At 49.4% G+C, this 142,621-nt stretch overlaps 1 protein-coding gene and 1 pseudogene across 15 annotated transcripts; one reads left to right on the plus strand and one right to left on the minus strand.

The window, feature by feature from the left end:
- Positions 1 to 11,323: 11,323 nt before the first annotated feature.
- LOC115514690 lies at positions 11,324 to 13,479 on the minus strand (annotated as a pseudogene).
- A 2,567-nt stretch (positions 13,480 to 16,046) lies between these two features.
- FAM120B (family with sequence similarity 120B) lies at positions 16,047 to 111,572 on the plus strand. 15 transcript variants are annotated; one of them, XM_032593290.1, is made up of 11 exons: positions 16,047 to 16,127; positions 27,239 to 29,068; positions 32,054 to 32,234; positions 44,751 to 44,852; positions 53,395 to 53,567; positions 57,900 to 57,992; positions 86,388 to 86,594; positions 87,923 to 88,031; positions 89,890 to 89,982; positions 94,817 to 94,865; positions 109,983 to 111,572. In XM_032593290.1, exons 2-11 carry the CDS (start codon positions 27,260 to 27,262, stop codon positions 109,993 to 109,995), a joined length of 2,829 nt encoding a protein of 942 aa, XP_032449181.1. In that variant the 5' UTR covers positions 16,047 to 16,127; positions 27,239 to 27,259; the 3' UTR covers positions 109,996 to 111,572. The 15 variants fall into 15 exon arrangements, with proteins under 15 accessions (XP_032449181.1, XP_030172680.1, XP_032449182.1 ...); XM_030316820.1 differs by lacking the exon at positions 109,983 to 111,572 and adding an exon at positions 106,924 to 107,241; XM_030316817.2 differs by lacking the exons at positions 16,047 to 16,127; positions 109,983 to 111,572 and adding exons at positions 17,648 to 18,119; positions 106,924 to 107,241.
- The last annotated feature ends 31,049 nt before the right edge of the window (positions 111,573 to 142,621 follow it).

Here is a 142,621-nt window from a genome sequence, read left to right on the forward strand (position 1 = left end):
CGCCCCCGGCCCTCCCCTGCCCCCGCCCCCGCCCCCCGCCTTCCTCCGCACCACACAAAACGCGCTCATTTACATTCCTGCAAAATGTTCGCCGCGAGAATCCCCTGCGCTCGCGAGGAGGGGGCCCTGGCCGCGGCCCCTCGGCTCTGCCGCCGGCCGCAGGCTCCCGGAGCCCCGCGGGGACACGCGGGGACGCGCGGGGGCGGTGCCGAGCCTCCGGCCCCGCCGAGGGCCGCCCGCCTGGGGCCGCCGGACGCGGCCTGGGACACTCGCCCGGCCGACGCGGCGTCTGCGTGCCGTCTCCCCGCGCGGGCCGGGCCTCGGGGTCTGGGGGCGCGGGGGCCGCGAGCGTGGTCGGAAAGGGGCGGGCGCGCGCAGCGGGCGGGCGGCCGTGAGTTTCGGGAAGTTTGGGAAGGTCTGACATCGACGAGCCACCCGGCCGAGGACGGCGACGCTGCGTCCGGGAGTCCTCCGAAAGCAGGGCTGAGGCGAGCGCGGCGCCCCCGGGGACCCCGGAGTCCCCGCGCCAGCGGGAGGCGGCCGGTGGGGGCGGGGTCTGGGTAGCGCTATGCGCCTCCCCCCCCCCACCCCCCCCCGCCAAGCTGGGAGATCCTGACGCCTCAAACTAGTGCCCGCACCCCCGCCCCGCACACGCGCGCGCGCACATACACACGCGCGCGCGCGCACACGTCCTTCCCGGAGCGATTCTCGGCCACCGCCACCTTTCCTGGGTGTCCAGCCCCTCTCTCCTGGGTATTCCCCCCTCGGCCTCCCTCCGCTTGGTAAAAAGTGAGTTTGGTGTGTGTCGTTCGCGTGGCTGTCATTAAGGCAGTCTGTTATTGTGCGAGGCTGAATCAGTGGCTCTTTGTGCGCTCAGCTGTATGGTAATGCGGACCGCACCTGCTCCCCGCACAATGCCGAGAGAAAGAGCTCCCCTCCGCGCGCGCCGCGGCCTCTGCAACAATGTCCGGCACATGTTCTAAAGACCTTCCAGCCCGCCCCCCCCACCCGAAATCTTTACACAACCATCACCTTATTAGGTTTTTACACGTCCATCAGACACTAGAACTTTTGTTTTCATTTTTTTTAAGGGAAATGAGTTTATTGGGAGGGCTGAGAACACACGTATCACACAATGAATTATCTAAATTGCTCTCATGCCTGTGTGCTCAATGCAGAATTAAGGTGGCGCATGGACCCCTACTCTGGCATCCAGCTTCATTAGGCACACTTCGGGGTCTTTTTCCCAACCCTGTCTGCTCCCCTCCCCCTCCCCCAGCACCTACGGCGGTGTCATCAGGGTGGAAGGTGTGAATGTGGGAGTAAATGTCACCCGGTGTGTGACACAGCCCCAGGGTGCCTGGCCACAAGGGCCTCGCCGCAGGTGTGCTATAGCCACCTTATTGGTGGGAACCGGCGCTGTCCCGGCAAAATGTGACCTTCATTGCAGCGGGTGTGGAGATCACAAAGTACTGTTTAATGAGCAGGAAGAGAGGAAATACCAAGTAAAACCACTGTAAACAACAATCTAAAATCACTTGGGGACTCAACCATGGCCATCCTTCTGGACGTTAGGCAACCAGAACCTTGTTTCTTCGGCTCCCAAATACCCGTAAAGTTCCTGAATTGACAGATCTGTACACATTAGGTTTTCCACTGCTGCCTGGTCAAAAAGCAAAGAATGAGTCGAAAGTAATGTGCATGTAAGGGTGAAGTGAGAAAGGCAAGCTTGGACCCCACCAGAACCCCCTACTGTTTGGTTCAGAACAAATGGAGACTTCAAAGATGCTACACCCCCGGGATGGTGGCAATCCCAGTGTGGCCACCCTTTGCAGACTTTGTAAGGACGTGCTACATCCCCACAGGGCCGGGTCAGCATGAATCCTAATTTAATCTTGCCACCTAGTGTCAGCATCCTTTTCTCACTACATCCATGTTTCCTCTGAAAGCTAGTTTCTGAGAACTTTGCTCTCTCTACAGCATAGAAGTTGGTGTGTGTGTGTGTGTGTGTGTGTATGGTGGGGGGGAGCTGGGTGGGTGGGAGGGAGGTGAGAGGGTTCCAGGAGCAAGGGAGACACAAAGGAAGAAAGGAATGTGAGCTCTAAATCCTCTGTGCCTCTGAGTCTGAGAGTAGATTTCAGTAAGAAATGAAATTTCAGGAACCTTTTAATTAGAAAATGGAAGTGGGAAATAGTCTCGTCTGAATGCCTGTTTAGAAAACTGGAAATAAAAAGTTCCACGCGCAAGGGCTTAAACCTTGGGGGGAAAAGACTTGCCCCAAATCTTTAACAAACCCCCCTCAGTATCAAGTATTTGTTAAATTGACGTGGCACAGATTTCTCGATTACAGCGGCAAAGCGGAACTGAAAGGCATCGTAAAATCCATCAGAATCCTGCCCAAAGCGTTCATTCTTTTCCAACTTAATTTATGCCACGCGATTCTGTATTGGGGAAATCAAGCAGAAAGCCCTTTTCTTCTCCTTCCTCCTCCTCCTGTTCTTTCCTCTTCTTTTTTCTTCCTCTCCTCTCCTCTCTCCTTCTCCTTCTCCTTCCTCCTCCTCTCCTCCTTCTCCTCCTCCTCCCCCTTCTTCTTCTCCCCCTTCCCCTTCTCCTTCTCCTCCTCCTCCTCCTCCTCCTCCTCCTCCTCCTCCTCCTCCTCCTTCTCTTTCCCTCTCCCCCCACCTCACACTGGTCCCTCTCCCCCTCTCCCTTTCAAAGCTGAGCTAACGGGAGACTGTTTAACTTCTGTGTTTCTGTAGGGGCCTGTTGTAGTTTAACTCCTGCACACCAGTAGCTGAGATGAACAAAGGAGAGACTCGAGGTCCAACTATTCATCCTTTCTTTGCACTTTAATTTTCATTGATTGGGAAGACAAGGGGAGCCCTTAGGGATTCAGGCTGAAGGGGGGGACACGCCTTTAGACGCCATCAGCCCCCTAGCCAGCCATCTGCTCCGAACCAAATGGCGTTTTTCCACTCCTGACTGCGTGTCTCTATACTCCCGCAACGCACTCTGAACCCCCTAAATGCAGGAGGAGGCTCCAGCTAGAGTATGTTAAATAGACTTGCCTCCACGCCGGCCCTAGTGGCCAGATCCCCTCCTCCCCGCACACCATAAATCCTCACCTTGCTTATTAGGAAAAAGCAGGAAACTTTCTTTTAAATACTTTTTGATTTCTCAGCAAATTTACTGTACAAAGTGAGACTCATTAGGGCTTAGAAGGCACCCAATCCATCAGACACAGGAGAGGACACAGAGATTTGCTGCCTGGTGGTGGGGTTTTAGTTTTGCCAGGCATGCATAGCTCATAGCCTGAATAACCTAGTGGCTAGGGTAGGCTCGGGTTGTATGACCAGAACCATGGCCACAACAACTACAGCTAAGTTCCCTGTTTACTGGAGACCCTGGTTATTTTCCCCATCATTTTATTAGGCGACTTGGGGGAAAGGCTCCCAGTCATCATTTTATCAAATTAAATGTGGCCACCTCAGTACTGGTGTGACGAAATACTGTGGACACCCAAATCTGTTTCAGTCCCCTTTTGCCCAAAGAAAGGTTCTATTCTCAGGGTGTGTGTGTGTGTGTGTGTGTGTGTGTGTGTGTGTGTGTGTGGTGGTTGTGGGAAGAGGAAGGAGGGTCTGGGCAGATTGCAAAAAACAATGCCCAGAATAGGCTCCAGAGTCTAAGCCAGCCACAGGTTCAGTTTTCTGTATAAACAAGTCTGGAGACTGGAGTGATGTTTGTGTTTTCTTACACCAACTGAATACTGTATACCCAACAGAGAGGTTCTCTTATTCCTGAGAAGAATTAGAGTCCTTGTTCAGAACAACAAAATAAAAAAACTTCCAAGCAGCAAATCTGGTGTTGATCAAACATGCCAGGTTACTAGGAGAAGGAGGAGGAGGAGGGGACCTAAAGCATGTTTATTAATTAGTATCACATCCCCCAGCAATACATCCTACTGCCCCTTCTCATCAGTCACAGTTTGGGTATCTTTTTTTTTTTTTTTTTAACCATACAACGCTATTACAATCCCATTGACTATGTTCCCTATGCTGCACCTTCATCCCCGTGATTTATTTATTCCACAAACAGAAGCCTGTACCTCCCACAGCAGTTTTGGAATCACAAAGTGGTTAAAATAGCAGACAAATTGACCAACTTGCTGTGAAGGTGCAGATCTCTTCCGTAAGCCCTGAGTCTGTGTAGTGTAGTCACTAGGGACGCTTACTTCTTACTTCTTAAGGCTGTCTCGAGTCTCCCAGAGCCTCACACACACTGACCCCTATGGATATACGGATTTGTTTAGACTTGACTGAGCCCTGTGTGGATCTGTCGTTGAAGGTACATTCTGACCTAAGCCATCCATTCATACCCAGCAGGGAAAAAGAAGGGGAGGCGGGCAGAGCTAGCTTACATTTAGACACTGGAGGCCTCCCTGTTGCTGGAGAATAAACAGGTCACAGCAAACCCAGTGAGGCCCCATCCATAGCCTCTTCTGACCTCCTAGGGCAGCCCCCTCATAGCAGAGATGGCCCCACAGACAGCCAGGACAGTGACTTTGGGCCGGCAGGTTCATGTGGGGCGTGGGGGGGGGGGGGGCTAGTGGCAGGAGGACAGACCCCAGCAGGAGAAGCAGAGGTCCTGACAGTTTCTCCTAAAGCTTTCCCTTCTCAGAGCAGGCTGGGCCGCTGGAGACTGTAAGTGGCACGGTGGCCCGGCCTTCCCGGTGGGGAAGGGTCATGGCGTGCCATCTAACCTTTCCTTTTCAGTGGGAGTGGCGGCCGTGGCGCGGAAGGGAAGGCAGGTCCCAGTCCCACGTGGTTTCGCGTGGCGGTCGCGGTGCCGCGCACGGGGGACACCCCACCTCCGCGGATGCAGGGGCGGCGGGTGGAGGCCGCAGGTCCGCAGCGAGTTGCAAAGGCATGTGCTGATTTGCATGAGAAAGGGCGAGTCGCGTGCTCAGCTGGCGGCCCCGGCGCAGATGACGGGTCCCCACCCCCCGCGCCGCTCCCCTCCCCCCCCCCGCGCCGCTCCCCTCCCCCCCCCCCCCCCCCCCGTCCCGGGCCGCGGCCGCGGCTCCCCGAACCCGCGGATCATCTGCTCGGGCTGTCCCGCGCTCATCTCCATGACAAAGCGCGTGTTTACCTGGCCCGGCACCGGCGGGCACGCCTTTGTCCCGGATCGGATGACCGCACAGCTGCTCCCGCCGCCGCGCGCCCGCCCCGAGTGGCCCCTCAGAACTTTCCTGCGACTGAGCGCGCGGGGGCCCCGAGGGGGGCGTGGGGCGGAGGCTGCTGCGGCCCGGGAGGGGCTGTGCCGGACCGCGGCGCAGTGCCGGAGGGCTCCCCAGAGGTGGTGGCTCGGAGAGGTGCCCGCGATGGGTTGCAAGGGCCAGGGGGGCATGGGCGTGAGGCCGGTCACCCCCGCGAGCCACTGGCAGGTGCGGCGCTAGGGTGACGCAGGGCCACCCCGAGGGCCCAGGTCGACTTCGGGACGGGCCCATGCCAGCCGCGTGCGGCGACCCGGAGCGGTGGCAGGGTCGCGGCGCGCCCTTCGTGCGCCCCTGGAGGGGTGCGGCCTCTGGGAAGCCAGACCTGAACGCGGGGCCGTCCCCTGTCCGCGTCCGCGGCGGGAATCCTCGGTCCCGGGCCCAAGCGGCGCACCTGGAAACCGCAGCCTCGGACTTGGCACACAATGAGGAAGGGAAGAAAGGGCGTCGAGGGGCGCCGTCCGGCCGGCCCTGTCCCCAGGCCCTACTCCCCCAGGGCGCGCCCCCGCCCGGGGGGGGGGGGGCGGCGGGTCTCGGGCACCTGTCGCCCGGGCCCTGGGGCGGCCCGTCAATCACCCGGCCGGCGCGGGCGGGGGGCGCCTGGGGGCTGCGACCCTGTGCCCCGAGGCTCTAAAACGGAGTCGCCCGGAAACGTGGCTTGGCCCGGGGCCCTCCCCACGCAGGGTCCCCGCCGAACCCGCGCAGCCCGGGGCCGCGGCCGAGGAGCCCTGGGCGAGGCGAAGCTTTCGAGCGCGCTGTCCTTCCCACCTCCCCACCTCCCCTTTTCTGTGAGCATCTGCCCGGGGGAGAACAGATGTGGGCACCTGCGGTGACAGGCCGCATATGTTCCATCCTATTCACAGGCATTCAGACGTGGCCACAATGAGCAGCCTTTGTGCGCACAGTCACTAAATATATTAATCTGCACTCCCCAGAGCACCGGGCTGTTTAATTTTTCACTAGCAATAACATCTGATCTAATCCTTAAATCGGCTCCCGAAAGCCTGCCCTCCCGCCCTCCTTTTTTCTCTCTCTCTTTCCCCACCCCCTCTCCCGAAAAACGTGTGAAGCTATTCAACCTTCCACCTGTTGCCCGCTGAACTGGGCGTGGTTCTTGCAACATCTGATGTCGGTTCGGGCAGCGGGTGGGGGTGCGGGCGGGAGCGACCGTGTGGGGGCCGCTGTTGGGCCACATGGGCGTAGCTCGGGCATGTTTATCAGAAGGAAAATAAACACAAAGTGCAGAGTGCGGCTCCCCAAATGTTGTGCAAACAAAGAACGACAATTATTAAACAGCTTCCGAAGCAGCCCAGCACACCCATCCTCCCTGTGTACCGCCCTTAAAAACAAACGTACGTGAAGTTGGCATTTATCTTTTTTTTGATTAAACTCCAGCGGTTACTATAAACACCGGGCAATAGGCCGCGCAGCCAAAAGGTAACATAAATCTCAGACGTAAGACTTAGGTTTTTTAAGCAATTTTGTTGCATGGCTCTTTTTCTCAGCATCCCTTATTCTGTTTTGATTTGTTTTCGGCCACAATGGGTCCTTTAGTGCCATTGTGGGTGTCACAATGCAGACGGACATCAGGCTGTGAATGAAGACAGAGGCAGTTTAAACAAACCAGGCTCTTTCTTTCCTTCCCGTCCATTGTGATACGAATGGGCCTTCTGCACTGGCTGCTAGGAGACCGGCTTTGCAAGGCCCTACTCCAGTAAATGGGCTGGAGAGAAAGGGACCCCAATAAACAGCCTAAGTATTGGAGAAAAAAGAGGGGACAAATTTCGGCAAATGTCTTTCACCTTCAAATCAGCACATTTCTTAATCTCAAAAAGTAAGGCATGCTTTCTTGAGCTGCACTCCTTGCTTTTCGGGTTTCCTCCCTGCCCACTATGAAATTCTTAGTCTCTCCCCTGTGATACGTCCCCGTCCCCGGAAGCAGAATGGGGACAGCACTGACACTCCATCAAGGTTTGCTTTCAAAAAGCTATGGGAACAGGGCGGTGGCTGTTTATCAATCATTATCACTAATAACTAATGATCGTAAACTGCTTTCAAACTATAAGCTGCTCACTGCTGGTAGGTATGTAGGGGCATGGTTGTGAGTCTGGATTTTTTTAGGAACAGTCACCAACCTATGCTTTCTTTTATTTTTTTTTAAATTTTTTTATGTTTATTTATTTTTGAGAGAGAGAGAGAGAGAGACAGAGCATGAACAGGGGAGGGGCAGAGAGAGGGAGGGAGACACAGAATCCAAAGTAGGCTCCAGGCTCCAGGCTCCGAGCTGTCAGCACAGAGCCCGATGCGGGGCTCGAACCCACAGACCTCGAGATCATGACCTGAGCCGAAGTCGGATGCTCAACCGACTGAGCCACCCAGGCACCCCTGCTTTCTTTTAATGGTAGTTGGAACTGTTCCTATTTACATTAGTAGGTTCATTAAGGCAAGAAATACAGTTGTTTTTAGGTTGTTAGGGGCCCAGTAGGAGTGAGTTAGGAATGAGCCACCGCCACCACCTTCACTTCTCAGTGGTTGGAACTAAGTCACAGGACACCACTGAACCGACCATAGTCAAGGCAAATGGGAAAACCATGATGGGCTTATGGAAGTCACTGTTCACAGCTGGGGCTACAGGCGGATTTACTTGCCCAAAGCACATGGCAGTGAGAAGGCCACTTCAGTCACTCACTCATGTGTTCATCCACTCACCCGTCCTGGAGGCTGGAGGTGCAAAGGAAAGTTAGGTCTTCTCTCTGCCACTACATGCAGTATACAATGAGTAGAGAAGGCTTTTATTTTCAGAAAGAGTTTGTATAGGATTACTTTGCCTTCCTTAAATGTTTGATGGAATTCACCAGTGAGGCTACGTGGGTCTGGAGTTTTCTTTGTTGGAAGGTTTTTACTTAGAAATTCAACTTAACAAGTAAATGTATGGTTTTATTTTTTTTAATATTTTTTTCTTATGTTTATTTATTTCTGAGACAGAGAGAGACAGAGCATGAGTGGGGGAGGGGCAGAGAGAAAGGGAGACACAGAATCAGAAGCAGGCTCCAGGCTCTGAGCTGTCAGCACAGAGCTCGACGCGGGGCTCGAACTCACAAACCGTGAGATCATGACCTGAGCTGAAGTCGGTCGCTCAACCAACTGAGCCACCCAGGCGCCCCATAAATGTATGGTTTAATGAATATAGGCTTACTCAGATTTTCTATTTCTTCTCAGGCTTGGTAGTTTTTATGGCTCAAGAAATTAAAAAAGTTTTTTTTAATGTTTGTTTATTTTTGAGAGACAGAGACAGAGCACGAGTGGGGAAGGAGCAGCGAGAGAGGGAGACATGGAATCTGAAGCAGGCTCCGGGCCCTGAGCTGTCAGCACAGAGCCCAGCTCGGGGCTCGGACTCATAAACCGTGAAATCATGACCTGAGCCGGAGCTGACTCTTAACCGCTTAACCGACAGAGCCACCTAGGCGCCCCAGGCTCAAGGGATTTTTTTCCTCTTACCTGAAGCTGTTCAAATAGTCTTCTTTTAACCTTTCGGTCTAAGTAAACTCTGTGGTTCCATCTTCCATCATTAATATGGGTGATCTCTGTCTTCTTTTTTTGTTGTGATCAATATAGCTACAGGCTTATCAGTTTCATTGCTCTCATCAAAGAACCAGTCTTGTTTCACTGAGCACCTTTGCTGATCAAGGCTAGATCTAGCCCAAGCCACTGGGCTTGCCTTCCTTCGGGAATCTCCACCCTCCACTTCCTGTTGTCTACTCCCTGAAAATAATCATTTCATATATTTTGTCTAGATTTCTAGTTGTTTAAAGTGGAAGGACAAGTTCTGTAGGAATTATTCCTTCATGGCAGAAGCTGCAACAGGATACTTTCGGGGGCAAGTAACAGAAAACCCTAATTCAACACACTTAACTATAAGGAAGGGACGCCAGCAAATAGAATTCGGAGGTGGTCTTTGTGTGAGTTAATCTTTGGCTTAACCGCATCGTCCAGGCACAAGGCACTCTCCGTGTTTCTGCTCCACTGGCTTTGGATTGACTTCAAATGTTGCTTAACTCCCTCCCATGACTGCATGATGGCTGCAGGGGCCCAGAAGTCACAAGCAGACATAACAATGACCAGAGGAAGAGGCTCATTTTCTTTCTGTGTGACACTTTGTAACAGCCATAAAACACTTCAGTAATATTCAAGGTGGACTGACCACGTAGAAGTCAGTGTATTGTTAGGGTTATGGCTTTTTTTCTTTCCCAGTTTTTGGATGGCGAACTATTGCTCAAGTGAAACCACATCAACCCACGTGGTTGTGTTCAAAGAAATTCAGTTCAGCATTCAAATAAAATTAAAACTAACTCCAAATACATTTCAGAGGCTGTTTGTTACCAAGAGAAACCCGCCCTGATCCCACCCTTCCCAAGCTCATTTCATGCTCCATGTTTCTTCTGTTTCTCAGTGGATGCGAAGGCTTTCCCTTCACCATTATACTCTCCCTTAACTCCCTTCTCCCTACTTTCAACCTACAGTTTCTTTCTTTCTTCTTTTCTTTCCTTCCCTACTTTTCTCTTTTATGTAAATCTGCCATCCTGTTTTTAGGTTCTCCTCACAATTCATGTCTGATGTGCACAATAGGGCATAGGAAACATCTATGTACGGTGTCAAGCAGGAGGTGGGGAAAGGACCTGAATAATCACATGTAACTTTTTTGCTTCTGTTACGCTGATTTCCACGTACAACTTTTCTTCTAGTGTCCTGGGAAAGGGGCCTGCAAAAGAATCTTTGGCTTCTCCCTTCCTTCACTATTGTGCACTGGAGTTGTAAAAAAATTTTAAAGCCTCTAGAATTTAGACAGATTTGAGTTTGAGTAACAATTGTGCCACTTACTACCACTTGTACTAGTTACTTAACAACTCTTTAAAACTTAAATTTTTTTCTTTTACCAAAGTAATACAGTTACAGATTTTAAAATTCAAGTAGTATTTCCAGATTTATAACAAAAAATAGCAATCACCTACACCAAGCATTCCCACTTTCAATTCCTCCCTCTAACTTAACTCTTCGCTATTGTTTTTTAAAATTTACTCTCATATTTCTTTTTTAATGTTTACTTTTGAGAGAGAGAAAGAGAGAACGAGCAGGGGAGGGGCAGAGAGAGAGAGAGGGAGATACAGAATCCGAAGCAGGCTCCAGGCTCTGAGTTGTCAGCACAGAATCCAACGCGGGGCACAAAGTGTGAGATACCGACCCGAGCTGAGGCCAGAGGCTTAATGGACTGAGCCACCCAGGCGACCCCTCCCCGCCCCCGGGCCTTTTTTTAATGTTTGCTCTCCTATTTCTTATGAAAGAGTCTCTAATGCTATGTCTGTCTTATTCCCTTGCACGTATTGTCTATATGGACTTCCCAGCTTTAGCAGATGAAGATTTAACTCTTCCACCGGACTTCCCACACGCATTTATGAACACGTATAAGATTGCCTCCCATTTTTTAAAAAAATTATAGCATCCTTTTGTATTAAATTACCATTCTGTATTTTTTTTTTTAATGTTTATTTTTGAAAGAGGGGGAGAGAGACAGAGTGTGAGCGGGTGAGGGGCAGAGAGAGAGAGAGACACAGAATCGGAAGCAGGCTCCAGGCTCCAAGCTGTCAGCACAGAGCCCGATGCAGGCATCGAACTCACAAACTAGGAGATCATGACCTGAGCTGAAATCAAGAGTTGGATGCTTAACTGACTGAGCCACTCAGGCGCCTCTCAATTTTTTTTTTAACAGATGTAATTTAAGGAATGTTTTCCATTCAAATAGAATTTTCTTAAAAAAAATTTTTTTTAAGATTTGTTATTTTTGAGAGACAGAGAGTGTGAGCAGGGGAAGGGCAAAGAGAGAGAGAGAGAGAGAGAGAGAGAGAGAGAGAGACAGAGAGAATCTAAAATAGGCTCCAGGTTCTGAGCTGTCAGCACAGAGCCCGACATGGGGCTCGAACCCACAAACCATGAGAACATGACCTGAGCTGAAGTCAGACACTTAACCAACTGAGCCACATAGGTGCCCTGTGTATTTGCCTTACTAAAGCTAGGTAATTATTCACAGCTGAGGCATATGCGGTGACTACATTTTATTTTTTGTGCAGTTTTTTGTCTTTACTGGATTCAACAATTGCCTAATATATTTGCTTGACGTTTCTGTGTACCTCTTACTTATCATCACCAAACTCCAAAGATCTTCCTTTAAAGTATTCAGACACATCAGGTGTTCATGGGTGTCACTGTCCTGGATGAGGAAGGAATCTCTGGAAGGCACCTGCCCTAGTTTAAATGGTCTCTGTCTAGGACTTACTTTCCTCCTCTGTCTTCACTTGGATTCCCTGCTACCCAGGTCCTAAATATCCCTCTTTCCTGACTACTTAATTTTGGAGAGTATCCCTCTGCAGGTTTCTGAATGGATTTGGTAGATCATATTTTTGAGCTGCGTATCTCAATATATCTTTATTCTACTCTCACACTTAACTAATATTTTGATTGAGAGTAGAATTTAGTGTTAGAATTATTTTCTTCAGAATTTTAAAGTTAAGTCTCCACTGAATTTCAGCTTCCTGGGATTCAATTGAGAATTTCCATGCCCTTCTGATTTCCAATCCTTTAAATGTGACCTTTTTCTTTTTTCCTATGGAAACTTTTTTTTTTTTTTTTTAGGAAGGGGCAAGTCTGAATATTTATTACCCTTTTTAAAAATATGATTATTTACATAACTTGGTTTTTAATAATTGGCTCTCCTGAGTCAGTACAAGCCAGCTCCAGCACACCACTGCCCCTAAGCCTCTAGGAGGCCTTAGGATTGTACTGTCCACCAGGAGACAGCCTGACTACATTTTCTTATGGAACATGTGGGAGTAAGCAGGGAAAGAATCTTTAGGCAGAATGCCACCAAGGTTCACTTAAATTCAGTTATCTCCTGGTCTCTCTTCTTCCTGATCTGCATGGAGGCTCAGAAGTAGAAGGATTTGCTCAAAGGAACAGAAAGGAACAAAAAGAACCAGGAAAGACTTCAATGCGAAAGGAACAGAGCCAAAGCTCTGGAGGGGGACAGGTCAGGGAAGAGCTGAGGTTGAAAGCCTCTGGCCCTCGGTTCTCAAGAAAGGCAGACTTAGAGTGGGGGCGGGGGGGGGGGCAGATGCCTTTTATTGGTCTAACCAGCATAACTAGTAGTAGGTTTGGGCAGAGCTCCCCTATCTGTCCTGGCCCCCATCTTTCCTGGGTGTTCCTGACTCACCCCAGGGGAGGAGAGTGTTGGGCAGGGGTGGCAGGCAGAGCCAGGATCGAAAAGGGGATCAGGGTGAAGTAGAAAGCACGGGGTTACCAGATCACTCAAATAAAAAGCCCATCAGGGCAGAAGAGAGGATGTTTCCCCAAACAGGCCCCTCTGCCCTTGCCAGGAGTGGAAGGGGGCAGGAAGCTTTCACTAGAGGTTTCCTACTGTGCCCTTTGTGCTATCAGCATCTCCCGGATGTGTTCCTCAGCTTCCTTCACACTCTGCTCCAGGTAGGATTTTTTCTGTTCCAATTCTTTAATTTTTTCTTCTGCTATTTTCTGTCTCTCTGAGTTGATTGTGAATTACCTCCTTGGACTGAAGAATAAACATTCTTCCTACACCTTCATACATGTTAGTCTCATCTATCAAAGTCATAATCTCTGTATCTGTAAGATGTGCATGCTTTTTTGTCTGTTTAGCTGTTCAACTTCACCTTCTGTTGAATGTCAATAACTTTGGCTTGAAGCTCTGTGAAGGCCCTCTTCAATTCCAGATCCACGGGAGCGGCCATCTTGGTTCACTCAGTGTGCCTCTCCTTATGGAAACTTTTAAAGATCTTTTCTTTATCGCTGGTGTCCTGAAATTTCATGATGTACCTTAGTGTGGATCATTTTAGATTTGTTGTGCTGGGCATTTGGCAATCCTTTTCAATATAGGAACGTGTCTTTTACATCTGGGAAGTTTTCTTGAATTATTTCTTGAGTATTTCCTCCTCTTCATTTTCTCTCTTTCTTGTAATTCCTATTTTTCACATGTCAAACTTTAATCTTCCAATTTTCTTATGTTTTGTCTTTCTCCATATTTTTCTCTTTGTTCCAATATCTGTGAGATATCATCAGATTTATCTTCTAACTTTAAACACTTTTTAAATTTAGGGCGCCTGAGTGGCTCAGTCGGTTGATCGTCCGACTTCCGCTCAGGTCATGATCTCATGGCTCCTAGTTCGAACCCTGTGTCGGGCTCTGTGCTGACAGCTCAGAGCCTGGAGCCTGCTTCTGATTCTGTGTCTCCCTCTCTCTCTGCCCCTAACCCACTCGCATTGTCTCTGTCTCTCTCAAAAATAAACATTAAAAAAAATTTTAAACCCTTTTTAAATTTATCATGGCTTTTATAATTTTCAAGAGCTCTTATTTTTGGAGTGTTCTTTTACATATTCCCTCTCTGTTTCTCTCATGGATAATCTTCAGAGATTGCAAAGAACAATATTTTTACAATATTTTTCTTCTTCTAGTTTTTTGTTTTTTCCTTTTCTTCTGTCTTCCTCACATGTCTGTCAATCCTTGGTCACAGGTGTCTATTTCGGAGGGAGGCAGACATGCTTATCGGAAGCTCTGTGGGATAGATGAAGCCCGCCAAGTGGTGGGACTCACCTAAGGCAGTTTGAGGAGCTTTGGCTGGCCTGTCACCCTCCGCCTCCACCGTCTGGGTCCCCACAGGCTGCAGCTGGTGTCTCTGCTTGCCCCTTGCTCCTTCCGAACTCCTTTTGTTTCCTAGGTTTTCTTCTTCTGACCTTCCTCTTCTGAGATTCCACTTCCTTCCAGGCTCAAGTCACACTTTATCTTCTTGCTGCCTTCTTCATCCGCATGTTATAAACTTGACACTATGTTTCACTTGTTTCCCAATATTTAATGTATGTTCATTTGTCTTCCCAACCGCAACATGTGTCCCTTAAGATGAGAGACCACTTCACATCCTTCTTGGTGTGGCACCCTACCAGTAGTAGCTGCTAAGCACTGTTGATTTTACCGAAAGAAATTTTTAAAGTCAGCCAGAAAGGAAAGCCTTGTATGCCGGGTGCAGAGATTCCTTCTCAGATGTAATACATACATGTGGTGTCGCTGCAGTTTGGTAATGCTTTCTGAGCGCTTGATCTGTCAAGTGCTTTGCAAGAGACTCTGAAGAGAGCAGCATTTGATCATTTTACTTCAGCGGAAGCCTCTCGTTCCCTGGGGTTCACAGCAGCACTACCAGATATGTTGTGTGTACAGACAGGTTTTGAGATGCGGCCTAAATAATTAGGTATTACTAACAATTTAACTTCCTCCGTAATTTACCTAAAAATAAATTAGATTGGTTTAAAGGCTAATCTGCTATCACACTTGGCCAGTGAAACATTCTCTTGGTTGTAGAGAAAAGGGTGGCATTGCAGCTAGAGGAACGGACATTGGGTATAGTCTGGACTGCCTGAGATCTGAGCTTTAAGGGAGCATGTCCTGACTGTGAACTTGACTGATCTTAAAGCGGTTTTCGAAATAAGGTGGATATGGTGGCTTACAAGCAGAGTCCAAACTCCTTAACATGAGATCGAGACGCTGCATGACCAGGTGATCCTGTTCACCATCCAGTTTTATCTGCCACCACTCTCTCATGTATAGGTTATAGTCCGTGAAATTCCTCTAAAACGTCCTGCTTCTGCACCTGTCCTTGCTTCTCCCCAGAAACCTCACTCCATTCAGACCAGAAAACCTGCCCAGTAAATAAATTCGGCTTCAAGGGTAATTATGATCATCATCATCACAGACAGCAATACTTGGTTTTTGCTTTTTAAAATTTATTTATTTTGAGAGAGCGAGAGCAGCAGAGAGGCAGAGAGAGAGGGAGAGAGAATCTCAAGAACTGTGACACCAAGACCTGAGCAGAAACCAAGGTTTGGTCGCTTAACCTCCTGAGCCGCCAGGCGCCCCTCTGCTATATTAGCACTGCCTGCGAAGTACCATTACCGTCCCAACTAAAGAGTCGAGGAAGCTGTGCGTACAGAGGTTAAAAAACAACTTGCCCAGGATCACGCACCCGATTCCGTATTCCCCACTCCCACTCCCCATACCTCACGCGTAAATGGGCACATTCAGAGTTGGTTAACACAGGTTTGCCCCGGTTTCCCAAAGTTTGTCACCCACTTCGTCAGCGCGTTTCCGCTAACTCAAAGAAATCCGAAGAGGACTTCCGCTTGCATGAAAAAAGCCACCGGGGCACCAGTGCAGGTCTTTCCTAAAAGCGAAGTGGTGTACTCTTCGCTTTGCACCGTTTGGACTTAGAAAAGGTTTCAGAGAGCGCTCTGCTTTCCGACGGGGCGGCAACCTCCAAGAGCCTTTCGGGACAGCCGGGCTTCAGGCAAGCCTGACCTTCTCCCGAGCCGGCCGCGGCGGTCACCTGGGTCCCCGAAAAACTGGCGCCAGGGGCTCCGGGTAGCGTCGGCCCCCACAGGCCAGCAGGGCGAACGAGCCCAGGCGGCCAGCCTCAATCCACCCGCGGCCCGCAGCGCAGCACCGGCAGAAAGGAGAGGAAAGAGGCGGCGCCCCGCCGACGCCCACGGGAGGCGCAGGAACCGTGTGACCCCGACCGAGGAAGCAGCGCGCGGTTTCCAAGGACACGGGCGTGGCGCCTGCGCAGCTCGCTTCCCCGGAGCCGGGGGAACAGGCCGGGCAGGCCCCGCCCCCCGTGCAGGGAGGTTCCCGCGAGCGGAAGCGCTTGGGGCGGAAGCGGAAGTGCGCAGACGGCTGCGGCTGGGCCGAGGGCGGTGCGGGCGCGTCTCTGGCTGTGCTGGCGTATCTCTAGGTAGGGCCGGGTCTGTGGGGCCAGCGCCGTCCCGACCGCTCTCCGCCTGCCGGGCTCGGCTCGCTGCGCTCGCGTTTCTGCGCCGTCGCGGCCGCCCCGGCCGTGAACCCCGTCGCGGGTCCCTGGGCCCGGGTCCGAGCCCTTCGCGGCCTTGCCCGCCCTCAGCCCCGCCGCCCCGCTCCGGGTACCTGGGAATCGCCGCCCACCGCCTTTCCCCTCCTGGGCCTCTCCGTCCCTGTCACCTCATTCCCTGACCTCCCGCCCCCCCCCCCCCCGGCTGCGACCTTCGCTTCCTCCTCTTTGGTGTCATCCTGACCCGACCCTCAAGAGACGTGTGCCAATGCCGGCTCCGCTCTTCTCGGCTACCCGGCCGCACGACTGTGTGATCGCCCCCAGAGAGGCGTCCTCTGATGTCTGCACTCGCGTCTCAAAACTTGTGTGCCTTTCCCCCCAGGCATGTCTGGGCTGTCCTCAGCCGGGGCTCCAGCCCCTTGCAAGTGCTAAGTCCTTGCAGGAAGGAAGATGAAAAGACGGCAGACCAGTGTATGGATAGCCGAGAGGACGACTTGTCTACGGTGGCCAAGCAGGGGCAGGAAAGTGTCTTTGCAGGAGCGGGGATTTGAGCTGAGGTTTAAAGAAGTAGGGTTAGATAATAGAAGTAGAAGATAATAGCCTAGCGATGGGGGATGGCAGGAAGTTACAGAGAATTTGGGGCAAGGAAGTGAAGTGATCAGATGTCATTATTAAGAGTTAGCCTGGCAGGTGTAGGTTGATGGCGTGGGGTGATGGTACATCATGACAAGAGGGCTTTTGCGGTTGTGCAGGAGAGAAGCTTTAAAACGTAAACCCGGAAATGGTAGTGGAGAGAACTTGGAGGTGAGTTGGATGCGAAAGGCACGAGGTGTTGGTATTCCTAATGACTTGTAGGTTTTTGGCTTGACGTTTGAGATGATTCAGAGAGTGAGAGATGGCTTGGGGAGCAAGTCTGGAGCATCAGGCCGCTGACCGCCACCTTCCGAGCAGTATTAAGTTGTTTGGCCTGGAGCCGTATTTCACGGTTCCTCTAGTCACCTCGCCCTTTATTTTTGTCCTTGGTCTCTGTCATTTGTGAGTCATGGCCTCACGTCTGCATGTGCTCAGTGACCTGCCCGTGTCTGGGCCTTGCTCGTAGGAGCTAGCCTCTCTGCACCGGCACAGCCTTCACACATTGTGTTTAGATTTCCTCGTCACCCTGTCTCCTGCCATCCCTAAGCTCTGCGAAGTGGTTCTCGCCAACCGCGTGGTCACGCTGGTCTCAGAGCTGCACTTGTCCTTCCTCACCAGCTGTGCTCAGGAAAAGCGCTGACAGCATCCCAGCTGTGCCAAACCCCTCACTGCCCATGTCTGTACGCACACTGTCTCTGAACCACCTTCCCTCTTACCTACCTTGTATAATTTCTAAACCCCTAATCTCTCTGACACGTGGCGCCCTCTCCTCTGGTCACTTCTGGCCCACTGTTTTCTCGCCTGCAAACTGAGAAGACAAGGAGGTGGCATCTGAGGTCCTACCCCATCCCTGAGCCTTAACCGGGTGTCGTTTATGGGGTAGATTTACTGTGAAGCTAATGAAGACCAGGTTTCAGGGTCCCTCACTTTCATGAGCCCCTTCCAAGACACTGGGAAAGACCTCAGTGGTCTTGTGTTTATAATTTTGTAGTTTTTAAAAAGAAGGACCCCAACCGTGTAGGCTTCAGGTCCTGCACAACTTGGATCCCTGTGAAACTGGCCATTTGTCACATCCTGCTGTCTTGCTGTTTGCATTCTTGTCCTTCAGACTTTCCCCTTCATGTGTGTGCTAATCATCGGGGCTTGGAGACAGAGCAGGAGTGAATGGAGCCCAGTTCCTGCTGGAACCCTCAGCCGGGGAGGGGCATGCATTTGGCAGAACCTTTGCAGCGATGCCTGTATTGATTTCACTGCTGCGTTGCCACCTTTTTCAAGAAAAGGTTAATGGTGAGAAGGAAAGTCTATTTAATTGAGGTCATAAAAGCAGTTCTTATCTCTGGAAGAAGCTACAGCAATACATGGAAAATCCTTCAGGGGAATTAATTGCATCCTTTCAGTAGTTTGAAAGTGAGGTAACCCTCATGCTGTAAGTTAGTTTCATAAGGCTTCATAATAAGTATGAATCACTTTTTATTTTGATTCGCTTTTACCTATGTTTCTTTGTAAAGTGCCGTTGGGAAGATCTTCACAGACTAAAAACGTGTTGTTTAAGGCTTAAATTACTTACATAAAATAAGATATTTTTAAAGCATTTTGTAGCAGTAGGTTAAAATCTACCAAATTGAGAGGTAAATCATTATTTAATTTGTACAAAAAAGGGAATCGATGATCTACAAAGAGATTAAATGTTTTGTCTCTGGTCAGACATTGCCAACCAAAACCCAGCTCCTGAGCATCCTTACAAGAAGGAACCCACTGCTTTTGCTCTAGAACATTTGCCATAACGTGGACCAAACCAGTAGGTCCTTCAGTATGCCCGTCTAGCTGCAGAGTCCTGCCGGGACGCGTGAGGTTCCATGAGGCTGTGCAGCTGAACTACTGTTCCCATTAGCGCTGTAGCCCAGAGTGTTGCGTTATTGTAAAGTCATTTATATTCAAACCATCGCCACCCAGGACAAGAGGAAGGTAGTTCTGTTTGAAACAGTGGAGTTTTCTGGATAGTTTAATTCTGGGTTTTTGCCCAGTAAACACTAAAATCTCCCATTTCAGGGTGGCAGTCTTTGTAAAATACAACATTTCCCTGCTTTGTTAATAGAATGCATTGGATGTAGTATAAACTTTCTTTAATGATCTCAAACACTTTAAACATAATTTGTTAGTTGTGATGTAAACACTGTTAGAACTTGTTGAGGCGCGGGAAGCTATTCCGCTGTTACTTGTAAGGAGTTTTTGTGTCTCTCGGGTTTTTTTAGTTTTCCTGTTCTTCTGCTTTCTCCTTGTCAGCCCTCAGCAGTTCCTGCTGCTGTTGGTGTACATATGCCTGCTTCAGATGCCCTTTCCATATTTTTCTCTTCTGTGGACATGGAAGCTTCTTGTTAGAACTGAATAAAGACATAGTCTGTAGATATAAGTAAGAGCTTGAAGAAGTCTCTTACGAATAAATTGTTTTAGCCTAAACTCATGAGTTTATATTGATTCTTACCCCGAATTCTGAATAAATGAAGCATAAATTTGTGCATGCATACGTGCGTCTTCACCTGTGTTCAGCGACAGTGATTTTCACATTATGTGTCATTGTCCTTTAAGGGGTTTTGTAGAGCTGCAGTGGGTTAGGGAAAGGCCCAGTGTTCTGGTTGCTCCTTCAGTCCTGATTATTCTGTTAATGCCCTTATGACTGGGAGAACCTTCAGGAAGGAGAGCTCTCTGGCTGAGGACACCCACAGGGTAATTCCCAGCACTGGAGCCGGCAGCAACCAGACCACTCCGATGTGACAGTTAGGTGGGGGTGTGGCTTAGTAAAAGGTGCATAGGCTTTGGAGGCCGATGGGTTCAAATCTCGCCTCTCCTATTGTCTGTGGCCTCCGGCAGGTGCCCTGATGTGGCACACACACTGCCGCCCAGCACCAGCTCTTTTTCCTTCTTGGCTGGTACAGCATGTCTGTCGCAAGTCTGAAAAACGGATCATGGGCCCGTGGGACTAGAGATGTCTGCTGCGGGGCTTTTAGAGTAAGTGTGCAATATGGTGCATTGCGACACACGTGTGCACACTGCCAGGCTTTCTTCTCTGATGGACCCTGTGCCTTTCACTCCCTCTCTCAGGGCTCATATCTTAGTGACTTTGCCTTGCCTGCTGCTGTGTCCACAGCCGCTAGCACAGGGCCTGGAGTACAGTAAACACTAGATGGACATTTATGGAGCAAATACGGGAACTTAGAACTCTTGCCTTTGGTACATGTGTGGGGGCCAAAAGAGGGTCTCTTCCTCTGCTGTCTTGCAATGGGAGTTAGGACTCTGCACCCCACCAGTGTCAGGGTTCTTCCAGAGTCGGTGTCTGGATGTTGGGCAGCGAGAGCAACCAGTGCCTCCCAGAGCCCCGTCGTTTATCTCCAGTCTTGCCTGTCTCCATCCTTTCTCCACCGCGTCAGGTGAGTGTTTCTAAAATGTTCTTGTTTAGGAGCCTTGACCAGTACCTGGTCTCTCTTGGGAAGAAGTGCAGGTGCCTGTGTGTCCTTTGGGAGCCCTGTGCTATTTGGCCCTGTCTGCAGCATCATCGCCTCACTCTTCCTCCTTTAAATCAGAGTTCTGGCCACACAGAGGTTGTTTTTTTGTTTTGTTTTTTTCCATTTTCCATGTTCGAGGAACACATAAGTAGCGTTGCAGGTAAAACTGCTGAATAGAACACATGTCTTAAGCACCTTAGAAACACCCATTTACTGATTAAAAAAAAAGATATCTTACAAACTTTAAAACATTTTCACTCCTTATTTCTCCTGTGCCTCCCGCCTGCCTGCTGTCTCATCTCCATCTGGCGCACCCGTCTTTCCTGCCTTTCGTCAAGGCTCACTTCTAGTGCCCTGGCTCAGGACAGCCATTGTGGATCCTTGATCTGGGATGGGTCCTCCTGCTGAGTATTCCCCAGCTCTGTGCCATTTCTCTAGCCTGTAGCTATGCTCAAGTGACTGTTGTTGGTTGAATGCTTTCCTGATGAAGCATAACCCTCTGGAGGGCAGGGCCCCTGTGTCTTGTTGGTAGAGAGGGTCTGCCATAGTCAGTGACCTAAGGTGCTTGCTGAAGGAGTAAACCAGATGTATGTTCGGACAAGATCCCTTGGTATTGTTGAGGAGAACTGAGTACTAATGAGTGGCAGCTACAAATGATATCTTGTCGAAAAAAGGACCAGTATGTGCTTTTACTTGACTCAGCAGTTTCATATCCAAGATTTGTCCCAAGGAAGTGCTCAGAGATGGGCTCAAAGATTTATATACACAGATGGGATTCACTTTCTTATCTCTGGCCTTGTGCATCCATTAAAAGTAACACTGCAGGAGAAGTTTAACACAATGATTTGGAAATCTATTCATGATCAATTAAGACAAAAAAGTAGATTACAGAAAAGTATCGCTATTTTTAAAAACAATGAGTAATAATAAAAAAGGCTAGAAATATGTACTCTAAAATTGTAGTCATTGTCTTTGGAAGATGAGATTATGAGTAGTCTTTTTTTTCCTCCCCCTTTGTGCTATCTCCGACTTTTCTGCAAAGGACATGACTACTTGTTAAATTAGGAACATTTTTGTGAATATATTTCCGATAGTGAAAAGTAAACCAACTTGTAAAAATCATAAATACAGTAAAACCTCAGTAAAACTTATAAAGCTTTGTTTTAAATTTTGAGATAACTTAAGAATTTTGACTGGTGCTGTGATGATTTTACTAACTTTAGGCGATGATGGTATGCTTTATGAATAAATTTGTAATACAAGTGAAATTGCGTCACAGTATATGAGGCAGGTCTTATACACCTCATTTGGCAGATAAGAAAAATGAAGCTTATGGAATAAAGTAATTTGCTCAGTATTTTACTGCTGTTGAGTGGAAGTTAGAATCTGAATTCACTAGAGCCTTCCCTTTTACTGACAGTATTATACTGCCTAGCGGTCTGTCACTTCTCCCTAGGGCACTGCTTGGGGGGGACTGACCTATTGACCTAGCAGCTGCTGAGTGCCTACATCAGCCATGCGCCAGTTTTCTGGATCTTGGCACCAGTGGTCATGGCCTGACTGTGTCCTGGAGGGCCCTCCAGGACACCCTGCATGTATGATGTACGTACGGTGTACATCAGAATAGCTATAGGCTTTCCGTTTCTCATGTGAAGAGCTTCATAGAGATGTGGTGTGGGAGAAAAAGTGTTCTGACACTTGCTGAAACAGTACGGAAGGTTTTACTCAAGATTATTGCAATAGGGGTGTTCCACTAAGGGAGAGAGATGGGGCTCAGCTTTGAACACAGCAAAGATGCCTGGGGATTTGTAGCCTGCCAGCAGTAAGAACCAAGGGGATGACGCATTTGATCGGATCTTGAGGGTGATCATCTATTGAGGGCAGGGATCTTCTCCAGACAGACTCAGCAGGACTCTTGCTGAGACTGGTCTCAGCCAGGATGCACGCAGATGCCCAAGGTTGAGGCCTTGTTGAGAGGAGGGCCCAGGGGAGTCTGACGGAAATCTGCCGCGGTAGGGCATCTTTTCGGTCGTTAATGAGTCCTGGGTGGAGGGGCTCCGAAGCATGGCCACCAGCGCAGTGGCGGCCGCCTGCAGCTTGCTTGTTCACCTGGTTTGTGCATTCATGAATATTCAGTAAACACTGAGCTAACCCTGTCCCATGTGCTGCTGTGGCATAGGTATTCATGTCACGGAGTTTTCAGTCCTCTTTCTTGCCTTGCTGTGCCGAAGGGGGTCCCTGTCGGTTTCCCTTTGTAGGTGAGGTTGGTGGGGAGCCAGGGAAAGAAGCCCCACGTCCAGCGACAAGGTGACCTTCCTGAGGCGCAGGCCCAGCCAGCATGTGACCGGGGAAGGAAACACCTGACTTGGAAATGAAGCAAAGAAAAAGGAGGACCGTGTGTTTTGTCACCATGGTGCGGGCCGTTATTTAACAGATTCACCCAAGACTGTTTAGTTTTCTAACCCGATGTGCCTCTCTGACTTTGCCACTTACTCTTGATTAGAGCCCAGATGCTGATGCTCCATGTGTCAATTTATAGGTTTTTGTCTTGTACAGATACAAATTATTTCTGTCTGATAAACGTAAACCCCAAAGTTTTGATTTCATTGCTTTGTAGGTCTTCAGCTGAATTTGTCTCCGGCTGAAAATAGCTCATCTCAGTGAACTCCAGCTCGTTGGTGCCCTCTGAACCAGCGTCCCCTGTACAGACTTCCTCGTTAACTTGCATACCCATTGGAAAAGTATGCTCTGACATTGTTGCATGCTGGTGCTTTAGGGTGGCCAGAGCTGCTGCTACCGGTTGTCCTTCTGCAAACACTGATCTCTGGGTAGGAGGTGTCCCTCCCGCCCCCCCGTCTGTGGGTTGTCCACGAGTCCATTTGTCCCTGTGTCCAGAGGGACTCGGCCCCTTCTGTCAGTGGCGGTATAGAGATGTGTCTGTGCTGAGGCACTCACTGCACCTTTCATTTCTCTAAGTGTTCATCGTCGAAGGTTGTGAATAAAGAGACTTCGGGATTTCTCTTTCATCTTCTGCGTCCTCACTTCCCGGTAACCAGTATGTTGGGACGGGTCCAGCTGTATAGAGGGACGCCGTTCCTAGGAGGAGGCCCCTTCCCGTGTGACACGCTCTGTACTTGTGCGCCTGCTTCTCCTTCATCAACTTCCTGCCTTGAGGCTTTGTTTCCCAAATCAGTGTCAGCTCCTTGAGGGCAGGGTCTCTGCTTCCTACTCTTTATTTGCCTGCAAACAGAGTCCATAAACTTCAATGCCTTCTTTTCATTCATTTATTCGCAAGTACTTACTGGGCCCCTGGCATGTCGGACACAGTGCTGGGTGTTGGGGATGTGACACAGTGACATCATCTGCCCTGAGGAGGCCTGCATTAATGGAAGTGATTCCCAGATTGTACTTTGGGCAAGAAACTCCTCTAATGAGACATCTGTTTTCTTTCTGAACAATATCTAGATAATGAAAATTGTGTATATGTAGGTATATGTACATGTATATTTATAGTCACCTTTAAAACTACCTTTAAAGAATGAAAACCTCAGTACAGTTGGCCCCTTCGCACAGTCAAAAATCTGCAAATAAACTTCTGACCCCCACCCAAGAACTTACCTCCTAAAAGCATGTTGACGGAGCTGTACTGGTAACACTCAACTAACACAGTTTGTGTGCCATTTGTATTGTCTACCGTATTCTTAGAGTAAGCTAGAGAAAAGAAAACGTTATTAAGAAAATCCTAAGGAAAAGATAATACTGTACTATATATATATATGTGTGTATGTATATATAAAATCCACGTACAAGTGGACCCATGCAGTTCAAACTTGTGTCAAGGGTCAGCCGTACATGCTCTTCGCAGCAAAAGGCTTCACCAAAAAAAGGAAACCTACAGTTATTTAAAACGGTAGTGTCCACAGAATTTATTTTCTTAGCCGTTTCATTTCATGTGAACTTAGGCGTCTCATTGAGGGGCGGGTGGCGTGAGCCTCAGAGCTGGAAGGACCGGAAGACGTCGTCCAGAGTCACCAGTCCCAGGTCTTCGCCTGCCCGGGGTTTTCTTTGTAAATACTGTAGAAGAGCACGTCGTAGCGGAACATTCCTGAGGTAATTTGCGATTCAGAATGTGAGAAATTGGCAGTGCGAAAGAGGAAAAACCCGTACATGTTTAATTACAATGGTGAGCTTTTCACTGCTGGGTGGGAAAGGACGAAAACATTTGAATAAAATCAAAGCAGAGGCTGAGCCTGACTTCTCCCAAAATAAAGAGGAGAGTGTTTGGAGCAGCTCAGTGTTGTCACTTGCAGTTTTAGTAGAAAAATGCTTGAAACAAGAATCCCTTTTTATCGGTGAGGGAAGGCAGCCAACCCGAATGTGGCGGAGCCGCCGCACAAATGGGAGCCCACGTCTGTGTGGGAGCGGGCACTGATCTCTTTTGCTCCAGCTTGATCTCCACGTGCGTCTTGAGCGAGCCAGTGGCCGACTGGGAGGTCCCGCCGGCGCCGGTGGGCTGGATGGGAGGGGATCCTCCTGCGCCGGCGGTGGGCCCTGTCGGATGCTGGGCACCCCCCAGGGAACCTGGTGGAAGCGGGGGAGTCTCAGGTCGTCGTACAGACAGAGTCGGAATCCGGAAGACCGCCTTCAGTAAAGCGCGCAAGTCTGCTGTTTTCAAAGCTGGGCACCGAATAATGGCCTGCAGTGTATGCGCTCTAAGCATCGTTTCTTTCATCCATCCTGACCACCCTTATGTGCGTTCTTTGGTTCTCTTTCCAAACCTGGGCCAGACTGCTGTGTTGGGACACCAGGAGAAAAACCATCTGGCCTCAGAAACACAGCGGAACCTTCGTAAACAGAGGGTCCGCACCCAGAGACCCAAACCGTAGAACTTCCTTGTAGCTGAAATAACCGTGAAGTCCAGCTTGGGCTTCAGACGCTCGTACCTTGGTCATGTTCCCGAGGTGAATGCTATGAGGGTTCTTTCCGCAGTGGATTGGGGGGTATGTTCAGTAACTTAATGGGCAAGATTTTCTAAGTTTCAACATAAATGTGTGAGATTTATATCCACTCCATGTTTATATATTTTCAATATTCGTGGCCATTAAACAGATACGCAACTTCGGATCCTACTAGGGGGCCAGTGTCCATTAACAGGCAATAAATTCTTAAAAGACAGTCCTGTGTGAGGGTACCTTTTCTCAACATAGTGGTTTATTTGCGGTTTCTTCACTTGTAAAGTAGAGCTTATAGTGTTTTGCCTGTCAGAGATGTTTTAAAGACTGGAGATTTTGTGTGTTGAGTGCCCAGTGCCGTCTGGTAGGAGGCGAGCGCGCCGCGAGGCTGGACGTCACCGATGTGTGTTGGCAGCTGATGGCTGCCGCCCTCAGTCCCGAGCCTGGAGAGGCGTTGTTTGTCCTCCCGTAGCTATTTGTGTAATAAGGACTTTTTGTTTGTTCTGTCAGTGGACATGAAGCCATGATGGGTCTTAAAAGAAAACCAAAGTGAAAATTATAAGCCGTTAAGATCAAAGGTGTCATCATGGAATTTTTTCTGACCAGTGACAGATGTTATTACCTACTTGAAGAATGTCATGGGGTGCCTGGGTGGCTTCAGCGTCCGACTTCAGCTCAGGTCATGATCTCACGGTTCATGAGTTCGAGCCCCACGTCAGACTCTGTGCTGATAGCTCCGAGCCCGAGCCGGCTTTGGATTCTGTGTCTCCCTCTTTCTCTCTGGCCCGCCCCTGCTTGCGCTCTGTCTCCATAAATGAATAAACTTAAAAAAAAGAAAAAAGAATGTCATATGTTACATCCTTTATTATACATAGGACACCTTACTTTTTATACAAAGTACTCTGCTTAGGATTTTGCCAGATTTTCAGTTTGAGTTCTTTTTGCTACTTTGTCAGTGTTTGCATTTTTTTTTAAGTTTATGTATTTATTTTGAGAGAGAGCGAGTGAGTGACCGTGGGGGTGGGGCAGAGAGAGAGGGAAAGAGTGAATCCCAAGTAGGCTCCATGCTGTCGGTGCAGTGCCCAGTGTGGGGCTCAATCCCACAAACTGTGAGATCATGACCTAAGCCAAAATCAAGAGTCACATGCTTAACTGACTTGAGGCACCCAGCCTGTTTTTGCATTTTAGAGTAGGCAGTTTTCCACTGAAAGCCAGTCACCAACTCAGATGTTACATTTGACAGGGTGAAGTTTTATGTGTTTTTCTTTTTGATGCCTTTATTCAGGTATACTTGATAAATAGTAAACCACTTACAGTTTACAGTTTGACGAGGGTTAGCCTGTGTTTACCCGTGAAACTATCACCACAATTAAGGTAGTGAGCATATCCGTCACTCCAAGAGTTTCCATTATGTAAATCCCTCCCTCCCAGCTGCCCTACCCCAGACCACCACCGCCTGCTCTCTGGTGCCGCAGATCAGCCCCACTCTCGGTGAAGTAGAATTTCATACAAATGGGTCACATGGTGTGTATTCCCGTTTGGTCTACGTTCTTTCACTCAGCAAGATGGTTTTGAGAAGCGTCCGTGTTACGTGCATCTGTCTGTGTTTTGGGCTTTCAAAATTAACTTCTGCTTGAGTTCCTAGATGGGAAATGATGACTTTTTGAAAACTGTTACCCTTCATTAATAGTTTTAATACAAATCTTAGAGGACTGCTGCGCTGTGTTGTCCTTATGAAGGCCGACTCTGGTGACTCATGCTTAGGTTAAGGTTCCTCTTTGTCTTCAGTGAAAACTCTTTAGGCTTCTAACCGGTATGCCATGTTACATACCTTGTTAGTGCCTAGAGTGTTTTGAAAATAGAGTGCGAATATTAAGTATTCTGTTTATTTACTTTAAAAGGTATCCTATGTCTAGTGATAATGTCATAATAACTCATTTATTTTCCTTTCCAGATCCTTTCCAGGAGGTCAGTTATGGGTGTGAGAGGTTTGCAGGGATTCGTGGGCAGTACCTGCCCACATATATGTACAGTAGTGAATTTCAAAGAACTGGCGGAACACCACCGAAGCAAGCATCCTGGATGTACTCCTACCATTGTGGTTGATGCCATGTGTTGTCTCAGATACTGGTACACTCCTGAATCTTGGATCTGCGGTGGCCAGTGGCGGGAATACTTCTCTGCTTTGCGGGATTTTGTTAAGACTTTTACAGCTGTTGGCATCAGGTTGATATTCTTCTTTGATGGCACGGTGGAGCAGGATAAGAGAGATGAGTGGGTGAAACGAAGACTAAAGAACAACAGGGAGATCTCCAGGATTTTCCATTATATCAAGTCACATAAGGAGCAGCCTGGCAGAAACATGTTCTTCATCCCCTCAGGGCTGGCCATATTTACACGATTTGCTTTGAAGAGCCTGGGTCAGGAAACTCTGTGTTCGTTGCAAGAGGCCGACTATGAGGTGGCATCTTATGGCCTCCAGAATAACTGTCTTGGTATTCTTGGAGAAGACACCGACTACTTAATCTATGATACCTGTCCCTACTTTTCAATTAGTGAGCTCTGTCTGGACAGTCTCGATACTGTCATGCTCTGTAGAGAGAAGCTCTGTGAGAGTCTAGATATCAGCCTGGCAGACCTTCCTCTTCTGGCCTGCCTGCTTGGCAACGATATTATTCCAGAAGGCATGTTTGAAAGCTTTCGGTACAAGTGCTTGTCTTCCTATACCTCTGTAAAGGAGAACTTTGACAAAAAAGGGAACATCATCTTAGCTGTAGCAGACCATATATCTAAAGTTCTTCGCTTGCATCAAGGTGAAAAAAAGCTAGAAGAGATGTTACCTTTGGGACCAAACAAAGCTCTTTTTTATAAGGGTGTGGCATCATATCTTTTGCCAGGACAGAAATCTCCATGGTTTTTCCAAAAACCTAAGGGTTTAATAACTTTGGACAAGGAGGTGGGATCCATGAGTTCAGCCCCTGAATCCAAGCAAGAAGTTCCCATGTGTACCGACCCCGAATCCAAGCAAGGAGTTCCCCTGTGTACAGACCCTGATTCCAAGCAAGGAATTCCCATGTGTACCGACGCTGAATCCAAACAAGGAGTTCCCATGTGTACAGATCCTGAATCCAAGCAAGGAGTTCCCATGTGGACAAATCCTGAATCCAAGCAAGGAGTTCCTGTGTGTACAGATCCTGAGTCCAAACAAGGAGTTCCCATGTGTACAGATCCTGAATCCAAGCAAGGAGTTCCCATGTGGACAAATCCTGAATCCAAGCAAGGAGTTCCTGTGTGTACAGATCCTGAGTCCAAACAAGGAGTTCTTGTTTCTACAGACCCTGATTCCAAGCAAGCAGTTCCCGTGTGTATAGATCCTGGCTCCAAGGAAGGATTCCTCCTGTGTACACATCCTGAATCTAAGCAAGGAGTTCCCATGTGTACACATCCTGAATTCAAGCAAGGAGATCCTGTGTGTACACACCCTGAATCCACGCAAGGAGATCCTGTGTGTACATACCCTGAATCCAAGCAAGGAGTTCCCATGTATGCATACTCTGAATACAGGCAAGGAGTTCCCATGTGTACATACTCTGAATCCAAGCAAGGAGTTCCCATGTGTACACACACTGAATTCAAGCAAAAATCACCTCTGGGTGCAGACCCTGAATTTAAGCTAGAAGCACCTATATGTACAAACCCTGGAATTAATCAAGAAGACCTTGTGAATATGGAGCCTGAAATCAAACAACAAGTAACCATGGTTTCAGACCCTGAAATCTTAAAGGTATGTAGATGTGCCCACCCAAATCTGACATGTCATGATTGAAAGTATATCCATTAATGGATTTGTCATGAATCTTTATTGACTACTTGCAGCGGTTAGGGCACTGTGGGGGACACAGAACAGGGCAATGTAGTTAGGAAGTATGACATAATGCATATGGAAACTCACATTATAAAGTATGCTGGATATTGTTACATGCCTGTTCTAGAAGAGAGCTCTAGAAATTTGAAGGAGAGGTCACTGTGGGTTAAGTACAGAGAGAAGTTACTGAAGAGGTAGAGTGGAACCAGACCTTCATGAGAGCCGATATTTGTTCTGAATAAGCAGATCTTTGTTGCTTTGGGGCACGTGGTAGAACAGTAGGCTGGAGGACGGTCTGAGGGGAGCCATGGGGAGAGAGGTTGGAAAGGGTAGAATGTAACCAGATTGGGAAGATTATTACCTGCCCCACTAGGAGTTTGGACTTAATTCTGAAAGTGACATAGAGCCCTTCAGAGGTTTTACGGAGGACTGCTATTGATTAACCACGTGTTACGTGTGAGGCCAGGGGGGTTACACGTGTTGTGTCTTACCCACAAACCTTCCGTTGTTCCTGACAAAGTGTCACCATCTTCCATTCCAGGTGCGCAAGTTACAAACCTAGCAATTACCACTCCTGGTAACTGTTCTCTCCCTGTCTTGTTACTTGTACCTAGTCAGTCTCATCACCCTAGCATATGTGGTCTCTGGTCTGAATTACTCAGGAATGGCTGACAACTCTTCCGTGTAGACTTTTGCCCCTTCTAGTCCATTGGCCATGCTGCATGCAGAAATGAAGCCTTATTCTGTAACTCTCAGGGTAGAAACAGTAGCCTTAAGCAGGCCACGGCCTGCCATCACCTCACCACTGCCACTTCTCTAGCCTGGTCAGTCCCTTGTCTGTCATGGCCCGGCATGTGCTTCTCTGCCTCTTGGGAACCTCCCCTGCCCCTTTGCTGCTTCATGGCTACTAGTCTTCTGTCCCATCTGGGCGGTCACTCACTCAGAGAAGCCCTGACCAGCCACCCACCTGCTGTAGCGCATGCCTCACTGGAATGTCATGCTCGGGACGGTGCCGCGAGGGCAGGGTCTCGTTTGTTTCTCCCACTGCTGAGCCCCTTGTGCCCGTCACACTGTGTCTCACTGAATCTTGAAGGCAGTATTCCTTTCCTCTCGTACCTTTAGGGCCTTTCCCTTGGTGGCTCCTTCCCTCCGTCCTGTACAACTACATGGGGTCTCCTGTCTTGAGAAGTCCTTCACCTCTTCCTCCATTACATACATTGTAGCAGATAAGTTCCTTTAGTAACATAAAAAATTACGGTAAAAAGTAGAATGCAATATGTACTTTAAGAGAATTACAGGTGAAAAAGTATTAAGGAGTTAAAATTATCCTACCTGGAAGCATCCTTAAAAGGTGCTTCATGGAAGGAAAAGAACGTGGGTTAGAAATTGGAGGGAGGGCAGAATCTGAACCCCAGGTGGAAGTGTGCTTGGACAGTAGAGAAGGAGAGGTACGCATGGGGAAAGGCCTGCTCTCAACACAGACTTGGACACCATCCGAGCAGACTCCACTCAAAGTGAGGGAAGTGGACAGAGAAGACCTAAATCTAATTCTGCTTGTTTATTTGGTTTGGTTTTATCATGAGGCTGGATGTGAGAATGCTAGTTTAATACGGACCACGCAGAGATGATTCTCCACTGACGTATCTTTGTACGGCTGTTTGTAGTTACTGGAGGCTGTGCCTCACATCGCCGGCCTTAATTGTCACGCAGCTCTCGGTAGACACGCTTGCCTCCCTCCTCACATGAGAACATGTTGCGAAAGGGCTAAATGACATTGCCTGCAGTCACACAGCCAGTACTTGGCAGACCCTACCTTTGAACTCAAGCCTCTAACTGCAAGTTTGACCCTTTACAAGATCACATCTGTGCTCCGTCTCGCATGGGGAGAGGCGGGTTGGTCGTGGTCAGTAGTCTAGAAGTGCGAGCTCGGAAGAATTGGTCAGCTCCTGCTCAGGCCTGGCTTCAGAGAGAGAACTTGGGGCCACCGTAGCAGTTTGCCTGAAGGACAGGACAGGGAAAGGCACGCGGGCAAAGGACGGCAGTGCAGAAGTGGAGCCTGCAGGGTACCTCAGTGCCTAGAGGAGGGCAAGGTCTGCCTTTCAGCCAGCCTGGGACTCGTGTCGAGTACGAGGCGGCATCACCCTGGGCTCTCTGTCTTTCCCGTCTTGACCCGGCCCCTGCTGGTTCCCGACCCACGCTCATTTCCCAGTTGTGTATGGCCTGAAGCACCATTAGGCAAGGGAAGGTGGGTTCTAGTTGGGAGCAGAAGACAGGGTGCCACTTGAGGTGAACCGTCACGGGAGAGGGGCTTGTGCGGTGGGGGGTGGGGAGGCCCAGAAGGGGTGCATTTCCGGGAGCCCAAGTGAGGCTGGGGAAGGCTTGACTATGCCTGAGGAACAATGGAGCTGTTCCACTGTGACCGCATGGCAGTGGTCTCTAGCGGGTGTGTTGGTGGACTGGAAAGAGGACGCCGGGGCCTTGAATGTTAGGGTGAAGGTTTGTGGTAGCCATTCAGACGCTCTGGGGAGGGCAGTGGCCGGACCTTCTTCTAAGAACACAGGCTGTGGGTGCTGTGGAGGGTGGACTGGAGAGGGGAGGAATGGGCTGAAGTCAGTCGCACGTTTTCATAGTAATGCCTGTCATCGGGCAGACAACACGCTGTGTGCTAAGTCTGCTGGTGATTGGGAGGCTGGAGGTGGAGGAGGAATGAGACGATTTCGAGCCCAGATGCCCCGAGGAAGGAAAACAGAGACGCCAGCTTGATGTCATGAGCTTGAGGGACGGTTGCTCCATTTCCGAGAGCCTAAAAACACTGGCAAGTGATACAGGGGTGTTGATTTTTTCTCTTTAGAGGTTACTGTTTTGTTTTCAAGGAGAAACCAGTCATATCTGAATTTTGAACAGATTGCTAGAGCACATCACGTCCAGGCAGAGAGCTACCTGGTGTACAACATCATGAGCAGCGGGGAGATCGAATGCAGCAACACCTTGGAGGACGCGCTGGACCAGGCTCTGCCCAGCCAGGCTTTCGTCTACCGCCCCGTGCGCCAGCGCGTTTACTCCCTCCTGCTGGGGGGCGGCGAAGGTGAGTGGGGCGGGCCGCTTAGCGGCAGTGCTCTCTGGAGTTGGAGTCTGAGAAATGGGCCAAATGAGGTGGAATGCATTCTTTCAGGACGCGGATACGATTGGAAAGGGGTTTGTTTGTCTTTAAAATCTGTCCTTGAGGATACCAGTCACATCTGTACGGCATTAAGGGAAAACGCCAGGGGGCATCTCTCTCTAATTAGTAAACGGTTGATCAGTACTCATTAAAAGAAGAGTGCATCGTTGTTATAAAATCTCATGTTTTATCTATTTATATTTAATTTATTAATTTATAATTTATAATAATAATTCATATAATAATAATCTATATTTAGTTTTGTATTTTTCTTCCTTAGAAGGTTTGGTGGTTTTTAAAAATGTGAAAACCCTTTCCTCCTGCAGGAGTGTGGGGTATGTTTATTATTAGAAGACAGTGCCTACTTACTCCCCCCTCAAAATGTGATTTTCATAAAATAATTTCATAAAATCTAGTACATCATGTTTTAAAGTATAAACGAAATTTTCCTTTAGAGTAGTTGTCGTTTCCTATCAATATTTTCATTGTGCAGTAGCAACAATTGTGTAGGGGGAGGACTGTCAGTGACCAGAACAGAAAACCTGGGGGCCTTCAACGCCAGGTATAAAATTAATTAGACCCTATCACTCTCTTTTCGGAGCAGTTTGGGGGGGCATCATGAGTGGAGAAGAGCACTTCATAGTAGAGACTAGGGGCACATGACACATGGGTCACCTCCTGCATAAGGCCCTGCTCCCCCGAGACAGGCCTCCTGGGACACTGCTGTCTGACTCGAGAGTGCTTTGATGAGAAACGGGGCCTCTCACACTGTGACCAGGACTGGAGATAGAAGCAGCAGGGTCCCAATAAAAGCGTGTCTTTGGTCCTTCTGCCTAAACTCCCATTATTTCCAAACATACCAATACAGTATTGGTGTTAGTATTATTCTGTTATTCCGGGAAGTAAACATTTACCTGACCTAAAGGGGGTGACAGAATTGTCAGATTAAAATGCTGTAATCATTCTTTTCTTTGGTGGGAAATGGAGTGGCAGAGTTCTTTGAATCCAGTTTTATTAGATTCCCGGCACTGCCCAGGACATACTGCCTTTTCCCATGTGTGCTGTCAGGCTTCAGAGGCTTATGGGTCCTAAGAAAGACACAAGAAAGATGCTTATGCTAATTTAAAACAGAAACAAAAGAACCTACGGGATAAACTTAGGGACCAGGTATTGTTTAAGTAATTTTTTCTATTTCTTTTCTTATGTGATTCTCTCTCCATATTCACTCTTCGCATGAGTGATTTCACATTGATTCCCATGATAAAAAAAAATATCTTAACCATGAAAGAATTTTTACATTACAGAACATTTCAGTTCCAGTATATAAAGTTTACTAAAATTTCAGACTTTGTTAGCGTGATTTATTTGCAGCCATATCGATGACTTTATTGCATAACCAGAATAACAGGAAAAGTTTCTGTGAAGATAGGAACTCGTCCTCACAATTGATCTTTACTTTTTTCCTTTTCAACTTTGTGGCTTTCTACACGAAGTTAAGATCATTAGGACGTTATGTGGATGGAACTAAGAGGGTATTATGCTAAGCGAAATTAGAGAAAGACAAATATCCTGTGACTTCACTCATATGAGGACTTTAAGACACAGAACAGATGAACACAAGGGAAGGGAAGCAAAAATAATATAGCAATGGGGAGGGGACAAAACAGAAGAGACTGTTAAATATGGAGAACAAACTGAGGGTTGCTGGACGGGTGGGGATGGCCTAAATGGGTAAGGGTTTAAGGAATCTACTCCTGGAATCATTGTTGCACCATATGCAAACTAACCTGGATGTAAATTTTTAAAATAAATAAATTACTAAAAAAAGGATTATCAGGACGTGAACGTACAGTGTTGCTACCGCCAGTTTACTTCCGGTGATGAGAATGGAGCGTGTTCTGTGTCGTTTGCTTAGCTGTTATCCCACATATGTTGGAAACCACGTCTGTTCGGCAGTTGCTGTTCCAGGAGTATCAGTGGTGTTAACAGGGCTGTTCTCCCAGTTTTCTTTTGACTTGTGCTTAGTTCTTGAGAGAAGAGTATTGGAATCTGCAGACGTTACTGTGGATGTTTTTATTTATTCCCTCAGTTCTGTTAGTTTTTGCTTCAGATATCTTTTTTAACTTTTTAAAAGTTTTATTTTTTATTTACTATTTGAGGGAGAGAGTGCACGTGTGCACACGAGCAGGGCACGGTGGGGGCAGAAAGAGAGAGAGAGAGAGAGAGAGAGAGAGAGAATCCCAAGCAGGCTCTGTGCTGTCAGTGTTGGAGCCCAACCCAGGGCTCTGTCTCATGGCTGTGAGATCATGACCTGAGCCAAAACCAAGAGGCAGGTGTTTGACCAACTGGGCCACCCAGGTGCCCCTGCTCCAGATATTTTTGAACTTCTGTTGTTAGGTGCGTATACGTCGAGGATTGTTATGTTTAGTGGTGAATTGACCCTTTTAACGTTACGGGATTTCCCTTAAAAAAAATCTGGTAATACTCCTTGTCTTAAAGTTGGCTCTGCCTGATACTGCTGTATACACCTTTAAGTTACCACAGTTTGCCTTCAGATAGTACGATACTGCATTGTGTGTGATGTGGAAACCTCATAGCAGTGAACTTTAATTCTCCCCATCATTTCTGCTGTTACTGTTTTATGTCTTCTGTACATTTTTAAACTTTTTATAGTGCATAGACTTTCATGTACCCTTACCCCAATTCCCCCCCCCAAAGATGACTGTAGTAAAGTATATGTTAATTCATTAGTATGTTTTGTTTTGTTTTTTTTTTAGAGAGCGTGAGTAGAGGAGGGGCAGAGGGGGAGAGAGAGCGAGAGCGAGCGAGAGCGAGAGTGAGTGAGCGAGAGAGGCTCTAAAGCAAACTCCACACTCAGCACAGAGCCTGCCGCAGGGCTCAATCCCATGACCCTGGCATCATGACCTGAGCTGAAACCAAGAGTTGGACGCTCAACCAACTGAGCCACCCGGGTGCCCCACATTAATACAATTTTTATCACTTTTACCATTTTTTTACATTCACTCATTTGTTTGTATGTGTGTATAGTTTTATGCAGTTCTGTTCTGTCAAGATACAGAATTGGTCCATCGCCACAGAGGAACTCTCTCATGCCATCACTTTGTACCCTGCCCTCTGGCTCTGTCCCCTGTTGGCCGCTTGTCTGTCTCCGTCTCTGCATTTTGGTTTTTTTGAGAGTGTCACAGAAATGGTTGGTCATGTCAAGAATATTACCTATAATGTATAATCTTTTGAGATCATGCATAGGTTTTAAATCTCATAATATGTGATTCTTATTTTTACTTTAAACCAGGGGTTGGCAAAGTTTTTTTGCGAAGGGCCTGATGACGGTAAATACTTTGGGCTTTGAGGGCCCTTGTAGTCTCTGTCACACAGCCCTGCTGCTGTCGCGCACACGTGACAGGGTGGAGCTCCGCGAGTTAGCTGTGTTTCAATAACGTTTAATCTCCTTGTCTCATGCCACAGAATTTGAATTTTATATTATCTTCCTGTGCCACAGAATATACTTTGTTTGATAATTTTCTGGTCATTTGAAGTAATGTGAAAAAATTTTAAGCTTTCAAACTGTATAAAAACAAGCAAGCCAGATTTGGCCCATCAGCTGTAATTTTCCAACCATTATCTTCAATAGTAAGTTGCTTTTGAGAGGAGTTTTCAAATGAGAAGTCTTATGTCTACCATTTCTGGTGTAGATGCAAATTTCCTTTAGTATCATCTTTCTTCCTTTAGAGAACTTGGCTTTTACATTTCTTATCATGCTCATTTCAATTTCCTGATTTTTTTTCCCTGAAAATATCTATATTTCAGGAGTGTAATTTTGCTGTACATAGAATTTTAGGTATTTTTGTTGTTCAGCACTGTAAAGACGTTATGTTGTCTCTGGCTTGTGTTGGCTGTCATGTGGTGACAGTGGCCCTTCTTAACTGTGGTTCCTCATCTGTAATGAGTGTTTTTCTCTCTGGCTGTTTGTAAGATTTTCTCTTGAGCACTGGTTTCAGCAGTTTGTTTAACTGAGCTTTGGAGTGGTACCCTCAGTGTTTATTCTGCTTGGGGTGCTCACGCTTCTTGGAGCAGTGAGTTTATATTTCCTATCAAATTTGAAATAAAGTTGAGCATTACATCAACAAACATTGTTCTCTGTCTCCGTTGCTTTCACCTCTCACACCGGGCCTCCAGCTTACGTGCGTGATTTATGGCTCATGTGCTCCTTGCATACCAAAAAGCACTTGCTTTTTAAGCCTCTTACCTCTGCTTTGATTTGGGTATCTCCTGTTGGCTTGGTTTTCAAGTTCTGTGAGCCTTTCTTCTGTAACATCTAATCTGCTATAACCCATCCAGTGAAATCTTTATTTCAGATATTGTGTTTCTCAGCTGCTGTTAAAAAATCTTCCATTTCTTTTTTTTTTTTTTTCCTGTCTTCACGTTTGCCTTTAAAACCTTAAATTTATTCATAGGAGCTGTTTCCAAGTCCTTGCCCACTAACTAACTCCCATCAGCCCCATCATTTGTGGTCCTGGGTCTGTTTACTGAGTTTCCTCCTTATAAGAGGGCCACAGGGTTCTGCTTATTCTCATGTATTTCTGCTTTTCTCATATCCATTGTGTTTAGATTATAAGCTGGAAGATTTTGGATCACTGAAGGGTATTGTCTTGTGGTCCGTCAGGCAGTTAATTTACCTGATCCTTTACATTTTATGCTTTATTAGGATGGGTCTGTGGGAACTTCACTCTAGAGCTGGAGTGGCCCGGCTCCTGACTGTTGGCCTTCCTGGGCTGTCACCTGAGTGCTAGGTGCCTGATGAAGTAAGTCTCTACACATTGGCTGGTAGGACTCTGATGTCACGGAGCTCTGTGCAGGCTCTGGTGGTTGCTCAGTGGGGCTGGTCAGTAGTTGTCCAGCCTCCCTGAGTTTTGCTCTAAACACAGAGCTCAGTTCTCAACGAGGACCTCCGTGCAGAGTTTGGGAGCCCCTTTCTGCATAGGGCCAAGTCTTTGCTGTTCTGTGTTGCGTTCCCAGCTGTCCTAGCAGTCTTGATCTACAGGCTCTGTCTCATCTCAGAGACTTTCTTGCTCTGCTCGGGCTCTCCCTCCCGAGGCCGCAGTCTGCACAGGCCTCTGTCCAACTCGAGAATGCAGTGGCTTCAGAAATTTGTCCAGGGGCGCCTGGGTGGTACGGTCAGTTAAGCATCCGACTCTTGATTTCGGCTCAGGTCATGATCTCGCAGTTTGTGGGTTTGAGCCCCACATAGGGCTGTACTCTGATGATGCGGAGCCTACTTGGGACTCTCTCTCCCCTTCTCTCTGCCCCTCCCCTGCTTTCGTGAGCACACAAAATAAATGAATATTTTTCTCTCTCAAAATAAATAAATAAACTAAAAAAAAAAGAAATTTGTCCAGATATAGAGGTGTCGGTGGGAACACTGGCCAAGCAGCTCTGCCCCCTCCTTGGCCACCTCCCACCCTGCTCTAGTATCGGGGGCGCTGATGAAGTCAGCGCCAGTGTGATGCCAGTGTGATTCTAGTTCCTTTTTTGGTGCCTCTCTTTTCTCTGCAAAGTTTTAATGATAGCTTCTTTATCCTTTATGTTTACAAATTTTTCTCCTCTCTGTTATCTCTGTTTCTGTTGTTAGAACTGCTAAGAAATGGATGTTTTACTTCCTAGGATGATATTCTGTGTTTCTTAATCTTCTAATTCCTGGTTTGTTTTTCCTACACTGTGGGAACATTTCACCACTTCATTGTCAACATATGGAAAAGTTTCCGTCTCTACTTCCTTTCTCCATCAAGGCCTGGTGCCCCAGTGAGTCCTCCACCTGTCTGCTCTCTGCAGACACTGTCTGTCCGCCAGCTCCTCCCTGGTGGTGAGCTTTCTGCTGGGACCCCACGTCGATGGCCCATGTCCCTCCCGGCCTTCCTCCCCCAGCCCCTGCTCTCTGCCGACCCCCATACGTGGGAGGTCCTCACACTGCGTTTGACCCCTTTACACCCAAGTGGTCCCATCTACTTGCATTGCTCTAGAAACTATATCCATGTTGACAGGTACAACTTTTACTTTTTTCTAGCTCAGGCCATTCTGATCAATTCTGTTTGTTCCTTATGCCCTTAAAAACTACCTCCCCCAAATTCCTCCCTTATTCCTTTATCAAAAAAGGACCGTGTATGTTTGTTCTGATCTCGTCACAGTTTGTTTATGGGCTTGTTTGTCTGATGTCCCTTGTCCCCGTTTGCTGTCAGCTGAGCTAGCAGAGACTGTTCAGGTGGCATTTTACTGTGCCCTGCAGATTCTTGGTATAAATTAGGTGATTTGTGATCTGATTTTTGAGTATATGTTTAAAATATGACCATTTCAGGAGTATTTCCACTTAGCAAAGCTTTCCTCAGAAGAGGACTGTAACGGTGGAATTTCAGACACAGGAGAAAGAGAGATGGGCTTTCAAGTCCCACAGGCGAGCAGCCTTCTCTGAGCCCAGTCTGACTGGCAGGTGGGAGCCACTTGACTGAAGTGAGATTTAGAACCAAAGGCGCCTCTCACCCCACAGGTGTAGACCCTGAGCCTTAAACTCACGCAGCCGCCGACACCGGAGGCCTGAGCCAAAAAGCGCGGGCACTGGACTGACAGGCGGGCGCTTCAGAGTCCCCAGTTTTGGGTACAGCTCGGATGGCTGGTCTGTTGGGTACTCCACCTCCTCTGATTATATTGGGGTGCTTGGCTGGCAGCTCTCCTCCGTGTTTTCTGTCTGGCCAACTGTGTGCTGTTTAGACGGCCAGGTGGTGTCATGGCCCCAGGCCGGCTGCCGTCATTCCCGCCTCCTCCCATCCTGCCTTCATGCCCGTTCTCACTTTACTTCAGGTTCTGACTGTCTCCTAATGAAAAGCTTAGCTTACATCACTGTGAAGCCTTATACATTTTAGGAAATGGAAAAAAACTCAGGAAGGTGCCGAAGCAAAGGCAAAGTGTGTCCTCCTTTACTGCTCGGCCGACGGAGAGGCCGGCCAGAGCCGTGCACGCAGGCAGCCGTCTGCGGCTTGGGGGGGGGGGGGGGCCACACTCTTCCCTTGCCATTCTGCCCTCCTTCTCCCCCAGCGCCCTTCTAGGGACCCCCACACAGCTGGAGGAGGCTGGTGCTCTCCTGATGGGGCAGCCAGCCCCGTGGGTAAATAGTCACTGTCCAGGCCACCGGCTCATTAAAATCCTAGATACGTGTACACAAGAGAGTATGTTTGGGGAACTTTTTTAACTTTTTCAGGACTAAGGCCACATATAAGCATAGATTAAACTAGCAGTATAAAAATATTACAGAACCCTAAGGACAGATCTCTTTCTTTAAAAGCCTGAGGGATATTATCAAACTTGGAAGTCCCAGTAATTGAGAGGTTGTGATCAACATTGCTTCTCTTCACTGTCTCTCCCCTTGCCCGCTGCTGCCCCAGCACACGCCTGCAGAGGAGCAGTGGGCATAAGCGAGGCAGAGTTTTCCTGGGGAGGGGCTGCCATTGTGGACACTTCCACAACTTTGCTCCGAGAAGAGATGTCTTCATTACATACGGAAGATTGTATGCAGTGGAGCCGTGTGTCCATCCTTTGGGAGTAGCAGAAGACCAAGTTTGATTATGTCTTTTTTTCCTTTTTCCATATAAAATGTTACAGCTTGAAGGGAGTTAAACTAGCAGAGAACTTTTCTCAAGTTCTTCACTCCTTTGCACGTGCAGCCTGGCAAGTCGAAAGTCTGAGAAATCAGCCTTTTCTTTTAGGAATTACCAAACTTAATTTCCTCTTCTCTTTTTCTTGATTTTTAGGCATTTAAGAAGATTATTTCATTTCAATTCAGACACACCGAATTGTTGCCCATGTTTCCGCTGTAGTTGCAAAGTGCATGCCAGATTAAAACCTCTGAAATTTTGTTTTTCCTGTTAAACAGAGTTTTATTTTTTTAATTTTTAACATTTTTAATTGAAGTGTAGTTGACATACAATATTTTAGGTGTACAACACAGCGATTCGACATTTATATAAATTAAAAAACGTTCAGCATGATAAGTATGGTTACCATCTGTCACCATACAAGCTTATTCCCACATTATTGGCTACATTACCTACGCTGTACTTTCATCTTCGTGCCTTATTTATCTTGTAACTGGAAGTCTTCTCCTTAATCCCCTTCCGCTGTTTCATCCAGCCTTCCCACCCCCCACCTCGTCTCTGGCAACCTCCGCTTTCTCGGTATTTATGAGTCTCTTTCTGTTTGTACATCTGTTTTGGTTTTTTTTAGATTCCACGTACCAGTGAAAATTATATGGTACTTGTCTTTCTCCATCTGGCTTGTTTCACTTAGCATAAGACCCTCTACACCCATCTTTGTTGTTGCAGCATTTCATTCTTTTTTATGGCTGGCTGATAATTCCTCTGTGTTTGCGTGTGTACCTTTATCCATTGGTCTATCGGTGGACAACTTGGGCTGCTTCCATATCTTGGCTGTTGTAAATAACGCTGCCACAGACATAGAGTTGCACATATCTTTTCAAATTAGTGTTTTCTTTTTATCAGGGTAAATACCCAGAAATGAAATTACTGTATCACGTGGTATTTCTATTTTTAGTTTTGTGAGGAGCCTCCATACTGTTTTCCGTAGCGGTGGCAGCAGTTTCCACTTCCACCGACAGTGAGTAAGGGTTCCCTTTTCTCCACGTCCTCCCCAACGCTCGTTGTTTTTGTCTTTTTGATTCTAGCCATTCTGACAAGTGTGAGGTGGCATCTCATTGTGGTCTTGATTTGTGTTTCCCTGATGATGGGTGACACTGAGCATCTTTTCATGTGTCTGTTGGCCATCTTTGGAAAGATGTCTGTTGGACGTCTTTGGAAAATGTCTGTTCTGGACCTCTCTCCCATTTCTTAATCAGATTGTTTGATTCTTTAGTGTTGAGTTGTAGGAGTTCTTTATATATTCTGTATACTAACCCCATATTGGATATGTTGTTTGTAAATACCTTCTTCCATTCAGTAGGTTGCCTTTTGGTTTTGTTGATGGTTTCCTTCACTGTGCAGAAGTTTTTTAATTTGATGAAGTCCCAATAGTTTATTTTTGCCTTTGTTGCCCTTGCCTCAAGAGACAGATCCAAAAAAGGATCGCTCGCACCAGTGTCCAAGAGTTTATTGCCTCTGTTTTCTTCAAGGAGTTTTATAGAAAAATCTCTGAAATTATGTGGTACCCCAGATAACAGGCTAACCCCTAGGATTTTTCAGCAGTATCTATTTCTTTTAAGAGGATCTCAGGTAACACTTTACATCTAGCTCTGGGTTTTGGAAGGATTGCAGAGTTTAAGGATTGCGTCTGTGAGAGGGATAATTTGAATAAAAGTGAAAATGCTGCCATCTGAATATTTAGGTTTGGAAAAGTCATTAACCAGACTATAAAACTTAATTCTTGTAAATGTTGACATTTTCTAGCTACCATGCACTGCCCTTGTGGCCTCTCATGATAGAGGAAGGAAGTGAGGACGCACCTTGGGTGTCCCTGTTGCCCAGCAGCTCACGCGGGGAGGGGCAGAACCCACAAAGTGATTTAATGCTCCTTTACTTGCCCTGCATCTCAGAAAAATACTCATGTTAATATCTCTGTCACTTCCTGTATCCTGGCCCACAGCTTCAGATAAAAGTTCATTTAGGGAGTGAAAGTTCAGATCAGCAGGGCGGCTTTAACTTTAATCCTCTGGCTAGCTAATTTGTTATGTGATAGAAATTGCGGGTTTTCATATTCAAGCCTCTGTGTGGTCAGTAGCTGACAGGTACTGCGTTTTCAGCAGCGTGGTTCACTCTTGTTCCGTGACTGTATTGTGTGGTCAATGAAACTCATTGGGTTTAAGTCAATCACCTTAAAAGCAAAAGCTTTTGTTCTTTTGTTAATTAAGAGAAACTTTGTTAAGGGTTAATGTGGACTTAACCCTACTGGCCTAAATCGTGGAGAAAAGAAGGAATTTGCTGTCTGTGCTGATGAGAATTCTGGAGAAGAGGGGGAAGCCGGGGTCTCTGCTGGTCTTCGGCCCAGTGCGTGCCTTGCACAGAAGCAGGGTGTATGGATCCTATTGAGCTGGTCTCACTGGGCTGGGCAGCTCTTCCTGGATGGTAGCTGAGTAAGTAAGTGACTGCTGTGTGGCATTTCTCTTGGAATATGTGTCCAAAAACTGACTTCTCTAGGTCTTAACAGGAGAGGAAATAAAAGAAAATGTACCTGGTGTTGTTTAATAAAGGATACCAGTGCCTATCATGAAACTGCTTTCTTCTCATGTTATTTGGAATTAAAACTCTGAGAAGTCAACCCCAAACCCTTATATTCAGAGATTTGAAGCAGTTGTAGGTGAAAGATGACATAAAATGTGGTTTTGTAAATGTTTCAGTCTTGCTAAGGAGGCAGTCGGCAGACTAGGCGCGTGACGGTGGTTGAGTGTCCTCATCCAGCGAGACGCCGAAAGCCGGTGAGGTTTGTCTTGGGTGTGAGAGAATGCTCTCCTTTTGGAAATAGTGGCTGAGAACACCATTCGCTCAGCTGACTGTTTTTTAGGGTGGTGAATACCTTGGCCAAGAGGATTACGTAGAAAGTGGGTTGGGTGTTTTTGTTTGTTTTTTTAGCAGCCGTAAGAATACTATTCAGAGTTTCTTTTTTTCTTTTTCTTTTTGTATGTGTGGGATTTAGGCTAAGTTGAAGCGTCTGCCCTGGGACCATGACGGCGACTCTCTCCTGGTACCAGGAGCTCGGTCGGGTGGGCAGTGAGGGGAGTAAGCAGGCACGTGCAGCGTCGGCCGGAGAACTGTGGTGGGGAAGCACACAGGTCTTGAGTGGAGGAAGGGGCGAGGGGAGGGGTGTGGACCACATCCACATGTGGAGATGAGAAAGGGCATGGTGGGGTGGAGGATGGGAGGTGCTGTAGCCGGGGAGCAGGATGTGAGCCAGAGCTGGGGTCCTCGGGGGCCCAGCCGAGCAGCACACAACCCCATGCACTGGTGAGCCAGAGACCTAGGGGTGCTGCAGGCCCGCTGTGTGCAGATCCAGGTGAGGACGCCAGGGCACACGGCGTGCGGTGGGGCGGGGGCTGCGGGGCTCTACGTGCTCCCAGGTCTATATTCTTATGCTGGCACCTTGGGCTTTATTGTGCGATTTCCATTTAGGGTGTGCAGCCTGGTCTAACTTTCATTGTAGAAAAGCAAAAGCCAAAAAGCCTGCATTTACACGGACAATGGCTTGGATGGGGTGAGTCTGAAGACAGTCTAAGCAGGGCTGGGCCGTGTGGGGAAGGAAACCAGACCTCAAAGGGTCAGGGGGTGGTCAAGAGGGCCCTGGGGAAGGGGAGGCAGGCGTGGAGGCAGGAGGTTTGGGTGCTGAAGAGACAGCAGCCCGGAGACCCCAAGCTAGGCGAGTGTGTGCGGTAGGAGAGCCACCTTCCACCTTTGCTTACGGAGTAAAGTGAACAGAAGACAAACTGAATTTTTTTCTAATTTCTTTTTCAAACGTTTATTTATTTTTGAGAGAGGTAGATGTGAGCAGGGGAAGGGGCAGAGAGAGAGGGAGACACAGAATCTGAAGCAGGCTCCAGGCTCCGAGCTGTCAGCACAGAGTCTGAGTGTGGTTCGAATTTGCAAAGGTCGAGATCGTGACCTGAGCCAAAATCGGACGCTTAACTGACTGAGCCCCCCACGTGCCCCATAAACTGAATTTTTAATAGCAGTTAATAATCCAGCACACAGAAATGCCTGTTTTATTTTTTACTTTATTTATTTATTTATTGAGAGAGAGTGAGCAAGCGAGCACACACGTGAACAGGAGAGGGGGGAGAGATAGAGAGAGAGAATCTTAAGCAGGCTCCACTGTCAGCGCAGAGCCCCACATGGGTCTGGATCCCGTGACCCTGGGATCGTGACCTGAGCCGAAATCAAGAGTCGAATTCCAAACCAACTGAGCCACCCAGGCGTCCCAGAAATGCCTTCATTCTATATTATTCCTACCAGCTTTTTGAATTGTCTAATGTCATAGTAGTCTTGATAGTTGCATTAAATAGTAGATTGAAGACCAGAAAGGACTGTCCTCCCAGTTTTCACTAAATGCTATGTGGAGCAGTGTGAGGGCCCAAAAGGAAGGACATTATAGGAACCATCTAGGTGGTTACCTCTGCCCTCCATCATTGCTTACTTACCCAAGTTATCCTGCCGGCTCTCCCACCCCAGAGGTTCTTGTTCTTGTTGAAATGGGATCGGAGGGTAGGGAACTAATTGTTGGATGCCCGAGGTCCCTCTCAGTAACCTTGGATGTAAGGACTCCCTGTACTCACCAGCTTGAAATTGGTCCCCGGGGGAGCTGGGTCTGTCTCACTGTTAGCCTGGTGACGCGTGTCGGTACTCATGCGTATCTATTGATCCGGCTGTCTCTACTCAGATGGCGCCAGCACCTGCCCCACTGTCAAGGAGTGGTTTGTGTACTCTGGGAACCCACTGAGGCACCCGGACCTCGTCAGGCCTCTGCAGATGAACATTCCAGGTACAGACAGCTTTGGTTTCAATAAATCAAATTTGTTCACCGTTTGATACAAATCCAGTAATGGATCCATTGTGGAAACGTATTTTTCTAGAACTGCGCTTAAGCCAATTTTCATTTTAACCCTGGGCCCAAGAGGAGTGTATCTGTCTAACAACATTCAAACGTAGCAGAGGAAAGGGCGTTCGACAGCTGGGAACAGTCTGGGCCAGTCTGCTGCCTGACTGCCTCACCCCACCTGTGCTCTGTTCAAGGCCCACACTAGGGGAGAGCGAGCCACTCCGAGAGGAGCATGGCTGCGGGTCTGAGCCCATTGCTGCCAGATCCCCAGGCCTCGTGCCTGGTCATCGCTCAGTAAATGTCCACCAAATTCACAGGGTTGGGTTCTTGATATTCTGATTAAATTAACTCTTGTCTCCTCCCTACCCCTGGAAGTGTGTTTTGATGAACTGAAAAGGGAAGAGAAAGGGAAGTTATTTCAGCTGGAAAAGTAGATTTTCCTTCCACGAGCGTTATCTTAAAACCCTTAATGGGAGGGAAGGAAAAACAAAGTCACCTAGAAATTAGCTGAAGTCCTTTCTTCCTGTGAGTTCTTGGTACCTACACAAGAGCACGGATTTATGACTCAGGTGGTGTTCTACACAGAGGCAGGTCCAAGGGGGAGGGGGGTGAGGGTTTATTTTTAGTGTCCCTTGTCATTGTTTCAGAGAACAAATATTTTCTAAAATTTTGATAATCCGTTTTTGTATGCATTAAATTCTCTCATGCCACTATTATTTTTAATCACATGGGCCTGTAGTTTACCAAATAAGGATGTGAGCACTGCAAAGTATTTTTCTTCTAAATAGAATTGTACTGGGGGAGAAGGTGAGGAGAGTTATTATAGAGAATATTTCCTTATTCTTTCAGTCAGTGATAGACGCACACCTAAAAAGGTACTTATCAAAAAAACAAATGAAGATGAATTGACATTTGTGTTTACAGCAAGAAATATTTTGAAAGGATAACCAAAATAATTTTTCAGAAATGTTTTATTTTTTCCATCTTAATTGTGTCTTTCCAAAAATAATATGGAAAGGGATTATTATAGTTTTCTAAATGGTTTGAATTAAAGAGAATGTTTGGCTATTCGTCATTATATTATGAGTTAGTTTTAAAGGCCACTCCCTAAAATGTTTTAATAAACTCTGGAAGTCATAAAATTATCACACAGACTCCTTCTGGGGCTTATGCAAAAAGTCTCCTTGGCATGACTGGCCCCACAAGGTTCTGCCTGTGATGCAGACCCACGAGGGGCAGCGTGCCGGGCTCTGCTCTAGGAAGAGCTCGTGCAGAGGGCCGGGTCTGAAAGGCTCCTTTGTCCCCCATTGCCAGTGACCTGGATGGGGTCCTGAGCTTCCGTTGCTGATAATGTACATGAGTCGCTCTGCTTGTTTATGCTTGTGTTAATGATACAAAAATGACAAAATTTTAAATTTATTTTTTGAGTGAGAGAGCATGTGCAAGTGGGGGAGGGGAGAGAGAGAGAGAGAGAGAGAGAACAAGCGGGGGAGGGGCAGAGGAGGGGAGAGGGGGGAGAGAATCCCAAGCAGGCTCCACTGTCAGCCCGGAACCCGCTGCTGGGCTCCATCCCATGACCCTGGGATCGTGATCTGAGCTGAAATCGAGTCGGACACTTAACCGACTGAGCCACCCAGGCGTTCCCCTCCCCGCCCCCCCGCCGCCGCTTTTTTAACAAGATTTTTTTTTTTTTAATATTAAATACTTTTCTGTATCCATGAGGAAACATGCCAAATGGTTTTTAAACTAAAATGGAGGAACAGACTGTCCATGCTTCTGTGACAGGCGTTTTTCGAGGCTGAGACTACATGTGGTTAAAAACCATGGAATCCTCTGACCGGTGCTTTCCTTACACCTACATCGGAAGACTTGACACCTGTAGGTGCCTCTCGTGTGGGTGTGAAATGCCCCTGAGGTCTGATCAGAGCCCTTGTTCCCAAGTGAGGCCAGTAGTGCTGTCGGTGGAAGGAGTGTCACCTCAGGACACAGGTCTGATTTTTCTTGTTCTCCTGAGAGAGCTTCAATCAGGTTGATTCCATAAATGTTATATTTTCAGTGAATCTCCTGGTAGAGAGACCAGAGTGTTTTTCTCTTAAAGGCTTTCTTCTAACAGCACATTTGATTTAGCTTGCTTTCTTAAATAGTAGAAATAAAACAGAAATCATAAGATATTTTTCAACAAAATGGAAAGGAAACAGGGGAGCAGAAAAATTGCAGAGGTTACCTAAAAAGGAGAAATAATTAAAATTGACCAGTCAGGGAGCATAAAAGTAAATGTCATCACTGGCATATTTTATTCAGGTTGCTCACTGATCTTCCTGTGTTCCCCTGTGTGTGCAGGTTGTAGACAGTCAGATGTCCCCCGTGTGTGTGTGTACAGGTTGTAGACAGATGTCCCCTGTGTGTGTATGTAGGTTTTAGTCAGATGTCCCGTGTGTGTGTGTGTGTGTGTGTGTGTGTGTGTGTGTGTGTGCAGGTTGTAGACAGTCAGGTGTATGTGCGAGTGCCTAATCTGTGTTACAGGGATCACGTGTTGCTACGTGTTACAGCTCTCATTTATCTCACCACATATCGTGAGACATGCTGTTTCCAATGATGCAAGAAGGGTGTACCTTGAAATCTAGCTTCCTTTCCCCAGACATAGCTCTTGAAGAGTCTGGGGACATGCAACCCGCTTTCTTTCTTCTTCCTCACTTACCAGTGTTCCGCATTTCGTGGAATGAGTCTTGGAGCAAACAACAGGCAGGCATTAGAAATAGCATTTTTATCTCCAGAATTGGAGATTTTTTTTCTTTAGACAAAGTAGTAGTGATTTTCTCCCCCCCCCCATTGTCATTTTTCAGTCCCCATAAGCGTACCCTTATTTTAGAAACCTGGGACAGCTGATTATAGACTTCTAATTGGCAATTTGTCTACCTGCAGTTTTTTTCAAGTGTTGTTCAAGAATCAGTAAATAAACTTAGTATTTCTGGCTATATAAGGACATTTTACTCACCAAAATCTTTCAGGTCCTCTTAGGAGACTTTTACAAAGTGAAATGACATGAAATGGTACATTTCCTGAAAGAAGGGCTGTGTTTAACTCATGTCTCATTTGCTGGGAAGTGGTAGTGAAGCTTTCTAATGTTAGCCTCTCTTCTATATACTGTTGATGCTTTTCGTCTTGACACCTGATGGGTGCAGATCAAGAAAGTTGTCAAATGTTGGCAGCTTCTATGGGTGGTGAGTAGAAATCCCCAGCTGCCATCGGGTGCACACCAGGTGAGGAGGTGATGACAGGACGGCCCACTTCTGGAACTGCCTACCTGAGATCTTGGATCAAGAGAAATGGGTTTGGGGGGCCGTGGTGGTTCAAGTCAGTGAGGTGTCTTGATACAAGCGTGGGTCATGATCTCGCATTTGTGGGATTGAGCCTCGTGCTGGGCTCCTTGGGATTCTCTCTCTCCCTCACTCTGCTCCTCCCCCGCCGTGTGCACATGCTTTTCTCTCCCTAAATAAATAAATAAATAAACATTTTTAAAAAAGAGAGAAATGGGTTTAAAACCTCAGTTGTGGTTTTCTTTCCCTTTGTAAAAATAGTTTGAAGATTTGTCGGATAATGTGTTACAAATACACATTTGAGTCATAAGCCAACAGTTGAATTTCACACTGCTTTTTATAGCCACATTCACTGTATTTTGAGTGCATTAGGTAGATGTGGTATAACAGTGTCGTTTCGCAAGCGTGAAATTAGACATTTCATCCATGTACGTTTAGAGCTGAATATGTTACTAATGCATTCTACTCTGTTTATAGCTGAATGAATTTTTTTCCCTCATTATAAATAGGCTCTTGAAGTTTACCCAGCCATAGTGAAGATTCAGTTCACATATAAGTCCTCAGGGATTTTAATTTTGCTTTATTTTGGCCAGGAATGCTCTATTAAACAAATATTCATGTAAATCAAACTCATGAACTAATAAATAATAAAGTCTTCCCAGGTAAACGTGAGACATAAGATGTATTTAACTTTGAGAACCCTCGTCAGTCACATCCTGACAGTGGGCACAAACCAGACAGGTGTGTGGTTTTTATCACCCTAGTGATGGGCAAGGGAGATAGCCATAAGATAAGTCTTAAGACACAGCTATTGAAGTACATATTTCCATATAAAAAGTGTACACAATGGCCATGGCTTAGAGTCTCAAGACTGTCTTTACTCAGTCATGTTCACTGCTGTAAAAACACAAACAGAACCATTGCTCTATTGCTTTGTTACTCAAGAGGTGCAGCCAGCAGCCCTTTGCCAGCAGTGGGTCGTCCAGGTATCTCTCGAGAAGGTCTTCACCCTTGCCATTCACAGAAGTGACTTCCTTCCCTAGCCCTCTGCCCCACCTCTGTGGACTCGGGTCCCCCGGAGGGCTCCTAGGCTTTCCTGACCATCTGTTCACACAAAATCTTTTACCAAGTTACATAAGCAGGTTTTTGAAGCTGATGTGTTTTAGATGCGACGCTAGTTGATGACCTAAAGATGAGATTGATTTTTTAGGTCTGTGGCTCTTTGAAACATCTCAGCTGCCCATGGAGCTCTGGGGGAAGTATAGGGGCCACCCTTGATCTTTTCTGGCACAGTCTTGTCTGTCCCCAGGAGTGAGGGGTGTGTGTGTGTGTGTGTGTGTGTGTGTGTGTGTGTGTGTGTGTGGCTGTGGTGGAAAGAGAGGAGCTCTGAGCTGATCAGAATTGAAAATTCTGATCAAAATAGGTTTCGTGGGGTTTTTTTTAATAATTTTTTTAAGTTTATTTACTTTGAGAGAGAGCATGTGTACATGAGTGGGGGGAAGGGCAAAGAAAGAGGGAGAGAGAGAATCCCAACCAGGCTCCAAGCCATCAGCATGGTACCTGACATGAGGCTCGATCCCATGAACCATGAGACCATGACCTGAGCTGAAAGCAAGAGTTGGACACTTAACCAACTGAGCCACCCAAGTGCCCCCAAATTAGGTTTCTTTTAATTTTGGTTTTCATTTTATTTATTTCAGAGAGGGAGCACACAAGTTGGGGGGAGGGAGAGAGAGAATCCCAAACCTGCCCCTTGCTCAGCACAGAGCCCAACGCAGGGCTCGATCCCACAACCCTGGGATCATGACCTGAGCCGAAATCAAGAGTCAGATGCTCAACCAGCTGAGCCACTTGGGCGCACCTTAAACTGAAATTACTAACAGTATCTTTTGTGTTAGGTAGGCCCAACCTCTTGGGTTATCATACCAAGGTTAAAAACCACTTTGACTAGAATCAGTTTACGAGTAGAAGAGAACTAATGTAAATGATCCTTCAAAGAAATTCACCCTTTATGGCTTAAGATGATGAAATGTATCAACTGAGGAGTAAATCTGTGGATAGTACTTAGGAAGAGAACCAACCTTATAATTACAGCTGTTACATGGGGTCATCAGAGGGTCCCCTTACAGCCCAGCGAGTACTGCTTGTGGCATGAAATGATGACAGCTCCAGAAAATGTGGTCTTGTATTAAAGACAAAGACCCTCACGTTCTGGAGAAGGCTGTGGCGGTGTCTTACCTTCTACATTAACATGCAGATGGGTGTTCAGTGCCTATTTCTTGACTGAATAATTGATTGAATTTAGGATTAAAATTCTCTAATTTCTGAGGACATGATTTTTCAAACTGGTAGTTTTCTATAATCTATTTTATCATTAGACCTCAAGAACCAATTTAATTATTGGCAAGTTATTCTTGTTTATGTAATTGATTTTTTAGCTTTTTTTTTTAAGTTATTTTTGTCTGTGTAAATTATTTCTTAGCTGTTTCGTGGTATTCAAACTTTGCCTGCACCCGAATCACCTGGAGAGCATGTTACAACAGATTGCTGCCCCCTGCCCCCTGGAATTAGATTTAGGAGGCCTAGGGCAGGGCCCCAAGAATTGGTAATTTAAAAAATATACATATTTATTTATTTTTTGAGAGAGAGAGAGAGAGAGAGAGAGAGAGAGAGAGAGAGGCAGGCAGGCGGGAGGGGCAGAGAGAGGAGGAGACCCAGAATCCGAAGCAGGCTCCAGGCTCCGAGCTGCCAGCACAGAGCCCAGCGTGGGGCTCGAGCTCACGAACCGTGAGATCATGACCTGAGCCGAAGTCGGACACTTAACCGACTGAGCCCCCAGGCACCCCAAGAATTGGCAGTTTTAACAAATTCCCAGATGACGCTAAGGGTGGGAGTAACTGCCATCAGCATGTCCCACTGTTCAGAACATCTCATGTTCATTACTGCCACAATACTTGGCTCTAAATATATCTCCTGAAGCTCATTCTTCCTGTATTAAACTCTTATGTGTAAGCAAATGAAACACAAGTAAAATCTTCCATTGTCCATCCCCTTGCACTGTAATGGGGACTTGGCCTCTTAGCTGGGTGGGTAAATGCTTTACATGCACCGAAAAAAGGACCAGAAGCTATGTTTTAAAATATGGCTATATCTGAGTGACAGGGTTGTCGATGATTTTTATTTTTATTTTATTTTATTTATGCTATTTTTTCTTAAGTTTTTTACAGTGCATGACTTGGGGAGAGTAGAGTCAGAAAAAATGTTTTTCAACTACTTTAGTATATTTGAAATAACTGATAATGGGATATTCATCCCTTACCTTAGATCAGGGCTTGGCAAACTTTTTCTGCAAAGAGTTAGATGTAAATATTTTAGACCTTGGGGGCAATGTGGTCTCTGTGCTGCTACCCAGCTCTGCATTCAGACTGCGCAGGGAGCCCCAGGCAGCACAAGAATGAATGAGTGTGGTACTGTTTCCATAAAATTTTATTTAGGGACATTGAAATTGGCACTTCATGTAATTTTCTCACATTGAGAAATATTTTTCTTTTGATTTTTTTCGGTCATTTAAACCCCCGAGAACCATTCTTAGTTTATGGGCCTACAGAAACAGGATGAAGTGCATTTGGCCCATGGGCTACGGTTTGCTGTCGCTGCAAGATGATTATTTCCCTGAAAAGCGTGTTTCTGGGAAGTCATGACTGACCATTGTGATCACCTTGGAGTAGTATCTCTGTCTTATTAACTAGTGCGGGAGATTGGGTCTGGGGTTTTTTTGCCAGTTATCTTTAGTATTTTCAGTCTTGAAAGAGAAAAATGATTTTTTTTTCTCCCCAGAATATGATAAATGTTTTTTTTTTTTAAATTTTTTTTTCAACGTTTTTTATTTATTTTTGGGACAGAGAGAGACAGAGCATGAACGGGGGAGGGGCAGAGAGAGAGGGAGACACAGAATCGGAAACAGGCTCCAGGCTCGGAGCCATCAGCCCAGAGCCTGACGCGGGGCTCGAACTCACGGACCGCGAGATCGTGACCTGGCTGAAGTCGGACGCTTAACCGACTGCGCCACCCAGGCGCCCCGATAAATGTTTTTTGATAGAGGAAACACTTCAGCCATTTCAGAAATGCAAGTGACTTTGCTCGGTTGTTTCACTTTTGATGGTGGGAGATACACAACTGAGAATGTTAAATAATACTGTGAGCAATATAAGGAAAAAAGAGCTTCCTTTTTGAGTCATTTAATTCTGATGCCATTTGGTTACTGGGTTTTAGACCCCAGCTGTCCTGGCTTTTCAGGCATGACCCTACAGAAATGCCCAGCAGCTGCCCGTACAGGGACCTGGCTCGGCCCGGAATCTGTAGCTCTGTCTGCCAGCACCAGCGAGGCCTCTGTCCTTCCTGCAGACTCACACTGTCGTTTGTTGTGGTTTAAGGAAACGAGTAATGGCTGTCTCTTTGTTTTATTTTACTTTAATAATTTAAATGTATATGTAAAACATAGGAATGAAACACTAAAGATTATGTTAGGAATTTCTGCTTACTAGTTTTAGGGACATGCTTTGGAAAGCATGGGGTCCCCAGATGCCCTGCACCCAAGCCTGCAGGTTGTTCAGTGCACACTCCAGGTACTCTCATAGCTGGTGGAGCGGGCTTTCTGCAGGCAGGACCCAGGAAAACGTGGTTTTTACATTTATATCTGTCTCTGCAGCGGGTTCTTTTTACGCTCAAGTTTGGAAACTGCTGGTTAGGGGAATAAGAGAACACGCTAACAGGGTCAGTTGGTGGCCTTCCCAGCAGCGTTTCGTGTGGCTGTGTTGTTTCTCACACCCTGAGACAGGGCCTTTGACACATACTCTGAAAAGCACTCCTCACAATGCAGGATGCAGCGCAGGTAGGAAAAAAGCCCTCATTTCCCTCAAAACACAGCCTTTAAGAAAAGAAGAATGTTCTCAATGAAGTACATCTGTGTTGGCCTTTTAGGGTTTGTTTCTTTTCACCAGGTAGGTCTGTCCATGTTTACTTTCTAGCTCTTTAAGCCCTAAAGCCCAAGGATGTCAGAAAGAGAAGAGGTTTGCGTCTTTTATCCTTTTATTGTATTTCTACAAGAAACATGTGATAACTTGGTGGTGCAAAGGATAATGATAAGTGGAGTTTGTGCTCTTACCTAGGGGGAACCCCTAGCTTGAAATTACTGTGGCTGAACCAAGACGCAGGGATACAGGCCCGGCGCTTGGACGCGCTGCTAGGCTGCTTCGACCTCTCCTCCTCGAGAGAAGAGCTGCAGGCGGTGGAGAATCCCTTCAAAGCGCTGTGCTGCCTCCTGACCTACCTCTTCGTGCAGGTAACCTGAGCCCCTCACCCTGGGTGCCGCAGTGGCTCCTCACTCCTGCCCTGGCCTTGTGGGAGGGTGGTGGCCTGGGGTGTGGCTGCGGACTCTTTCCCGTGCCATTTTCCAGCATCTACCCCGTGAGCGCCAGCCCCCCGCGGTTCTCTCACTAAAACGCGGGTTCCATGTTGGCACACACGTCAGGGGCCTGTCTGCTGTCGGACCTGGAGGCTTGCAATGCACGTGAGTGTGGTGGGGGCTGGGGAGACCTCGCAGGGGAGGGAACCTGCTTTCACTTTGCTTATGCTCTCCAAGCATTTTGACTCATGTGGTGCCTCCCCTGTGGCTGTCACTGTCCGCGAGGTGGCTCCCGGCCCGGGGTCCGGGGTCGTGGTGAGAAGGCCCAGGGCTTCTGGCAGCTTACTTCCACTGTCCAAGTCGCAGTCGCTCACTCCTCTCCAGATGTTTACTAAGCACTTCCCTATGCCAGTCTGGGACGAGGTATGGTTACTCCCTGGGGCTACTGGGGCATTGCACCGTGGGACAATGAAATGTGTTTTGTAGAAGGGCCCAGTGAAGTGTCCACTAGGATCACTGTCGTCACAGTGTGTGTCCTCCTTGCCCAGATAAACCCGGGGGTGGAGGCCTCGAGTTAGGGTGCAGTGCTAGGTCTTGATTGGTGTTCCTCAACAAGTTGGACAGTTTGTTTCTTTAGTTTCACACTTAATGTGTGAGAATTACAAAGGCGCATGAAGGTATTTGCCTGTTTAAAAAAAATTTTTTTAAGGTTTATTTTTGAGACAAAGAGACATACAGCACAAGCGGAAGAGGAGCAGAGAGCAAGGGAGAGACAGAATCCAAAGCAGCTCCAGGCTCCTGAGCTGTCAGCACAGAGCCCGACACGGGGCTTGATCTCACAGACTGCAAGATCATGACCTGAGCCGAAGTCGGGTGCTTCACGACTGAGCCACCCATGTGCCCCAGTGTTTGCCTTTTTAATAGTTGCCCAAGTGCAGGGTAATGTTTAGACACCTCAGTGAAGGAAGGACCGGATCACTCCCTCTCCCGCTTCCCTTCCTTGTCTGTATTATTTTTAAATGACTTTTGTCTCACTTTTGTCACAGCAACAATGGAAAAAGGCCTTTGCAATCACTTCTCTATTTCTTTAGCCCACTTAGACCTCCCGTATTCTCAACCCCTTTGAGCCATCTTACCTTCTACTCTGGGCTCCGATGTGACAGATCTCGGGTCTCTTTCTTTGGCATTACCATCAGATTTTTACTCGGCTGGAGTAGAAAGTTACATGACTATTTCTCAAACCTGAATTCACTTTATGAATTATTGATTATCATTAAGAAACTTATTCTTGGGGCGCCTAGGTGGCTCAGTCGGTTGAGCGTCCGACTTCGGCTCAGGTCATGATCTCACGGTTCATGAGTTCGAGCCCCGTGTCAGGCTCTGTGCTGACGGCTTGGAGCCTGGAGCCTGCTTTGCATTCTGTGTCTCCCTCTCTCTCTGCTCCTTCCCTGCCTCACACGTTGTCTCTCTCTCAAAAATAAATAAAGATTTAAAAAACTAAAAAAAAAAAACTTACTCTTATCGTGGAATTACATTTCAAGGGCACGTTACACCGATTTTTCTTTTTCTTTTCTAAATTTTTCTTTTGTCTCTGCCAGTCTATAGCTAGTTCTGCATTTTGCATTTTGTAAAAATGTGGTATGGCTAAATAACTCACAGAGATTTTATTGCTTCATTACTGGGTTCACATGCACCAGTGTAAACTTTAGTTTTTGCATTACTGGTTTTTTTTAAGCTTTTTTTTTTTTTGAATGTGTATTTATTCATTTTGAGAGAAAGAGTGTGGGGATGACAAGCAGAGACAGAAGAAGAGAGGGAATACCAGGCAGGCTCTGCACTGTCAGTGCAGAACCCAACATGGGACTTGATCTCACGAACTGTGAGATCATGACCCGAGCCAAAATCAAAGAGTCGGACCCTCAACCGACTGAGCCACCCAGGCACCTGCATTACTGTTTTGAGTAGGAAGTTCCGTTATTTGTACCAGACTTAGAAATATAAATGGCAGAAGATAGATTTTTAAGTGTAAAACTGCTTTTCTTTTGATAGTATTTATTACATACACATGCGTTATCAGCTCACATTTTTGGCTGCGAGGGGGCCATAGTGGGGACTGGGAATGGTGGATAACTAAGAGCTATAGCTTCGCATCCAGAAACATTCGTGTGTTTTCTTCCTAATAACCGTGTGCATATGGACAGTAACTTGTGGGACACACAGTTTGAATTACTTTTTCAGCACAAGAGACGGGCTGTTGGACCCATTGACGGTCACTCATACAGCTCTGTGCTTGTCACTTGTGCAGGTGACTGTCAGTTATGAAAATCCATTTCCAGCAGAAAAAAGTCCAAACCACACAACAGTAGCTCTACATCTCATATATTTATGTAAACCTGAAGCAAATAAGCATCAGGAGGAAAATTTCCACTTTTATCTTTCTGGTGATACTAATAATTACCTTTAAATAAGAATACTTCTAGTGGGAGTCAGCGCGAGGTAGACATGTTGGCCTGACTTAAAGGGCACATTTAAATGGGGACTTTTTAAAACTGAAAAACAATGAATCAACACATCAGTGGCATCTCTGAGATGAAGGTACTAAAATGTATTCACAGGTTCATTATTTTCTTAGGTTTCATAAGGCTAAAAATATAAATTTATAAAAATACTATATTTTTATACGGTCAAGCTTAAGTTAAATGTTTTGATGTACAGTGGGTGGTAGAGAACCTATGGAGAAGCTAAGTGGTCTCATAACCTCCAAGTTAGCAACAACACTTCCTATTAAAAGTTTATCTGAGAAAATTCCCTGGAAGAGTAAGTTTACATCAGAGCAAGTGTACGTATTTTTTATAATTTATAGTAGAGCAAATGTTTTATAATAATAATGTCTGTTATGTGAAATTCTAAAAAAAACTTTGGTGTTATTAAGAATTTGGCACTCTCTGCTGTGGTTTAAGATTGGTTAACTATGAAGATGGTGGCAGAATATGAAATTAGCTAAGTGTGAAAACCATGACATATGAGATAGTTATTCTTTTCTCATAAGTAGGCATTTTACTCAAAACTTGCTAATGGCAAGAAGTAGAATTACATGCGAACAAACCCAGTCTAAACAGAAGAGAGGTGGGCGCTTATGGAATAGAAAAACAGTGTGTTCTTTGCTTGGTCTGGCTTCTGTAGATTGGAGCCTTTTTTCTTGGTCATGAGTACCACACGTCTGTAGACTTTTGTGTTTTTCCTGAAATCATTATAGCTGTCATTTATACAAAGGCAACAACTTCTTCAGAATAAAAATGGAACAGGGCAGGGTAGTGACAGGGTTGCTGCCTTGCGTGGGGCAGAGGTGACGGATGCCAGAAGTATTTGCTTCTCCAGGAGAGCAGGGGGGAGCAGGAGTCCCCAGGGAACAGTCGTTCTGGTTTATGATGGGGTCATTTTTATTGAGAGTAAACATATTAGCCATTTTTATCATTGAGAAAGAATCGAAATTCTTATCCATGAGTTTGTGGTGGTTTCCCTGATTTTTTCCCCTTCAAGCGTTTACTTGCCACAGAATGCATTCCCTTCCAGAAAGAAGGTCTTGTGTTCCTACGATGGCAGTGAGAACGCTGAGCAAGGCTTCGTGTAGTGATTTTGTCTGGCTGGCAGAATTTGGTGGCTGAGCTGGCAAAGTCACTGCCCGTAACCCTGAGAGGAGATGGTGTCCGAGAGTAGCCTGCTGTCGTCATTCCCATCATTCACTTGAGATCCAGAATTTCCACATCCACTCTTTCTCCACACCCCTGCCCCCCTGTTTTCACTCACACTTTGGTTAGCCCCGATTCCACGCAAGACTGGAGGGGCTCAGATGTGGGGGTTGTGGTTTCCGTCAGACTGGGATCTGAGTACACAGGTTTCACCGGGGCTGGCAGGGGCGGAAGTTTATCCCAGCCTTGATCTCGCCAGCTCACACTACAGACCCCTGAACTGCCAGCCCTGGGAATTGGTGCCCAAAACAATCACCTGTGTTGCTCTAAGAGTCCAGCTTGGTTGTGGCTCATGCCCCTGCCGGGCGTCCCAGAGATTTCTGCCTTGCTGGAGAGTGACCAGGCCTGGTCCATCTTGGCCCTGGACGTCATGGAGAGCTTTACACCAGGACTGTGGACTCCTGCTCACCTCTGCCTCTTCTGCTGCCCTGTGCGAGTGCCTGCATTTAGCCATTGAGCCCATGGCAGGGTCAGGTTTTTCCCCGAGCTGATGCTGGTTCTCTTTCTCTGTCCCTTTCAGGTGGACACGCTTTGCCTGGAGGATCTGCATGCTTTCATTGCTCAGGCCTTGTGCCTCCAAGGAAAACCAACTGTGCAGCTCATAGACTTACAGGTACTGCATGACTGACTGATCGTCACAGGTCTGAAGACACCCTGCCTCACCACCCCTTTGTTCTGTTTAGTTTTGGTTGGTGTTTCACAGAAAAGATAAAAAGGCATATTTAGCCAAGATGTCTTCCTGGTGCAGTGGTGTGGTTCGTCTGTCCACAGCGGAGCCCTGAGTCCTGCTGGGTTAGTGAACTTCAAGCAGATCTCTGTACAAATGGCGTCCCGCATTTCTTGGAAGTGGCCATCCAGACCTGTGTCACAGCTGGGTCATGTGCTCACAAGTGCTGCCTCTTTCCGGTGCTGAGAAATTGACAGTTCTTAATCCTGTCTCAGTGTTGTAGTAATATGAAGACAGCAGTCTGATCCCTTATAAGTCTTGCTAACTTTAGGAGAACAGGATGCCTTTTTCTGGTATTAGTGACTTTGGTGCACACACACCTTGTCTCCCATACTTGGTGTCTGCTCTCTGGGGCTGGGCTACATCCCACCTGCCTTGTGTCCTCTCCCAGTGCCTTGCTTGTGAAGTGTTTAGTAAACAGTGTTGGTCACTGGAGGTTATTCAGACGCTGCCATTCACGAGTGTTTACTCCTTTAATTTCAGGAACTAGTCCGTTTGCAGCTAACCCCGGCTACTCTCCTTTGTGGCCACACCCTCTTACGTCTGATGGTTATTTCTTAGAAGAAGCCCCAAGGTCAGGCCAGTTGTTTGTGGAAACTTAAGACTGTGCTTTGTAAATGCCATTGGATGATGATAATGAGTTTTATCCATAGTTTCTAGTTAACTGAATTAGTTTTCACTTGTCTTTCTAGTGAAAAAAAAAGCCTGATAAATTTCATTTATAAACAATATTTAATCTCAGAACTCTTATGTACTAGGTTTACTTCATAAACTAATTCTCATGGTGGTCCAATTAAATGAACAGGGCCGGGTTTTTTCTTTTGTATTTCCACTTTTACATCCATCATATTCAAGAAAGTTCATTTTAAAAGTGGACTTTTTTTCCTCCTTTGGCAAGACGCCATTTTAAATAATGGGTTTGGGGTTATTAGTAGGTTAGTGCTAATTCTTTTTTTATTGAGGTATCATTGACATTATAGAAGTTTCAGGTGCTCAACATGATGATTCAATATTTGTGTATATTGTGGAATGATCTCCACAGTAAGTTTGGCTAGTATCTGTCACGACACATAGTTACAGAACATTTTTCTAGTGATGAGAACTTTCACGGTTTCCTCTCTTAGCAGCTCTCAGATCTGCAGCACAGCAGTATTAACTATGTACATCTTATGGCTTATTTATGTTACCACTGGAAGTCTTACCTTTTGTCCCCCTTCACCTATTTTGGTCACCCCAGGGTCACAGATATGAGTGAAATCATATGGTATTTGTCTTTCTCTGACTTACTGCACTTGGCATGGTGCCCTCAGGGTCCATCCATGTTACCACAAATGGCGAGATTTCTTTTTTTTTTCCTTTATGGTTGAATAATACAGTATTGCATTGTGTATAGATACCATGTCTCTCTTTTTTTTAATCTGTTCATCAATTGATAGACACTTAGGTTGTTTCCATATCTTGGCTGTTGTGAGTAAGAATGCTGTAGTGAACGTGGGGTGCACGTATCTCTTCAAGATAGTGACTTGACTTCCTTCAGATATTTCCACAGAAGTTGCATCGCTGGGTTGTGTGGTAGCTCTATTTTTAACTTCTGGAGGAACCTCCACACTGTTTTTGGCAGTGGCTGCACCAGTTTGTGTTTCCACCAGCAGTGCACAAGGGCTCCCCTTTCTCTACATGCTCGCCAGCACTCATCTTTTGTCTTTTTGGTGATGGCGCTTCCAAACCAGTGTGGCAAATTAATTGACCATGCATGCTTGGATTTACTTTTGAGCTTTCTATTCTGTTCCATTGATTGTTGTGTCTGTTTTCATGCTGATGCCATACTGTTTTGTTTCACGATAGCTTTGTAATATAGTTGGGAGTCAGGGAGCGTGATGCCTTCGGCTTTGTTGGTTCTCAAGATTGCTTTGGCTATTTGGGTCTTTTGTGGTTCCATACACATTTTAGGATTGTTTGCCATATTTCTGTGAAAAATGCCACTGGAATGTTTTTGAGGTTGCACTGAATCTGTAGATTGCTTTGGATAATATGGGCATTTTAACAACACTTGTTTTCCCATCCACGAGCAGGGGTGGTCTTTCCTATTCTTTGTGCCGTCTGCAGTTTCTTTCGTCAGTGTGTTACAGCTCTCAGAGTACAGGTCTTTCACCTTCCTGGTTAAATTTATACCCAAGTATTTAATTCTTTTTGGTGCAGTTATAAATGGGACTATTCTCTTAATTTCTCTTGCTGCTATTTCATTCTTAGTATATAGAAATGCAACATAGTTTGTGTATTGATATTGTGTCCTGCAGCCTTATTAATTCATGTATTAGTTCCAACCATTTGTTGGTAGAGTTTTAAGGGTTTTCTCCATGTAGTATCATGTCATCTGAAAATAGTGACAGTTTTACTTCTTCCTCCTAGTTTGGATGTCTTATGTCTTTTCCTTGCTTGATTGCTCTGGCTGGGACTTCCAGTACTGTGTTGAATAAAGGTGGTGAGAGTGCACATCTTTTTGTTGTTCCTGATCTTAGAGGAAAAGCTCTCAGCTTTTCACCATTAATCATGATGTTAGCTCTTCGCGTTGAGTGTGAACACCTGATCGCTGTTCCTCCTTTTGGCAAGACACAATTCTAAAAAGTGGATTTTCGGGGCGCCTGGGTGGCGCAGTCGGTTAAGCATCCAACTTCAGCCAGGTCACGATCTCGCGGTCCGTGAGTTCGAGCCCCGCGTCAGGCCCTGGGCTGACGGCTCAGAGCCTGGAGCCTGTTTCCGATTCTGTGTCTCCCTCTCTCTCTGCCCCTCCCCCGTTCATGCTCTGTTTCTCTCTGTCCCAAAAATAAATAAACGTTGAAGAGAAAAAAAAAAAAAAGTGGATTTTCAGTTATTAGTAGGTTCATACAGTTCTTAATACCAAATTGGGGCCTTCCTCCCAGACTGCTGTCCTGCTACCACTGGCCTCTCTGTTCCTTGACCCTCATCTGCTTTCCTCTCCCCTCCCAGTGAAACTAAACAGGCAGGCAGAAAGAGAAAGGAACTTGGAGGTCATGCTCTCTCCTGCCTTGTTACGTGGATGGGGAAACTGAGGCAGTGTGGGCAGCAGAGTGAGCTGGAGTTTGGGGTCATGCTGATAAGGGTAGGTTTGGGTTCTGTCACTAACCAGCTGTGGGAACTCTAACGAGTTCTTATGAACATACCTCTCTTGTGAACTGGAGGGGCTGTCTTAACGCCGGCACCATGTGGGACGTTCTTTGACTTTGTCCACATCAAGTGCATCATCCTACACTTACCTTGTCATTGGCGGAGCCAAAGTGGAATCGGCTCTTGACAACCAACCAGTGGTCTTTTCTGAAAGAAAGTCGCTATCACCGGGAGGGAGGGACCGGAGGGAACGTGCGCCTTAGAGTTAGAGTGACTCCAGCGGGAGCTCACCTTGCTGTGCCCTCTCTCTCTGGCTCAGCACTTACTCTGCACTCAAGATTTGTGGCCTGTCCAGTCAGACCAGGTACCTTCCCCGTTGTCAGAGCTTCTCCAGCAAAAATGGGATCTGTGCCAGCTGTTATTGGCGTCGGTTCCCTGTTAGGACCGTAACCGGGTGGTGTGTATTCTCCTCACGCGAAGGGCCGCTCCCAGGAGCCACTAGAGCCCCTGTGGGAAGTGTCCCAAGGAGGATGGAGGTTTTTAACCAGCGGTGGGGACTGAAAATAGCTGCAGTTTCAGTGGCCTACCTTCTCATCAGCCCAGGGTCGTTCCCTCTTGGCTGTCTTGGTTGACTGGGTTGGTTGTGAGGGTGGGCAGGGCAGGGCCCCCCCAGGGCCTCACTCCGCTCCCACTGCCGAGGAGCGCCTTGTCTGGGTGGTCCAAACGTCTGTCTTCACCATGAACAGTGGACCCACGTGGCTGCAGGGCTGGGCATCCCTGCTCGCTGGTACTCATGGGCAATTTAAAAAGTGCCCTGTTAGGTTTGCACCCAGCAATATTTCTCTTGTCCCAACAGCTTGATTCTAGCTTTAAGGTGGTATATGGATTTACATATTTATTAAAAATCCAGGGAGGTAGATTATATATGTGAAGGTTATATCCCATATTATACATACATTCATTTACAGACGCAGAAGTCTGCGATCTATGACAAGGAGTCATCTGCAACAGTTACATAAAAAAAAGAAAAAGAAAGGGCTGCAGTGTTACTTCTAGTGAAGAAAAATGCAAAGACAGCTTGCCTTCCTCACGCACAAAGGGCAGTCACACAGCTGACAGGAGACGCTGTCCTCGGTGCTGAGAACACATGCGAGGAGCCGGGCTTCCCAGCTGTAGCTGCGTCCTCTCTGAAAGCTGGCTGTGTGCTTGCTGCTCTTCCTGTCCGTGTTGATGACCGTGCATGCATGTGTTCACCTTACCGTTCTAGAGGACATGGTCGTCGCTGTACTTTGAATAGCTCAGGGGGGCCTTTGGCGCTTGGCTCGTACAGCCCATGTGAGAGCACACACAAAGGTGGGGTATGTATGGGATTAAGTTGGGATCTCTGCATACTTAGGAGGGAAAGTCAGCGAAGCAATGGACTGAATCATACAGTGATCAGATAACTTGTGAGGCCCCACTTTAAGGAGCTGTAGGTGGGGGGGCGGATTGTTGGGGTTTTGCATCTGTGCAGTTGAAGACGAGGTTGCCAAGGTAGAGGAGATAGTCGCGTGTCTTGAGGTGTCCCGCAGACACTTCTGTCGATGCCTCGCCACCCTTGCCTGGCTCTAATAGCTGGGCCCCTGGCGTGTGACGGGGAGTTCTGGGCCTCCGGGAGCCCTGGTTCCTGATCCATTCTGTGCACACTGGCTTCTGATGTGGGCATGCATGTACTTGTCCAGAAATGTAGAAGGGCTAGAAGTAGCTATCTCACTCATTCTGTGGTATTTTGTCAGACACGGGTACCTGCCCAGAGCATTTTGTGAAGTCCTCTAGAGAAGGTGGGGTGTCCCCCTGCCACTGCTGAGCCAGGTAGAATGCAGCAAGCAGACGTGGTGCCTGCTCTCAGAAGCCTCCTGCTCTCCCCTTCCCGGAGCACAGTGGTGCTTTTCAGTTACCTCTTGCTGCTCTGTTTGGGAAGAGCCAACAGGATGCTTAGGACATTCCAGATGCCTCTCTGGTGTACCAGGGACCTGGGGAGCACTGTCTGAGTGCCCCAGCGGCTTCTTCAGAGCTTACAGGAGGCGGCAGCCACCTTTTCTGCTCATCACCACTCATCAGAAAGCGCCCAGTCATCTTTGATTGGGGAATAAAAGGAAAGAAATACGAATAAATGGAAGGAAAGTCCTGTTATAAAATCCGAGCCATACCACATCAGAAGCAGTGCACTTCAGTGCCGCTGTAAGACTTTTCAAGACTTACTGGATGCACGGCTCTTGGGGCACACGCGCCTTGGTGGTGTCACCGTGAGCCGTACCGACACCAGCAGCACCATGCACGTGCAGGGAGCATGGTTTGGCCCACAGTGGACAGGGAGTCTCATACGGGTGAGCTGTGTGCACAGCCCTGCAGTGAAGGTCAGCTAACGTCCGTGCAGCATTAGCTTCTGGTTGGACTGGCCTCCACATGCCTCAGGCAAAGCCTGACTGTATTACGGTCCTCTTTACCCTGGCGCTCGGCGACCCGGCCCTGTTCATTCCGGGCCCTCGGCGGGCAACTTGAGTGACAGCATTACTGAACGTGCCACTCTCGGTGAGGTTCCATCATCGTGTTTATCACACATAACACTCTTCACGCCTTTCCTGCGGCCGTCTCTGTTATGTGAGGCAAAACAGCCACCTTTGAACTCTAAGACTCTAATAGTCTTTGAGTCTTCACGAACTCCTTGTGTAGTATGTAGGTTTTAAACTTCCATACTTTAATGATTTATGTTGTAAAATTGCAGAAATAATCTGGAAGAGTACTTAAAATGGGTCAGCCTTACCGTTCACTGCAAGTGTGGGCACTGCCCTTCGCCCTGAGGCTTCTCCACCTGGGCCTGGAGCCCGCCCCTCGCCCTCCCTGGGGGCTGCTGTGCAGATGGGCCCCGCTCCCTGTCTTTGCTTCCGCTTCATCCTCCGTCTTTAACTTGGTCTCTCTGACTGGCTCTGTCCTTTGGTGGATAAAGCAAAAAGCTTCTGCAGTAAACATTCCCAGCCAGTCACTTGCCTCCCTCATTCTTCAGAGGACGCCGCAGGATGGGGCTGCATGTTTGCTGGTCTTCTCTGCCCCCTGTCCTCCAGCCCTGCAGGAGCATCATGCCTCCGCTGCACAAGGTCACTGAAGCAAAGGTTAGGAAGCGCTCCGCTGACACCGGGTCTCGTGCTGCCTTCTCTCTGCTTTTGAGCCTGTGGCGCACCTTTTATTTATTTTTGTTAGGTAGTACCTTTCACGTTCTAGACATCTTCCATCAGATACGTTCGCTGAGCCTCACTCTGGAGCACCAGTGTTGGTAGCTCGGGAGTAGAGCGAGGGCGGGCTGTTGTGGTGGGGACCTCGGTGAGGAGGCTGCGTGTCCCGAGTGGGATCTTCATGATGTCCTTCCTCTGCTAGACAAAGGCCTCCTTGGAGGGAGGGTCAGTGCTTTCTCTCCCATTCGCTTTCCAGTGCCTGGTACCCTGCTGCTGTGGCTAGAGCCAGTTTGACTCCACAGACTGCTTGTGCAGGTGCAGCCCTTGTGAGGAAGCCCCCTTTGCAAAGCCCCTCTGCTTCTGACATGTCTCCACGAGGTTCCCAGCAGAACTGAAGAGATGGCTGTGGCTGGGTTCTGCCCGGGGCCCGGGGGGGCCGGCAGGGCAGAGCAGGAGGTGCAGGAGGCCCTTCCTCCTCCCAGCTGTTCTCTTCGGACAACTGCCGACACAGAATTTTACCACTGTGTTTGCTGTGGCTCGTGGTGGGAGGACCAGAGCCCTGGAAGCCACGCGTGGGCATGGGCGGCTGTGCAGTGGTTTCAGTCAATTGGCTCCTGGCTTGAAAAGCAGAGTGAGGACCCTACAGCTCACAGCATGAAAGCGGGGAAGGAGGAGAGGGTGGGGCAAAAGTGGCAGAGAAGGAGGGTGCAGGAGAGAGGGCTCTGTGCCCATCCCATTTCTGCCTCATCCCCTGGGAAGGCAAACCCCACATGGTTTCCTATCCCACAGCTCCCACCTGGTGCCCTGCTCATGTGGAATTGAATGCATGTATTCCTTTTTGTGAAACTGTTCACACTTTTCAGACATTTGGATTTTCTGAGACCAAAATGGGATACGCCAAAGCTTATGGGAGACTTCCATCATGGTTACGTCTGAACATAGAGATAGGGATTCACATCGAACTTCAGAACTTGCCAGGAGTCGCAGGCAGAAGAGACGTCTGCACTCAGCTCCCGGACTTCTAGACTATGTTCTTGCTGTATCAGGTCTATGTCACTCATTCTTGGCTTTTTAAAACTATTGTATTTGGTACTTTCCTTTGACAGTATTTTATAATTATCTTGCATCTGAGAGATGTGTTTCTGCAGCTAAATTGTATGGTCCCAAGGGCAGGGACTGTATCTCATTCTTGTTTATAATCCTCCGGCATCTGGCGTAAAACAGTGCCCAGTGAATGCTTGGTGAAGTGCCTCATAGCAGCGATGAATGATTTTTATGGAGCGGATCCACAACATGCAGTTTTATCTGTTTCCTGTGCTTTAACATGGGGTCCGTATCACCTTGCTAGAGCACTGTTGGACGTTTAGCTGCTGGAGTAGAAATAAAGAAACAAGGCATTTTGATGTTTCTGTGGGCAATTTTCTGGTTCTGCGTTGGATCTGGGACTTCACCCTTTGATCACGTTCCTCGTTCTCAAATAATCTCCATCTGAAAAGAGGTTGCCAGCAGTGTTATAAATGATAGCAAGTGCTAGACCACGAACCCACAGAGGAAAGAATCACCAATCAGGACCAATCAAATCATCAAGACAAGGGCCTTGATGTCTCCATTCGGGAAACGTAGGCCTCCTGGGAGAACCTAGGTCAGAGCTCTTAGCAGAGCTGGGAGCAAGAGCAGGGCGGGCCAGGGCTTGGGGGAAACACGCGCACTCACCCACCCATCAGGGCCGCAGAGGGCCTCGCCATGGAGTTCCTGAAGATGTTCTAGTGCCACTGTTGGATGGAGCGACTTGTAACAGGCTTGGCATTTTTTGCTAAAACTGCATGCCTAGAAGTGGAATGTGTGATGAATCAAAGGATCTGTTTCTATCGAAGGACCAGGAAATTCCTTGCTTTGGTGATGGGGATGATCCATCTCTGGGAGGAATATTTGTAACGTAAATCAGTTAAGGAAAAATAAGTAAAACATAGGTTCAGTGAGGTGCCACCATTTGGTGAGACGTCAAATGCCCAGATTTTTAAGCTAAAATGAAGCCTCTCTGCAACTAACTGTTAGGAAGTGGCACTAAATTGCTTTTACTGGGGAAGAGTGTCTTACCGGCTGAAGGTAAAACAGACTTACGGGATGAGACCCGCGGTCTGATGGGTGCGGTGTGGGTGGTGGGAACTGGTTGTGTTCTCACAGGAAGGGGCCGCCGTCCTTGGGGGGGCTGAGGAGCCGCCACTCGCCAGGTTTCTTACCAGAGTCTCCACTTGCCTTACAGTAGAGGGTGTTTGCGGACTTGGAAAGGGAAGGTTAGGTGATGTCTGCCTGGTCATGACCTGTGCGCCGAGTGACAGGTGGTGCAGGGTGTGGGGGACAGAGGTGCACACACCTGCCCGCCTGTGCCCCTGACGGCCCGCACCTGTCACGAAGCCCATTGTTCTCCTGACGGGAGTGCAGGTGCCGGGGTGAAGCTCTGAGAGCCGGGGTGCTCGGGGCCTCCACACAGAGCGCCTCGGCCTGGGGCCACAGCCATAGAGCTTGCTGAAAAGTAAACGACCGGGGTAAGGAGCATCCTTGAATTGCAGGCTTTGGAAAAAAACATTTTGCACACACGGGCAACTCACTGACAACTCATTGAACCGAGTCTGTAAAATGGACAGTATTCATGGGCCTCTCCTCTTGGGACGTGGTTTCCGTGGACACGTGTCAGAGCACAGAGCTCACGGGGTCGCTCGGCGTCCTCCGACCACGGGTGGGTGCACAGCTCTGACGGAAGAGCACGCTGCCTCAGCTGTCTTCTCGCCTCAGAAGAGTATCGAGAAACTGCCCTGTAAGCCACTTTGAAGTTTGGGAGAAGACTCAAAGAAGGGTCATGTCTCACGACGTGTGGAAATTATGCGAAATTCAGATCTCAGCGTCTAAGGTTAAGTTCACACCGCGACAGCAGAGTTGAGAGCTATGACAGAGACCGTAAGGCCCACAACACCAGAAATACTGATCTCTGGCCCTTGGCAGACTTACCTGCTGGCCCCTGGCTTAAACCAGCAGGTAAGTCTGCAGGCTCTTCAGTGAGCAGAAAGGTCACTGGATAGTGTGTTTCCTAAGGACAGAGTCCGTCCCACTGGTCATTGTGCTGGGCCTGGCATACATTCCTCAGGAACAGGAAAAATTAGAGCATTTTGGGGGGAAATTAGGAGGGCTTCGTAAACATTACACAGTTAATTTTTATATCATTCCTTTGAGGGAAATAAAGTCCTTGTTATGTTGGTAGGGAAATGAAGACAAAGATTGGTGTCTTGGCTGAGGTCCCTTGAAGGGTCTGGTGAGGGTGTACGTTCTGTGCTCCGGAGTCCAGCCAGCTCCATGATGAAGCCTGGATTTGGGGTCTAGGGGGTGGGTCCGGGACGGTGGCTGGCTCTTGTTGGATCCTCTGTGTTGCTCGATGCCGTACAATGTCTGATGCTCAGTAAGTTTCAATACTGAAGATGATGTTGTCTGCTGGAGCCAGATGAACGGGACCTTGGTGGTGGTGCAGGCAGGCTCTCCTGTCAGGCTCTCGTCACAGAGTGATTTGCCCAAGGTCAGGGCACCAGTGTGTGTCACAGCCACGTTAAGAAGTCAGGGCTGCGAGGTGCACCAGACATCATCATTGCTTCCCACCATCTCCCCGAACAGCCTCTAAAGTGAAGAGCAAACATGGCGTGTGTAACAGCAAGTGTAGAAATCTTCATTACAGGATCTTGAGTCAGTATTGCCCCTGCTGGCGAACCGTCAAATCAAATCAAACACTTCAAATTCTAGTGATAAAATCAAAATGCTTCCAGGAGATCACATTTTTAAAGCACATCAGAATAAAATCTATGAAATGGTGCTTTACTGATTAAACTACTAAAACGGCCAGAGAAATACAGGATGGTGTAAATGTATATTAAAAGAGATATGTAGAAAAAATGCTTTTACTGTTAGGCGCTCAAAAAGTTGATGAATGAATGAATGAATGAATGAATAGTAGAAATAGAGCCTATTGGGAGCGCCTAGGTGTCTCAGTGGGTTAGGTGTCCGACTCTTGATTTCAGCTAAGGTCATGATCTCATGGTTTGTGGGATCAAGTCCCGTGTCAGGCTCAGCGCTGACAGCACAGAGCTTTCTTGGAGTTCTCTCTCCCTCCTGTCCCCTGCTTGCACTTGCTCTCTCAGAATGGGGGAAAAAGAAAAGAAAGAGAATCTATTGAAACTTTTAAGTTGATATGTAAGCACAGAAGATGACTCCCCAGATGGGTTAAATTAAATATGTCAAAGAAAACAGGTGGGAAACCTTCAGGGGACAGGCCCTCAGTCTGATGCTCATGTGCACGTAGGACTTGAAATGCTTTTCCGGAGCATCCGCAGGCAGAAGGTCATTGTGTGGCTGAGCAGGAGGGCACTCTCAGGGGCCCAGCCACCCCTCCTGGAGCTGGCAGCCGATGACAGTGTCCCTTCTTGTGCCTGTGGCCCTGTGATGAGGGTTACACACGTCACCTGGCGTGTCCCCAGTGTGTGGTTCAGAGGATATTAGCTCTGGTGAGCAGGCACATTTGTGGAGGAGCATCATCACAGGTGGAAAAGGGGAGCGTATGGAGGAGCAGGAGCGTCTCCTGCTCTCGTGACGCCGGCGAGCTACAAGCACGGGGGCTGCGGGCCGCTGCCTGGCCCTGGTGCTGCCCTGGTGCCTTTCCTGTGCTTCCGTCCCGAGTACTAAGGGGAGCTGTTTCTCTCTGTCCGGAGAGCCCCAAGGAAAGCAGATGTCGTCAGTGCCCACAGCCACCCTTCCAGGTTGTTCGGAGGAGAGCTGGCGGCCGCCCATAGTTTAGTGAGGACAGGTTGGGCTGGCTCGGGACAGCAGGTGGGACACCTCATGGAAGTTCTCAGGGGAGATCTCTGCTGCCCGGATCTCCAGCACATAAGGGTCCAGAACGATCCAGATGCCCCACAGCTGACTTGCCTTTGCGGAAGAGAGACACGAGTCAGAATAGAGGTGTAGAGCAAGGCAGGCCACACCCGGGCCACCGCCTCCGAGCTCAGTGAAGCTGCTTGCTACACAGCCTCGCCTGTCCTCCCATGTGGCGTCTGTGGATGCTGGCAGGCCACAACAGCAAAATTGAGCGGCCTCAGCACGGAGCCTGGGAGCCGGCCATACGTCCGCACAGACACTCAGGCTGGCGGTACCCGGAAGAGGCTCCTGTCTGTTCTGGGTGCCAATTCACACCTGCAGAGAAGCTGTTTGCAGATTGGGGCCTCGGTCCCTCTCGATTTGTCCTCTGCTGTCCCTGCACTTCTCACTGTGAACCCTCCCTGGGACTTTGAATCTGGCCTCTGGCCTCCCCTCTGTTCGCTGCTTGCATCTGGGCAGAGATGAAGGACTGGTGCTTAGAGCTTTCACGCTGGGCCCTGGCCTGGCCTTTCAGGCATCCACAGTCTGATTCTGTGTCCCCAGTCCCATCCAAAGCCCCCCACCACTCCCCTGCCCTGGAGGCAGGCCCTGCCCAGACCCCGGCCTCACTGCCTCCTGCATACACCTGCTGCAGAGGGGCTCCTTCCTCTGCTGGGTACCCACACATGGCGGTTGCTGATGTGCCCCGTGACACCTCGCCAGTGATGCCACATCTGCTTCAGGGCCTGTCCCCTTCCTCTCTCAGCGAGTAACCCTCTCTCCTGCTCAAGGATACCTGTCCCCTCTCCTGGGGTTTCCCTGGGCCACGGCTCTTCAGGACTGGACACTCGGCCTCATTCACCCCTGTGTCTTCCCTTGTACCCGCACTTTCTGGCAATTTAGCAGGTACTCAGCTAGTTTTGTTTAAATGGATTGAAATACATCCTCAGTTACTTGGGGTGGAAACTGAGTCCTCTGTGACTTTTATGGGATCTTTGTGCCTTGTCGGCACTCTGATGTTGATTTGCTTAATACTGTCATCAGTACTGACGTGTGCTTATGTTCGCGCCGGATGCTAGCAGACGCATTCTGTCCTTGTGAGTAAGAATGTTCACGGGCGCCCGGGGGGCCCAGTTGGTTGAGTGTCCCGACTCTTGGCTTCAGCTCAGGTCATGATCTCAGGGTTGTGCAGTCAGGTCCCACGTGGGGCTCCGCCCTCACCTGGAGCCTTTAAGACTCTCCCTCTGTGCCAACTCTGCTTGCACGTGGGCGCTTTCCCTCTCTTTAATTAAAAAAAAAAAATTAAAAATAAGGAATCTTCAAATAAAATTTTTTTTGTATAGAAGAAACAAATCTCAGGATGGAATTTTCATTTTCATTTCCATTCCACGGATTGGCAGAAATGTACCCTGGCTTGAGGGGGGTGGGTGTCCCTGAGATGTCCTTGTCCCTCTCTCTATGCCTGTGGTCCCTGTGCTGCTCCCACACTGCCAGCCCACAGAACGTGGGTACCCCATGTAGCGTGTCTCCCCTGGGCCTCAGCAGGCCCACGGGTGGTGGCAGGGCCTGTGCCCTCTTCTTCCTGTCTCTGTGCCATTGCTCCAACATTTCACGCCTGTGGCAGATCAGAGCCTCTAAAGTTCTCCCAGGAGCTAGACGTTGGAAAGTAAGAAGCCAGAACTTCATGACTTGTAGCCTCATTGCTCCTGTGTATTGGTTGTAGGATGTCTTTGGTGACCACGATCCAGGCAGTAAGGGGGAAATGGTGGAATCACGGCTAACAGTTTAGATATTATCTCATTCTGTTTCTTGTAAAGGTTAGCCTTTTGTCATTCTCTTAAAACTTTTCTGTGATTGTACGTTCGTGAGTAGCGCTGTAGACCTCGTGGCGGCCGTGGGTCTGACGGCGGAGGTGGCAGTTTGGGTCTGACGGCGAAGGTGGGCGTGTTGCCATGATGTGCGGGGATGTAGGAGGGCAGGGAGGTGGAGGTTTCACCGAGCCCGTCTTTGGTGCCATAGGATGGTGTGGGATCTCCTGCGTGCTCAGCGACTCGGCCTAGAGAGGGTCCCGGGTAGGGGGATGGCTGTGGAGTGGCCAGTGGTATGCTGGCCCGCAGCAGCAGGGGGCTATACCCTGCGGGACGCACACATACTGTGCCGCTCCCTCCGTGGTGTCCTCAGGCACCCCGAGGTCTTCAGGTCGACACGCCTTACACCCAGCTCTGCTTTCTCTTCTTTGCCCTGTTCTTTCGTCTTTCGTCTTTCCTGTAAGCCATCCAAAGAATACATAGAAATTGTTTTGTTTGTTTGTTGTGCGTGGTCATCCATTCTGGACCTTGAGAGCGTGTCAGGAGGGCTGCAGAGGAGAATGGTTGGTGCCCTGCCAGCTGGCACCTCGAGGCTCCCGTCCTGCTGACACTCACTCCTGGGACAGCGTGCCGACCCGGCCAGGCAGAGAGTGTTTTCTCCACATGCTGCTCCCAGGGTGCTGCCGCCAGCCAGTCCCTGGGGCTCCGGGCTCCTGTGTCCTGCTCTTCTGGGCAAGTGTCCACCCATGCTCCAAGGGCATCTCTTGCACAGCACGCTCCTCCTGGATTAAAGATGTGACACGAAGTGGCATTGGGTGGGAAGGGCGTGGGAGAAATGGCTCTCTTGTGTGGCTTCTCAAGACGGGCCGTGGAAGGGCCAGCCCTGCTGTTGTCACTGGCCCGGCACTGCCCCTCCCCTGCCCCTGTGCCTTAGGAGAAAGGGGAGCCCATTTGTATTTCCCTGCAAGGCGGCCTTAATGGATCTTCATGTATTTTCATGTAAATTTTTGAATAAAAACAACAAGAAAATTTTAATTTTCTTACTGAAATATAACTGATATACAATGTTATATTAGTTTCAAGTATATAGTAAACAGCTATTTCTAAATGTTTATTTATTTTTGAGAGAGAGAGAGCATGAGCAGGGGAGGAGCAGAGAAAGGGGAAGACAGAGAATTTGAAGCAGGCTCCAAGCTAAGAGCAGAGAGCCGGACACGGGGCTCAAACTCAAAAACCATGAGATCATAACCTGAGCCGAAGTTGGACGCTTAACCAACCGAGCCACCCAGGCACCCCACTCAACAGCTATTTTTTTTTTAATGTTTATTTTTGAGAGAGAGAATGAGAGAGAGAGACCCAGAGTGTGAGCAGGAGAGGGGCAAAGAGAGAGGGAGACAGAGAATCTGAAGCAGGCTCCAGGCTCTGAGCTGTCAGCACAGAGCCTGACACGGGGCTCAAACCCACGAACCTTGAGATCATGACCTGAGCTGAAGTGGGACACTTCACCGACTGAGCCACCCAGGTACCCCTCCAATTTTTCTTTTTTAACACGTTTCTATGAAAGGAGGCTCGTGAGTTATCTGGCTGGCTCAGTTGGTAGAGCATCCGACTCTTGATCTCGGGGCTGTGAGTTCAAGCCCTACGTTAGGTGTAGAGGTTATTTATAAAAAATTTTTTTTTAACACTTTATTTTAGTTTTTGAGAGACAGAGTGCAAGCAGGGGAGGGGCAGAGAGAAAGGGAGACAGAATCAGAAGCAGGCTCCAGGCTCCGAGCTGTCTGCACAGAGCCCGATGTGGGGCTCGAACCTGTGAACTGCAAGATCATGACCTGAGCCGAAGTCGGACGCCCAGCCGACCGAGCCACCCAGGCGCCCCTCAACAGCTATTTTTAAATTACCTGCTATGTGCACGGTGAGGGGCCTTGCTGATAGGACGGCCCCACACACTCGCCTAATGCGTTTAACCTGAGAATGGTGTTCTCAGAGGCTCACGTGTTTATCAGGCACATCTGGCCATGTCGTTCCTGCGCTTACAAATAAATGACTTTTCCAGGGCCTACCAACTATCCTGACTCCGGAGGGTGGAGTAACAGCGGGATGTGAACAAAGGCCAGACCAGCATCCTCCGCTGGTCCTGCCCCTGCCTATCGAGTCTCAGGCAGTACCCTTGGGGGTTACTTTGTACCGTTGTGCCTCACTGCGGGCAGGGAACCCTAAAGGTGAGCGGGAACTTCAGGCAGAACCTCTAAAATCTAATCAGCCTTTCAGACCAGAGGAGCTCCCAGGTTTGTTTTTGGTGTTTGGTTTGTTAGTGTTCTCACCCCGTGTGGGTTTCCAGTTGCTCACAGGACAATCCCGCTGGTGAAGCACTGTCTGAAACTGAGTTTAGGTTGGCTCGGGGGCTGCAGCTGGCCAAGAATGGTAGTTTTGTTCCATAGGATCATCGTTTTACATAACTGCCAATAAGCCCTAGTTAATGAGCCTTCCTTGGCATGTGAACCCACGCCACACCACCGTTGACTGTTTACTGTTAAATATTTCCTGTGAAGCTTTGGGACATCAGAACTGGTTTTTCCAGTTTCTGGGTCCCCACCAAATGCCCCATCACCTGGGCAGGAAACGTGCAGGGCTTAGCTTTTCCTCGTGTTTATTCCAAAGCACCTTAAATCCTATTTCTAAAACACGGGCTGCTCATCTTTATTGATTTTATTTATCTGTAAGGCCATACCTTTTAGCCACATGGAGCTGGTCCGTGCTTACTGGTGACTGAGCCTGGGCCAGGCCCAGCCTCCTGCCCTGACTTGGGCTCCCAGGGCCCTCAGTGCCAGTTGTTTGGGGAAGAAGAACGATGGCTCTGGGGTCCCTCTGGTGGGAAGGTGGCTTCAGAGTTTCAGGTGTCAATCCTGCAGCCTGTGAACACGGTCTGCTCTCTTCTTAGCCCAGTTAGTGTAAGTCCGGGGCTTTCTCTGCTCACCGAGGAACCGGGGAGTTGTTGGTGGTCAGCAGGCTTCCCCCATCTCTTCACTCTGTTTCCCATGTAACTTCAGCCAGTTTGGGACAGTCCTCTCCCTGAATAGACTTGTGGAGGAGAGGGGGCGGGTGTAGATTGTCTTCCAGCCCTCACGTTATAATCAGAAAAGGAAAATCACAAGGCAAACGTGGCTGAGAAATACTTTTTATTTTTAAGTTTGTTTTATTTATCTTGAGACAGCACACGAGCTGAGGCGGGGCAGAGAGAGGGAGGAGAGAGTGAGAAGCCAGGCAGCTCCACACTGTCAGTGCAGAGCCCGGCGAGGGGCTCAGTCCCTCGGACCGTGAGACCATGCATGACCTGAGCCGAACACCAAGAGTTGGCCGCTCAACCGACTGAGCCCCAGGCGCCCCTGGCTGAGAAATACCTTAACATGTTCTGGGAAGTGGAACTTTCACAACCTGACGCTTACAACGGTACCTTCTGCTTCCCAGATGTGGAGGCACAGGAGAGCCCCGCCAGTGTGCCAGCTGATCCCGACACTAACGCAGTGCTGGCAAGCAGTTGTACGTGGCAGTGGCTCAACCTGGGCGAGCCAGCTGCGGGTCTGAGGCCCCGGCACCAGCCCTGCCTGTGCTGTCTGTCCCCTGGTCTCCCTGGGTTTTCCACGCTCGCTCGCTTCGAGCAGGAGGAAGAAAGCCATGTTTAGGAAACTGAATTAATGGCCGTACAGCTTCTTGAATTAAAAGTGTCCCTAAAGTGCCGGTGATGTCACCGCCCATCCTGTGACCCCAGGGCAGCGTAACCGCTTGAGACCAAAGTCCCGCATTAGTTGTTTCACCTGCTTTGACGTGGTTACGGGCTCACTTCTCTTACAGAAGTCATTTGTAAGCTGTGAGATGGGGCACAGCATGTCCAGTGCAGCTCAGTGAGCCTAGAGGAAGTGCAGTGAACGGTGGGCCCTCGGGGGCTCTGTTTCAGCTGCCCACTCCGCCCACACGAAGAACATGTCCTTGGTGCTGCCCTGCGCTCACTGGTGCCACCAGGACCTGGCAAGTCCCGACTGTACCCGACAGGGTCGCCGGGGATGGTGTTTGATGCTGAGGCTTTGTTTTCACTTAAAAAAGTGACTGAGCATGAACATTGTCTTTTACGGTTAGTTATTTTCCAAGAGCAGACTTTACAGTTTCCGCCACTCAGTCCTGAGTGACGCGCACGGTTGGTTGGGTGTTTACAAGATAAACTCTGCAGATCGCATCACTTGACCTTCCATCACTCGCGCCTTGCTGTAGCACATGACGACTTTGTATTTCTGGCAGTAGGGGAAAACTGCGTTTGAAGGGCTTTTGGAGGACCTCAGTAGGTCGGGTTTGGGTGTAAATCTGTCTTCATTCCGTTGCACTTTGGTTCTTCAAGGACCTACACATTTGCAGCGCACGTGGCACTCATCAGTACCGATGATGCGCTGGGACCAGCTGAGACCACGGAAACCCACACGAGCTATGTGACTCGCTCGCAGTTGCTCAGCTGGGACGGGGACGCCCAGCCTGGCTCTTCCTGCGGCAGCCTTGGCACTCGGGCCGCTCCTGAGCTGCGGTTGAAGCGAGCATGTGGAGCCTGTCCGCTGCGCGACCATGGCTGTGACCCGTGTTCCGGCCTGGAGTTTGCTAGTTCAGCACCCCGCTGAACGAGGACTCACAGAGGAGTGCTCACGGTGTGCACACGTGTGGACAGCAGGGCCTCCTAGAGCGGAAGCTGGCACAGCACAGCTCTTAGGGCCGTGTGCTGTCCTCAGCGGCACACGGCCGGGCACACCGTGCCTGCCTGTGCTACAGAGAGAGGCCCCCGGCTTGTGCAGAGTCACGACCTGCCCCGTGTCACGTGGCACATGTACAGGAAGGCAGCGGTTGTATCCTTGTACACAAGCATCGTGTTATGAACTGGAGCCGATGTACTTCCTAACAGAGACCCTCTGCCTGCCCTTTGTAGGGTCTTAATAGAGAAGTAAATCTCATATGTCATGTTGATACTTAAGCAGCAAGTTCACTCTTTCAGTAGAAACTGAATGCTGGCCCAGTGCCAGACCTGTACTGGGGGCGCAGGGGCAGGAAGGTGGTCGTCCCAGGAGGGTGGCTCAGCGGGAGTGCCACCATGGTGACCTCCTCCTGGGGCGCGGGGGCAGGGAGGGCATTCCTGTCCCCCCAGCTCCTCCAGGCATCTACCCCTGCACTGGGATTTGATGAGTCAGAGGTGAGAATAGAGTAAGGACAGGAGGGCCTCAGAAGGGAACAAAGAAATTCGTTGGGTTCATTGAGCAGCCTAGAGCCTCTAGAGGTGGTCACGGCTGGTCAGAGCTGTGGCCTCTGGTCACAGCTGGGACTCCCCTGGCTGTTGAGGAATCCAGGGGGCTTCGGACAGCAGAGTGACATGAAGCCCAGCCCTTCATGGGGGGGCCACGTGTGCCAGTGCAAGCGGGGCCTAGAGTGGGGACAGAGTGGGTTCAGCGAGGGGCCTGGCATGGTGGAACTGAAGGTCGAGGTGAAGAGAAAAGTGGTGCAAAGTGTGTAGGAGGCAGGAGGAGCCTGGCGTGGGATCCCGTTTTCCTGGATCAGCTGTCTGAGGCGGGAGGTGAAGAGCTCCGTTTGGGGAGGGTCACATGTGAGATGTATGTCTGCACAGCGGGACTTACAAGTCTGGAGCTTGGGGAGAGTTGGCGTTGGAGGTGGACTTGGGAAGCATGAGCACATGCGGGTTTATCAACACAGGGAGAAGAAAGAGGTGTGGCCTGAGGACGTCCGCCGGGGGTCTTGAGAGCACCCTCATTAGGGATGGCAGAAAGAGCGTGGGCAGAAGACGGGCACCCAGTAGGCCAGGCGCCCGTGTGTGGGTGCGGTCAGGAGAAAGGATGAGGAAATGAACGTTGGACTGAGACCTGGAACAGCTTCTGGAGAGCAGTGGGGTGGAGGCCGGTGGGGGGTGGGGGTGCTGAGACAGGTGAGGGTGAGACCCCCTCCCCTCCATAGGGCCTGGAGAGGGGGAGCGTGGAGAGGGAGAGGATCGGGGACCAGGTCAAGGGTGACTGAGTGCAGGCACAGGGGCGTGGGCACCCTAAAAAGGAGAAGGAAGTTTCCTGCTTCAGTACAGCCTGCTGTGTGAGCCACTCGTGAGTGGCTCATGTGGTGTTTCCTGACCCCGCGTGTCCAAGAGAGAGCGTGGCCCATTCTTGGTAGCGTGGAAGCCCTGAGACAGCTGGGATCAAAAGGGAAATGATTATGTTTGAGAAACAAAACTATCAACACATCCAGCCCTTTAACACTGTGACCTTATTCCCAGTTTAATGTGCTTTTCTTGGTTTAGACTTTATTTTTAGTGTTTGATAATTATATGGGTAATAGAGGCTCCAAAACCGCCCATGTCTTTTGGTGGAATTTCCTCTGTTAACACACTTTGCAAACCCTCCAGCAAAGATTACATCAACGTAAGGAAAGCAATTGCTGGTCCCAGGGTTACGGCCGTCTATTTAAAGTGCTCACCTGCCACAGTGTGTGTTTATTTTTATCAGACCCTGAATTGTTGTTGTACATGTGGTATAATTTTGAGGATTCTTTAAATGGGAGTCTACGAACTGGAACAGGAAAAAAAATACATCTTTATTTTCACCAACTTGTAACTGAAATTCATCATTTCCCTTATGTAGTCAACAAATCCTAATAATAATGGCAGCACCTGTAGCTTTGTCACCAGGAGAAATCACAGAGGATCCCACGTTACGTTACAGTTGGAGAAATTCATACATGTTATCTCCTGTCCTCATTTTCTCAAAATTATGGTTATTAACAGCCACTGTTTTCTTTTTATCTTTTAAGGTACATATGGAGAAGTTACTGCAAATTACTGCATTGTAAATTTATGTTATTTTGAAAACTATACTGTAACTAATTCTTTTATAAACCTATGTATTTTATTGTACGTATTTAATGTTATTCTGAGAAAGAACCCATAGGTTTCACCAGGTTGCCAACAGTATTTTTGGTACGAAAACATTGAGAACCCAGCTGTGGAGACCAAGTGTGTGGGAGATACATCCTGAGGGTGTCTGGGTGGGTTTTCCTGTTGAAGACAAATAGAAAAGCTAACAAAATATTTTTTAAAAATAATAAAGTATCAGATGGCTAAAAGGGCCATAAAGAATTACCGAGTCGCGACTGTAGGAAACAGAAGTCCAGGAAGGTCAGCCCAGCATTTGGGAACCACTTTTGCTCCAGAGTATTTGCCTGGTGAGAAAGGAGAAAATATAATTTGCCACCGTCAGGAGTAGACGAGGTATCGCCACAGACCTGCCGAGAGCAGAAGGGTTAAGGGAATGCTTCAGGCAGCTTTACACATACACAAATGCAGCAGCTTAGATGTAACAGACCAGATACCCCTAAAACACACATGACTGCAGTCTACTCATTACTAACAGATAGTTTAGACGGCCATATAACTGTTAAGGAAACTGCATTCATAGTTTTCAAAACTCTCTCCAAAATACATCTATAACCTAGTTGGTTTCACCGGGTCATTTATCAGTGTTCAAAGAATTAATGCCACTTCTACCCATTACCTTCCAGAAAATACAAGGAGATGGAATACTTCCCAACAAGACCAATATTACCCTGATACCAAACCCAGATAAATGAATTACGAAAAGGGAATACGTCAGACCAATGTCCCTTGTGAACATAGACACAGAAATCCTTAACAAAATGTTAGCAGATCAAATCAAGCAATGTGTAAAAAGAAGCACACGGACCAAGTGGGATTGTTTATTGCAGGGATGCGTGGCTGATTCAGAATTCAAAAACCTGTCTCTGCAATTCTCTAAAATGCTAATGAAGAAAAATCACATGATCACGTCAGGTATTCAGAAGAATAGGCATAGAGGGGACCTTCTTCACCTCAGTAGAGAATATCTACAAAATCCCCTGCAGCTGGTATCATGCATACCATGGAAGGACTGCATGTGTCCCCCTGTGGTGGTGAATAAGGCCAGGAGGTCTGCTCACATCGCCCCTCTGGAGCTCAGGGCTGGCACTTGTGGCCTGTGCACTGAGGCTGGGAAAGGAAGTAAATGACATGCAGATCACTGAGTGAGAAAAAACTATCCCACTTTGCACATGACAAGATTCTCTACATAGAGAATCCCAAGGAATCTACCAAAAAACTCCTAGAGCTAGTGAGAGTTCAGCAAGACCTCAGGCTGAAGATCAACATAAAAAAATCTGTGTGCTGAGAATTATAAAATGCTGGCGGAAGAAGTCAAAGGAAACCCAGGTTCGTGGAGAGAGACATACCATGCTCATGGACTGCAAAGCTCTGCACAGTGGAGAGCTCAGTTCTCCAAATTGATGGACTGTTTCTAGCAAAATCCCAGCAAAGGTGTTTTTGTTGTTATTGATATGACAAGATTATTTTCAAATTTATATGGAAGAGCAAAGGAACTAAAATATAGCCAAAACCGTTTTGAAAAAGAACAAAGCAGGAGGAATATAGCTTGTTAACATAGCTTGTTATGTAACCACACTGATCGAGACAGCGTGGATGGGCTGAAGGATGGACACATGGGTCAGTGGAACCGAGCAGAGAACCAAGAAGCAGAACCACAAAGGTACTGCCAGCAGATTTTGGCAGAGTGCAAAGGTCTTGTCAACAACACGTGGTGCTGGAACATTTGGACAACCACAGTCAGTGGAGTCGTGACCTTAACCTTACTGTTCATTCGTGGAAAGTTGAACTCAAGTGGAGCACTGAGCTAAGTGCGAAGTATAGCACTATAAAACTTTCAGGGAAACAGGAAACCTTTGGGATCTAGGGCTCGGTAGAGAGTTCTTAGGTTTCACATCAGAAGCATGATCCATAAAAGAAAATCAATAAATTGCACATCATCAGAATTAAAAACTTTTATTCTGTAAAAATGAGGAGACACCAAGCTACTGACTGGGAGAAAAATATTTGCCAACATGTCTGACAAAGGTCTTGTAAGTAGGAAATAAAAGGAGTTTCAAAACTTAGCAAAAACAAACAGCCCACTTAGAAAGTAGACAAAAGACACAAATAGACATTTCACTAAAAAAGATATTTGGGTGTGAAATATCAAGCAGTTAAAAGTCTTTCAACATCTTTGAAGCCACAGTGAGGGGCCACTGCGTATATATCAGAGCAGCCAAAACTACGCACGGTGAAGGTGGCAAAGGCTGGCAAGCATGGGGGTGCTTGGAGGCCAGCTGCGCAGTGAGGGGAGCACTGGGAAAAGTTCGTCAGTTCTCTAAAAAGCTAAGCGTGCACTTACCGCGTGCCTCAGCGGTTCCCCTCCTGGGCACTGGTCCCACAGAAAGGAAGACTTCTGCTCACACGGAACCTGGATGTGAGCATTCACAGCAGCTGCGTGTGTGGCAGCAAGAGCTGGAAACGAGAAATGTCTTTAAATAGGCGAGCGCTCAAACCCCTGGCCCATCCACACTGTGGGGTGGGACCAGCCGTAAAAGGGAGGGCCTCACACACACAGCAGTGTGAGCGGAACTCGGTGCGTCGTGCTGAGCGAGGAAGCCAGCCCCGCACAGCCACACTCTCGGAACGAGACAGGGAAACGGAGAGTGGGGCAGGGCCCCGCCGAGGCTGTGCGCAAAGGGGGTCTTTGTGGGGATGGAGCAGCTGTGTCATGGCAGTGGTGGTGGCACAGGTGGCTCCTGTGATGGAAACTGCGTAGCACACACGCGCACACATGTACACGCGTGTGGAGGGGCCCATCTCCTGGTCTTGATGCTGCACCGTGGAGTGTAGAACGTTAGCACTACGGGGAACGGGGTGCGTCCGTGGGACTCTCCATGCAACCCTTGCAGCTTCCTGTGAATCTGTCAGCACGGCAAAATAAAAGTCCCAAAGTAGCCACGCGCTGCCTACAGACACACACCTGGGGTGGAGGAACACCAAGAGTCTGGGAAATAAGGACAGAGGTGAGCCACGTTCTCGCCTTGAGAAACTGGTGTGGCCATGTTGCAGGAAGTGGACTTCAAGCGGGGATCGCCGGAGACGAGGGCTGTGTCCTGATGACGTCACAACTGGCTGACAGCGTAAATTAGCGTGAGCAGCTTCAACGGTATTTCCAACGAAGGGTGGCAGACTTGAGAAGAGAGCTCAGCAAACCATGGCCCTGTGGGCTGGATCCAGCCCATAGCCTGTTTTTGTACCATCCTGCGAGCTAAGGATGGTTTTTACGGTTTTTTTTAATGTTTATTATTTGAGAAAGAAACAGAGAGCAAGCAGGGAAGGGGCAGAGAGAGAGGGAGGGAGACAGAATCCGAAGCAGGCTCCAGGCTCTGAGCTGCCAGCACAGAGCCCGGCGCGGGGCTCGAGCCCACAAGCCGTGAGATCACGACCTGAGCCGAAGTCGGACGCTTAACCGACTGAGCCCACCAGGCGCCCCGGTTTTTACATTTTTAAAGTGTTGTGTCTAAAAAAGAATGTTCAACAGAGACTGCACAGGGCCAGCAAAGCCTGGCATCTTTACTGTCTTGACTCTTCACAGAAAAAGTTGATTGATTGAGTCCTGCTGTAACACATCCTCTCCAGAGCTGATGGAGCGAGCAGAGGGAGAGTCACTAAGGGTCAGAGCACGAGAACACAGTGCACACACTTGACCTCCTCAGCATATAGATGTGCACCCCAGCGTTGCAGGACAGAGTGTACATGGGGACCGCTGGCATCGACCGTGTGGTGGTCCTAGTGCCAGCCAGTCTCAGACCGTGGAGGCTGTCAGTCAGCTTTCTGACCACAGCAGAAGTGAGCTGGAAACCAACAGTAACACAAAAATTGAAACTCCCAATTATTTGCAAATTAAATAGCATAGCGCTGACTAACTCATGGGTGGAAGTAGAACTCACAGTAGATATGAAATAATCTGAATGACAGTGAAAATGGTAATATTGAAGTTTGCACATGAAGCTAAAAGCTGTTCTTAGCGGGAAATATACAACATCGAATGAATATGTTGGGAAAGAAGGCAGGCTGAGAGCCCGTGGTGTGAGTTGACGTCTCTGTAAATTAGAAATGAGCAGGGGTGCCTGGCGGGCTCAGTTGGTTGAGCGTCTGGCTCTTGATTTCAGTTCAGGTCATGATCTCCCGGTTTGTGGGATCAGGCTTCGCATTGGGCTCTGTGCTGACTGCTTGGGATTCTCTCTCTCTCTCAAAATAAATAAACGTTAAAAGAAGAGAAATGAGCAGATCAAACCCAAAGAGTGTGACAGGAAGATCATAAGAGCAACTATCAATAGGAAATCATGGGAAAGGAGAAAGCATAAACGGCCCATTGGAGCGGCATCCTTGCAGGTCATGTGGGCACTAAGGAGATAATGAGAGGGTATTATGAACAGCATCACACCAATGAATTTGGAAGGTTAGGTAAAATGAACGTACTCCTCAAAAAATACAGTCTATTTAGTAAGACTGAAACAGGAAGAAATAGAGAATCCAAATGGTTCTAAATCGGTTGAAGACATTCACCCTGCATCAGGAAACCACAAATCCCGATGGCTCCTAGCGAACGTCCCTAACACCTAAGGAGGAAACAGCATCACTAATCCAACTTCTCTTAATGAATCCAGCAAAACCTTGGTACCAGAGACAAAAACAAATGAAAATTATAGGCCACTCTCTTTCATGAAATTAAATTCAAGACTTCCAGATAAAATAACTAGCAAATTAAATCTGGCGATATGTAAAACTGATACAGAGTTGATTTCACATTTGAAACCAGTATGATTCACTGTAGCACAATAAATAAGAAAAAGCATATGGTTTTGTTAATGGATGCAGTAACAGTATGTGATTCAATTCAGTACCTGTTCATGATAAAACCCTCAGTCCACTAGGGTTAGAAGGGCACTTCCTTAATCGAGTCAAGATTAAAATCCACGGCAGAAATCACACTTAATGGTTAAATATTGAAAGATTTTCCTCTCTAGTGGGCGTGAGTGTGGGGTACCTTCCTTCACCATGTCTGTCGAATTGGAAGCCATGGCCAGAAAAGTCAGAAGAAAGAAATACAAGGTGTAGGGTTTGGAAGAAATAAATAAAACTTGTCATCGTTGACAGATGACATGATTATGTGAATGGAAAATCACAACTACAGAACCATCATTAGAAGTAATAAGCAGATTTTACAGGTGCTAGATTCAAAGCATATACAACCCAACTGTATTCTGTAAAACAATACCAGGTAAAAATAACACCCCAATTTTATGTTTATACTAACCTCAAAGAAAAAACAAGGATAGGAAAAAACAAAAGTTGTATAAAATCTCTACATGGACAGACACAAAACATTTCTGAAAAAACCTAGCTTGAAGAAGACTCACCATTTAAAGGTGTCTGTGGTCCCCAAAGTCATGTTAGAATCTGTGTGTTTCCTGCACAAAGTCCGTGCAGTGGCACACAGGAGGGCAGTGAGGACAGCCTTCACACTCACAGCATGAGACAGCTTCACAAGCAGTGTCACCATAAGCCAGAACCTATGCTGCCTGATTCATTTCTGTAAATTCACAAGCAAGTAAAACCAGTGACAATTTGAGAGGCCGGTGGGTGCTTACCATTTGGGGGCGGTAGGGGTGACAGGGAGGCCACCAGGGCTTCCTTATGCTGGCAGCATGTGCTTTGTCGCCTAGGTGTTGGTTACACGGTTTGTGAAAATCCAAGTGGCACACGTAGGATCTGTGCTTTGGGGCTGGCATAGCTCATGTATAATTGGGATGTATGATGTATGATCAAGTACACAAGGGATGAGCACAAGACATGAACAAGAATTGATTCCATTACAGAAAAATCTGCCCAATTAGAGAATTTCTCCCGGCGCCTGGAGAAAATACGTAACATCTGTGTTAGGCACATTGCCCATTGGTCTGCCATTGAGTAGGCGCTGTGGTCTGAGCATTGGGGTGAGGCCCACGGTGCTGGGGCCAGGGTGAGGAAGCTGAGGACTGCTCACAGTCTGCAAGGTCGAGGCAGAGAAGAGGGGGTGTTTTAGACCGAAGTGGTCCCGTGGCACACTGTCCAGTTGGGAGGGCTTAGCTGCATGTGGCCCTGAGCACTCGAAGTGGGGACAGTGCATCTGAGAAGCTGACCGAGTTTGGTTTGTGGTTCATTTAAATTCAAATATCACACATGGCTCCTGGTGGCCAGCTCTGGTGGTGCAGTTCTGTAGATGGACAGCTACAGCGTGTGCATAGATGAGGAAGTGCAAGGGCTCGATGCACTGAACACGCAGTCATGATGGAGGGTTCCTGAAGGGCAGTGAGGTAGGTCGTGTGTCGGGGAACAGCCGGCCAGCACAGGCCTCAGCTGGAGAAGCCTGTAGAGCAGGGAATGAGGACCCCCACCTTGAATTAATCAGTGTCCCCGCAGCCCCACAAACCTCTTCTGTGGTGGCTCGTTTTAGGACAACTTAAAAAGCAGTGCTATACAACAAATACATTTTCTTTTTTTAAAACGTTTATTTATTTTGAGAGAGCATATGTGTGCACACGTAAGCCAGGGGGAGGAAGAGGAGGAGAGAGAGAATTCGACTCCACGCTCAGCAGTGAGCCCAATGCAAAGCTCCATGTTACAACTGTGAGATCATGACCTGAGCTGAAATCAAGAGTTGGATGCTTAACTGACTGAGCCACCCAGGCGCCCCAACAAATACATTTTCCTTAAACCTTAGATTAACTCTAGGGTAATCACAGTTGGTGATAACTTTCTTAAAATGATGATCTTAAAATGATCAATAACTGAAGTGAACTCTTAAAAAGGAGTTAAAATGTCTTTGATTTATTTCGTGGTTGATTTTGGTTTTATGAACTCTATTAGAGATGCAGTGACATTTAAAATAGCCACCATTGGGGGCGCCTCGGTGGCTCAGTCAGTTGAGTGGCCGACTTCAGCTCAGGTCATGATCTCGCAGTTTGTGGTTTTGAGCCCCGCATCGGGCTCTGTGCGGACAGCTCGGAGCCTGCAGCTTGCTTCGGATTCTGTGTCTCCTTCTCTTTCTCTCTCTCTGTCCCTTCCCCACTCATGCTCTGTCTCTCTCTCTCTCTTTAAATTTAAATAAACTTGGGGCACCTGCATGGCTTAGTCTGTTAAGCCTCCGACTTCGGTTCAGGTCATGATCTCGCAGTTTGTGGTTTTGAGCCCCGCATCGGGCTCTGTGCGGACAGCTCGGAGCCTGCAGCTTGCTTCGGATTCTGTGTCTCCTTCTCTTTCTCTCTCTCTGCCCCTTCCCCACTCATGCTCTGTCTCTCTCTCTCTCTTTAAATTTAAATAAACTTGGGGCACCTGCATGGCTTAGTCTGTTAAGCATCCGACTTCGGCTCAGGTCATGATCTCGCAGTTCGTGGGTTCGAGCCCCGCGTTGGGCTCTGTGCTGACAGCTCAGAGCCTGGAGCCTGCTGCGGATTCTGTGTCTCCCTCTCTCTCTGCCCCTCCCCCACTCACGCTTTTTCTCTCTCTCTCTCAAAAATAAATAAAACATTAAAAAAAAAAATTTAAATAGCCACTGTCGAATTGGAGCAGCCTAGGTCAACCAGACACCTACAGATTTAGTGGAGCTAACCTTGACCAAACCATGTGGACATGTGCTTAGGTGTCAGTTCACCTGTGTGCGTTCAGCACAAGCCAAGAATGCCAGAACCGTGAGCGGCGGCAAGCTCTCACCGAACGCAAGAGCCCGCCTGTAGCACAGCCACAGCCAAGCACCGTGAGCGTGTGTGATGTCAGGGTAGATCTGGCAACGAAAAGAGAAATTTAGATTCGTATGACCTTAGTTTGTGAAAAGTTACTCACCAGCCCTGTGCGATAATACCTATAATTGGAACAACTGAGTGTGATTTTTTAAGAATGCGGTGAACTCATCGGTATCTCAAATGATACTCTCTTGGCTTCTCTTCCTTTGCCTTCACTTTTAAAGAAACTCAGAGGCGAGTACCCCTGAAGGAGACGACCTTGCAGGGTTTCCTGGTGAACCGCAGCTCTGACACATGAAGGAGCCGTTCCGAGTCGTAGCCCGGTGGGCGACGTACGCACAGGCCCGGGCAGATGCCTGAGGTGTGCACAGCGGGTGTGCGAGTGAGCACGCACACTCACGGGTGCCGCTCCCTGTCACGTCCCCCTGAGCAGCAGAGTGAGCGCACAGCGCTGAGGGGCAGCGTCCGCTTCCCCACACGCGTGACCCCTTCTTTACGTTCTCCATGTGCCCCCACAGCTTGACTACATCGACGCCCGAGCCGTGCAGCTTGGCTCCCTGCTGGTCCGCGGCCTTACCACTTTGGTCTTGGTCAACAGCGCGTGCGGCTTCCCCTGGAGGATGAGTGACTTCATGCCCTGGAACGTGTTTGACGGGAAGCTCTTCCATCAGAAGTACCTGCAGTCGGAGAAGGGGTGCACCGTGGAGGCTCTGGTGGAACAAAACGTGAGTCCGTGGTGGTTTCCCATTCAGAAATAACGAACAGGCTTGGTCAGGCCTCAGAGGCGTCATCAGGCTCAGAGTCCTTGGCCAGACGTCCGTTCTGTCTGTCCCAGCGGCCACCTCAGTGAGGAAGGCACACACGTGTCCCAGAAACGTCCCACTGGAGGGGGCTCGCATTCCCACCCGGGATCTTACACCGTTAGCACAGATGCCGCTTACCTTGTGCAAACCACTGCTCTTCTGACCCAGAAAGCCAGAAGCGCGGGATGGGAGGCCTGAGGCCTCAGGGCCAGCGTACATCCTGGCTTCCCCTGAAATACCACCGTGGGGCTTGAGTCCCCCAGACTCCCGCTGAGGGAGAGTGCAGAGCACCCCGCGCAGTCCAGCACAGCCCGTTTTCAAGCGCTTTCTCTCCTTTGCCCCTTTTGAGTGAAGAAGGAAGGTTTGTCCAGAGGTGACCAACCTGATGTGTATTACCTGAAAATGTTCCCTGAAGGCTGTGGTTTAGTCAGGGACATGGGCTGCTGTCCTGCTACATGAGTGCAAGTGCTCCGTGGTTCCTGGGAGGTCTCCACCCGAGGCCCCTGCCAGGCTCACGTGGAGTGTGCATGGATAGCCGCAAGTGTGCGTGAGAGCGCGGGGTCCCAGGAGGACTCCCCAGCTGTGAGGATGACGAACGCTGAGCTTCGCATCAGATAGGAAACGTTTGGAGAGGTGCTCCCACTTCCGTCCCTCACGCGAACAAAACCAGGGCACCCTGGGGGTTCAGGGGTTCAGGACTGAGAAGCAGTCTGGAAATGTTATGTGCAGCAGCGGTGGGGGAGCAGGGAAGGGCAGTGCTCAGATCTGACTTGTCACCGTGTGTGGAACTGATGCAGGAGCAGAGCAGAGCCGACTGCAGCCACCACCCGTGAGCCCCCAGTCGTGGCCCCATGTCTGATGTGGTCGCACAGCAGGTGATCGCACTTGTGGTTTAAAACAAGTCGGGGCAGATGGGGCGGCGTGTCAGCAGTAAATGAGGCAGCACGGAGGGGTGAGTCTGCCCGAGAGCGGTCACCAGTCAGGTGACGGGCCCAGGTCTGTTAGGACCACCCGGTGGCGGCCCAGATTCACCACAGAGCTCCACTTTTTGGCAGTGACCATCGAACCCGTCAGACCAGAGAGGGTGTAGCGCTACCTCAGGAGAGTGTCGGTTTTCTGAGAAGCTCTCGTTAAGTTTCAGCCGTGAAGGGAGTGCTCGCCCAGTGTTCTCGGACACCGTGGTCGCTGTTGTTGTTTCCAGAGGGCGCGCACGGGCCTGACGCTGCTCACGCTGTCTGCTCTGTCCGCAGAGGTCCCGGCTGACCAAGTTCCACGCGCTGAAGTCGGTCGTGTGCAAGGCCTGCGTGAGGGAGAACCGGCGCATCGTCAGCAGGCAGCACTGGCACTCCCCCCAGCCAGGTGGGCACCGGGCCAGGCCGCGCCGTGCAGCCTGCCACCCGCTGGCTGCTGAGATCGGGAGAAAGCGCACACTTAACGCCACAGGGTGCCACCCAGCCTTTTAAATCCTGGTCCCTTGAGGAAAGGCATCTCAGATGCGTTCTGCGTATCCCGTGACCGAGAGCTCCACTGTGGGCCCGCACTCTCCCCTCTCCTCTCCTCGGCTCCCTGCAGCCAGACGCTGCTTGCGTGGCATTTGCCTGACCAAAGTTGTTTCTCTTCCCAGTAAAAGTATGTTAGGAACATTTAGCATATAAAGAAAACAGATTTTAAAAAGGAAGCGTAAATAACGTGTATTCCGTCCCCTAAAGATAGCAGATGTTGGCAGATGATTTTTTGCAGTATTTTTCTGTGCTTCTGCCTCATTGTGATGACCTTCTGTGTGGCTGTGCGTCCTCTGTGTGTCCAGACCCCTCGCACCCGGTTCGCTGCTGTGCCTGGTGGGAGAGCTCTGAAGTGGCTTCTGTTTTATGTACGTGATTTTCTTCAAACAAAGCAGCAGAGCGTACAAATTATGGAACGAAATGCAATCGAATTTTAGATAAATCTTGCCAGCTTGTCTTCTAAAAGCCTTTATCACTTTATACCTTCACCAGCAGTGATGAAGAGTTTGTTTCGTGGCCCCTTGTCAGCATTGGCCGGGTGTTGGTTTTTTTTAACTAACTTCATAGATTAAACAGTGTATCTCACTGACTGGATGATTCTTTAGCACTGATGTTGACGTCTTCTAGATTAGCTGCTCGACGAGTTTTTATTACTTCACGTCCTCCGTTGGTGAGGGTCTGTGCCTGTGCCTCTAGCAGCCCCATTGCTTTCTTTGGTGGAATCTGAGAACTCACCCCTGTTCCGACCCAGCAGACTGTCTTCAGGGCCTCTGCTCGGTGTCTGCCTTGCTGGTCTCACTCTGAGAGGCTTTATGTCGTGAGGTCCGTAAGCCCCCATTGGGCGCTGTGTGTGGGACCCCGCGGCCCACAGGAGAGCCTGGGGGGTAGGAGAGGGGCCTCCAGCAAGTGAGGAGGGCACTTCCTCCCCCGAGTCCCGGGAGCGACAGACTCCCGCCTTGTCCTGTCCTTTTGTCTCCGTTTGGCCTCCTCCTGCCAACTGTGGATAAGCAGGATTTGACCCCAAAGCGAGAGCTTGTTCCTTGCAAAATACACGTGTGGCATTCTGCCTCTGTCGCCTGTGCCCGAACCGGTCTGCGTCCTGTCCTGCACGCACAGTGCCTGGGTTCCCGAGCGGTGGCCGGAGGCTGCAGATGGCAGAACGCAGGCTGCTTGAAGTTGGCAGGAGACTCTGAGTCAGACTTTCTCATGAAGAAGGTGTCAGAGCTTAGGAATTTATGAGAGGAAACGCCAGAGCAGTTGAGTGCGTGGAGGACTGGGAGGGGCACGCACACCTTGGTCTGGTTGTCGGCGTCCCAGGCCCCCTGCTTACCTAGAACCCAAGTGCTGGGGGTCCAGGAGCTGTGCTGGCAGCCTGCAGAGCTCAGCCCCCAGGCCTGGGAGGCAGGGGCCCTGCTTGGTTGGAGCCCTGACGAGGCGCCCCTGCTCTGCCTCGGCGCCTGCCGGTCTGCTCGTCTGTCACCTGCACGGGGTCTCCCGGGGAACGTGTTTAAATGTGGACGTCCGACTCCCACCCCCCTCGGCCCAGCTGTGGCCCCTCAGTCTGCATTTCTCACGGGCTTTCCCTGCGATTTAAGGGTACCAGAAGTTTGGGAGCTACAGGCCTGGTGCCACCCTGCTGCCCTCGTAGACGAGATGTGTCATTTGGGGTTAGGCGTGTGGTGGCCTCCTAACGTGCTGATCACGTGTCCCTACAGGCAGGTGGGGGAGGCAGGGATCCGGCTCCCACAGGACGAGCTCCGGGTACAGCCGGGCAGGCCCAGGACAGCACTGGAGGATTCAGGGTCCAGGTAAGAGGCCGGCGGCCATGGCTGCTCGCGGTGGTGCTGTTTCAGCTTTGTGCTTCTGCTGAAGGCTGGCCACCCGACGTCTGTTCGGGCGTCGGTTGGTGTTTCCAGGTAAACAGGTCATTATACTGATGATGTCTGATTTCATTGCTGAGTGAAGTAGAGACCAGTAATTTCCAAGCTCGGCGCTAGTCGGTCTCTGCTCCTTGCCACTTTGTTTCTTCTCTATCAATTCGTTGCATCTGTTTGAGACCCAGTTTTTTTATAAGTTAGTCAAAGAAAGGTTCTTGTAAAGGTTTCGTGCACAGGGATCCTTCTGATGAAAAAATAGCACAGAAAGTAGCATTTTACCAGTAGCAGCATTTTGATATTTTCTGCGATCTGGCTTGTATACAGAAGAGCCTTTTGGGTGATCCAGGAAATAAAATGAATCCTTTACTTCTTGGGTGTGTAATACAGATGTCTGATTTTGTGCGTAAAACTGAATTTAATATGTAGTAGTTTACGTTTTAAATACAAAGAAAACCTCGTCAGTATTTAAACTCAAAATTCCTTACAGTTTTGAAAACCTAACTGTACAGATCTTATATTAGCTAAGGTTTACAATTTTATCCTTGCAAATACAAACATGCCTTTAGTTTAATTTGGTTTTTTGCAAACTCTAAAATGTGTAGAGATTTCACAGATTACTCACATTGTCCCCCTAGGGCACAGCCCGTCCGTGTCATTAAGCAAAGCCGCCTTTCTCGGTTTGTCTGTGTGGGCGTCCACGGTGTCTGCTCACTTGGGATGTTGCTGAGGGGAATGCGAGCCTCTCGTTCTGGCAGAAACATCAAGGAAGGGTCTGCTGTACGGTTCAGCGCTGACCGGAGTTCATGGTGACTGGTTTTGAAATGCCTACCCTTGGGGACAGAGGGCAGCTCTGTCAGATTCGTAGCTGCTTCAGGTGGCCCTTTTAGCTGGCGAGCCTGCACAGTCCACCTGGCCAGTCCTGCCCACCGTCGCCTGCAGCTTCTGGACGGTTGGCCAGATGCGTGTAGCAGTGTCCCGGCCTGCCCCGCCCCGTCCAGCGTAGGCACACGGTGCCTCCACCTAAACCACCTGAGGGTTGGTGCTGGTGCAGCATGACTGGGATTAAGGCCAATTCCTTCTTTCCGTTGTCTCAAGTATATTTGAGATTGCTTCTAATTTAGAAGGTAGTGCAGTTTATTGAGCTGAACCACAAAGAGAGAACCCAGAAGACGAAGGAGGGTTTGTAAACTTACCTGAAGTCAGACTCTGACACCCGGAGCTGTGGGCTCGCGTCTGCGAAGGTGGCACTCCAGGTGCCCTCTGGTTGGACCCGTTGTGTGTGCACGACGTCAGCGCTTACTCAGCCTGTCGAGCTGAGCTGTCCTAAGGGTGCATACGTGCGGCAGGTGGCCCCCCCAGCCTGGAGGCTCCACAGTGTGTGGCCTTGCCCCGTCGGGCTGTCTGCCTCTCCTTGGGGCTCCTAACTCGTTAAGAACGACACGTCTTCCAGCAGCCAGGCGGACCTGGACAAATGCACATGGAGTGTGCATCACCCCCGTCTTCACTGGGGTCCGAGAAAACCCCTCTGAGAGGTGGTGTTTAAGCAGAGACCCGGGGAGAGGGAGCAGCCACCAGACGCCCACGGGAGGGGTGTGCGCAGAAGGCGGGGCCCTCGGGACCCTGTGTGGCTGGAAGGGGAGCAGGAGGCAGGCAGCAGAGGAGCTGACCTTTCAGAGCCTCGCGGCACTGGTCACACTGGTCAGAGCCCTGGAAGTTCACTTCAGATGAGATGCTCCGTGTGTCCGTTCTGGAGAGATGTTCCCTTAGTCACCAGACCGCCACCCACAGATCTCAGAGCCTGTGGACCTTCAGTACAAAGCTGGTGACGAACCTCTTCTGTAATGCTAGCAGGGTGTGAGCTGTAGGCCCCCATCCTGTGTTTGAAATACGTGTGTGATGGGCTTGGAGCGGAGAGCGGGTCCAGCCCTGTCCGTCTGCGTATCCCGTCCCACGTATGTTTAAGTAGTAGGACTCTGGGTCCCTGTCACCCTTAAAGCTACGGTGCTGTCAAGCTCGCAAGGCCCTGGCCCCTCCAGGTGAGGATCAGAGTGCACCCACCGAGCTCAGGCAAGCAGAATGAGGGCAGGCGTGCTGCACGCCTTCCAGGCAGCCCGGCGTGACGGGGTGTACGTGGTCCTCCCCACGTTCCTCTGAGCAGATGACAGAGGCTCCCCGGCAGCCGCTCTCCCCGACATCACTGCTCCCCACGTATGGCCTGGTGTGGGAAATGGAAACCTTCCTCTTAATCCCCTTTGGCTTAGGCTTGTCTCCTTTTCTTCCTGCTGGTGTCGCAAGTCAGGAAAGATGAGATAGTACAAAGTCAGGGAGAGGAGGGCTGCAAGGGAAGCCCGGGCACGGTAGAGGGGAGGAGGTGACGAGTTCTGTGGGGAGGTGAGCACAGTCACCTGGGGTGGGACAGACGACCACCACGTGCGCATTTCCGCTTCCAGGCCGCCCGCTCACGTGCTACATGCCCTCAGTCACGGCCTGGCAGCCTTGGTGTCCTCCTGGCCCTGAGCCCTGTGGTTCCGCCGGGGAGTAGCGACACCCGAGTGATGATGGTGGCGCCACTCTCAGACATGCCATCGAGGACATGCCTCACCTTGGCCCAAGCCTGGTGCCCTTGAATTCGAGCTTTTCGGAAACAGAGAAGGCTCTGCAGGATTTCTTAATAACTCATCTCATCTTTCCCCGAGGAGGCCTGCTGCAGTGGGTTCTCACGGGCAAGCGCAGCCTCAGATCCTGGACTCAGCACTCGCCCGTGGACCTGACCCTAGCAGGTCGCAGGGCCTCTAGGTCTGTCTGCCGTGAAGGCCACACAGAAAGGGCTTCTCGCTTCGGGTGTGATTCCTCCACCCACAGGACCAGCCTGGATTTCCGGGAACATTGGGAACTCTCGGGGATGTTTGTCAGGCTGGGTGCTAGACCACGGAGAATCAAGGAAACGCTGATGGCCTCAACGGCCCAAGCCTGCAGCTGCTTCAGAAGCGCCCTGGTTTGAACCCAAACCCTCCTCAGGGGACGGGACCGCGGTGGTAACATAAGAGTCCGGGAGTGGTGGTGCCTGAGGGATTGGGGCTGAAAAACGTGCCCGGGAGACCTCGGTCAAAGGCAAACGAGGTGGCTTGCGTTAGGGTCAGATGTCAGAATTTGGGGACGGGGATGCGGGCCTCCAGAGCACAGTCCCTGGCAGTGGACGCAGCAGCACGTGCAGATTTGCCGAGCGGGACATCGTGTGTCAGCTGCACTCAAATTAAAAGCAAAAAGAATTTGGGCGTGGGGGGCATGAGGAATTGAAAGGCTCCTGCAGGACAGTGGTTAAGCACGGACACCATTTCATTTGCATTTTGCCTCACGTGGAAAAATGTTCACAAAAGTTTTGTTGGTGGTACCAGTATGTTTTCCAGTTTCAGATGTGTCTGCATAAAATACATGTTCACACGCGTATGTCACGCCTTTTATTTGTTAGGACTGGAGCGTTGTTTGAGGTCACGTCATCCCCTTGTTCAGCTTTAGTTGCCGTAAAAGAATTACATCGTCTTTACTTGGCCCCCACACATTTTGCTGGGTTTTATCTACCCTTGAACTCCTATTTTAGCATTTTTTAGAGGTATCTAAGTAGTCTAAGTAGAAAGTTGTCAGTACTGCCTGGACAGAGTTAATGGGAAAAATTCTTTGTTTTAAGTGAAAAACTAAAAACGCCTCGGAATGAACATACTGAGTTACTGAGACAGTTGGGAAGTTTCCGGGGCCGGTGCCTGCCTGGCCCGATGGAGGAGCGGGGAGCCTGCCCACTGTGCCGGGCAGGGAGACTCAGACACAGAGCTGCAGGGCCCTTCGGCGGCACCAGCCTCCCTGTGAAGCATTTGCTTCCAGACCTGTGAAGCGCAGTGGGGGACATCAAAGCCGCTAAAGTGAGAACATTTGAACATCTTCCTTTCTGTTGGTGAGAAATGTGTTAAATTCCACAGTCAGTAGCAAAGCACATTTGCCTGTGATTTCTTGAGCGTCTCACTTACCGGTGGTAAGGTGGTAATTCTGTAGGAGGCCTGGGCTGTTGTAAAACCACCTCTGGTCATCTGTGATAACAAGGTGGGGCCTGGAAACCTCATTCTGGCCTTGCTGTGACCTTCTTCTCCTGCCACCCAGCCCTCTGCCAGAGCCCCTGCCAGCCTCACACTCCTGGGAGGGACAAAGGCCGCCCTCAGTGGGAGAGGCATGGGCGTCGTCAGTCAAGCAGAAGCATGGAAAGCTTTGTAGGAAAAGTGTCATTTTCTGAATGTGAAAACAACCACCTTTTTTGATGGCAGGCTGGCTGTCTTCTGGTTCTCGCCTGCCACTCCCTGTATAGCGGGGGACAAAAAGTGGCTGGCTGCACTGGGAAGGGAACCTCCGCACTCAGCTGTAGGGCCACACGTTGCTTTTTCCGTCCTTGGCAAAGTGTCCTCCGTGAGCCATCTGCTTACGAAGTTCCTTTCCCAATATCATTGGCAGCAGAGACCGTCTAGATTCAGTGCAGGTGGTTGGACACTGCTCCGTCTAACAGCAGAACCGCCTCTTAATTAATTGCTTCCTACTCTAATGGAAAGTGTGTGCAACAAACTTTTAATCACAGTGGCAACATCAGAGAAGAGAGTAATAAGTTACGTCCTCCAAGTACAACTCAGCATGTTTTTATGCATACTTAGAAATGTGCGGTTTTCGCAGTTTGAATTTAGAGAAATGTAATTAACTTAGTTTCGGTTTGCATGTCTGTTTGGTGCAGGAAATAGACAGTATGAGCCTGACCATTGGAGAAGATACTCCTCTTCCGGGTAAGTGCACCTCTTACAGCCTCAGATAAATTCATCTTATCAAAGATGGAAGTCAAGTATCTGCCTTTGTAACCTAAATCTTTCATATCAGTTGCTAAACTTTAAAATAATTTAGACGTTAAATTCTGACGTGGGGCTAAGTGAACACGGTTTTCAGATAGATGAGTTTGCTTCTAGAAAGAGTGTGGACAGAAAGAGACCCCGAGTCTGGACTTAGAGTCCTGGGGACACGCCCTTCTTGAAAGTGAGGCGCTCAGAACAGCGTAACAGTTGTGTCCTTGGGGAGAAACAGTCAGTGAGGTCTAGACCTAGCTTTTCATGAAAAGGAAAAACATCCTTTTTAGTGACTTCTCCCTTGTATCGTACAAAAAAGCTCTCTGTTGACTTATTTTCAGAGGTTGTGCCTGAGTCCGTGGCCCCAAACAGTTGTTAACGACCATAAGTTCTTCATCTGTGTCTGTGGGGAATGGTTGTTTTTTCTTTTCTTTAATGAGTTGGAATCTTACTGTGTCTTGCTTTTTTTAACTTAACGGCAGATTGTAACGATTGGAGACATGACGCCCTGTGGTTGTAGAATATTCCAAGAATTGCTTTCTAATTATAAATACAGAGAAAGAAGTCACAACCTCCTCCTCGCCTTCCTGGCGGGAGACCCTGCTCTGCATGGAGGGCCCAGCCCTGCCTGGGAAGCATAACAGTGTGTGGCCCGCGGGTCTGTTCCCGTAGTGTCGTCCTTTCCATTTTACTTTTGCCGGGCCCCAGCTCAGAATTCTGACAGCAGTTGTGTGGGGCAGGCCTGGGTCCATCAGACAGGAGGCCTGGGGGTGGGGGGTGGGGGGTGGGAGGAGGCAGTAGTTGAGCGTCAGCAGCTACTTTATGACGCCACTAATGAATGGTTCATTTGTTGCTCTGGTCTGAACATTGAAGGGGTTTTGTTTTTAAAAAAACATCCTAGACACATCCAGGTTTCATGGGAGAATTTTCAGGTAATTCAAGAATTGAAATCGTAAGGCCAAAATTGTACTGAGCTCAACCCCTGGGGTATTGACAATGGAAAGAAATCTAGATTAGAGGTTAGGAGACAAAGGCCGTCCTGCACCACACGCCGTGGCTCTGGAGGTTCCCAGAAACTCTCAGAAATGTGCGTGTGTGTTGCCCAGAGGACACGTCCAGCTGCTGCTGTCTGGAAAAACCAAAGAAGCCCTGAGCATAGTCACAGTCCAGTCTGTATATTGCGCTGGATGAATTCCCCCAACAGCTCAAGTATGCAGAGCTCCTGGCTTTGTCTTGCCTGAAAATCCCAGCTAGCATTTACCAAAACAGGGATACAGTCTCCAGATATTTTTATGTTTGAAGCATCCTCACCACTTCCTGCAATTCCTTATGAAGGACATTTCCATCTCTAATTACTTTTCATGCAAGTCTTGTAGGACCTACAACCTAATTTCCCATCTTTACAAATAAATTTTTTTCATTCTGCTTCTGGTGTTTCCTATCTAAGTATTAATATTCTTTCATTTCTGCTCATTGGAGACCACTGCTGCTTCTAGAAGTTTCACTTCTTTGCTGCTATTTTTATAACTTTGAGATAAATTCTCATCCCTTAGACTAAAAGAGTAGACCTCCATGAAAATTATTTCCCCCTTTTATAATATCTGAATTCTAACTTGAGAATAAAATATTTGAGGTCCGTTAGCAAGCTTAAGTAAGCCATTGAGTTTGTATAATCTTTCTTGGGTTTGAAAAGCCAGTACAGTAAGTTTCTGTGATCTTGTTATTGTTCCGTAGGTTAATTACCTCTGCAGCCTAGTCTTTTGACAAAATGTCCATATATCAATTTAAAGGTGAAAATAAAACAATATATCACTCATAAGTAAATATAGTTTCAGGGATGCCTGGCCAGCTCGGTTGGGCGTCCGACTTCAGCTCAGATCATGATCTCACGGTCAGTGAGATCAAGCCCCACATCGGGCTCTGTGCTGACGGCTCAGAGCCTAGGGCCTGCTTCCGATTCTGTGTCTCCCTCTCTCTCTGTTCCTCCCCCACTTGTGCTGTCTCAAAAATGAATAAACGTTAAAAAATTTTTTTTAATAATACAATAAATATATTTCACATTTCTTTCATTATTTGGACATTTCACCATCTAATATGTTGGGATCTTGGTGAAGGAAAGGATGTTGAATTTTGTCAAATGCTGTTTCTGTATCAATTGAGATGACCATATAATTTTTTTTATTCTTCATTTCTCAATGTGGTGTATCATGTTGATTGTTCTGCATATGTTGAACATTTCTTGCGTCCAAGGGATAAATATCACTGATCAAGGTGTGTGATCCTTTAAATATGCTGTTGAATTTGGTTTGCTGGTATTTTGTTGAGGATTTCTGCATCCTTGTTTATCAGGGCTATTGGCCTATAGTTTTCTTATAGTGTCCTTGTCTGGTTTTGATATCAGGGTACCATGGCTTCGTAAAATGAGTTTGGAAGTTTTCCTTCTCTTTCAGTTTTTTGGAAGAGTTTGAGAAAAATTGACATTAATTCTTCTTTCAATGTTTGGTAGAATTCACCAGGAAAGCCTGGTCCTGGACTTTCCTTTGTTGGGAGCTTTTTAATTACTGATTCAGTCTCCTTTCTCATTGATTAGTCTGTTCAGATTACCTGTCTGATCATGATTCAGTCTTTATAGGTTGTATGTTTCTAGGAATTCATTTGTTTCTTCCAGGTTGTCTAGCTGTTGGCATACAATTGTTCATAGTAGTCACATCTGTAGTATCAGTTGTCATTTCTCCTTGAGTGATCTTTTTCTCTTGTCAGTCTAGCTAAAGGTTTGTCAGTTTTGTTTATCTTTTCAAAAAACCAATTTAGTTATATTTATCTTTTTCATTGTCTTTCTTGTCCCATTTATTATTTTTCTTTTAATCTTTGTTCTTTCTGCTGTCTTTGGGCTTAGTATTTTTTTTTTTTCTAGTTTCTTGAGGTCTAAAGTTAGGTTGTTGAATTGAGGTGTTTCTTTTTTCTAATGTAGTAGGCATTTATTACTATAAATATCCCTCTCAGAACTGCTTTGGTTGCATCCTATTAGTTTTGTTTCCCACTAGTTTTTGTATGTTGGATTTCTGTTTTTGTTTGTCTCAAGATACCTTTTGATTTCTTCTTGACCTACCTGTTGGTTTTTTAAGAATGTGTTGTTTAATTTCCACAGATCTGTGAATTTTCCAGTTTTCCTCCTCTTATTGGTTTCTAGTTTCACACCATTGTGATCAGAAAATATACTTAATATAATTTCGATCTTGTTAAGTTTTTAAGACTTGTTTCATGGCCTAATCTGTGATCTATCCTGAGGAATATTCTGTGTGTGCTTGAGAATAGTGTGTATTCTTCTGTTTTGTAGATGTCTGTCAGGGTCATCTGGTCTAAAGTGTCGTTCAAGTCCAATGTTTCTTTATTGATTTGCTGTTTAGGTGACATACTCACTGTTGAAAGTGGGATATTAGAGTCCCCTCCTGTTATTATATTGCTATCTATTTTTCCCTTCAGTTGTGTTAATATTTTCTTCATATGTTAGCAAAATGTATCATCCTTTCATGGTAAAAGCTCTCAACAAAGTAGGTATAGAAGGAACGTACCTCAACTTAATAAAGGCCAACCAACCCATAGCTAGCATCATATTCAATAGTGACATCTTTCTCTAAGATCAGGAATAAGAGCAGGATGTCCACTCTCACCACTTCTCTGCAGCATAGTACTAAAAATTCTAGCCAGAGCTATTAGGCAAGAAAAAGAAATAAAGGAAGTAAGATCTGCTTGATGACATGATTGCATATGTAGAACACCCTAAAGACTTCATCCAAAAACTGTTAGAACTTTGAATGAATCCAGTAAAGTTGCATATAACATTTCTATATGCTAACAATAGATTATTCAAAAGGGAAATTAAGAAAATCTAATTACGGTGGCACCAAAAAGAATGAAATACTTAGAAATAAATTTAACCAAGGAGGTGAAAGATCTGTATAATATAAAGTACAAAACACTGGTGAAAAAAATTGAAGACACAAATAAATGCAAAGATATCTTGGGTTCATGGATCAGAAGAATTAATATTGTTAAAATGTCTACACTACCCAAAACAATCCACAGGTTCAGTGTAATCCCTATTAAAATTTCAATGGCAGTTTCCCCAAAATAAAACAAATAATCCTAAAATTTGTATGGAACCACAAAATACCCCAAATGCCTAAAGCAATCTTGAGAAAGGATAACCAAGCTAGAGGTGTCACATTTCTTGATGTCAAACTATATTACAAAGCCAAACTAATCAAAATAGTGTGGTATTTACATAAAAATAGGCTCAGAGCTCAATGGAACAGAATAGAGAGCCTCATATGTATGGTCAACTAATCTTCAAAGTGGCTCCGAGAACACACAGTGGAAAAAGGACAGTGTCTTTAATAATTTATATTAGGAAAACTGAATATCCACATGTGTAAGAATGAAATTAGAGCCTTAACTTAGATAAAAATGGATTCAAGACTTAAACATAAGATCTAAAATTGGAAAACTCCCGGAAGAAAATATAGGGAATAACCTCCTTGACATTGGTCTTGTAAATATTTTGGATATGACACCAAAGCACAGACAACAAAAGCAAAATAAACAAGTGGTACTGCATCAAACTAAAAAGCTCCTGCACAGCAAAGGAAACATTGTGATCAAAGTGAAGAGGCAACCTATAGAATGGGAGAAAATATTTGTGAACCATATATCTGATAAGAGGTTAACATCTAAATATATAAAGAACTATTATAACTCAAGAGTAAAAACAAAACAAAAAACAAGCCCCCCCAAAAAAACCCCAGATAACCCAATTGAAAAAGGGGCAAAGGAAATGAATAGACATTTCTCCAAAGAAGACATACAGGTGGCCAACAGGTACATGAAAAGATGCTCCACATTTCTAATCATCAGGGAAATGCAAATCAAAACCACAGTGGGCTATTACCTCATACCTGTTAGAATGGCCATCATCAAAAAGACAAGAGACAAGTGTTGGCGAGGATGTGGAGAAAAAGAAACACTTGTGCACCATTGATGGAATGTCAAAAATTGATACAGCCACTGCAGAACACAGTATGGCAGTTGCTCAAAAATTAAAAATGGAGGGGCACCTGGTGGCTCAGCCAGTTAAGTGTCCAACTCGATTTCAGTTCAAGTCATGATCTCACAGTTTGTGAGTTCGAGCCCTGCATTGGGCTCCATGCTGACAGCACAGAGCTTTCTTGGGATTCTCTATCTTTCACTCTGTTCCTGCCCTGATCACACTTGTGCTCTCTCTCTCTCTCTCTCTTTCTCTCTCTCAAAATAAAGAAACAAATAAATAACTGACACCATGGGGGACGCCTGGGTGACTCAATGGGTTAAGCATCTGACTTCAGCTTAGGTCATGATCTCATGGTTTGTGAGTTTGAGCCCCACATCAGGCTCTGTGCTGACAGCTCAGAGCCTGGAGCCTGTTTCAGATTCTGTCTCCTTCTCTGTCTGCTGCTCTCCACTCAGGCTCTGTCTTTCTCTCTCAAATAAAGATTAAAAAAAAATAACCAACACCATGGAAATAAAAAGAATTATAAGAGAATCCTACGAAAAATCACATCCCAACAAATTGGACAACCTAGAAGAAATGGATAAATTCCTAGAAACATAGAGTCTTTCACATTGAATCAGGAAGAAATAGAAAATCTGAACAGACCAATTACTAGTAATGAAATTGAGTTGGTAATCAAATAACTTCCATTAAGCAATAGTCCAGGACCAGATGAATTCTACCAGTCACTTTTTTAAAGTATATTTACTTATTTTGGGAGAGAGAGAGCATGTGTGTGAGGGAGAGGAGCATAGAGAGAGGAGGAGAGAGAGAATCCCAAGCAGGCTCCACACTGTCAGTTCAGAGCCCAACACAGGACTTGAACTCACAAACTGTGAGATTATGACCTAAGCCGAAATCAAGAGTCAGACACTTAACTGACCAAGCCACCTAGGTATCCGTCTATCAGTCATTTAAAGAGGAGTTAATACATATTCTTCTCAAACTATTCAAAATAGAAGAGAGAGAAAAGCTTCCAGATACATTCTGTGAGTCCAGCATTGCCCTTATATAGAAACCAAAAATATTATAATAGGAGAAAATCATAGTCCAGTATCCCTGATGAACATAGATGCAAAAATTCTCAACAAGATAGTAGCAAACTGAATTCAACAATATATTAAAGGATCATTCACTCCAGTCTAGTGAGATTTATTCTGGGGATGGAAGGATGGTTCAATATCTGCAAACCAGTAAACACAATGCACAACATTAACAAAATAAACAACAAAAATTACATGATCTTCTCACTAGATGCAGAAAAAGCATTTGACAAAATTCAGCATCTGTTCATGATAAAAACTCAACAAAGTGGGTTTAGAGGGAACGTCAACATAATAAAGGTCACATGTGACAAACCCATTGCTAACATCATACTCAGTGGTGAAAGAGCTTTTCTGCTAAGATCAAGAACAAGACAAGGATGTACACACTTGCAACTTTTATTCAACAAAGTACTGGAAGTCCTAGCCACAGCAATCAGACAACAAAAAGAAATAAAAGGCATCCACTTTGATAAGGAAGAAGTAAAACTGCCATTATTTGCAAATCACGTATTATACACACAGAACCCCAAAGACTCCACCAAAAAACTATTAGAACTAACAAATGCAGTAAGTTGCAGGATACAGAATTAATACACAAAATTCTGTTGCATTTCTATACACTAATAATGAAATAGAAATTAAAAAAAAATTCCATTTACAATTGCACCAAAAAGAATAAAATATCTAGGAATAAATGGTTTTAATGAAGGGGATGAAAGACCTATACTCTGAAAACTATAAAACATTGATGAAAGGAATTGAAGAAGATACAATGGAACAAATGTACAATGTACATGTACAATGTACAATGTACATGTACAAATGTACAATGTGCAAAAGATACAATGTACAAAAACAAATGGAACAATACATCATGCTCAGGGATTGGAAGAATTAATATTGTTAAAATGTCCATACTATCCAAAGCAGTCCACAGATTCAGTGCAATCCCTATCAAAATACCAATAGCATTTTTTACATATTTAGCATGAATAGTACTAAAGTTTATATGGAACCACAAAAGACCCTGGATAGCCAAAGCAATCCTGAGAAAGAACAGTGTTGGGTTTCACAACCCCAGATTTCCAGATATACTACAAAGCTATAATCAGAACAGCATGGTACTGACACATATGTGTCAAATATGTGTATGTGACAAACAGACATGGATCAGTGGATCAAAATAGCCCAAATGCACACTCACATGGTCAGTTAAGCTATGACAAAAGAGGCAAAAATGTACAATGGGAATAAGACAGTCTCTTCCATAAATGGTGTTGGGAAAACTGGACAGCCACTTGCAAGAGAATGAAACTGGACCGCTGTCTTACACCACACACAAAAATAAACTGAAAATAGATTAAAGACACCAGTGTGAGACCTGAAACCATAAACCTTGTAGAAGAAAACCAAGACAGTAATAGATAGGTCTCCTCAGGCAAGGGAAATAAAAGCAAAAATAAACAATTGGGACTACACCAAAATAAAAAGTTTTTTATACAGTGAAGGAAGCCATCAACAAAACAAAAAGACAACCTACCGAGTGGAAGATATTTGCAAATAATATATCTGATAAAGTGTTAATATCCAAAATATGTAAAGAACTTCTAAAACTCAACACCAAAAAAACAAATAATAAAATTTAGAAATGGGCAGAGGACTTGAGCATTTTCCCAAAGACATGCAGATGGCCAGCAGACACATGCAAAGATGCTCAACATCACTAATCATCTGGAAAATGCAGTCAGAACCATAATGAGGTATCACCTTACCTCTGTTAGAATGGGTAAAATCAAAGGAAATAATGTGTTGACAAAGATGGATTCAAAGGAACCCTTGTGCACCATTGGTGGGAATGTAAATTGGTGCAACCACTGTGGAAAATACTATAGAGGTTCCTCAAAAAAATTAGAAATATCATATGATCCAGTAATCCTATTACTGGCTATTTACCCAAAGAAAACAAAACACTGTTTGAAAAAGATATATGCATCCCCTTGTTCATTGCAGTGTTTACAATAGCTAAATTATGGAAGCAACCCAAGCGTCCCTCTATAGATGATTGGATAAAGAAGATATAGTACATATACACAATGGAATATTACTCAGCCATAAAAAAAATGAGTTCTTTCCATTTGCAACAACATGGATGGACCTATAGGGTATTATGGTAACTGAAATTAAGTGAGACAGAAAAAGACAAATACCGTAAGATTTCACTCATAAGTGAAATCTAAAAAACAAACGAACAACAAGAAAAAAAAACAGAAACAGACCCATAAGCAAAGAACAAACTGGTGGTTGCCAGAAGGGCAAGGGAGAGGGGGATGAGCAAAGTGGGTGAAGGGGAGTGGACGTCACAGACTGCCAGTTATGGCATGAATAAGTCACGGGATGAAAGGCACAGTAACGGGAATATAGTCAATGGTATTGTAATAGTGTACATGGTGACAGATGGAAGCAACATTTGTAGTATAGTATATAAACTTGTCAAATTACTATGTTGTACACCTGAAACTAATGTGTTGTTGTGTGTCAGCTATAGTTCAAGAAAAGTTTCAATACACCAGGAAGATAAAACAATTACAAATGTTTGCTTACCAAATTACAGACGCTCGAAATGTATGAAACAAAAATTGACAGAATTGAAAGAAATAATTCAATAATAATAGAGACTTTAATACTCCACTTTTAATAATAGAACAGCAGACAGAAAGTAAGGGAGGAAATAAAGGAATTAGACGACATGATAAACCAACTGGATCTAACTGACATCTGGAACACTCTTCAGGTTAGGCCTTATATTAGCCACAAAGCATGTCTCTTTGATACACAGTGAGAGGAAGTTAGAAATCAACAACAGAAGGACAACTGGAAAATTCATAAAATTGAAAATTAAACAGCATACTACTAAACAACCAATGGGTCATAGAAGAAATCACAAGGAAAAGCAGAAAATACTTAGACGCAAATGAAAATGAAAACACAAAATACTAAACTCATGGGGTTCACCAAGAGCAGTGCTTGGAGAGAAATGTGTAGCTATGAACACCTACATTTTAAAAGGAAAAAGGATCTCAAATCAGTAGACTGTATTTCATCTTGAGGAACTATAAAAAGAAAAAGCAAACTAAACCCAAGGCTACCAAAAGGAAAGAAATAATAAAGATTAAAGTGGAGATATACAAAATGCAGAATAGAAAAACAATAGAGAAAAATCAGTGAAATCTAGAATTGGTTCTTTAAAAAGGTAGGGAAATTGAGAAATCTTTAGATGAAAACGGAAGATAGAAATAAAATCAGAAATGGAAGTGAGGACACTGCAACTGACATGACAAAGATAAAAATGATTTTAAGAGCATGGTATGAAAAATTATATGCCAGTCTAGGAAAAATGGGCACATTCCTTAAAACTTAATAAATCACCTAAACGGACTGAAGAAAAAATAGAAAATCTCAATAGACTTTAATAAGTAACACGATTGAATTAGTAATTAGAAATCTCCAACAAAGAAAAGTCCTGGACCGGATTGCTTCTCTGTGAGTTCTACCAAGCATTTAAAAAAGAACTGACACCAATCCTTCTCAAACTGTCCAAAAAAAATTTTTTTAAAGACCAAACACTTACTCAATGAGACCAAAATTTCCCTGATACCTAAGCCAGATGAGAACTTTACAAGAAAAGAAAACTATAAACCAATATAGTTTGTGAATATGAATGCAAAAATCTTCAACAAAATATTAATAAGTTGAATCTGATAGAATATTAATAAGATTATTCACAGTGACCAAGTGGGATTTATTCCGGGAATGAAAGGGTTATTCAATATAAAATAGGTGTAATATACCACATTATTAAAATGAAGACGGCAGTCACATTCGATGCATTAAAAAAGACATTTGACAAAATCCAACATCCTTTCATAATAAAAACCCTCATAAGTGCCTGGATGGCTCAGTTGGTTGAGCATCTGACTTCAGTTCAGCTCATGATCTCATGGTTCATGAGTTCAAGCCCCACATCAGGCTTTGCACTGACAGCACAGGTCCTGCTTCGGATTCTCTGCCCCTCTCCCTGTCTTTCTACCCCTCCCCCATGTGCACACTCTCTCTTTCTCAAAAATAAACATTTAAAAATTTTTTAATTAAAATAAAGTTGATAAATATCAAAAACTCTCAGAAGACTAGGAATAGAGGTAAAATACCTCACCATGATAAAAGGTATTTATGAAAAACCCATAGTTAATATCATATTCAATGGTGGAAGGTGAGAAGCTTCCCCCTTAAGGTCAGGAACAAGGTGCCCACTTTCACCACTACTGTTCAGCCTTGTACTGGCATTCTAGCTAGAGCAGTTAGATAAGAAAAAAATAAAAGCATCCAGAATGAAAAGGAAGATGTAAAGCTGTCTCTAGCCATACATGTCATGAACTTATGTATAGAAAATCCAAACATTCCACAGGAAAGCTACCAAAGCTAATAAATTCACCAAAGCTGCAGAATTTAGTAAGTCAACAGACAAAAATCCATTGTGTTTCTAACACCAGCAGTGAGTAATCAGGAAAGGAAATTAAGAAAGCAGTTTATTTATTCATTCATTCAAAGTATTTAATAGTGTGGGAAAATTGGATATCCCATGCAAAAGAATGAAATTAGACCCCTTACCTCACACCATATACCAAAATTAACTCAAACTGGGTCGAAGACCTAGACTCAAGGGCTGTAATATAAAACTCTATTTTTTTTAAATGCTTATTAATTTGGAGAGAGAGAGCACCAGGGAGGGGCAGAGAGAGGGAGAGAGAGAAATCCCCAAGCAGTCTCTGTACTGTCAGGAGCAGAGCCCAGTGTGGGGCTGATCCTATAAACCGTGAGATCATGACCTAAGCCACCCAGGTGCCCCTAAAACTCTTTAAATAAAGCATTGAGAAAATTTTCATGGAATTGGCTTTGGCAAAGACCTCACGGGTATGACACCAAAAGCATAGGCAACAAAAGAAAAAATAGATAAATTAGATTTTATCAGAATTTAAAAATTCGGTACAATAAAAAATAATATTAAAAAAGTGAAGGGCGCCTGGGTGGTTCAGTCGGTTGGGCATCCAACTTCAGCTCAGGTTATGATCTCACAGTCCGTGAGTTCGAGCCCCATGTCAGGCTCTGCTGACAGCTCGGAGCCTGGAGCCTGCTTCAGATTCTGTGTCTCCCCCTCTCTCTGCCCCTCCCCCGCTCACACTCGGTCTCTATCAAAAAATGAATAAAAGTTAAAAAAAAAAAAAAAGTGAAGGGGCACCTGGGTGGCTCAGTTGGTTGAGCGACCAACTTCGGCTCAGGTCATGACCTCATAGTTCATGGGTTCAAGCCCCGCGTTGGGCTCTGTGCTGGCAGCTTGGAGCCTGGAACCTGCTTCAGATTCTGTGTCTCCCTCTCTTTCTGTCTCTCTCTCTCTCTCTCAAAAATAAATACTAAAGAAGTGAAAAGACAATGTACTGAAAGAGAAAATGCTATGTTTCTGATAAGGGATTAATATCCAAAATATGTATATGTATAAAACCTCCATAACTTGACAACGAAAAGGTAACAGGGCTTGAATAGATTTTTCTTTTTTAAAAAGAAAATTTATTTTTTGAGAGAGAGCACACGTGAGCAGGGGAACGGCAGAGAGCAAGGGACAGAGGATCCCAAGCAGGCTGTGTACTGACAGCAGCAAGTCGCTGTGGGGCTTGAACCCCCAAACCGTGACACCGTGACCTGAGCTGAAGTCACATGCTTAACCAACTGAGCCACCCAGGTGTGAATAGACTTTTCTGTGAAGAAGATGTGTAAATGGCCAGGAAACTCATCAAAGGATGCTCTGCATCATTTGTCACAGGAAATACAAGTCAAAACTGCAAGGTACCGCTTCACACCTACTAGGATGATACTACTACTACTAAACAGAAAATACTAAGTATTGACAAGCATGTGGAGAAACCTGACCCCCGTGCGCTGCCGGAGGGAATGTGAAATGGTGCAGCCATGATGTTCGTGACATCATTATCCACATCAGTCAACAGATGGGAACAACCCCAGTGTCCATCGGCAGAGAAGTGGCTCCTTAACTTGGCAGCTCTGCGGACAGGCTGCACCCCCGAGAAGTCGGTGGGGCAAGTCCTAGGAGCAGCCTCAGGCTTGGCTCCTGTCCCCACGGCCCAGCCTCTGGACACCTGGACTCCAGGAGAGCCCCCGCGTGGAGTGCGATGGGGAATGCCACGGAAGGCAGCCCAAGCCAGCAGCCTTCCTGTCTCCAACACACCCGGCCAGCCGCCTCGCAGATGGCAGTGAGAAGCCGGTCAGCGTCTTTCAGATCTGGAACCTTCTTCCAATGATTTCTCTCGTGATGTCCTTCCTTCCATCCTCTCTGCTCTCTGTTACTTGTCTCAGAGGTTAGACACTATATTCCAGCCCTGTAATTGTCCTGTATTTTCTCTCCTCGTATCTTGGTCTTTTGCTCTGCTTTGTGGGAGATTACATTACATTTGTCTCCCATTCTTTCTGATCTTTAATTGTGCTGTTTGTAAATTCTGAGAGCTCGGAATGTCTCTTTTTCATAGCATACTCTTCTGTTTCGTGGCTGCAACATTTCTTTTGCATCTGAGTAAATTACACCAATAGTTGTGTTTTATTTTGTTTTTTCCTTCTTCCTTCATAGAATCTTCTTCTGTTTCTCTTTCTATATGTTTCTTTTGGTCTTTGTTTTTATTTTAGAATAAAAAAAATTTTTTTAATGTTTATTTATTTTTGAGAGAGACAGAGACAGAGCGCAAGCTGGGGAGGGGCAAGAGAAAGCGAGACAGAGAATCTGAAGCAGGCTCCAGGCTCCAGGCTCTGAGCTGTCAGCACAGGGCCCGATATGGGGCTGGAACCAATGGACCAGGATATCGTGGCCTGAGCCGAAGCTGGACGCTCAACCAACTGAGCCACCCAGGCGCTCCTACTTTAGATTTTTGTTCTCACATGGCTGGTAATTCTTCAGGGCAGATTGTGTTGCAGAGTCGGGCATTGTAAAAGTGATGGGAAGCCAGTACCCCAGGTGAGGCTTTCAGCCACGGGATCCTTGGGGAGGTCCTGATGCTGAAATCCTTGACTCTTACCTCAGGTCATAGGAAGAGCCTTCCTGCTCTTCCTGGAGACACCAAGGGAATGACGTAATTACAAAAATCTGAGGAAGTCCTGGGGGACCATTTGTAACTGGGGTGAGGGGAAACAGTAGAGAAGGGCCCTAGAATGATCCTCAGGTCCCTGACTTGCATTGAGTTCAGATTTCAGTGCTATTAACTTGGGTAGGAAATACAAGGGAAGGAGAGTGAGTGTAGGCAAGCTTTAACTTTTGGGTCTATTGTGATTGCGGTGCCCCTGCTGGCTGTGGTTGACTTTGGAGCAGAGAAGACCGGTTCAGTTTCTGCTCTGTGGCCTGCTGTGTGTATGGCCTTGGACGGCACACCTGGCCTCTCCACTCCTCGCTTCCTAGTGAGGGTGATGTCACCCCTGCCCCCAGGATTCAGTGGGAGGGTGCATATACTCACATGCATCTTGCAATGTGCAAACCCACAGTGAGCATGTCCTCTGTTGCATCCGCAGCGGTGAGCTCCTGTCAGAGGAGGCATCCGGGGGGTGACCGGAGAGGGATTCGGCAGGGCCAGCATTACTCAGCACATCATAGAGACCTAGGCATTACATTTGTCTCCCAAGTCCTGGGTACCAGCACCTGCAGACCTGTGGGAAAGTGGGGGAGGCCTATGCAAGTGCCTCTCTAGGGGTCTGGAAAGACCAAGTAACACGGTGCCCTGGGACCTGGGGGGGACGGCATTTCAGAAGAGTGGTGGGAAGTTTCCAGTGTTGTAGAGGTAGGAATGATCTCCAGAATACGGAGGGTGCCAGCACTGAGGGCTACACGGGTCAGCACTCAGTAAGCACTCAATAGGTGACATCAGGACTAAGTATCTGGTTGAAACGGTGACCTTTGGTATTAACAATTAGGAAGTCAACAGTGATGGCCACCATTCTCCATTCAGTAAGGGTGTGCCCTCAACTCATTCTGGAATCGGGCAGGACATGCTTACGTGAAACATTGTCTCCTCTCCCAGACCCAGGGATACACCACACACACGCACAGACACGCACACCCCCGTGGATATGCCGCACACACGCACAGACACGCACGCCCCGGTGCATATGCCCCGCACACGCGCAGACGCACACCCCGGTGCATAAGCCCCACACATGTGCAGACACGCACACCCTGGTGCATACGCTGTGCACACGCACAGACACGCACACCCCAGTGGATATGCCACACACATGTGTGGACATGCGCACCCCAGTGGATATCCCGTGCATACATGCAGGCACGCGACCCCAGTGCATGTGCTGTGCACACGTGCAAACATGCACACCCCGGTGCATACGCCCCACACACATGCAGACACGCACACCCCAGTGGATATGCCATGCACACGCGCAGACACACACACCCCGGTGCATACGTTGTGCACACACGCAGACATGCACACTCCAGTGGATACACCACACACACGTGCAGACACGCATACCCCGGTGCATATGCCCCACACACGTGCGGACACACACACCCCAGTGGATATGCCATGCACACGCGCAGACACGGACACCCCGGTGCACACGCTGTGCACACGCGCAGACACGCTCGCTCCAGTGGGTACACCATGCACGTGCAGACATGCATACCCCGGTGCACATGCCCCACACGTGCGGACACACACGCCCCAGTGGATATGCCGTGCACGCGCGCAGACACGCACACCCGCTGGCTCCGGCCAGGCCTGCCAGCTGTGGGCCCTGGGCACCTCCTCCCTGCGGCCAGCTTGCAGGATGCACTCATCAGGGAGGCTCATGCAGTCACTTGTGTTGCAGGTGGTCCAACTGACGCCCACCAGCTGGAAGAGGACAGACCCGCTCGCAGGTGAAGAAGGAATCATTGTAAACGTAGACATTGAGCATAAAGCCAGTACGGTACATCTTGCTTACCTACAGCCAAGACCTAGAACGAGATTGCTGTATTTCACCTGTTACGGGCACACAGTACAGACATGTTGAGTGAGGTGACCTGAACGTGGTATGTGTTTTTAACTCCACTCTACTGTGCCGTTTACGTGGCACCAGGCAGCCAGGCGGAGCTGAGGGCGTGTGAAGAACTGCCTGCTGCCTCCCAGAAGCTTTGCTGTGGCTCCACCCCAAGTGCGGAGATTCCCTGTAGTCTCTGACAGCTTGTAAATGTACAGACCTTCGTGGGGAGAACGGAGAAACGATGAACGCCTGTGTCATCGAGGCCCTGCTCTGCGTGAATCTGCACAGCATGGGCCACAGCATCTCCCGAGACAGGGAAGCCAACCCGGAAAGGACCGCGTAGCTTCGGGCAGCCGCCCTTGAGTCCCTTGTGCTTGGGTTACACGTGCAGTCGCAAGTTTCTTCCTGAGTGGTTGGCCCGGGCCTGGGATGTGCAGGCCCTTGTGAAAGTTCGCTGTGGTCCTCATGGCACAGCTGAGGTCTCTGTGGTCACTTCAAGAGCGCTCAGTTGGTGAGTGGGAAAGACTTGTTTTGTGGTTACCATTGTGTTCCAGGGAACATGGCCGGACCACCCTCGTGTGAAGGACGCATCTGAGAACAGGCAGCACAGGGAGCCCAGCGGCTCCCGCGGGACTGGGACGTGGGGCCCCGTCTCACGTGCTTGGTTCAGCAGCGGTAGGGATGGTGTGGTTGGTTGGGCTCATCCGCTCTCCTTTGTGTTGTGACGCTGATCTGTAATACGCATTTCGCTCTACCAGTTACCAGTGGTTAGTCTGCTGTTACAACAAGTGAAGACCCACTTCTTTGTCTCGGTTCTCATTTGGCCCTGTTGTCGAAGTTCTACAGCTGGAAAGGCCTTGGGCACCGGACGTAGTCTGGCCAGGTCTCCTATGGGCTCTGTACCGCCCCCTTCTCAAATGTAAGTCTGTACACCCATGAGAGGAAAAAGAAAGTGGTGATTCCTGAGTCAGTCTATTAATTGTTATTCTCGTGTTGTTTAAATATGTGCAAACATGCATCAGGGTCCTTAATGCTCAGAGCTCTTTCTTAACGCAGCTTTCATTCCAACACGTCATTTAAATAAACTGAAACTAGATTCTGAGTCAAGTAGCGTTGTTACCACAGTCCCCCAGCCGCTCCCCGGGGGGGCGGCCAGAGCCCTCATCTCTGGAGCTGCCGTGCTAGTGTCCACGGGAGGCATAGACGCAGCAGAAGGCAGAGGCAGGGGACTGAGGGTGCCCATGACGGGAGCCCTGTGAGTGCGCCCCTTCGTTGAACGGGCAGGGGTGCCTGGTGTGGCTGAGCCCACAGTGGCATCTGGTGCGCTCGCCTGCACACGGGACTAGGTTTCAAGAGGGACGTCTGCCATATCCGTGAATTTTTGCCACAAGAATGACTTTGTGTGTTGTGTAGTTGAAAATAAAGGGAAAGAAATAATCATGGCCGGTGACCACTTTGGTATCTCCGGTAAAGTGGGTTTTTATTTCTAAAGTACTGACCAGTTGGATTTAATGAGTTCAGCACCCAGAGGATTGGACAAGTTCACTTTTTTCCCATCCTTTGAACTTTGTGTTTAAAATTTCGAGCTGTTTCAGGCATTGCCACAACTTAGGATGAAAAATAAGTTGGTAGCGGCAGCATCTTCTGACTGTCACAAAAAGGAAAAAAAAAACCCTGGGGCTCCTGGGTGGCTCAGTCGATGGAGCGTCCGACTTCAGCTCAGGTCACGATCTCACAGTCTGTAAGTTCGAGCCCCGCGTCGAGCTCTGTGCTGACAGCTCAGAGCCTGGAGCCTGCTTCCGATTCCGTGTCTCCCTCTCTCTCTGCCTCTCCCCTGCTCATGCTCTGTCTCTCTCTGTCAAAAATAAACATTAAAAAAGTTTTTTTTAATAAAAAGTTTTTTTAAAAATGCAAAAAAAGCCCCTTTGCTTGGAGAGGGGACCCTGGCTTGTTCCCCTCCTAGAGGCCACGGACCCTGGTGTTTCTAATCCCTTCTCGTTTGATGCCAAGTGGACCATCCTGGGGCCTGAAGCCCGTCCACACCAGCAGCCTCCGTTACTCTAGTGAAAGCTGACACGTGCCTCTTCCTCGTCGGCTTCCGTCCCCCAGTTGTCCAGGGGCTCTTGGGAGAGCTTCAGGAAGGGCCCCAGCACTGGGGGCCAGCTTCTCCAGTTTGACCCTGGGGTGCGGTGGTGCAGTGATGAGAGCCGCCAACGACTGACAGACATCGCAGTTTGAGCCAAGTGCGCAGGGAGGTCCTACATCGCTAGAGAACTGCGCCTACACATCCCTTTCCGTCTCTGGCCATGGCTGAGGCCTTGTAGCCTGTGCCTCTGTTGTCCCCGCTCGAGGCCAGGGGTCTAGGCACATCGCATCCCCCACCTGCAGACAGCCCTTACTCGCAAGCTCTTTGTGGTTCTGAGAGAGAAGATTGCATGGGGAAAGCCAGTGCAGGCATCCGATTTCTCTCATTATGGCCAGCTCTGCCAAGTGTTAGATGAAAAGTAGAAAGTTAACTGTAACCTTCTGTATTTGACCAGCCACCTGAACTAAAAAAGCCAAGGAGCAGCCGTTCAAAAACAGACCAGCTTCACTTGTCTGTGGTTTCCCCAGAAGCCTCTTTCAAAGGCCTGGGGAGGCCGAGGTCAGGAGACCCCATGGGACACCTAATGAGTCATGGCGATCCCTCATGGTGCCAGCAGCCAGGCTGGGTGGGCCTGGTATTTCCCCAGGAGACCGAAGCTGAGGGCAAGTGTGACCCAGCCCCGCGGGCCCTCCAAGGGCATGTTGGCCCATTAAGGCACATACGTCCATATACCCTTAATCTTCAGATGGCGTGTCCCTCTTAGGGGCCACTGAATTGATAGTTTTCAGTCAAACTGAACAGTCATCCAGGGAAGGAACGTCTTCCAGGAAGGGTTGGTCGACAACAGGTTTTCTCACAGGCTGCCTGTGCACTTTGTCTTTTCATCCCATTTTGTAGGAGACACGTTTTACCAGGCGCAGAACTGGCTGAGCTCTGTTCTTTTTTTTTTTTTTTTTTTTTTTAATTTTTATCTTTATTTTTGAGACAGAGACAGAGCATGAGCGGGGGAGGGGCAGAGAGAGGGGGAGACACAGAATCCGAAGCAGCTCCAGGCTCCGAGCTGTCAGCACAGAGCCCGACGCGGGGCCCAGACTCCCGAACCGCGAGATCATGACCTGAGCCGAACTCGGACGCTCAACCGACTGAGCCACCCAGGCACCCCATGCCGAGCTCTGTTCTTGATGGTCTCTCAGCCCCTGGGCATGTCGGCCCACCGTGCTCCGTTTAGCCTTCAACCTGTGAGTTCCTGTAAGATGGTGTGAGACACATGCTCCCTTGTCGTGGGTCCTGTGGCTTTCAACTACGGGAAAGTCTGTTAAAGGAAGCCACCGATCTGTTTACTGAATGCTTCAAGCCACAGCCTTTAATGTACGATCCAAACAAAATGAAAGCCTGTCCCATGTGAGGGGACAGTAGGAGAGTAGGAGCCGCAGAAATAAGCTTGGAGCCCTCTTGAGCTGGTTCCGTGCTCGCGTCCCGGACAGCAGAGCAGGGGGCCGGCCACTGTGTGATTGGGGACATGCAAGTCGGCTGGGAAGGGGGACGCGGCCCCAAAGAAGCTGTTCCCAGGAGACAGACTTGTGGCAGCCGAGTGGTGACCAGAAGGAGTGGGCGCCAGTTGGGGTTACAGTTTTATTTTGTTCTGAAAAGGTTTTCCAAAGGGTCAAGACTCTGTTATCCTCAGAAACCTTTTTCCTTCGCTCTTTTTTTGCACATTTCCTTCCACCAGTTTGACCTTTCTGAGTCTGGACGCTGACTTGAGAGAGCTTACCTCGGCTCCAGAGGTTCAGCCGGCCGACCGTGAGGCCCGGCAGCAGGTGGGGGTGAGCTTGGGCCCAGATCCCGAGCTCGTGGGTGTGGACGTCACAGCAGTGACTCCTTGTTTGGGTCCTGAAGGGTTTCCCCTCTCAGAGAAACACGGATCATTATACCACAAACCTCCTCAGTCATGTGGATGGTGACAGGTGTGTAGGGCAGAAGTTAGATGGTTGTGGAAACTGGCTTTTTATCCAGAATCCACATTATTCAGCAGTTCACTCTTTCTGGCTTTAGTACCGAGCACGCCCCTTTTACTGTATTGAAAATTTTAAATGACAGAAATTTTAAATATGTATTTATTTAAAAATAACAGTGCACCGATTATATGCCAACATTTTTATATCTCCTCCCCGCCCCAGGAAAAAGCTGGAGGAATGCCTTGTTTTACACTCTGGCAAATGGGTTTAATGTCTGCTTTTATTACAGGCAGAGCCTCAGGCCTCTGCAGTCATCTGTGGTCACGTATCGTTTTGGCTAAAGTACAGTTGAAGACCCCTCCTCACAGGCCTTCAGATGAAAGGGGAGGAGGCCCTTCGGCCCTTCCCAGAGGTTTCTAGATGCTCCCCTTGCCCGCACCTCTCGACTCAGCAGGTGCAGGAAGGGTCTCAAAGCACATCGGATGTGGGCGGCTGCCTGCTTGCTGCTTGCCGTCCGTCCGTCGGTCTGTCTTGCTCCCTGAATGGATTTTTCTCCGCACAGTTTTGTGACATGCTTCGGTCACTGGGACAGTACTGGTTATACAGATGAGCCGTGCGGGTCTTGTAAATGCTCCTCACGGGAGATCAGAGATGTTTTTGCTAAACCACGCCAGTTTCATCAGCGGACCTTCAGTATCGAGAAGCCCTGGACCTTCCGTGGCTCATACAAGTATTCCAAGTTCTAATTCTTGCTTGACATCTTGGATCTCATCACTGGCAACAAAACCGTCCAGTGTTTTCCTTGAAGTGACAACTTCAGACCCCCTGGAAAGGGGACGAGGGGCAGAGACTTGGGCAGGGTGGTTAGCTGTGGTTCATGCTTTTAAAAAAGGCATCAGAAAAACACAGCAGAAAGCTAGTGCCTGTTGAGTCTAGACAACCAGCACAGAGACGTCCCAGGCATTTTGTGTATGTTTGCGATATTTTGTAATAAAAATTTACAAAGTAGTGAATAGGCCTGGAAACCCTGCAGCCCTAAGGCCTGCCCTACTCCCAGGGGAAGGGGACACAGGCACCTTTTACACTCTGAGGTGGAGGCCGAAATGCCTGATCTCAGGAACACCTTAGGGAACCAGAAGGAAGGAGGGGAGTGGGCAGAGGTGACCAGGAGCTTCAGGACAGAGCAGAGGAGGGCGGGGTCCCCACGTTTGCCGACAACTCTGTGGCTGCGTTCCTGACGTGGCGTTTGCGCTAGGGACTGCAGCGGCCGGGCCCGGGGTGGCTGTACCCGATCCTGCCACCCAGAGCGTGCTGGGAGGCACCCCACACCCACCTCAATGGCAGGGCGGGATGTGTTCGGCCCTAAATGAACAGAGAGAAAGTGGCCTGTGCTGTGACCTGGCAGGTGGACGGCGCTCATGGGAGCCTGTCTGTGTGGAGTGCAGCACTCCAGGAAGAACCCAAGCGGGGGGGGCAGTGTCCGCAGAGGCTCCTGGGACCTGCTCCCAGAGCCCCTGATGCCCAGAGAGACTGGGTTTGACTGTGCGTTACTGGAGTTTGGAAGAGGCTGTCATGGCGACAGGAGGGGCCAAGTTGGAAGTGAAGAGGCTAGTGGTCGTCATGAACATGGTCCCATGGGTTCCTGACCTCGCTCAGAAACCTGGCGCATGTGCTGGAAAGACAGGGCCCTTTGGAGACACCTGCCTGTGAGAGCCTGGGGTAGGGAAGACAGGTGTCTGCACGCACCCATGCATGGCCCCGCATCTGCTAGGTCATTCCAGATCTTGTCTACTTAGAACACAATGTTTGGAGTTGTGACATCAACTGGCAATTTGGATTTGAGTCTGCAAGGCGTCTGGGAGTCTCCTCTCCATGCAGACTGCCTCTGGCAGGTGAGCCCCCTTCTGCAGGATGTGGTTGGAGTGGCCCAGAGCCCCAGCTTCTGAGTGAGCGAGAAAGCACCAGAATAGAGCACAAGGAGGGGAGAGAGCAGACACCAAGTAGCAACAGGAAGGGGCCTTTGCGGTAAAAGAGAAATAAAAAATAAAATGAACTTTAATTTTTTCCAAAAAGATAGCCATCCGGTGATGTTTCCTTTACTTCTTTTTTTCTCTTTGGCCACTGCACAAACTCAGACCTTTGATGCACTGTGAAAAGGGTCAAGTTAAATACCTAAAATATGAGGGATTCGGGGGCAGGTGATTCAAAACCGTAGCCAGCTTCAGACATTTATGCAGATAAAAAAAAATTCATCGTCAAAGCGGCAGATCAGCTCTGATGCCCTCCCCCCGGTCCAGCGGTTTCTGCCCTGTTCACCGCACATTCTGACCCATCCCCTTGGGAGCACTCACCCCCAGGCAGGGTTGTTTGGCAGCTGTGCGGCTGGAAGGTGGTTAGAGAGTGAAGGTGGGTACCGAGAGCCTGGAGCCCAGACGGGTGATGGAGCCGCGGCTGCCCCCTGGGGTTCAGGTGCCGCCAGCACAGGGCCCAGCACCCAGGACCAGCCTGTGTGACGACTACAGGTCACTGAGGGATGCTTGCAGCCGTCTGGACAAGCGTCCCACACTGTGCCCCTGCCGTGCGCTCAGCCTCAGCCTGGGACCAGGTGTGCACACGCGTGTGCGGGCCAGACCCGCAGTAGGTGTGTGGGCTTAGCCTTTCAGAGTTCAGGGACACACTCCAGCACCTGGTGCAGTGAGCCGGGCACCCTCCTGGCTCACGGAGACGTCTTCTCGCCCCGCGAACTGCTGCCCTTGAGCATTCTTTGTAAATCACTTTTACTAGGAATTGATATCAGTAAACTGGCCATTTTTCCCCAAAGTCTAATAACTGTTGGAAAGAAACCAATAAAAAAAGAACAAGAATATGCTTTTAAATTCAGATGTTACTAAATGTCATGTAGCTTAACGAAATCGGTGGGGCTTTGAGATCTGGAAGTCTGCTCGAGGCCCCTGGTCGCCTAACCCCGTTTTGAGTTCACTTGCACTCCTTTTGTCTCTGTCTCTGTCTCCCCAGGGACCATAGATTGCCTTGTCTTTACCTAAAATAAACTTTTGTTTCCTAGCCAGTTGCCCCCCAGGCCCTCCAGCGGCTGCCGTTTCTCTTACCTCTGGTCTAAGCAGAGTTTACGTCTGGCAGGTGCCCAGGGGTGGCCTGGAGGAGCTGGGGTGCAGGCTGGCCCTTGCTGTCCAAGTGAACCCCTCACATGTGTAGCCCAGCATTGAGCAGGGGCAGGCGTCCTCAGGTGCCTGCCCTGTCACTGTGGGGCACCAGGCCCCCACACACCAGTGTTGGTGTGAGTGGGCCTGTCCGGGCCCAGAGGCCTGTGCAGACCCCGTCATGGTGCAGGTCCTGGCCCTGAGGCCTGTGCAGACCCCTTCAGCAGTGCAGGCCACGGGCCCACCACAGGCAGTTGACAGAGCAACGTGGATCTGCCTCCTGCCACTTGGCCAGCCAGACCTAAGAGGTCATCCCCTTCCTCTGTGGCCCAGCTAATAGCCTTGATGCTCTTGGGGCCCACAGAAATACGTCCGGGATCCATGATTGGCTTTGAAATCCTCTTGGGCCCCGAAGCTTAACCCTTCCTATGACCACTTGTGCATCTCGGTTCGGTTCAGGCAGAGGTGGACAGGAGGCCAAGGCCATGGCACTTTGTGTCCCCAGGGTCCCTCCCCTTCAGCCCGTGAGTGGAGGATATAGGGTGGGGTGCTCTGGTCCGCGGGGATCCTGTGCAACCCACCCTACAGCCGCACCCCCGGACTGCTTGGCGTGCTCGGCTCTGCCTGTGCCCGCTGGCATTTGCTCAGGAAAAGGGAGCTAACTTTAAGGCTAGCTGAGAAAACACACAATTGCGGAATTAATCGTGTGCCAAGTACCCATGAGACGTTCCAAAGCCTGATACGGGTTACGGATGGAAAGGCAGCCTCCTGGGACTGCTCGCCGTAGAGCATGAAGGGAGTCGGTCGGACACAGACCCCGCTGCTCTGCAGGTGATTTCCGCCCCCCCCCCCCGCCCCGTCCCACGGCACCCCACAGCTCAGGCTCTCCCCCTCCCTGGCACATCCCTGCACATCCTGGTCATTTGGAAAGAGCACGAATGACAGTCCACTGAAACTGTAGTGTGACTTTGGGAGGACAGTGAGCTGCAGGCCACACAACAGCCCATCAGGAGCAGGCCTCACCAGGAGCCCTCCACCCCACCCCCACCCCACCCCCAAACGGGGCCGGGAGGCGTGCGTCCCAACTGCCAGATGGCCTGTCTTCATTTAGTCTCCCAATGGAAAACATGTTCGTGAAAACCATCGGCAAAAGGCATCCAGGAAGAACGTTTCACAGGAAAGAGATAAATGCACCAACCCGCGTACCTGTGTCTCAGGCGCCAGCCGTCACATGAATGCGTCTGAACGAAGTGAAGCCCACTGGGAGTCACATCTGCTTTCCGTAAACTTCCCGAAGCCGCGAAACCTCTCTACATGCCAGCCGTCTTCCCGTCAGTGTCATTATTCATTCATTTGTCTACAGAAAACTGTCTCTTTTAACTCAACCTGAAGCTTGGTTTTTAAAACAGAACAGTCCTCAGCAGACGCAGGGTGACATCTTCTCTGGGGCTCCTGGGGCCCCATTCAGTCACATGTATTGAGCAACGACTGTGGGCCTGGCGCCGGGGCTGCAGGGCAGGAGACGGTGCCCCTTCCTGGGGTCCCCAGCCAGCCGGAGAAAGCCAGGGGCACGCCGCAGCATGTGGCCGGGTGAGGAGGGCGTCCCACAGGTAGGACTCTGGGGAGTTGTGGCTCATCACGGGGATGCTGCCGTACTCCCGGGCTGTGCATTTGTTACGAAACCAAAGAAAAGCTATGTTGTTGCTCTGAAACGAAACAGAGGCTCACTACGTTCTTTTTGGGTCTTAGGTGAATTATGTCCAGGACGTTTATTCAGTCAGTATTTACTGAGCACGGAATGCATGCCAGGCACTCGATTCACCACACATCTATAGTGGTGTTTGATTTTGTTGTTACTGAAGATTCTGAAGTCCGAGCGACAGATGAAGGATCGTGAGAGAAAAGTGTTCTGAGTTTTAAACAGCAGAAAGACTGTTAAATAATATCCTGACATTTCCCACCTTCAGGAAGTTGTTCCGTGGCCGGCCATAAGGATGCCTGAAACGTGCGCCCTCTGCGCCTCAGGGAAGAGCACCAGCCTGGCTCCACGGCCCCCCTGGAGGCTCTGGTCCCCCGGACAGGCCAGCCCACATCCGTCCACACTGTCACCCAAGGTGACCTGGATGTCCAGTCCCCAGGCAGCCTCTGAGATGAGCCGGTTCTGGTCCTCACCGCTGCATCCGGCTTCCCTAAGGCCTCCCAGGGGGTGGTGCCACAGGGGGAGGGTGCTGGCATTTGGGACACTCGGCTGTTAAATGACAGAGAGGCTCTCCGAAGGCCACCTCCACGTCCCTCCGCGCCACGAGCCCACCCTGCCAGGCCCTGAAGACAGGGACCAGTAGAGAAGAGTAAACAGATAAGGTGCTGTCCACACGTACCCTGGAACCCTTGCTCTTCCTGTAGAATCTTAGAAGACCCATCAGCCCAGGACGTAGTTGACTGCAAACGAAACACTTGGGTGTGACAATCCAGTTCTGTGGGCTTGGTTCTCAGAGTGTATGTGGACAAAAGCTGTGTTCTATGTCTCCCTGTCCTGCCCTGGTGGTTCCAGAGTGCAGTCCACACTGTGTCACTCTGCAGGGCCAAGCTAAGTAATGAAGTGACCGTTGGTACCCAAGGAGATAGGCAGGGTACAAGGTGTCCCCGAGGGCTCAGGCCAGAGGGGATGGGCTTCCTGGGCCCGCTGTCCTCCACGCAGTGCTGCACCTTCCAGGTTCCCTGCAGACCACAGAGCACCAAGTCCTCCAGGCGCAGTAGAGAGCTGGTCCCTGCCAACACCACCCCAGAGGGCAGAAGACACCCCCAGAGAGCCCCTGCCTGCTGTCCTGCCCACTGACAGTGGAAATGTTTGTGGCGTGGCAAGGCCCCAGGGACACAGGGTGTCCCAGCCCACTTACCGCCGTGGAACTGGATGCCACAGTCTTTGGCTTATCCATAAAATTTACTCGGCCACACGCATTTCCTCAGACCCTTGCCGATCAGCGGAGACACGAGGCCTGTCCCTTTGAACGTTCCTCTGTGGTCCGGCTTAGCCGGGAGTGATGTGAACTTGGACATCTTAACCCAAGTGACCTCAGAGAAGACACCCGGAGGGACCCAACCCAGATGCCCTCCACTGCTCCATGCTGGGCGATCCGGAGGAGCAAAGAGGAGGCCCCCTGCTCTCTCGGCACATCGCAGGCACCTGGCAGGTGTCGGGGGTGCCACCAAAGGAAGCCAGACTTCGTTTTTAAACAAATTGAGTTCGTCTCTCCTGATTTGTTATGGAAAGGACACCTATTGAGACCGCTTCCTGGTCACTTTCCAGCTGGCACGGATTTCCACAGTGTCTCACCCAGAGGCAATTTGGGAGGCGTCTCCGGGGGGCTCCCAGCAGGGCCACTTAGGACTGGGACACCGCAGCCCAAGCAGAATCTCCTGAGGACATTCCTCGGGAGGAACAGGCCCTGGAGAGCCGTGTCCGTGCTGGTACTGAGCACCAGTGAGCAGTGAGTTTTGAGACCTGCGGAATTGGACCCCGGCAGCACAGACAGGCCAGGAAGAGAGCTGTGACGGGGGCAGGTGGACGCTGACCCACGCATACTCACTCCGGGTGGAGACATGCTCCCAGCCTGCAGACCCTGGTTCAGCAGACCGTCTGCAGGAGAAAGTGTGCCCGGCTCTCCTGGAGGTGGCACAGCCCCAGGGCGGGGCTCTCCTCCCGGGCCTGGCCACACACGGCCAGCCCAGCCCGTGCCCAGTGACCGTGAGGCCCCAGCCCGCGCACCTACTCTGCCCAGGCTGCTCGGCCGGCCTCGGGAAGCCCAGGACGTCTCCAGGATCTGCAGTCGCACTGCTGGTGACTGGACGAGCACAGCCCGGTCTGTTGGCCGTGGCGGAGCCTGACGTGTAAACCTCACTTCAAGGGGGCAGACGAGGTGCGGAGACGGTTAAACGAGGAGCCTACAGGAGACAGATCACTGGCCGACACCAGCCGGCCGTGGCCTTGAGTCCGAGAGTCCCATTTCACCCCTCGCCCCACTCTCTGCCCGTCCCCCGCCCCCGAGAATGCTCCCGGCATCTCATTTCTTGTGGAAAAGCCACAGACGCTGAGGCAGGACAGCAGCGGGCTGCTAGGGTCCTCAAGGAGCGTCTGTGTCCCTGGCAGTCCCACCTGGGTGGGTGGAGCCTGCTCTGCGCGGGGTGTCGCTAAGGCCCCGCAACCCCGCCACCTCCGGAGGACGGTGCAGCGCCAGCGAGGGGCAGAGGGGACACGGCTCCCAAGCGCCCTGCCCACCCTCCATCTGTGCCCGTGTCAGGGCTTACGGAGCATATGCTGCCCGTTGCTCACTGACCATCTGCTCTCGAGCTGATGAAGTGTCCCCGTTACTGTGGCAACAGAGTCCTTGACTGGCGGTGGCACCACAAACATTCCCTGCTCAGGTTTCTCTTTTATCTGTGCTCCGGAATGGGGCCGGGGGAGGGGGAGGGGAGGCGCGGAGCTGGGGGGGGCAGGTTCCTCCACAGCTTCCTTTCTGCTGCTTTCCTGCCCCACCCCCCACCCCACCCCCACCCCCGGCACCCCCGGCACTCCCCCGTCCCCCACCGCGGGCCTGGCCTCTCCCAGCCTGTGAGCAAGTGCGTTGGGAGTTCCGCTGACAACGCTGGGGGCTGGGGGACAGAGCTGCCAGTAGAGCCCTGTGAGGACCCTGAGCCTGGGCCCAGCCCCTCCCTGGGGGGTACCTCTGGCTTGGGTCCCCAAAGCGTGACGGAAGCATCAGACACCTGCCGAGGGTGTCGCCTAGGGCAAGACAGAACCTCTGCTGAGTCCTGGGAATTGAGTGCCACAAAGTCAGATTCCATTTCTCCCAGTAGTTCTCAGTCTGGCAGCCGGTGTCCGTAGGGAGAGCCACCTCCCCGGTCAGGGCTGTGACTCTGGGGCTGCCTTCTCTTCGGGTCAAGATTGGCGTGTATGTCTGGGGGGTGCCGCCTGCCAGACACAAACAGATGCCGTTGCGAGTGGAGGCTGTGCCGGGCTCTGGAGCCCTTGCAGGCAAAGGACTGCCTCATGTTTTATTGTGAGAGAGAGTGTCAGTCTCCTCTCAGAAGAAAGAGCACCAGGCCGTCCTGCGATGTTCCAAGATGGCGACACCATCTGGGCAGCCTGTAGAACTGGAACCAGGCGGGAGGGTCTGCTCTGGGGCTTTTCTGGGGCCTCCTTAGCACTTCATGAGGCCAGACCCTATGTGGCAGCAGGGGGGTGACATACGATACCTGTGATGTCAAGTGCATTTCCACAGATGTGATTTCCAGTGTTCCTGCAGGATCGTGTGAGATAAGGAGAAGCCACCTCTTAGAACACAGTGAGCCCATCTCAGAGAAAACTCGCCGTGCCCAACCCAAGCCTTTCCCAAAACGCACTGGCCAGGCTGCCGTTGCTCTCTCTGCTGGTGGATGGCGTGAGCCCCCAGGATTTCAAGAAACTATCTTTAAGGGCTCGTTTGTGCTAATACAGAAAGTGACCTCCCCTCAGTCACAGGGGTTGGTGTCACTGCTGTGGTCTTGGTGCCCCAGGGTGGTCATTTTTTCAGCATGGCGTCTCTCGAGTTCTGCAGTGGCCCTCATCCCTCCACACAGTCAAAGGCCCAGCCAGGGTTAACTGTCTTCAACCTTAACTGGAGTCCCTCCTCCCAACCCCCCTTCAAAACTCCAATCACATCAACTTCTCCAAGACCCCATTGATGTGCACATCTGTTTCCGTGTGTGTGTGTGTGCATGTGTGTGCACGTGTATCCGTGTGTGCATGTGTGTCAGCGTGCGGGTGCGTGTGCACGTGTGTATCCACGGGGATGTCCGTGTGCACGTGTGTGTCAGCGTGCAGGTGCGTGTGCGGTGCCCTCCTGGTGATTGTCCAGCAGGCAGCCCCTCCTTGTCCTGTAGGATTCTAAGCTCCATAAAGCAGGCACTTTGTTGCTTCTTAAATTACATTTTCCTGTCATTCGTTATTGCAGTTTATGAGCATGATGTTTTTTAAATAGAATTAAAGTCTGGCCTCCAAACAACTTCCAAATTAACCAACAGACATGTGCTAGGCACCAAACGGGTGCAAGACAAGAGCAAATCAAACTTGGAATTTTACCAAAAGTAAAACCCCTACCATTACACTGTATTATCTCAGATTAAAATATAAATTTCTCCCTAAGTATCATTTATCTCCTGGTTTCCAACAGATGTACATAAAAGACCCATTTCCAGGTTCCTTGTGTAGAGTAGAGAACGCCAGATTCTGGCTGTGTCACTTCCGTGTCTGTTCCAACAGTATTTAGGCTGTTCCAAACATAGAAATCTTCCATTGTTTTATTACTGAAGTATGACTGGCATTCATGTCATATTTGTTTCAGGTCTACAACATACTGACTCAGCTTCCAGGGTTTTTTTAGTGAAACGAGCACAACTTTGACACCAAAGAAATCAGTACATAGAAAACCATCGACTAATCGAATGTACAAATAGCAATGTGAAAATCCTAAATAATTAGCCAACATAATCTAGCAGTGTGTTAAAAGGATTATACACTGTGACCAAGCATTTTTTTCAGTGTAGCAGGAACAGCTCAATATCAGATCCATTGATACAAATCCCCATTTAATAGAACAATAGGGACAAATAAAATGATTATCTCCATAGATGCTGCTGAAACATTGGATGGATTCAATATTCATTCCCTTTTTAAAATGCTCCTGATGAAACAGGAATCAATGACTACTTCTCTAATATCATCAGTGATGTGTCCCTGGGGACGTTCCCACCCACTTCAGTGTATTGAAGCCTCGAACACCGACAGCCCACGTGCACTTTGACGTGGTGTTGGTAACACAGACCCACACGACGTAGTCATGAGTAAGAAAGCAGAAGTACAAAGATAGACAGTTACTTACAGGTTATTTTATTATACATCTGGAACCCCTAGAGAAGCACCTGAAAAAAAAAATGCACAGAAATAGAATTTGGCACGTTGTTTAAAAGCAGAAACGAGAACCCCTAGGAAATATCCTAGAAGGAAAGACTGCATTTATCAAGAAACGACCCAATACCGACGAGTGTGGGGAGGAAATACAGATGCTTCATAGCAAGAAAATTGGGCAGTGCCTCTGGGGGGGCCGGACAGACGGGCGGCAGGCACACACTTGACCGACACTGGGTCATGAGGGTGCCTGTCTTTGCAAAGCTAATCTGCACAAAGCATGCAATCCCAACTAAAATGTTAGCTCTTGGGGCGCCTGGGTGGCGCAGTCGGTTACGCGTCCGACTTCAGCCAGGTCACGATCTCGCGGTCCGTGAGTTCGAGCCCCGCGTCGGGCTCTGGGTTGACGGCTCGGAGCCTGGAGCCTGTTTCCCATTCTGTGTCTCCCTCTCTCTCTGCCCCTCCCCCGTTCACGCTCTGTCTCTCTCTGTCCCAAAAATAAAATAAACGTTGAAAAAAAAAATTTAAAAATAAAAAAATAAAAATAAATAAATAATAAAATGTTAGCTCTTAAGCATCCAGACAAGCTCAGGGCGACTGAGGGGCTCATCGTTATGCCTGACTTTGGCTCAGCTCATGATCTCACAGTTTGTGAGCTCGAGTCCCACATCGGATGAGCTCCACTTCTCTGTCTCTCTCCCCCTTTCTCTCTCTGCCCCTCGTGGGATTCTCTCTCTCTCTCTCTCTCTCTCTCTCTCTCTCCTCTCTCCCTCTCTCTGCTTCCCCCCCTGCGCTCTCTCTCTCTCTCTCTCTCTCTCTCCTCTCTCCCTCTCTCTGCTTCCCCCCCTGCTCTCTCTCTCTCTCTCTCTCCTCTCTCCCTCTCTCTGCTTCCCCCCCTGCTCTCTCTCTCTCTCTCTCTCTCTCAAAATAAATAAACTTTTCTAAAAAGCACGTTGTTTGAATCAAACATTGGTTTAAGAAAAAAGAATAGGTAAGACAACCCTAAAAGAAACAAATGTCCTCTCAGATGTTAAAACATATCATGAAATTATATTTTAAAGTCTACCCTACTGGCAAATGAATAAGTACAAAGTGTAGACATAGACCCAAAATACATGCAAATTATATGATAAAAGCATTTAAGTCATTGGGGAAGCAATTTTCCTATAATGATGTTAAGATAAATGGGCAGACATTTAGGAAACAGGCTGCTTTTTTATCATGCGATTGATCCTAGACAGGTCGAAGATTTAAATACAATTGAGAAGAAACAAAAGAAACATGGGAGAATCCGTTTAATGTACCGAAACATGGGAGGCCTAAAGATAACACAAAAGCCAGAAGCTGTGATAATATGTTAATAATATTAATAAATGTGACTACATGAGAACAAAAAAATTCTTCATGCAATAAAACACTACCATTAGCCAATCAAAAGAACAATAAGCTGGAAAAAATATTTGAACTTGTATCAGAAACAAAGAGTAATTTCCCTAATATTCAAATCGATGAGAAAAGACTAATGATAAGGAAAGAGAGGTACAGGATATGATCAGAGAGCTCACGTGGGGTGATGCCCGATGCTACTCAACGCTGGCCAGCAGCCACGTCACCTGTCGGCTCAGGCGGGTGGGTTCCGCCGTGCTTTTGGTGGCGGCATAAAATCCATCCCTTCTCAAGGGAAGAAGACTTGGACACGCCCACCAAAATTACAAATGCACGTGATATGTGTACTAGTAACTCCATTCCGTGGATTTATGCCACAGACAGCGGCCACACACATGTAGAATGGCACGTGTGTGCTTGTTCATGATCATGTTTCCATAAACGCTGGCGAGTAGCAGTTCCACCAACAGAAGGCTAGTTCTAGAACCTCCCTGCACGCACACATGCTACCATGCACACGGCCCTCGCCCGGGATTCATGTCCTGATGTTCACTGTTCTTCATTCATTCCTTTGTCTGCAGAGGCTATTGCTCATTAAGTAACAGGCATGTGCCAACCCCGCCGAACAGAAAAACACCATACACTCCCTCTGGACCTTGGAGCTCGGCACAGTGGCCATCAAGCACCCTCACTCTAAGCTTCTGACCCCCATGCACACCGTTGTTCCTATTAGGACCCAGGAATGAAGGTTGCAGCTGGGCTGGCCAGGGGCAATCAAAGGACAGGCTTGGGGCAAGTGTGACCTCCAGAATCCCCTGTGGCTTTCTGAGCTCCGAGCTGTGGGGAGTGTGTCCTGTCCTGGTCACAGACCATCCTACAGGGACACCTGGCCTTTTGCTGTAATGCCTTCAGGGTACTTACCACCTGGGTGAATACCACCACCAAGAGAGAGCAACTTCCTGAACGTGGCTGCCACTAGGTTCCACACCAGCTCCAGCCAGCAGTGGGAGGAGGGCGCCTCTGTGCCTGCCTGGCATGGGCGGACAAATGTGGAAGGGCTGTCCTGTTGTCAGAAGTGGAGTGGAGCCCACACCGGCTTCCCTGCCCACAAGGGCCACGGAGCCCACCAGCTAGGGCCCCCCGGACCATGACCACGCTCTGCACGAGCTTGCAAGCATGTGGCCCATCCTGAGCGGCTCCTGCAGAACCTTCTTGCCTCCACTCAGAACATGAGTGTTTTACGTCCCTTTGTCATATTTACAGAGTACAAGGGACAGAAACACCCTTAGTACGTCTGCTGGTAATTTGTTCAAAGCTGTCATGCTCTCCATGCATGGCAGCAGGGTTCAGACTCCACTAAGGGCCGGGGCAGGGTAGCATGTGCGCGTGTGTGCGTGAGCGTGTGCACGAGCATGTGTGCGTGCATGAGCTTGTGCGTGTGTGTGAGCGTGTTCACGCGTGTGTGCCTTGCGTGTATGTGAGCATGTGCGTGTGTGCATGTGTGTGAGCATGTGCGTGAGCATGCATGTGTGCATGCACCTGTTCGTGTGTGAGGCGCTGTGTGAAGCCAAGGCATTCGACCCCACGCGGAGCAGCGTGGTGCTGGGCCTTTGAACCGGAGCGGCGGCAGCCCATCTGCCCCTTTCTGGAAATGCAGTCCAGTCACGCGGAAGGCATCAGTGGGTCGTGTGGGTGAATCCCCTTGGGGAAGACGCAGACGTTAGATCTTCACGGTCTCCACCGTAGGCGAACTCAGCGTGGACACAGTTGGAGGGCGGCACAACTAGGACGCGGTTTACAGTCGGGCTCTCTGGTTCCGACAGCCGGCCTGATGTGGTGTTGGCTGTGCCGCTGCCACGTCCCCGCCGGGACTCGGTCACACCCCCGTCACATGCAGGCCCCAGCGAGCATGCACACAGCAGGGCAGATATTCCCATGCTTTGCCTCGGGCACAGAACCAGAGCCTGCCTCTGGGGACCGGGTTGGCGGGTGGCCCTCTCTTCCCCCTCTCCCAGCCTGCCCCTCCCCCCCTCCCCCCCAGTGCTGGGACACAATTCTCACTGTGTCCTCCCCCCGGATCTGAGAACTCCTGGCTTCACAAGGTGGTGGGTGAACGAAAGTATCAGAGCCTTGGTAATTTCAGAATTCCACAACGTGCAGAAAACCACAATCTCTAAAACGAGCCACGTTTACTTGTTTATCCCGAGTGCCTTGTCTCATTGGGGAGTCGCACAGTGTCCTGATTTAAAGACAAACCCCGGTTCTGGAAGCCTCCACACACGGTTAGGAGTTCCATCCTGGCGTCAGGCGGGTGGGTGGGCACAGACGCCCCTCCCTGGCAACACCCAACTGCCCGGGCCCGACTGTACGTTTGCCCCCAGGGGTAGATGTTCTGTTTGGGCCACGTGATCACGATTACAACCATTTTTAATTTCTGGGCTCAGTGAGGCAGGTGCTTCTCAATAAGTGTGTTGGGTAAACACGGAGGACCCGCCCTGTGACGAGAGCGTTGAGTGTGCTCATGGGGACGGGGAATGTGACCGGCGTCCCGGCTGGCTGCGGGTAGAGAGTGGCCCAGGCCTCTGGCCCCAGACGTCGCAGCCCCAAGGCCAGCTCCATGTGCTTCATGGGATAACCTGGGATCCCATGACCTGACCTGGCCACCCTTCATCTCCCTCCCAGCACACGCACGCGCGCGCACACACACACGTGTGCGTCACACAGCCTGTGTGAACGCACACCCTCGCAGGCACTCGCCCGCGTGCCCACAGCTGGAAGCAGCTTCCCGGGAGCGTGGCTTCCCACTGCCCTCAACCCGCTTCCCCCACGCGGCTCCTCCTCTGAGCCCGTGGCTGAGGGTGTCGCCTGCGTGTCCTCCCCACTTTGCTGCCAGAACCCTTCCTCACCGGTTGGCCCCCACACCTAGAGGCTCCGTCCGTCACCCTCTGTCACCGTCCGAGCACGGACCGACCGGGTAGCCCCGGGCCGTCCGGCCACCGATGCCCTCGTGTTCTACGTGCCCCCAAGTGCGCACGCCCATGTCGCTCGCCCCAGAAAGCCCTAGGGTCCCAGCCTGTATCTGTGTCTGGTTGCCAGGAGGGGACTTGCTTGTGGAGAGTCACGGGCCACCAGCGAGGGAAGGCCTGGTTGCCTTTGCTGGATGCCCTGGCTGTGCCCCTGTCCGGGTAGGAGCCCGGATAGCGGCCTGTGGGTAGGCAGCAGCTTCTCACACACGGACGTGGAAGTGGGTCCAGTCCCTGCACAAGACTGGAGACCCACAGGGCAGGGCCTTGACCCCAGCTCGCCTGCCCAGAGCATGCCGCTGGCCGATGCACTGTGACCCTATGCCGCGTGGCGGAGACCAGCACCTGCTTCTTTCTTCTGAGCCTGTTCCCTGCCCGGCTCTTCACACGGGCGAGACAGGTGCCCATTGGAATGAGTGGCGTGTGTGGATGGCAGAGGGTGATGAAGGGCGTGTGAGTAAATGCAGTACGTGTCACATGCTGAGTGCAGAGAAGCTGGGAGCGAGGACCGTGAAGGAAGAGACTTCTGGAAGAGGGAAGGACAGAAGCAATCGGGAGGGTCGGCAAGCAGACCCCCGGGCTCCTGCCGTGGGGTCGAGGCCGGTGCACAGTGGCCCTGGCATGCCTCCTGAAGGGGGCTGTGCGACACGGCCTGGCTGCACAGGGACAGGTGGCCTCTCCACCTCGGGGACGCCAGGCGAGGTGGCTGGCCCTGAGCACAGGAGTCGCAGCCCGGTGGCACCGCCATCGCTGATGTGGTTTTGAAACGCGGCGGCTCCTGAGGCTCGTCTGCCTGCCCTGTAGCTCAGAAGACCAGGAGAGTGGGTCCCGACAGCCAGGGGCCGAGTGCTCCCCGGTGGAGCACCCACCCGCCACGTCCTCTCGCCCCCGGCCCGTGTCTGTTCTTGGTGCCGGGCCAGTGAGCCACCTGGGGACACCTCTCAGGGAGGCTGGGTCCCCGTCACGGCGCTTCCTTGTGGCTCGCTCGGGCCCCTGGGGCTGAGCCCCCACTTCTGGGCTGTAGTCTCATTTCTGTCCCCCCCCCCCCCCCCCCCGCCGCTTCTCTGAGCTGTTGTTTCCCGCCAGGGCCCTGGCAAGGCAGGAGGCTGACGCGGCTCCATCGGAATAAGCACAGGCGTCACAGTGTGGAAGGCGGGAGGACCGCCCCGCTTGGTGAGGGTGGTGTGCAGACTGGCTGTGACCTTCAGCAGTTAGCTTCCCCTCTCTGGGCCTCAGTTTCTTCAGTTTCTCGAAGGGCGAACCCACCCACCAGCGGATCAAGTAAGAGCCTCCGGGCCCCGCCTGGCGCGGACGGCGCTGAGCAAATGCGGCTCAGAGCCCTGAGGCTTAGGAAGGCTTGGTGTGCCTGGGAATCACACGCCAGCAGCTATTCCTGCTTCTCTCGGCGAAGCTGCCACCGCCCGCATGTGGCTGATCACTGAAGACAGGTGCAGAGCCCCTCTGAGGACGGCGTCCGCTCCGGGGGTGCAGAACCAGCTGGGGGCCCAGGGAGCCAACAAGTGTCTGCCTCAGACGCTGCTCGCAAAGGCAGCCGGAGATCCGCAGCTACTGTGTTCATGTTAGAAGCACCGTATTTCGCGAAAGGGTCTTTGATGAGCTACCGTGCCCTCGGGTGACTTCCTGATGTGCCCCATTGACGGGAGACATTCGGTGGCGTTCCAGACCCGGGAATTGTGGCAATCTCCTTCGTTATGCTGAGAACATGTAATTCGTCAGTTGAACGAATTTAGCACTATTTTGGGAACCTGTTGCCCCAACAACTGAAAGGCTGCCACGTCCAGGCCACAGACCTGTGTGCGTGTGTGTGTGTGTGTGTGCACGCCTGTGTGTGCTTGTGTGTGTGTACGTGTGTGTGCCTCTGCGTGTGTGCCTGTGAGTGTGCCTGTGGGACGCGTGCCTGTGTGTGTGCCTGTGTGTGCCCCTGTGTGTGTGCACATCTGTGTGTGCCCCTGTGTGTGTGCATGTGCCTATGTGTGTGTGCCTGTGTGTGCGCCTGTGGGTGTGTGTGTGCATGTGCCTGTGTGTGACCGTGTGTGCCTGTACATGTGTACTAGTTCTCCCTCTCAACAACCGTTGCCCGTGCAAAGTGTCCATTTAGAGCTCCCACAAGCAGGCACAGGGGAGCTGCCCAGCCGGCTGCTGCCCCCACCACCTCCCCTCCTCTCCTCTCCCCTCAGCCCAGGCAGAGCGGAAACTTTTGGGGTCACTATAATCCCTCCCTCCACTGCAGGAGTCCCTGTGACTTTGAGGGCCACGAGGTCTCCGCCCTCTTCCGAGAGGGGGAGGGAGGACTGTGGGTCTGGGAGGAAGCAAAGAAGGTATGGAGCCCTGCATGTGGCCGGTGCCCCTGTGTGGCCACCACCGCCCAGCTCTGCTTGTCCCGAGCAGAAGACAGAGCAGGGCAGGGCCGGGCACCCCTCCTCGCCTCCAGCCAGGGGCTCTGGTGTCTTTCACGGGATGGTGTCGTCACTGCCCTCCTACGGGTCCTCCGGGCGCCAGGGATGTCTCCTTCCCTGTCTTCTAAACGAGGACCCAACAAGGCTCTGGAAAGCAGATTCGCCTAAACCTGGGGGAGGAGCAGGTGTCTGGCCTCGGGCAGTTCGCTCAGGCTCAGGCACAGCCATGCTGGCTGGAGGCAGAGACGCAGAGCTGAAGGTGAAAGCCACCAGCCCGAGACCCCGCCTGCCCCAGCCGCTTGCTTTCTTCCCACAAGACTCGGTTGGTGTCTTTTCCTTGGAATGGAGATATTATTTGTCGTCCAGACTTGGGGTCAAGTGCTTCACGGGTGACTTAATTCAGCCCCCCTTTGGCCACATTTCCTTGAGCGCTTTTAAAAGGGGTAAATAAAACAGGATCCCGTGGGGGGATATCAGAGTTCCTGCACAGAACCACAGATGCTGGGCCCTGCCCCGGGTTCAGGACCAGGTGGGCCTGGGAACTTGCATTGCTAACAAGTTCTGAAAAGCTGCTGTTGCTGGGTCCCAGGAACCCACTTCAGAGCCCCAGACTACATTAAAGGCACCTGGGGCACCTCAGCCCAGTTTAAGCCCAAGGGGCAGGAAGGCACTGGTTGCCATGTAGACCAATACTGCCCAGCCTGCATTTGTGAAGGTGCGACCTGGAGGCCCGGTGCAGGAGGCTGGGCTCCTGCTGCTGCCAGCCCCCTGAGCCACAGACGTGTGGGCAACACGGCTGAACATCTCAGGGGCCCTGCCCTTCCTACTGTCTGCCCCCTGGTCCCCATACCACCCCTCCCTCGGGAACCTGTTCTGGGCTCCGAGGATGGGAGTCGGGACCCCTGACCACCCTGCTGGGCCTCTGGGAGAAACAAGCTGTCCTCGTGGCTCTCAGCTGCTGGTGGGGAACTGGAGGAGACAGGACCGGCCGGGCAATTTCCAGATTACCACCGGAAGCACAGTCATGGACTTTCTTCCAGTCTCCCCAGCCTCCCCTGGGCACCAGGACCTAAGCACCTCACAGACTCAGAGCCCAAGAGCAGCCTTGAAGTTGACAGAGGGCAGTGCCCCGGCCAAAGAGGACCTTACGCTCACTTCCGTGGGCCTCGGGCACAAGGACGTTTCCTTTGTCCCCAGCCCTTTAGGCCGGGGGTGTCTCTAGAGCCTATGCCCACTCCTCCCTGAGGCTTCCCCTGAAGGAAGCTTCTCTCGCTGGGCAGGCAGCCGCAGCTGCGGACTCCGGCTTGGGCGCCCATCAGCTGGAGACACTGTAGCGCTAGGGGACTCGTATGACCCTCGCAGGCAGGTGGGGACGTGTGATAAAGAAAAGCAAGCCCCCTTGCTGGCTCCTGTTTTTGGACATCGCGTGTCCCTCCTGCCCCGCTGGCGGCTCTAACTCTGATTCTGGGAGTCCTCGACAGGCCCCACATCTACATCACAAATCAGCGTCCAGACTGAGACTCCAGCATGAGCTGGCCGAGCCGCCCACCCTGGGCGCAGCCGGCAGAGCCCACAGCCCAGTGGCCGCTAGGAGCAGGGAGAGAGGGAGCCCCTGCCTCTCGGTCTGAATAAAGTGATTCGAAGTCAGTCGAGGGCTGCAAGCTACAGACGCAGCTGCCGCAGGAGACGTGGCTCACATCTTCTCGGCTTCATTTGGCCTCAGGGGTTCGGGCAGCAGAGGTGTGTGCGGCTGCTAATGGCTTCACACTTGGACTTCCCACCTTGGAGAGCAGCGCTAGGGGCTATGCAAGCAGGGGTGTCAGGGCACTGCCCCCCCGCTTTGGGTCCCTCCCGGGGCTTTGAAGTGGCCAGGCCTGCACCTCTGTCAGCAGGATGTCAGCCACACGTGGGGCCTCTTCAAAGGGAAAGAATCTTTGTTGTTTTGGGAATCATAGGACTGCGTAAACTCAGAGGAAGGGGGAAGGGTTGGCAGCTGGTCCTGGGGCCTGGCCCGCCTGACCCCCAGTTCTGTGTGAGTGTGTGGGAAGGGGGGCACTTCCTGCGGAGTCCCTGTGAGTCCGGGGGTCCACCAGGCCCGGCCCTCAGTGTCCCTCACACCCCGTAAGGGGCCAGCCCACCTGTGAGCCCACCACAAAAATGTCTGCACGGTTCTAGTACTTTGTTTCACCTCCTCCCAGGCCTGGGACAGGTGGACAGTGGCTGCACCGTGGGCAGCATGCTGTCTAGGTTTCAAACCTTCTGCTTGGCCATCCTTCCTGCTGGTCTCTGTCTCCCTCTCTCTCTGCCCCTCCCCAACTCATGCTCTGTCTCTCTCTGTCTCTCAAAAACGAATAAATGTAAAGATTGCGGAAGGAGCTGACAGAGGTGTTGGCTCAGAGGAGGCTTGTCTACAACCCTGGGACTCAAGGCTGGGGGTCCACGAGCTCTGTGAGGGCTCCCCAAAATATGTGACACTTGGAAAAAACATCATATGCTCCAAAGTGTGAAGTTACAAAGTCAAATTAATATTCAAATATTTATAAACATATCATACTTAGGAGCTCAAATTAACTCCATTCTCACATCATATTAATTATATTTAACACAGGTTACTGGTTCAGTTCAGTTCACCACATTTGCTAGGTTGTGGGCAGAGGTCCAGAGGTGAGAGGGCCGGGAGCTGGTCCTGCCACTGGGCCACCTCACATGGCCCAGGTGGCCCGAACAGCGGACTCAGGTGGGGCTGCAGGTACCTGCATGCCTCCCCTCGGGGGCCCTCCCCTCCACGTGTTGAACCTCTGCTCGGGCACCACTCTCTCGGGCAAGCCTGCGGCCCCACGCCTGGGACCATCCCTCTCCCCAGAGCGCTGGTCTCAGGCATTACGTGTACACCCATATGTGGGTTGTTTCATCAGCAATTAAGTAATTGCCCCTCACAGTAAGCCACATGTGGGCCAGTACATGGCTTTGTTCAGTGTTACACCCCAGTACCCAATATGCTACCTGGCCTATAGTAGGTGCTCAGTACATGTTGATTACATTACATTAATGACGTTAATTGTGTCCCCTGCTCTCTCTGTCCGGCTTTTTTTTCTCTGACCAACGTACACCTATTGGTCTTTTCACCATCCCATGAACGTAAAATGCTGTCTAGCTTTTGATTCCTTTCTTTTGCCTGGAATGATCTCCTTCCCCTCCTTGGTCAATCTAAGTCCTACCTGTGTCACAAGGAACGCTTTAAGCTGTTAAGACTCCTAGAATAATGGTGGCTTCAGCAAACAGACTTTCTCATGGAACCAGAAGTCTTGAGGTGGGAGCCCAGGGCCGGGTCTGTATTCACTGATACCAGGGCACTGGGTGAGCATCTCTGGGATTCTCCTCTCTCCTCACAGTGACAACATGGCTGCAGCAGCCCCAAGTGTCAAATGCTCAAAGCACCCAAAGTCAGAAAAAAGGGAGTGGGTATGAAAATGTCCAGCTAGTAGGAGTTAGCAAAGAAGAATCGTGTCAGGGGGGTAGCTGCTCTGTCCAGCCACCAGAGACCCCAGAGTCTCTGTTCTTGACCAACAGAGTTGCAGGGTCTGTGTGGACCCATCCATGGAGAAGGAAACAGTGGGGATGGGAAGCAGCAAGCCAGTTTTGCGGGTAGCAAAGCTGAGACAGAAGAAGCGAACCGAGGACCACTTTCACTACTTGGCTAAAGCAAGCCAAGTGGGACGTGGAAACTGAACCACATGTGAGCAGCTGAACCTCAAACAGACGGGGAAAGTGGCCTCACTCCCCGTTCCTGAACAGTCCAGAGGTTCCACCAGAGCAACAGACTAGACTGAGCAACCTCCTGTGTCAGAGGCCCCCGTGCTTGCCTGCTCCCTATCCCCTTTCAGGAAAGTCACCAGTCGGGCCAACGCCAGCGGAGGCCACAGTTGCTCCCAGACTCGCAACGGCTGCAGGAACGTAGAGGGCTCTGGGCTCCTCTGAACAAGGCAGGAACGCAGACGGTACATTCAGAGGGAGATACCGTGCCGTGCTCCCACGGATGGAGGTCTGCAGGAAGTTTGTATCAGAGGTCTCCCTTGGGCGTCAAGGGGCGTCCCGACCAGGACTTGAAGTGCTTCTCACCGTGCAGGCCCCTTTGTGTGGAGATTATTGGCAATACTCGGTGAGTACACAGTGCTATGAGGACAGATGCGTCCTCCTGACGGCAGAAAAGGAGGAGGCTCCCTCTGAGTTTTTCCCTTTGGGCCTCACACTTAAGCAGCCTCTGGCTGGCTAGAACAGGTGTGGTGAGCAGGGCTCCAGAGAAGGACGCCAGTGCCGCAGAAGTTTGGGAAATCGGGTAAACAAAGGTGCCCAGTGCGCCTCCTGTGAGATCGCTCACGGACACCACAGGGCTCCTGTCATACATCAGGGGCTGTGAGAGCGCTGGGCACGGTCCCATCAGCCCCCAAGGGCCTCTTCCTGGAGGCTCATTGCCTGGTGGCATTTCTCAGTGAGGAGTGCCATTGTCGGCGGGGTCCTGCTCATCTGTGTCACTCCCCAGGGTTCTGGGCTCTCCTTCTAACTCCTGTAATGTGCTGGGCACTGTGGGCCTGAGCCCCGGGGCCACAGGGTGCGCCCGAATCTAGTCCTCTACCTGCACCCATCGTCGTGGAGGCAAGTGTGGCCGGCCTGCTGTCTCCACGTTGCCCTTTGCCCCCAAGCCCTCCCACCAGTTAGTAATGTATCTGAAGACCTCGTGTGCCGTAACGGTGGACCTTTCCAGGGCTACTTGGAGTTGCTTGTCCACAGCAGGGTGCAGGGAATAAATGGAGAGGGGCTGCATGGAGACGGAGAAAGAATGTTCTTTTTTCATACACACCGCGCAAGAAAAAAAGAAAGAGACAGAGAAGCTCTTTGGGCAGTCACTTTGCCCTGATCCAAACTGGTAGCAGTCTGTTGTTGAAGCTAGTTTCCTTTCGCCCATCTGCTTTTGGAAAAAGAAGGGATTGGCATAGAAACACTGGAATCCCAAATTCCTCCCGGGTTCCTGAGCCTGTCCCTAGGACTCAGAGCCCGAAACGGATTGCAACTCTGCATGGCAGTCTAGAGGCTGCAGATCCAAGGAAAACGGAACCTTCTACCTACCCTGAGCGCGCAGGGCCCACGTGGGGGCAGTGCTCATTAGGCCAAGCTTCTTAGACAAATCGCTATTAAATACACAACACTGTGACATACATAAAACCCTTGTATCAAATGGCAGGCGATGATGAGAAGCTGACACAATGCATCTATGAGATTTGCATGATTTCATCGGACACGGGAGCTGCCAGCAACTGCTCCAACCACATGCACGTGAGGGCCCTGGAGACGAGGGGCCCCGGGTCTGAGCGGGCTAAGACCTGCAGCAAAAGTCCTCATATGCCTGGCAGTTCAAGAACAAGGGTGTTCAGGGGCAGCCTAAGAAATGCTAGAGCATTTTCCAGAAAGAACAATGCGTGGTGTAGCATGCATAACACCTCGCACAGAGTAGGTGCCCAGCAAATGTTCACAGAAGGACTGAATGAGAGACGGACAGTCACACATTTGTTTTATCATTGTATAACCGAAGAAATCCAAAACTCACAGCAGCGCCCACCCAGCCAGCAGGCCCACGGCTCCCTGTGTGCTCCCACCCCTGCCTCACTCCTGTCCGGTGCCTGCTCCCTCCGCGTTCCCAAAGTGACCACAAGCGGCCGACACCTTCTCTCCAGGGGTAACTGGAGGACCAGGAGGTGGAAGGAGGGGCTTCTCGTGGCACTGAAGTGCCCCGTGGCTCCCATGCACCCTTAGACAGCCAGACAGCCAAAGCACACTTCCTCCTCCTTTCCCCCCACCTCCCCGCCCCGGCCGGTGCCAGGTAGTGCCTGCCTCGCACCCTGAAGGCTGAGGAGGGGAAGTCTCCTCTTGGAGACAAGGACACAGACACGGACACGGACACGGTGTGCAGTGGACGCATCTGACTTAAGGAAGCAAGCGAGCAGGGGTGCCTCCCTCATGCAGGTCCGGAGGGTGAGCTCATGCCCCTTTCTCCCACCTCCATGTTCCCTTAACAACACAGTGTTTGCGTGAAGCAAGGGGTCTGGGAGATGACCGTCGTCTCCAGGCCTGGCTCAAGTGACCTGAGAGAAACCAGAGGAACTGTCCCCGAGGCCTCAAAAGAAAGAAGAAATTTGGGGCAACAGATGTATCTGGAAAGTACGAAACATAAGCAGACATGGCCAAGATGTGTAGGAGCCTCGGGAGTGACCCAGGAGGTCACACATGGTGGAAGGGTCCCGACTCACTGTCAGGACGGGGGTAGGTGGGAGCAGAGGGAAGGGGCCGTGAGACTTCGTGCCCTAAGAGAAGCACACACACACCGGGTGACGGCAAGTGAGGGGGGCTGTGAGTCGCCCCCTGGCTGTGAGCAGGGCTCCCGCAGCACTGCAGTGCCCCAGGCCCGGGGTTCAGGGGCCTCAAGGCGGAATCGGACTTTGGGCACCTGCAGGATCGAGTGTGTGGAGTGGCTCCATCTGAGGGCTCCTCACCCAACCTCACGCCGTCACCCCTCCCCCCAGGCACAGAGCAGGCCCCTGAGGGTGAGAAACAGAATGTCTCTTGAGTCGCGCTGGACAGGTGTCCTTTGGAAGACTCTGGGGTCCAGAAGCCGGCCTGCACGCCAGCAAGACGCTGCTGACCTTCCCCCAACCCCGACACTTTTCAGTGGTGGGGCAGACTCTCCTCAAGGAGAAACCCTGGTGAGCAGTGAGCTCTGACAGAGGCCTAGGACGCGCCTTCAGGGATGACCTCAGGCTGGCAGTGCTGGGCTCAGCTCTACTCAGGGTCACCGGGCACAGAGGGGAGGCGGGCCTGTCTGGGCCACAGGAAAGTGAGACTGAGCCAGTGGGCTAGGACGCAGACCCGGTGAGAACCGTCCAACACTCGGAGCGCTAGCGCTGGCCCCTCCTGGCAGCCCGGTGCCGAGGTCCCCACCCCACCGTGATGGGGGCTCGCCGAGCACTGGGAGCACCGGAGGAGCAGGATGGCAGTCACGTTTCTAAGGGCTGCCCGGTGGTGGAGGACGCGGTCGCCCCGGGCACCGTGGCAGAGTGGGTGTGAGGTACAAGAGCGGTGAGTGGGAAGGCCACTGTGCTGGGAGCCCGGGCCTCAAGCGAGCTGGGATCGCGGCCACATCCTGTGGCCTCTCTCAATCTTTGAACTTTCAGGAAAGGCCTGAATTAGCTTTGGGGTCTTCCTCCTGAGACCCTCCAACACTAGGAAGCTCAAATGCAACTGAGGCCCCTTTGAAGGGATCAGGGTGACAGCCCCCCCCCCCCCCCCCCCCCCCCCGCCCCAGAAGGTAGGTCGTCTGCAGTGGGTGACAGGACAGGAGGTCGTGCTGGAGGTCTTGCCCTTCAGAAGACAGGATGGGCTCAGGGAGGGTGCAAGCGGCTTTGAAATCAAGAGAGCGGTTCTGACGTTGCCTCGTGGCGGCTATTGGAGGGACTAATTGCTCAGGCCATAGATCCACCTGTGAGTGGCAAGGCAGACCCCGTGAGCACCCGACGGGAGGAACTTGCTCTGGAGCGGTCCGTGTGGCCCTGTGTCTGTCCAGCATCATCGTGGGCGTCCCTACCCTCAGGACCATACAATCCTGTTCTCACCTGTCAGCTCCAAGCATAGAGGAAACAGGCCGCTGGCCACATGGGCTGCAGAAGCCCTTGCTGGGCACAGACCCAACAACCCGCTATCTGGCCTTAGCCGGGGACTGGCCCTGGTCAGCACGGACCACGGGGTGGCCACACAGCCCCCGCAGCTCTGTGGACCAGCACTGCTTACTGCCCACCGCCTGCAAGGAAGGCCAGGCCTTTGAGACGGGATTTTCAGGAAAAGAAACAAAAAACAAACAGAAAAGGCACAGAAAAGAGTGTCAGAAATCCTGAAAAAAAGAAAAAAGAAAAAAAAGAAAAGAAAAGAAAGAGAAGGAATCCAAATTAAGGCCCATTTCAGTATCACAGAGAATTTTGATGGTAGTTCTTAAAACATCCAGTAACAAAACTTCCAATGTTTTACTGCTAGGCAATAACACTGAATGAATCTAGAAACACAGCCACAGGAGGACAGACTTCACAAGGGATGCCACTTTTTTATATATATATAATTTACATGCAGATTAGTTAACATACAGTGCAACAATGATTTCAGGAGTAGATTCCTTAGTGCCCCTCCCCCATGTAGCCCACCCCCCCCCCCCGCCACAACCCCTCCAGTAACCCTCAGTTTGTTCTCCATATTTATGAGTCTCTTCTGTTTTGTCCCCCTCCCTGTTTTTATATTATTTTTGCTTCCCTTCCCTTGTGTTCGTCTGTTCTGTGTCTTAAAGTCCTGATAGGAGTGAAGTCAAATGATTTTTGTCTTTCTCTGACTAATTTCACTTAGCAGAATACCCTCCAGTTCCATCCACGTAGTTGCAAATGGCAAGATTTCATTCTTTCTCATCGCCGAGTAATACCCCATTGTATATATAGACCCCATCTTCCTTATCCATTCATCCATCGAGGGACATTTGGGCTCTTTCCCTACTTTGGCTGTTGTTGATAGAGCTGCTATAAACAATGGGGTGCATGTGCCCCTTCGAAACAGCACACCTGTAGAGGGATGTCGCTTTTAAATAAAATAGACCTTTGGCTTTGTTTTGTTTTTTGTTTTTTGGTTTTTTTTTTTTTTTTTTTTTGGTTACCTTGGTGCATCTTTTAAAAGTACTATTGGGGGCACCTGGGTGGCTCAGTCGGTTGAGCGTCCAACTCTTGGTTTCACATCAGGTTATGATCTCAGTTTGTGGGTTCGAGCTCAGCTTTGGTCCGTGTGCTGACGGTGCAGAGCCTGCTTGGGATTCTGCCTCTCTCTGTCTCTCTCTCTCTCATCAGAAATAAAATAAAAAGTACACTTGATTATGGCGTGACGTACGTGTGGTAGAGGCATAGTATTACGTGCATGTGCCTGTGTCACTGCCACTGAGACACAGGTACAGTTTTAGCACCCCAGAATGCTTGCTACATTTTTTTACTGAAATAGGGAAATGCAAATGAGCAGAGAAACCTAAGGAATTTTAAGTGACCCGTGTGTCCAATTGATGAAGTTTTAGGGTGACGGTGGGGAGGTCCGGAGCCAATGGCCAAGAAAGAATGCTTGAGACATCTTTGGTGCAAAAAGATGATTTTATTAAAGCACAGGGACAGGACCTGTGGGCAGGAAGAGCTGCACTGGGGTTGTGATGGGTAACTGATTATGAACCCTCAGGTTGGGAGAGGGTCAGGGATAGAGTAAGTCTCTAAGGAATTTTGGAAGCAAGTTTCCAGGACCTTGAGGGGCTAGCTGTTATTAGAAAAACGTCATTTATTACCGCTTCATAAAACCTCAGCCATGAGACCCTTCAGAGGTACGTCAGGGGCCGTAAGTCTGGAGTATGATTGCCTGCATGTATCATGGGAGAGTTGAGATAAAGGAAGTTTCCAAAGGAATTTTTATATGTTAAAGGAGACTTACAGGATCCTTGAGGTTGGGATAATGTTAAGCTAAGACTCCCTTTTGCCCCCAGCAAAGTGTCATCATGCAGGCAGCTGAGCTCCTAGAGGAAGGTCACACTGCCCATTTCAAGGACTTGTCACTGGGCTGTAGGCAGTGAGGGAATCTAATTTTTCATTCACTTTTGTTTCCCACATCAAATGGCCAGCACCTAAACCCCTTTCGATCTCGATGAGGGTGATATTAGGGCTTCAGGAAACAGAGTCTGTAGGGTTCTGGGGACTAGGATGTGGATGAGATTGCCTCTTTCTTGCAGTTACCAAGTTCTCCGTAAACCGAAGGACACCCCTGTCCTGCATGACTGTGATCTCCATCAGTCAACCACATGTTTTCTTTCCTTTCCCCTGCTCTCGGGCAGCCGGGAGAGTCCGAGGAACGTCACCCACATCCCACCTGAGGGGGTGGGTGCTCTTAGCCCGTCCTCTGCCCTCAGCTTGCCCCTCACTCCCTCGTCACAACGAGACCAGTACAAGCTGTTCGGAGCCCAAATGGCGCCACCCCACACGGGACACGGTACAGAAAGCCCCGTCACCTGCTCCGCCTCTGCGGGTGTGTGGCTCCCCAAAGCCCCCACCCACCTGTGGGCAACACACAAAGACGTGCTCGCGCTCACGTGCACAGCAGACTGCGCACACACACACGCCCTTCCCTGGAGGAGGCGGAATCGGTGACTCCATGAGGCTGGTCGCCAGTGCTAAAAACGGAGACGGCAGCGCCTCCACACCAGTCTGTGCCTTCGATCCCACCTCAGCCCCTCAGCTGCCTCTCTCCACAGCGTCCGCAGCCGGCCTCTGTGGGCCTCCCGACAGCCCTCACCGGTCACCACCGCCTAGCCCAAGTATTGATCTTCCTGATGTATGTTTTACGGGCCAAATAAGTGACACAAGAAAATGCTAGTAGGCTTTGCAATAGCAACAGACGTTTGTTGAGCACCTGCTGAATGCAAAATTCCAGTGCCGCAGGAGCAGGGTTGGGTGAGGGGTGGTGAAGATACAGGCCCCCTGAGGACTCAGGGCCCACGCCGGCCCCACAGACAGGCCAGCAATGTCACCCAGGCCCAGGTCAGGCTGTGCGTGTGTGTGTGTGTGTGTGTGTGTGTGAGACCAGCATAGGGTCCACACAGACCCCCCCACGCCGCACGGCCCACGCACAGAAGGTCGGTGCGGAGCCTGGAGCCCAGCACGTGTCCTTCCACATAGCAGCTGTGGAACCAGTGGGCCTCCAGCCCCCACTGCTCAGCAAAGCGGGGCTGAACCTCAGTGTCCTGCCTTCCCGTCAACTGGCAGGCGGCCATCTGTCCTGGAAACTTCTAGGTGTGGTCCCGCCTGGAGGCAGGGGGCTGGATCAAATGAGCTTTTGAGGTTCCTTCCCTCACAAATCCCTAAAGTCTATTCAGTGGAGCCCATGAAAGGTTGAAAATCAAAGCCTTACAGAGTCAGATTTCCACATAAAACAAGCGTGAATATAAAAGTGTCAAATGGAAGATTTGGCCTTCACTCCCCGCCTGCTCCCTGCTAACACCCCTGCGCTGTGCTCCAGAGGGCTGGCTCCCTGTTCGCACTTCTGTAAACTGGAGAGTTCAATGGAATGGGGCCATCAACACTTGGCTGAGAAGTGGGGGCTTCACCTCCTTCTGCCCCTCCCCCAGCCACAAGTGACCCTGAAGAGTGTCCGAGATCAAAGGAAGCAGGCCCCCCTCCCTGTCTCCGCTCAGACCCACACCCACCCCCAGAGGACGGGAACTCACACCTGCTTGGGCTGGAGCCCAAGTTGTGGATGACCGAGTTGGCCCGAGGCATCACCTGGAAAGATGGCTGAGCTTGGGCTTTCGGAGCGTGGCCACCTCCAGGGGTAACAGCGAAGGGGGCCTTCCGACGACAACGACGTTGCAGAAGCTGCTGCTGGGATCCACACTGCAGCCCAGCTCACAGGGCCT

Source organism: Lynx canadensis, chromosome B2, assembly GCF_007474595.2.
Source record: "Lynx canadensis isolate LIC74 chromosome B2, mLynCan4.pri.v2, whole genome shotgun sequence".
Taxonomy (NCBI): Eukaryota; Metazoa; Chordata; class Mammalia; order Carnivora; family Felidae; genus Lynx; species Lynx canadensis.

What these genes read in the sequence shown, in the direction of transcription:
- FAM120B (XM_030316817.2), top strand. An exon ending in TGCAGCTCATAGACTTACAG is followed by an intron (nt 57,993 to 86,387) that starts GTACTGCATGAC and finishes GTGCCCCCACAG; the next exon opens with CTTGACTACATCGACGCCCG. An exon ending in AGGCTCTGGTGGAACAAAAC is followed by an intron (nt 86,595 to 87,922) that starts GTGAGTCCGTGG and finishes CTCTGTCCGCAG; the next exon opens with AGGTCCCGGCTGACCAAGTT.